The sequence below is a fragment of the Pleurodeles waltl genome, chromosome 11, assembly GCF_031143425.1.
Source record: "Pleurodeles waltl isolate 20211129_DDA chromosome 11, aPleWal1.hap1.20221129, whole genome shotgun sequence".
Lineage (NCBI taxonomy): Eukaryota > Metazoa > Chordata > Amphibia > Caudata > Salamandridae > Pleurodeles > Pleurodeles waltl.
The window spans coordinates 996,481,208-996,625,386 of record NC_090450.1 but is presented as its reverse complement, the minus strand read 5'-3'; positions in this window follow the sequence as shown (position 1 = coordinate 996,625,386).

Sequence of the window (144,179 nt, the reverse complement as noted above, 5' to 3'; positions counted from 1 at the left end):
TAGGGTGCATGCAACAAATCTGGGTTAGATTTGTTTTTTCTAAAGCCCATGCAGACCAGCATCGAGAACAGTTTTTTCATGAAAGTATCGCCTCTAGCCGCTCTGATGCCTCTGGCCCTGATAAAGTTTTTTGTGTAGGGGTCCACGGATATGTATTTGGATCTTAACAACACTCTGCTACACCTTGTCTGCAAAATAACAAAAGTGAACGGCACCAACATCGAGGCCGATGCTAAAGCGGCACCAATCACCTACCCCATCACAACCATCTTTAATCAAGTGGACATTAATCTGGGCGATCAACTTGTCACACAAAGTGACACGTACGCCTACAGGGCCTACATAGAGAGTAGTCTAAATTACATTTGCGAAGCACTAACTCTATGCATGAAATTATTAAAACGCTGACTACATATTACAGGTACAGGCTATAGACCTAAGGCTTAAATAAGGGTGTCCAACCCAGGCACTAATGAGAACTCACAACAAGAGATGTGCTGAGTGTGGCATGTTTTGCCTATTAGAATATAGCTACCACCTTGACCTTGCTATAGTAAGTACAAAAGTTTACCTCAGTTTTAAATGACCCTCTGCTGGAGTGGCAAGGGCTGGAGACCTTGTGATACAGAGGATTTCCTTAGAGATGTTGGATTGTAGTTTATGAGGTTTTCTGTGGGTCCCTGTGCTACCTTTTCAGTAGCATTGCTGTGATCTTGTTGACTGGCAGGATCATTGCCAAATTATGTAATAAAGTGCTCCACCCAGGATTCAGGATAAATAGTTTTTTCAGCAGAAGCTACATAAAGTGTAGTCCCACTACCAGCCAATGGCTAGCTAGCAGGATTTTGCCGTGGCTGCTCCTTGTAATGGGCTCAGGGGCTACACTGCCTCCCCTTGTTTCCTGGCCTGTTTGTTTTAATTATACAAAGAGTGAATGTTAGAAATGGGGTCTCTAGTTGGCAGTCTGTCCAAGTAGGTACCCTCACTCTAGTCAGGGTAATGGAGATACATAACTCAGACAACCCCCACTCTCCCCCTTGGTAGCTTGGCACCAGCAGTCAGGCTTATCTTAGAGTAAATGTGTGAAGTATTTGTACCAAAACACAGTAACACATTGTAAACACCAAAAAAGGACTACACATCAGTTTAGAAAAATATCCAATATTTTTAATGAAAAAAGAGTCAATCCATAAAAATCAATAGATGTGTTGTTTTAGCACAAAGTACCTGGTATTCACCAAAAATAAAGCCCCACGGGCGAGCGCGTGTCTGTAAAACAAGTGATGCATCAATTCCTTACTTGTAAGTGATGCCGTCCATTGTTTCTTTCTCCGCCGGGCAAGCATTGTGTCAATTCTTTCCTCGCAGACAAGCAGCCTCAGGTCCGTGCAGTGATGTTGAAGATTTTGACACCCAGGGTCGGTGCGTGGAAAATTCCGATGCGCTGTGTGAAGTGTCCGCATTGAGAACAGGTACTGCATTGATTCCCCAGCCTCAAGGCAGGTGCTGCGTTGAATTTTCCAGCAACGGGTCAGGCGCTGCGTCAATTGTTCTGACACCCACACAATGGTGCATTGATTTTCCCTTGGAGGTTACTAGCTTCCACTTCTAATGGCCCAGGGTATGGATTTGGCACCACTTAGCAAGTCAGGACTCAGTACAAGAGCCCAGGCACTGGCAGATGAAGTATTTGACATCCCTGAAACTTCAGAACAGGGGGCAAGCTCAGTCCAAGCCGTCTGAGAATCGTCACAGGCAGGATACACAGCTTAAGATAGACGTGCACTGAAGCCATAAGCCGTGTAGTACCCGTGGCTACATGCCAATCATCCTGTCACCCTATCCTTTTGCCACAGAGTTGGGAAAGGGTGGAGTGATTGAGCAGAGACCAAAACAGCAAATCTATATCTGTGCAGATATGAGGTTTCTTTTTCATGCCCCAGCAGTGGAAGCAGAAAGGAGCAACAGTCTAAACGGGTCAAGCAAGTAAGGCAAGCGAGGTAAGTAAAAAGAAACAGCTTTAAAGCTTTTAAATGTTGTGTGCTGTGCATTTGTGTAAGTGTGTGTTTGTATGAGTGTGTCTGCGGGAGACATCACATGCTTGTTGTGTGTGTGTGTGTGTGTGTGTGTGTGTAAAAGTGACTGAATCAGTGGAGAGAGTCAGTGAGTGACAGTGAGTGATAAGAGTGAGTATGAGTCTGAATGAATGATAGTGAGTAAAGGAGAGAGTGACAGTAAGCCTTACTTGAGGTAGAATGACAGTGAGTTTAACTGTGAAGGAAAATAACAGTGAGAGTTATTGTGAGGGTGACTTACAGTTAGTGTGATTGTGAGGGAAAATGACAGTGAGTTTACTAAGAGAGAGAATGACAGTGAGTGTTACGGTGAGGGAGAATAATAGTGAGTGTTACTGTGCTGGAGAATGACAGTGAGTGTTAATGTGTATAATACTGAGTGAGTCACAGAGTGGGACCAAATGGATGAAACACAGTGAGAATCAATGAAAATGATTTGTCAGAGTGAGTGTGAGTGAATGTAACTGAGTAGGAATGGGTGAGAATGAGTGAGACTAGGTGAGTCAGTGAGAATGAATGAATCAAAGTAAGATTGAATGACTTATAATGAGGGAACACGAGGGTGACTAAGTGAGACTGACTGAGAATGAGTGAGAATGAGTGAGTCAGAGATTAAATGAGACTGAGCGAGTCAGAGAACGAGTGAGACAGAGTGAGGCAGATTGATGGAACTCGAGCCAGGAGAGATTGAGTGAGGCTAGGGAAGTTAGAGTGAGACTGAGTGATAGATGAGTCTGAGTGAGATTGATTGAATGAGAATGGGTTAGGCTGAGTGAGAATGAATGAATGAGAATGAGTCAGACTAACGAGAATGAGTGTGACTAATGACTGAGTCAGAGTGAGAATGAGACCAAGGGAGATTGAGTGACAGTGAGTGAGTCAGAATGGTGCTGAGTGAGCCCTCCTCAAAACCCCCTGGGAAGTCAGGCGCACTCGCTGAAATTTGAGCCAAAGATTATGCACCACCACTTTTGAAGGTTACCAACCACCACTAGGATTTTGTTCAGAGCAATGCAAACCTCTGCCTCACAGATGAGCTACAATGAAAGGGCCAATTCCATTTAAAAAACTAGGGAATCGCTCCTTCTCTGGATGCTTTTACCTCCAGGAAGGACAACTTGGTTTAAGAAGGTGGAGGTTGGACTCCTGTCATGGTAATCTACCCAGATGCCAATTAGTATAATCTAAATGGAGTAGCCAATTCAAGTTGATTGGAAGTGAGCCGAACAAATTTGCTGAAAAAAGAGGTTGATTCATGGATCAGAATAGTGATTATTCAAGTTATTACTCCTGTTGGTTGTTTCACAATCAAAAAAGATGAAAGAGGTACACAAAGTGTGGGTTAGCTCATGTGAGTTGTGAAAAGCAGCTGTGCACCTGGAATCTGACATATGGGCAGATGTGAAAGTCTGCATTTCCTGAAAGGTGCAAAATAGTGAAATAAAGGGTTTGATTTATGATTTGGCGGACGGTACTCCATCCATCAGGGTCTCAGAGGACATTATCTTGGCGATTAATGTCCTCTCAATTTAGAGATGCTTGCCAGCCCAGGGATTATCTCTGTATCTTGAAAGGAGCCTCTGTCATGGCAGTTCCCTTCAAGGTAGAAAAAGTTTGATGGATTACTACCATCAGTTTTGACATCTATTCATCAAACTTTTAAACTGTTTTCCTCTAACGTCCCCTAGTCTGTCAGGCTGTCAGAGGAAGTCTTGTATTGACAAATCCAAAGGATTCTCTAAATGAGGTATGCAGAGTGACAGTTTGGAATAAAGGGCCCTCCATCAAATTTGCGACGGATGATCTTGTCTGCCACACTCTAAATCAGTTCCTACGATTTGAAAAGCACAATCTCTATCATAACCTGAAGTAACATTATATCTGGTAGGGAGGGAGAAACGGAAAAGATAATAATTAGGTAATCTAAAGCTAGAGGCACTAAATAACTAAATAAATATCTAAAAAATGGCAAAGCACATAAAACTATTTCAGAGGTCTTTGCAGGAGGTGGCATAAAGACTGTAGGAAGGCAACTTTATAGGGCACAGACTGTCAGGGAATGATAAAGTACTGGATGGAACCTTTGGGAGGCATTGCGAAGTTGTGGACATCAAGTGGAGGGATTTAAATCTAGCTTTACCAGATTTTCTAGAATGATGAGTGCATGTCCTCCCAGCTCCAGCAATGTATGTTTTCTGGCCCCCCTAGAGTGACAAACTGATTTGGAGAACAAGTGATAGCTAGTGATTTTAGAGGGTTACACACCTCCCTTTTTAGAGAAGAGGGTAAGGGGGAGGCTCTGGGATAGATCCAACCAGACGTTTTCTGTTTAGAAATTAGTTTGGCAGCCCTGTAAATGAGGCACAACTCACTCAACTATCTGATTTTCTTGAACCTGGATGAGAAAGTGAATCCCGCTGGAAGGATTCACCTAGTGATCATCTTCCAACAGATAGGTCTGTATGTCCCACCATCACTTAACCATTAACTTATTTTAGGGTCTCCTGCAGCAGGAAGCATTTCAAGCTCAAAGGTGAATGATTTTTGGCATCTGCCTGGATGTATCATTTTAATGTTTGCCTATTTTGCACAAACACGGGATAAGTTTTAATTCATTAATTCGCTCTAAGAGGTATGTTAGCAGGAAGCTAGCTGAATGACCTGTAGAAATTCCCTTCTCTGATACACTTTTGTGATGTTTTTTAATTGAAATGATCTATAGTTTCAATCTGTGAAATTGTTATGGTCTTAATTAACGGAAACAGCAAATTTTTGAACTCATAAAATTTGAACTCACTTCCAACATCGTTAACAGAAAACAGCAATTTCAAAAAGGATTGAACATTATGACCCCCACAAAACCCACCTTCCACTTCCCATTAAGCCCCTGAGTTAAATGGAGCACCTTGTTCCCCCGGAACTTGTTTTCAACCAGAAGGGTGGCACAATGACTGTAGATTTTGGATAGTGTACTTTTAATAAAGCTTTTAACTTTAGGGAACCATACTTGCTGAAAAATGTAATTTGTTTTTTTTGTTGCAAATGTTTGAATGAATACCAACCTTGTCTTGGATGGAAGGATCTTGAACAGCATCTAATTGGTGCAGCTCTGTTTGGGGGGCTTCAGTCTTAGAACAAGACAAAGGCCAGTTATTTGATGCTGGATCCACCCGGTTGAGGGGCAGATTTATTTTTACAATGTGTCAAGACTACTGCCATGAAAGTAGTGATTAAGTTGATGTTGCAGTTGGTGGGAACAGGCACTCTTTTTTGTGGACTGTGACTTATCTTTCATCAGCAGAACAGACAAGGAATAAAGTACCTGAGCTACACTCAAGGTAAATATAAACATAAAAACCCTCCAACACTAGATTGCATTGACTGGTCACACCTGAAAAGAATTCCCCCTGTGTTCTATCTATTTACAAGCCATAGCCTTGAGTAAGTGTTGCATTCTGGGCACTGGAGTTAAAAATTTGGAAGTTTGATAGATTTGAATCTTTCTCCTTAACAGCAGATTTTAACAGCATAGAAAGTCTGCTCACATCATTTGAGAATACTGTGTTCTGTGTTTGCTTGTGTCTCTTTCTTACAAAAAGTATACACAAAATATAATGTGAGATACAATACACTTTCTTACTCTGTGGTTTTAAAAATGTTTAATGCCAAGATTGCCCATTGCAGGATTTAGAGTAAATGTCAGGTCCATGAGGGAGGGAGGAACACAAGAATGGGTCAGTGGAACCTGCGATGGACTGGAACACTAGACTGCTAACCGCATTTGTCTACCTGCATCTACACACTTCATTGGTTATAGTTACTTCCGGGTGTAGAGTAGCAGTACACCACTTAAACCACATTATGAGTTATAGCCTTGTAATGTGTCATGTAGTTGTCTTGGCTTCCAACTCTCAACCCAGTTTGCACCTGTTATTGCGTTCCAAGCGTTTGTTGTTTTTCTTCTCACTTCAGTTGCCTTGGTTCTCTAGTTTAGTTCTGTGTTTCATTTGCCTTTGTTATGCTGTCTCTGGTCTAATTCAGTTGTACAGTCTTTTCAGTGTTTGCAGCAAGTTCCTGGGCCTCTGGCATTGCTCCTGCTCACCTTCTGGACATACCAGCTGCAGTTAGCTAGCTTAAATCTGTTCTGTGTTGTTTGGGCCCTGCTTTGATTCACACTTATCATATGCTCTCTGTCCTTCAGCTGGTTCAGACTGTCTTATCCAGGTGATTGACACCTGATCTGATCGATATAAGTCAATAAGGACGCTCAATAAAGGACCAATAATGCAAACAGATTGGCTTTAATAGAATGATCAGTGATATATATATATATATGTTTGGCACACCAACAGAGTAGAACGAAAATAGCAACAAAAATATCCATTTATATGTATACAAAGAGTTTACCAAAATAGCAATCTAAATATAGCTTTACTATGCAAGACTACATTAATTGACTGCCTATGAAATGCATATGCAGCTACTGCATCACATTCGCATTCAGACATTCAAGGAAATCAGATTTAAATGAGTAGAATACATTAGATTACAGACATAGCGCTAGTATGTCTCATCAGAATAAAGCAGAGAAACAAAGGCCTTTCATCCCTGGGTGGAACTTTATCCACAATGCTGGGAAGCCCTCTCCGCTCCCTCGAACCTCTCTACCCCTCGAGCATCGCAGTCTAAGAACAGCACTGCCAGGGAGGCAGCGATGTGGGCGATGGCAGCTTGCACAACTCCATCTGCAAGCTTTAATTCCCTCACCCGTGCTTCGGTGCTTAAATAACCTGAAGCTTGGACTCTATTCTTTTTGTCGCATTTTCTAGCTATGATATCTGTACACGTCCCTTGGCTGCCCTGTTGTTTACTAGTCATTATTTTCTGGCCTTTTCTTTAATTCTCTTTCTCAGGGTTAGAGTAACCTTCGCTTGCCTCTCTCCCACACTTCCTGCTTCTTGCACATGCAGACTCCAGATAATTTTATCTATGGAATGTTGGAAAACAAGCTTGAAAGCGACATTGTGAACTTTTGAACTTTTCCACATAAGGTTCAGGTTTCTGCAGGCATCACGCTCATCTACACTGCTCAGATTAATTAACCCTTCGCGTCACAGTGTCTTCCGCACCTTTCCCTACACTGATCACTCCACCCCTTAGATGAGCGTGATGCATGCGAAACAGAAAACATTTACTTTCGCATTTCTCCAGCTATGTTGCTACGAATAGCAGTCAGCATTATTCTAAGCGCTTGCATTTTAGTATGAAGCTGTTTAGTGCATGCATATAGTCTGCATAATATAGCCATCAGTATGACACAAACAATCAGTGACCAAATTAAAAGATGCAATATCACATTAAGCGTTTTTGTAGCTCCTGGTGCCCAGCCCAAGAAAATATCATTCCAGTGGTGCTTAGTTGTCTTTTGGATGCATGAAGCAGTGTGCATAAGCTGTTTAGCATCTATGGTCATCTGTATGGCTGTATTCTTGGTGTATTTGCTGCCATATCAAACTCAGCAAATGTAACTTGTGCGTATTGCCTGATTGCCTCTAGACTGGGTAGCTTAACAACAAGCGACATTTTCCATTCTAACTGTTCTTGCATTTACGTTTGTAATGTGGTTGCGGTGAACTTAGTCGGCCGGTATAATATATGAGTACTTATGTCAATAATGCTGGTAATATTACACATGCACATTACTTGCTCCCCTGTGGTCTGTACAAATCTGTTAATAAGTAAGGAATGATTAGTAACATAGCATACACTTTCTGTCCCTACCTGATATAAGTCTGTGCCATTAATAGGATAAGGTAACCATTCACATTATCCTGGTATTGGGTGAAGGCATGGATCTAGCACCCTTCCTGTTTGGGTACATACCCACCCTTTAGACCGATCTGCGCATCTTGTGGGATCTACAGCATGGTTTGTCTGATCAATCCACTTTTTGTCAGTATGAGGTATCCACCATTATTTACCTATTACTATGGGGAGCAAACTAAAGGGGCAACATATTTCAGGAGGGAAGTCACTTCTTGCTGTATCAAAATGAGCATCACACATTTCTTCTTCACAGTGAAACTGTATGGGCTTTACCCATATCTCCTTGGGCAAATGCAGTTGTTGTCTCCAATACTCGCCTTGGAGCTGTCCCCATTCTGCTTTAAACTCTACATACTGTTGATTAACAATACTTTGCCATAATATACATTGAATTCCTGTGGATACTGCTTGTGTGTTTTGAAAGCTTTTTCCAAATTGCTCATAGGTGAAATTATGCCATTGCCAATCACAGTACAACCCCGTAGGACTTTCCATATTTCCTGTGAGTGCGTGGGCCCCATTGAGAAATGACTTTAATGGCCTCTCCTGTACTATATCCTGTAGATGATAACTTATTCCTAATAGCTTCAATATCAAAAGAATTTAAGGCCCCTAGCCCTATTCCAGTGGCTCCGGCTATCAAGGATCCTAAATCTCTTCTAATACGTAGCTTTGGTAATGGCCATATCTGCAATGTTCATGGGGCACACGGTGGGTCATAACTTGAGATGTTCCTTTAGTAATATTTCTGTGTAATACAATATGGTTAACTATGCTTGCATGCAGAGCTTGCTTACATCCTATCCTATATCGAACTATGGAAATGTTGCCTAGGTTGCTAATCATGCGTCTTTCAGCTACATAAAACATGAATGCTGGCGGTTTGGAATATCGGTCTCCTTAGGTTCCATTGATCATTGTAGCAACCACCATATGCCCTGGTAAAATACTTTGTTTGTCAGAACAATCATACGGTTTACATGGATATGTCGGTGCTGGCGTAAACAGCACAATTGTATCACAATATTTGCATATCATATTCAAGGTATAATTTAAAGCTTGCACTATTGCTGGTGTTCCTTGCAATTTGTTTAGTCCATTAGCATGTCGAATTTGCTGTCCCATTACCTTCCAGGTCACAGCTTTGGCAGCCATCCACTTGCCTACAGGTACCTCTACGTTGCAGAGTGAAATCTTCCCCGTGTCATCGGTAACGTTAACTGCTTGTGGTACACAAATGACATGGAGGTTCGTAACGACATTCTCTGCTATATTCGGTCAAACCCAAACGGCTCTTCCAGTTGCAATTATGACCGCAAACAGGAACCACATAGGGGGCGTGGCCAAGATGGCGACCGGAGCGGCAGCATAAACTGCAGCTCCGATCCCTGGCCCGGTAAATTATCCTGTTGGAGGCGCCCGGGCCCCCCCGAGAGCGGGTCCGACTGCCGCTAAGAGGGCTGCCCGGGGGCGGCATCGTTAATCGCGGCCGGAGACGCGCTACTCGCATGGCTGGCGATCGGCTGGATTGAGGCCGTGATCGCGCTGCAGACAACGCGCTCGCGGCGAGCGCTACATGGAACCACCCGCGACCCGGTCCCAGAACACGGGTTCGCGTTATGCTGAGGCGACATAGCACCTTCGTTTTTACCCGGTGGGGAGAGGCGCCGGGGTGCGCGCTCTGGAGGGGCGGTGCCGCCCAGGCCACCTACGGTACAGCGCCATCTTAGCGAGATAAGCCCTGCCGGAGCAGGCTTACCTGTTTTACACCCGGTGAATGGGGCTTCCCGTACTGTGACTCTCCTGCTGTCCTGCGGTAACACACCGTTCCGCGGCCGTCCTGGAGGTCGTACTGCACGGAACACGCCTCCTGTTGGTGTGGCCTGGGGATTGCGCCGCATGCACGGAAGGCGCCATTGGGAACTCTACGCAGAACTGTGCTGGCTGGAATTTATTTTATTCACTGCGGCGAAGCCCCTCAGGGGTCGAATCCTGTCAAGGTAGGCCCTCCCCCGCACCATAATCATCGAGATGAGAAGCCGGTGTGGATGTTCTGGTTTCCTCTGCCCACCCATAGCTGCATAGCGCCCCGCGCTCTGGCTACTGATTAATCCATCGTATCAACAGGCCCAACAGGCGGCGGCCAATACGTAACACCTCTGCATCTTTTGCAAACAATAGTGCCTAACTCTGCCATAAAAGGCCCGCTGGCGCGTGGGTGGCGCTGTGCAATGGCGCGTCGCATTGGGGCGCGCACCCTGTAAACTCACTCTGTGTTATCGCTGTGGGGCAGCATCGACCTGTGGCATCCCTGCTCCCTGCACAGAGCAGTCCGGGAAAACAGACTCACTAAATAACTGGCTCCAGTGTCGCAGGCCACGTTGGATGATAAATTGTGGCCAATTAAACGCACTGAATCAATGCGGATTGCTACACCAGCACAGGGGACCACAGCCGCAGCCCCTACTGTACGTATCCTTGTCCTGCATTGGCCCGTGCTTCACTTCTGGGAGACTGAGGCATTAGGAAGTCAGCTATCTGGGAGAGGGGTAAACACATAATGGACCTGGCTGTTTATAAGGGAAGTGCCTATCGATGACAGTTACCGTGTGGTAGTGCGCACGCGCATGAATCATCCCTCTTGGGACACTAGTTCCCATGTGTTGCTGTAACTTCTGTCACAATGCACAGCGTATTGCTCCCTATTCCACCAGTCTTATAAATTCATACCAGCCCTGTCATTATTAAGTGACACAAGTGATAGCAAAAATACCATCCAAAGCCTTGCTTGTTCCTGGCCTTGCTCCTTTTCAACGTCTAGGCTCGAACTGGTGTGACACTTGACTAGATCGTGCATACTGCTTCGCGTTTTCTCAGCACGCTAACGTCTAAGAGCTCCTGTACTTGCCAAATGGTCAAACCAAAAACCCCACGTGCACCTCTGGGCAAGATGGAACACGCCACCTCATCCTCCTCAGAGCCCTACGCCAACACACAAGTGGCACTTCAGAAACTAGAATTGACCCTACAATCACACACATCACAATTCGAAAAGATACTACAAGCCATTCTAGACACTAAAATTACTCTGGAAGCTAAAATAGGTTCGGTAACAGAAGATCTTAACATACTTCGCACTGACCAACACGCACTAGCTGATAGGGTATCGGAACTTGAAAGAGATACTGTGGCTATCCCCCGCTCGGTGAAAGATCTCCAATCGCAACTAGTTCACTTATCGACAGAGGTGGACTCTTTAAAACGCAGAGCTGAGGATGCAGAAGGTAGATCTCGCCGCAACAATATCCGTATGGTGGGATTCCCCGAGCGTGCCGAGGGCCTCAGTGCTGAACTATTTATAGAGAAATGGCTTACTGATACTATTCTGAAGGATAATATCCCGAAGTTCTTTTCTGTCGAAAGAGCACACAGGATCCCTGCCAGGCCTCCCCCTCCTGGCTCCCAACCACGTCCGCTTATAGTAAGACTCCTTAATTACCGTGACAGAGATCTTATCCTACAGTTATTTCGCAAATCTGGCCCGGTAAGCTTCGAAGATGGTGTGATTACAGCCTACCCAGATTTTACAGCAGAAGTACAGAAGAAACGCAACTCTTTCTACCATGTTAAGGCGTGTCTCCGAAAACACAACATCAAGTATGCGCTGTTGTTCCCTGCCAGACTCCGGATACAAGATGACACTCGCACACTCTTTTTTACCTCTCCAGAGGACGCCTGGACCTGGCTACATGCCAAGGGGCTAGCCGATCCATTAGACACAATTGCTCTGGGAGCCGATAGACCCTCCTCCACGTCAGGTCGCAGACAGCGCAAGAAACAAGGCGCGAAGCCCTCGCCTGAACAAGCGCAAACTGAACGCTCCCGACTTTTGCGAGCCACATCCAGATTTGTTAACGCGTCACCTACTGCCTCCTCTACACAAGCGGACGTTGAGCAGGAACAGGATGCAAACTCTGACTCAGCTGAATCCACACGTGGCCCTACCCTCACACCACGCACAGCAGATGATATCTGCTAAACAGCTGGGCCCTACTGGTTCTTACAGATCGTGGACAGTATCACAATACTATTACACCTCCTTCTGAGCGCCATCGGCATCCACCTGCTACGCCGCGTGATTCGATTGTGCCCCTGGGCGGCACACTCTTCACCACAAGTGAACAGGGCAAGGTAAACCCTAGACTCTGTATCAATGCTGCCCGACACCCCCCTGCTCCATATGGACCATTCTCTCATGCCAGCAAATGCTGGAATAGATTTCTATTTTTCAATTCAGTTGTTATTGTGTGTTGTTTTAGTGTGCTCCCTTTTATTTAATCGTTGGTTTTATCACATGTTAGTTAATTGCAAATGCAGCAGCAAATGTACATGTCATGATTATCATAGCAATAGGACTGCAGCTCACAATGTCGCTGGTGTGGGTCGCCCAACCTTAGTATGCGCATGTCACAATGTTTTTGTGTCATGGTCAGCAGGCAATCATTCCCTTGGGCATACGAAAACCACAACAATATCATGGCCACTCAAACTCATCAGAGTATAGCAAAATACAAAGTGCTCACATGGAATATTAGAGGCATGGCAACCTCACGGAAGCGTCAGAGAGTTTACGCCTTTCTTAAGAGACATCAGATACATATAGCACTATTGCAAGAAACACATCTCTCTAAAGCTACGCTAGAAAACACACGCTCAAAATGGAAGGGGCAATTGCATGGCACAACTTCTTCATCATTTGCCCGCGGGGTAGCGATTTGGATCGCCCCCGGGGTTCCATTCACCGTGTCTCGCACACAATGTGACTCAAATGGTCGCCACGTGATAGTTGAGGGCATACTAGATGGATCCCCTTTAGCCCTAGTTGCACTGTACTCCCCAAATGTAGACCAGCGAGATTTCCTATCTACACTTTCAACCGGCAACCTTAATGACCCTACGTTGGAATGCGTTTGGGGAGGAGACTTTAACAGTGTCTTAGACACTCAAAAGGACCGCTCGTTCCCCCCGCTTACCTCAGCTCCTTCCAATCGTGCCTCTCAAGCACTAGCAAGCTGGGCTTTAAACAATGGCCTGAGCGAAGTATGGAGGACGGCCCATCCTGCCCAACGGGAATACTCTTATTATTCCACTGTACATAAGCTGTATACCAGAATAGATATGGTTTTTGTATCTGCAACAGTGATTCAGAAGGTGTGCGGATCTGAATACTTAGCGCGCACTATATCAGATCATAATCCTTTATGTGTAACAATAGCTTGGGGTCACATGCACACCCGCATACCGACGTGGCGTTTACAACCGGAAGCCCTTTTAGATCCCCCCTTTCAAACAGAGATAGCTAAAATATTAGCTGATTATTTCCTGCTAAATAAAAACTCGTCATCATCCCGCTCTATAGAGTGGGATGCCCACAAAGTGGTGATAAGGGGACACTGCCTTGCAGCCACGGTAGGGGTGAGAAAAGTACTCACTAAAGAGCTACAAACATTAGAGGTAAAAATCCGTAATGCGGAGGCTGCGGTTGTTGGGGACGAGTCCATACTAACAACACTGAATTCGCTCAGGGCCGCTCATAGCGAAGCAGATACTAGGCTAGGCAAACATGACTACAGACATTATATAACAAGACAGCACGCTGAAGGAGACAGGTCCGGTAGATTGTTGGCTTGGCTGACTCGACAGCCCTCACAGCCAACACCTATCGGCGCGATACGTTTAAACCCCAACGTTATCGTTAACACTCAGTCTGGCATTAATGAAGCCTTTTTCACATATTATCGTACACTTTATACGTCTCCTCCCCCTCCGCCGGAATCACACCTAACTGATACACTACAACTTGTCTCTCAAAACCAACTTATCCTCGATAACACCCATATTCTAGATGGCCCCATTACCATTGAAGAACTGCGCTCAGCTTTGGCACAAATGGCGCGCAGTAAAACCCCCGGATCGGATGGACTCCCGGTGGAATATTTTAACTCTCATGCGAGTCATCTCCTGCCCCCGCTCGTTGAAGTGTTCAATGAGGCGTACCATAATTTGCAAATGCCAGACTCTTTGCGCGAAGCTTTAATAGTGGTCCTTCCAAAAGCTGGTCGAGACCCACTTGATGTTAAATCATACAGACCGCTCTCCCTCCTAAACACAGACTGCAAATTACTAGGGAAAATATTAGCGAATAGGCTCCTCCCCTACCTACCGAGTCTGATACATCAAGACCAGTCCGGCTTTATCCCCGGCAGGAGCACCTTCCTAAATATTAGGAGACTGCTTCATATAATGCATAACAACACGAACACCGAAGCGGTCGCCCTCTCCCTAGATATTGAAAAAGCGTTTGATACACTAAGCTGGAATTATCTTATTTGCACACTCAGGGCGTTCGGCTTCGGACCTGGCTTCATAAACTGGATCAGGACGCTGTACTCTAAGCCCACAGCACGTGTAAAAAATGGTCGCATTATCTCCGAAGCATTTGCCATAAGTAGAGGCACCAGACAGGGTTGCCCATTATCCCCCTTGCTGTTTGCCATTGCCATGGAGCCACTGGCAATCAAACTGCGTCGCTTCGCGCATATGTGGGGTATCCCGGAATTTAACACCTATCATATCATATCTCTATATGCAGATGATGCCCTGATTTATCTGCGTAATCATTCTACCTCCATGTCAGAGGTGCTGAAATTGCTGGACTCCTTCGCCCTAGCCTCTGGACTTCACGTCAACTGGTCCAAATCCAGTATTTTCCCTCTTATCTCCATTCCGACTGATGCGCATATAACACTTCCGCAATATAAACTACCGTGGTCATATACAACCATTAAGTACCTCGGGGTGCAGATTTACCACTCTGTTACAGATTTAAAAGAGGGCAATATTGACAGAGTGGTGAGATCCACTCGCGGCTCGATACCATTCTGGAGCTCACTCCCTTTATCCCCGTTGGGCCGGGTAGCAATAACCAAGATGATTATCCTCCCGAGGTTCCTATATTATTTTACTGCCCTGCCAGTGTGCCTGCCACGCTCCTTCTTTAATAAATTACATTCAATATTAACCGACCTACTCTGGGGCAAAGATAGACGTAGAGTAGCGTTGACCATAACACAACATCCGCAGGAAATGGGCGGGTTGGGCATGCCTAACCTCGAAAGATACTACGCGGCCGCTCAACTGTCGTGGCTGGCTGGATGGCTGCATGATGCCCCTTCCGCTGAGGGCGCACTGCTGCAGTCCTGTATGGCCCCCAAGGGGCTGCTGCTCACATTGTTGTCTACCCCTCACTCCTTACCCTCGAAACACATACTGATGGAAGCAGCTCGCTTTTGCTGGTACAGATATGTCCATGGCAAGTCCCCCTCCCCCCCTTACTCACCCTTGATACCGTTGTTTCAATTGCCGGGCACCCAAATTATTTCAATACATCATAACACACGGGATATAAATACACTGAAGGTGGGCGATCTATACTCCCATTCCGCGCTGTACTCCTTTACGGAACTGGTGTCTGCCGGGGTGATGCACAATGGGGCCTTTTTGACATACAGCGCCATTAAACGACTGCTAAACAAGACCTGGGGCCTCGGCAATAATGCACCCCCTGAGTCCCCATTATTCACTACTATCCTTACAATAGGTAGCGCAAAAGGTACCATAACTAAAATATACAAAATATTATTAGCAGCAGTTTGCACTACCCTGCTGCACGCTAAAGCACGCTGGGACATGGTCCTTCCTACGCCATTACCACTAAAAACCTGGACCGCAGCTCTTGCAACAATCAAATCAATATCCCGTAATCCTCGCTTACGCTATACCCAATTTAATTATATTCACCATGCTTATTTATCCCCAGCCCGCATTCTAAGAATATACCCGAACACAACTCCGTCGTGCCCAAGATGTGCTACCCCGGCAGCTGACTTTTACCACATGGTTTGGAGTTGTCACTCAATAAACTCAGCCTGGCACCGAGTTACAAACGTTACAGCAGACATTTCATCCCTCGCATTATCCCCCATACCAGAGTCCTGCTTACTGGGCATACGTCACCGCACTAAGGGAGATAAACAGACACACAGATTCATAGACTTAGCGTTTGTTGTTTTCAAACGTCTGATTGCAACACATTGGAAGGCTCCACATGTTCCGTCCCATTCGGTTTGGCTGCGCGACTTACATAGTCGCTCGCAGGCCGAGGCGCAGACACTTAATCTATTGCAACGTAAAGGTCTCATCGAAGTGGGCCCTGAAGTCTGGAATACCTTTGTGGTGGCAATAGAAGCGCGTGACGACCTGCACCCCCCGTGAATAGTGCAACATACACAAATCTTACAGCAAGGTGGATACGCTCAGCAGGATACTTGAACTGCCTCAATCTTAATTATAGACATTGCTGACACTCTCATTCTAATCCTCAAAGTATTAACCTAACAAACCAGGCTGTTTCCACTGCGTACAAGACTCTACGCAGGTCAAACCCAGTCCGATCAATGCCAAGTAGGCTCAGCATCCAGCTGAACCCCACAAAACACAATCCTTGCCCCACCTCTGTCCTTCGATCTAAACACACTTACATATATTAGCTGCATTCCTTCCTCTAGCCTCTCCCTACCTCGGCTTGAGGTTGCAAATATTATCAATGACATTGGTCGTGCTTAGCTGCATTGATATTCGGCAAGTAGTTGCCGCACAGTATTTAAGCTGTATGTTTCCTTTTTTCTTGCTCTGTTGGCATTATCTTATGTTTGTTTATAATTTGATTTTTCTCTTTCTCTTTCATACCAGTTAATATGCAAAGAGGCTGTGCAAGATTATTTATGCGAGCAAATAATTCGATAAATTGTAAACAGCCAATGTACTGGTATGTGAATGTTATGTTTAATAAACAGATTTAAAAAAAAAAAAAAAAAAAAAAAAAAAAACAGGAACCACATCACTGATTCTGATGTCATCATTTATGACCGCGGTGTGAGTCTCATTGCAGGTACAAACACAGGTACATTAGAGTTCTTTAAAAGTACAACATACGTGCTCCCCACCTCTTGACTTAATATCTCTCCTGCTTCTGGCTTTTTCCCCGAATGATGTACCCACACCTTCTTTCCTGTGCTTCCAAATTCTCCATCACCTCTCTGGGCACTATCAGGGGAGCCAGACCTCTCTTCTATATGTGGAGTGTGCACTTTTTCACAAATCAACTGTGCAAGTCTGTCATGTGCTTGATATGATACAGCAAATACAACAAGTGATGGGCGGAATGCTGAACATTGTCAAACATTCACCCCCAGTACAGTGATCTGGGCCTAAATCCATCGTTTTTTTGCTGCCCATGCCATTCCAGTTTGGACCCAGCCATATGCAAATCAGTCTTGACCCTGTTCCCCATGGGAACAGTCCAGCCCGAACTGCTAGGCCAGGTCTTCCCTGGACTGGAAACAAGCATCCTGGGACCGGTTTCAGGGTTTCACCCCTCATCAGCCAGGCTAGCTTGAATCCAGTGGCATGGGAAGCACGGGACCCACGACTGGGGGTGAGTGTTTGACAATGTTCAGCATTCCGCCCATCACTTGTTGTTTTTGCTTTGTCGCCCTAAGTGGGAAGGGTATGCCCAGACGTGGGTCCCGTGCTTCCCATGCCACTGGATTCAAGCTAGTCTGGCTGATGAGGTATGAAACCCCGAAACCGGTCCCAGGATGCTTGTTTCCGGTCCAGTGAGGACCTGGCTTGGCAGTTCGGTCTGGACTGTTCCCATGAGGAACAGGGTCAAGACTGATTTGCATATGGCTGGGTCCAAACTGGGGTGGCATGGTGAGCAAAAAAACGATGGATTAAACCCAGATCTATGACTGGGGGTGAGTGTTTGACAATGTTCAGCATTCCGTCCATCACTTGTTGTTTTTGCTTTGTCGCCCTAAGTGGGAAGGGTATGCCCAGACGTGGGTCCCGTGCTTCCCATGCCACTGGATTCAAGCTAGCCTGGCTGATGAGGGGTGAAACCCCGAAACCTGTCCCAGGATGTTTGTTTCCGGTCCAGTGAGGACCTGGCTTGGCAGTTCGATCTGGACTGTTCCCATGAGGAACAGGGTCAAGACTGATTTGCATATGGCTGGGTCCAAACTGGGGTGGCATGGTGAGCAAAAGAACAATGGATTAAACCCAGATCTATGACTGGGGGTGAGTGTTTGACAATGTTCAGCATTCCGTCCATCACTTGTTGTTTTTGCTTTGTCGCCCTAAGTGGGAAGGGTATGCCCAGACGTGGGTCCCGTGCTTCCCATGTCACTGGATTCAAGCTAGCCTGGCTGATGAGAGGTGAAACCCCGAAACCGGTCCCAGGATGCTTGTTTCCGGTCCAGTGAGGACCTGGCTTGGCAGTTCGGTCTGGACTGTTCCCATGAGGAACAGGGTCAAGACTGATTTGCATATGGCTGGGTCCAAACTGGGGTGGCATGGTGAGCAAAAGAACGATGGATTAAACCCAGATCTATGACTGGGGGTGAGTGTTTGACAATGTTCAGCATTCCGTCCATCACTTGTTGTTTTTGATATGATACAGCAGCACTTCCTTGGTTCAACAATACTATTTTGAATTCTCCTCTATAATCTGGGTCAATGACTCCCCCAAGTACTGACACTCCCTAGATGGCTAAGCTAGATCGGGGGGCAATTCTACCATAGGTTCCTGGTGGTACTCTTACTCCTATTCCTATGGGTATGGTTTTTATCTGTCCTACAGGCACTTCTCCGCCTTCTGGAGTAAACAGATCTAGTCCTATACTCCCAGGAGTAGCTTGCAAAGGTAGTCAGGCTTGAGGGTCTGTTTTCCAGACAATCATGGTATGTGTAGGTTCTTTGTCATGCCCTGTCATTCGAATGAAAGGAGTCTGCTGCCCAACTGGTCTGCTGTTCAGTTCAAATAAAGCTTTGTCTAAATTACTACTCCACCCTTTTAGAGTCTGATGTGTTGATAACTTTTTTAGCTGTTCTTTCAACAACCCATTATATCTCTCAATCATGCCTGCAGCTTGTGGATAATAGCTAAGGTGTAATATCCACAGAATCCCCTGCTCTTGGGCCCAATCCTGCACCGCTTTCCCTGAAAAGTGTGTGCCTCTGTCTGTTTGGATTTCATCAGGCACCCCATAATGTTTTATCAGGTAGTTTAGCCCTCGCAAAGTGGACTTCTGGTCTGCAGACTTACAAGGCATACCTAACATAAGGCCAGAGTAGGTGTCCACCATGGTCAATATGTAGCTTTTTCCTCCTTCTTTTGGTAGTGGCCCGATATAGTCCAATTGCCACACCGTGGCAGCTGCAGTTCCTCTTTTGATATGTCCACTAGGCTTCTTTTGCAAAGGCATTTGTCTAATTTGGTTACATGTAGGGCACTCCTTTACTGCTTGTTGCACTTGTTCTTTAGTAACTGGAATTTGTCGTTGCTGTGCACATGCATAAGTGCCATTTTCTCCTAGATGTCCTGAAGTTGCATGAGCCCAGTTTGCTAAAGCAGCCTCTGCTTCTTCATTGATGATCACTGTCCGTGTTTTGGCCATGCAAGGGAGGTGTCTGATGGACAATGGGCATCCACATGTCCCACATAGATTTGACACCTTTGCCCTTTCTTCCACATCTCTTCCCATAGTTGCTCGCCCCCCCAGACGGGAGTGCCTTTAATTTTCCATCCATCATTGTGCCAAGTTGGGGCCCTGCATACTAGTCCTTGGTTAGTGGTCCAACTGTCAGTGTACACAAATGTTTTCTCTCCAATGGGGACCTGCTCAATTACTGCTGCTATCCCCTGCAGCTCTGCAAGCTGGCTTGATCCATTATCTCCTCCTCTCAACAACAGTGTTTCTGTAGCAAGCTTGAATGCAATTGTTTGCCATTGTCTTTTTCCTTGATGGTACCGGGCTGTACCATCTGTGAACCATGCATTGTGTTGTTCTTCTTCGGTAAGTTGCTCAAAAGGTGGGGCTGTTTTGAATGGTGAATGTTCCATTTCAGTAAGTTCTGGCGAGGGGGTCATTGCCTGCAAGTCCACTGCCCCTAGCATATCTTCTTGTAACTTCGACACTCCTGCTGGCCCTGGCTTTGCTCTCTGCTGCAGGTACCATTTCCACTTTACAATGGTAGAATCCTGTGCTCTGCCTACTTTAGCACCAACCCCAACTTCTCTTATCCAGCCTAGTAAAGGGACCAGTGTTCTTAAGGTAACCAGCCCGTCACCAGCTATGCGTTCCGTTTCCACTAATGCCCAGTATGCTCCTGCTAGTTCTTTCTCTAACGGGGTGTAATTGCTCATGGATGAGTTAATTTCTTTGACCAGAATCCTTGTGGCACCCTCTTTTTCTCTTGCCTTTGCCATAGACTCCACACCACTACATCATCCTGTACTATCATTTCCAGATCAAACGGGTCTCCTTCTGTGAGAGGACCTAACGTAAAATAATTCTGAAATGCATCTTTTGTTCCCTTAAAGGCCTCTTGCTGTTCAGGTCCCCATTGAAAAGTGTGCTTTTTTCGTGTGACTTGATATAATGGTCTCAGTATTAATCCTAAGAGAGGGATATGTTGTCTCCAAAGTCCCATCAAACCAATGAATCGTTGTGATTCTGCTTTTGTTGTAGGAACCTTTAGCTGCTGTACCGTATCAATCACTTTCTGTGGTATTCTTTTTACTGGCCCTGACCAAATAGCACCCAGGAATTTGACCTCTTGTGCAGGGCCTTGGACTTTTTTAGGGTTGATAGCCCATCCCCTCTGCTGTAAGTACTCAATTAACCTCTCCAGTGTGTCTGAGACGTGTTCTTTGGTTCCCCAGTAATCATGATATCATCAATGTAGTGTGCAAGGCGGGTGTCCCCTGCTGAGAAGTTGGCTAAATCTCTGGCTATTAGTCCTCAGCACAAGGTGGGGCTATGTACATACCCCTGGGGCAGCTTTCTGAACGTGAACTGTCTGTTTTGCCAGCTTATTGCAAATTGGTCTTGACTTTCCTCATCAATGTCAATTGAGAAAAAGGCATTTGCTAAATCAATAACAGCATGCCATTCTCCCACAACTTTGCTCAACTGTTCAACTAGCGTGATGATGTCTGGGACTGTGGCTGCCAAGGACGGGGCCACTTTGTTCAGCTGTCGATAGTCAACAGTCATTCTATATGTATCATCCGGTTTCTTTACAGGCCATATAGGGGAATTAAATGGGCTGGCCTAACCACACCTGCATCTAGTAGCCCTTGAATAGTTTGTGAAATCTCCTTGTGTCCTCCAGGCATTCAGTACTGTTTGATACACACTGGCTTCTTTGGAGCAGGCACATGTAATGGACTCCACTTTGCATGCCCAATAAGGATTGTCATAGATTTCTTTATATGTACGCACCTCACACCAAAAGTGAATATTCCCCATTGCGTCTCTATAGTTTTTCCTAGTAACAGATCCATGCCAATAATGTATTCTGGTACTTCTGCCATTAACACTTCTGCTGTGAACGGGAGTCCTTTACCAATTGACAATTTAAGTCTAACAGGTTTAGCCTCTGTCTCAGCACCCCCATAGCCATTAATGATCACGCTTTTTCCTGGCAGCTTCCTAGGGTTCCCATTTATCAGAATTACTTCTGCACCTGTATCAAGCAGTGCCATAACATGTTGCGTTTCTTTTTGTCAATAAATAATAGGAGGTACATATGGCCGCCTGTCCCCGGGGCTTACCTCTTGCACTGCTCTGATTCCCGGGATTTGGCCTGACCTTCATAAGGGTTCTGGGACTTCCCAGCCATTGCTGGACAAGTCGGGATATAAAGTCGAGACAGGTACCTTCCTATGTTTTTTTGACTCCGCTTTTTCCTTCTCAGCCTCTTCCATTGGTTGCGCTGAAGTCTGCTTTAAATCAAATGCCCCCTTTTCTTTCTGTCAACGCTGCACTGCTTTCCATTTGTTAAGCAGATAAGGGGTGGGCTTCCTGTCAAGTTCCTCTTTCTTCACTCCAGCATTTAATAAATCTATCCACATTTGTTGTCTGGTCACCTTTATTGTAGACTCTCCTCCCTTATATTTATTGTCTTGCCCCACAGCTCTTGCTGATTTCTGTCTGTCAAGCCCTTCTAATTGTGCCATTAATAACACTACTCCCCCCACTGGTCTTCCCTGGGCAGGTCCTAGAAGGACTAACAAGGCACCTTTCATATGTGGAGGGGCATTCCTAATCAGTCGTGCCCTGATCCCTGCTGTCACAGGTTCAACATCGGGTCCTGCAAAGTGTTGGGAATACACTGCATTCTGCATTCCCATTTCTCAGAATTGCTCATTTGCCTCTGAAATTGTGTGCCAAAGTCCCCAATTCTCTTCCACATCCATAGCAGTTGGATACAATTGCTTCACTCCTTCTATCAACCAGACCATCAGAGAAAAAGCTTGTTGCCCCTGTGCACCTCACAACCGTTGTCCTAGCATGGCATGAGTGGTTACAGACCCCATTTTCAAGAGTTCAGTTGATGATAGAAATGTACCATCTGCTCCAGTGTCCCACAATCTCACTAACCATTAGAACAAAGGCTCCACAAGCACTTGTCTAAACATGTGGGTTATTTCCAACAACTCACTTTATGTGTAGTCTCTTACTAAGCGAGAATTCTGTACTTGCCCACCATTTACTCCCTTTGATTTGTTTTGCACAAGGAGACAAGCTTCCAATACATTTTCCTTCTCACTTTCAACTTCACCTAGTTCTGCTACTTTCATCCTCCCAGTCCCAATCATCATTATCAGAGACTGTCCCATCCCAGGTATGTGGATCCCAGTTTTCTTTATGTACCAATGCCCTCACTTGCACAGCCGAGGGTACTTTAGGCTTCTGCCTACTCTTCTGCTTTGCTACTCGTACTGCTAATGTGGTGCACCTTGCCTCCATTTGATCACCACGAGTCACTGCACTTTCTATAGTCTCTTTCATGAGTAATTTCTTCTCCTGCAAGGCTGCAACCTCATCCCGCAGTTTTCATATTTCTGCATCTTGAGTTAATGTTTTCTTATACACAGTAGGGAGTGCAGACAGGAAAAGCCATCCCACTTACCCTGATGCTTTCAGCTCCAGCTTCGCCCCTCTTAGTTTCACACTCTCAACTGCATCTTCCACTAAAAATGGAGTCACTTTCTCATCTAGCGCTTCCCATAAAACAGGTGCTGCCCACCGGTTCAGGAGTCCTGCTATGCCAGAAAACGGGCCAGTTGCTAACCACCCGGGGATGGACTTGGCTTCTGCCCTGTGCTGCCGTTCACTCTCTTCCCCATTCTTTTTACGTCCCCAAAGAGGCATTATTGACTTAAATCCCTGCGCTGCCACCAAAATGTCTTATCCACCTGATCTGATTGATATAAGTCAATAAGGACGCTCAATGAAGGACCACACACCAATAATTATCTACAGATTAGCTTTAATAGAATGATCAGTGAACTATATCTATATATCTATATATATATATATATATATATATATTTATATGTATATATATACATATGTTTGGCACACCAACAGAGTAGAATGAAAATAGCAATAAAAATATCTATTTATATATTTATATGTATGCAAAGAGTTTACCAATATAGCAATCTAAATATAGCTTTACTATACGAGACTACATTAATTGCCTGCCTATGAAAAGCATATTCAGCTACTGCATCACATTGGCATTGAGACATTCAAGGAAATCAGATATAAATGAGCAGCATACATTAGATTACAGACATAGCACTAGTATGTTTATCAATCAGAATAAATCAGAGAAACAAAGGCCTTTCATCCCTGGTGGAACTTAACTTTATCCACAATGCTCGGAAGCCCTCTCCCGCTCGCACCTCTCTCCCCATCGAGCGTCGCAGTCTAAGAACAGCAATGCCAGGGAGGCAGCGATGTGGGTGATGGCAGCTTGCACATCTCCATCTGCAAGCTTTAATTCCCTCACCCGTGCTTCGGTGCTTAAATAACCTGAAGCTAGGACTCTATTCTTTTCTCGCATTTTCTAGCTATGTTATCAGTACACGCCCCTTGGCTGCCCTGTTGTTCACTAGTCATTATTTTCTGGCCTTTTCTTGAACTCTCTTTCTCAGGGTAACCTTCGCTTGCCTCTCTCCCACACTTCCTGCTTCTTGCACATGCAGACTACAGATAATTTTACCTATGAAATTTCGGAAAACAAGCTTGAAAGCGACATCATGACCTTTTCCATGTACAGTTCAGGTTTCTGCATGTAGCACGCTCATCTACACTGCTCAGACTAATTAACCCTTTGCGTCACAATGTCTTCCGCACCTTTCCCTACACTGATCACAGACCTATCAAATCCTGTTGCATCTAAACAGAGCGGTTCCATCTCATGAAAGAGAAGCGCCTCCAATGAGAATGGACACAAGCCGAGGATTCCTATTTCACTCCCTGTCCCTACTTCTGGTGGCATGTTCCATTCCTGCTCACTAATGTAGGTATTCAGGTACATCAAGAGTGTAGATTCAACGTGTCTACAACCCCGGATCCTGGCACCTGTGAACTCCGGTATTGTTCTCAGTGCCTAATTCATAAACAAATAAGTGCCAGGGCTCAAACAACTTCATAGGAGTCCAATCCAGCTGGCATCAGTAACTGCTCTACCACTGCTGCCAAATGCCAGTGCCAGTATTGTCTGTGAACTAGATGTATCCATTTCAAACAAACACTGTGGGCCAGATTCACAAAGGTTAACTTACACCAAAAGTCTAAGTTTAGACCAAAAGTCTAAGTTTAGACCTAAATTCTAACTTTACTCAGTGGAAAGTTAGACTTTTGGTCTAAGTTTAGACTTTCGGTAACTTCACTCATTGTAAAGTTAGATTTTTGGTCTAAGTTTAGACTTTCGGTCTAAACTTAGACCAAAACTCTAACTTTACTACAAGTAAAGTTAGACTTTAGGACTAAACTTAGGGGGTCATTTTGAGTTTGGTGGATGGAAAAGGCCGTCCGCCAAACTCCAGCGGCTAGGTTGTCTTCAGTGCGGCTGCCTTCCCACAGGCCCCAATAGGAGTTCCCCACTGGATCAGAGGGCAGAAATGGTGTTTCCACCCGCTGGCCCAATGGGAAACATCCCACAACATTGATGCTGGCTCATAATTGAGCCGGCTGCATTGCTGCGGTGCGTAGGGTGCACCAGCACCCGTCGCACTGTTCACTGTCTGCAAAAGCAGACAGTGAACTGCTCGATGGAGCTGGCCATGGGGGCCCCTGCACTGCCCATGCAGAATGCAGGGTACTCCCTGGGGCCCCATGCACCACGTCTCCACCAGCCTTTACATGGTGGTGCTACTGCCATGTAAAATCTGGTGGAGAGGGGGGTCATAATCCCCAGGGCGCCGCCGCTTGCAGCACTGCCCTTGCAGATTAGGACCACTAGCACAGCCAGTCCCTCCCATGGAGTGAAACTGGCAGTGCTGCCAGTCCAACCGTGGCGCAACCGCCACGGTCGTAATGTGGCAGTCAGACCGCATCCAAAGCAGTAGGACCACCACTTTGGTGACAGTCTGACCACCACCACGACCCTGGTGACCTAAAGACCGCCAAAGTCGTAATGAGGGCCTTAAACGTTTGGCCTAAATTTTGACTTTTGATGTAAATTTACCTTTGTGAATCTGGTCCCATGTTGATAAATTCAGGAGAAGATTAAACACACAGCTCTCCCATGTGGTGTCATCTCATGATAGGTGCCAGTGTTTAGAAATAAGTGTCGGTGCTGAGCACTGGAAAACACAGGCTCAAATTAAGCGCTGATTGTTCTATTATCTGTCATCCATAATGAAAAAATGAAAAATGATGGGGAACAACTTAAGCAGTGTAACTGAAGAGCATTGATGTGATGAGTCTCCTCTTCTTCATTTCTTCAGTTTACACAATTTTATTTTATTTTTTAATGGAGCTTCTCTAAAACTACTTGTTGTACCAGACATGGTAATGCCAGAACATTTAATTGAAGAAGTTCACGTTTGCAATAAAAACAACCCAATTAAGGGTCATAGTTTTAAACAAAACATATCTTCTTCTTTAGAACAAAGTTGAAACTAGGTCCAACTTACTCTTCTCTGACCCCACAAAGATATTTAACAGTATCTACATCCCAGCAAATTCACCATCAGTACCTATGATGCAGTTTTCAAAATTGTGGAAACACTTTGGAGGGAGATTGCAGCAGAGCAGGTCTAAAAATCACGCATCACATTAGTATGGTTGACTTTGCGTCTTCTTTATTCCATTTGGTATGTGTTGGTGCTGTGTTGATTGATTCTAGGGAACAATATTTTAAATGAATTTTTAGCTGCTATTTTTGCTTATCTATTATCTATTCAAGGCCACACTAACCTGTATTGCACTTGTGTTGTTGTGTTTGTCGTTGGTTTATGTTTATGCAAATATGCAATATAATTAACTTGGCTTGAAATGGCCAGAAATGCTTTTGTGCAGGCAAGGCTGGGATTTGGAAATTCAACAAATCTGGTTTTGCACAATTAAAAGCTGGAAATGCTCCAGAACACTCAGATCTTGTTACAGAGCACTATCTCTGATTTGAAAGAATTCAACCATATTTCCCAAACTCTACTCTTACATCAGCTACCAATTATCAATATTAAATATATAAATTGAAATCTTTGGACATTGTGCACCACATCTTATGTACCTGAAATCTTCTTTTTTTAGCATGAATGTAATTATATACTATTGAAAAGGCACTCTTTAGACATGATAGCTGTTAGACCTGACAGCCTTAGGGTAGTCACCCCTAACTTTTTGCCTGCCTCCCTCCACTTTTTGGACACTGTTTTTGCTGGTTTATAGACTCTGCGCACTTTACCACTGCTAACCAGTGCTAAAGTGCATATGCTCTCTCCCTTAAAACATGGTAACCTTGAATCATACCTGATTGGACTATTAATTTACTTATAAGTCCCTAGTAAGGTGCACTTTATGTGCATAGGGCTGGTAAATTAAATGCTACTAGTGGGCCTGCAGCACTGGTTGTGCCACCCACTTAAGTAGCCCCTTTCCCTTGTCTCAGGCCTGCCATTGCAAGGCCTGTGTGTGCAGTTTCACTGCCACCTCGACTTGGCATTTAAAAGTACTTGCCAAGCCTAGAACTCCCCTTTTTCTACATATAAGTCACCCTTAATGTGTGCCCTAGGTAACCCCTAGAGCAGGGTGCTGTGTAGGTAAAAGGCAGGACATGTACCTGTCTAGTTATATGTCCTGGTAGTGTAAAACTCCTAAATTCGTTTTCACACTACTGTGAGGCCTGCTCCCTTCATAGGCTAACATTGGGGCTGCCATCATACACTGTTGAAGTGGCAGCTGCTGATCTGAAAGGAGCAGGAAGGTCATATTTAGTATGGCCAGAATGGTAATACAAAGTCGTACTGACTGGTGAAGTCGGATTTAATATTACTATTCTAGAAATGCCACTTTTAGAAAGTGAGCATTTCTTTGCACTTAAATCCTTCTGTGCCTTACAATCCACGTCTGGCTGGGCTTGGTTGACAGCTCCTTGTGCATTCACTCAGACACACCCCAAACACAGGGTACTCAGCCTCACTTGCATACATCTGCATTTTGAATGGGTCTTCCTGGGCTGGGAGGGTGGAGGGCCTGCTCTCACACAAAGGACTGCCACACCCCCTACTGGGACCCTGGCAGACAGGATTGAACTGAGGAGATTTTTCCACTCCCAACCAGGTACTTGTGCTTGAAAGAGACTTTGTTTATATTCTAAAGACTTAAGACACTTTATATCACTTTCCTGTGATATTTCTACAATTTTCCATTGCAACTTTATTCTTTTTGACCTACAATTATCCTTATAAATATTCTATATTTTTCTAAACACTGTGTGGTGTATTTTTGTGGTGCTATATGGTGGTATTGTATGATTTATTGCACAAATACTTTACACATTGCCTTCTAAGTTAAGCCTGACTGCTCGTGCCAAGCTACCAGAGGGTGGGCACAGGATAATCTTGGATTGTGTGTGACTTACCCTGACTAGAGTGAGGGCTTTTGCTTGGACAGGGGGTAACCTGACTGCCAACCAAAAACCCCATTTCTAACAATAGCCATTCCCAAATTTAAATCTCTGAGAATGGTGAGTGTTTTTAGAGTTGAAAACCAGCATCCTATGGAACAGATTAACAGTTGATTTTAGACTGCACTCTAAACATTGTCATCTCTGTAAAAAAGCTTTAAGATCTGGCTTTTTCAATCGAAGTAAGGTTCCCCAGTCACACAGAGCTGCTTCTATCTAGCGTAGTCCTCCTTGAGCGCCATTTTGGAGTGTTGCATTTTGCGAATGGAGATACATTTCAAAAGTAGAACATGTACAGCACATGGCTCACATGCCTACATACTGGACCACACTCATGATACCTCAATGACTATTAAGCAGTGGCATTTCTAATTAAACACAGAAAAATTAGGCACACACATACTCACCTTGAGGCCAAGGAATACATGTACTATTGCTAAATTTTGTGAGTTGCTAATTGCGACTTTTTGTGACTAGCGTAGAGGAAGCCGCAAAATGTATGTACAACAGCTTCTCAGACACTGTTTGCGATTCCTAAATTGGTCACAAATGACCTATCTCATCAACATTCATGAGGCAGGTTGCATTTTTCAACTGATTGAGAATTGCCTGCACTCACAGGGATGGTGGCCTGCTGGGGTCAACAGACCACCATTTCTGTGATTGCTTTTTTAAGCCAAGCATTTTTTTTTAAATGTAACCCGTTTTCCTTAACGGAAAACTGGATACATTTAAAATGAAAACTGAAAAGTGTTCTTTCCATTTTTAAGAGTAGGCAGTGGTTTGTAGGGCAACGGCCTGCTCTTGTAAAAGGGGAGTGGGTCCCATGAGGATCCCTTCTCATTTACGAATGGGTTACCACCTCCTTCAAGGAGTCTGTAAAAGATTAATGCTTTGCGATCTCATTCAGGTTGCAAAATATTGATACATGCCCCTGTGACTCACTATTAGGAAGGGATGCCCTTAACAAACCCCTTCCTATTTCCAACTTGCAAACCTTATTTTGCTATTTGGTAATTGGTTACCGAATCGTAAACTATGGTTTGTACATGTCAAAAGGTTATTTAGCATCTGCAAACAACCCAATGTGCTGTTCGCGACCACTAAAAATGTTGTACATGTGGCCCATAATTGTTAGCTAAAGTCAAGAAAGAAGGTGGGAAGATGAACTAATACTCTGAGGTATGCAAAGGCAGATGGCAGTTCTACGGAGAATGTTACACACGTTTGGTGCCACACTGATGGAATATGTCGAGATTCACCTTTAAAGTATAATACTCGGATCCAACAGTATAATGGGTATGGGGTGTAATTTATTTCTACTAAATGGCCTGCTTTGGCTCCAACAGCCTTGGGTTCCATTCCTGGCTTCCCTAGTTGAACACTTTGTGTGACTTTGGGCAGGGTACTCCATCTACGTGTACCCATTCCCTCTATCTGGTGGTGCTGGGCACACTTACATAGAGATTAAATGATGGCATGAGTCACCACTATATAATCAACGGTGCATTAACATTTTGGATTTGCATCAGGGAGGGAGGGTGCCTGCTGAGATTTTCCACCTAAGCAGAACACTCATGAATAGTTCCTGACCAATGTTTGTGACCCATAGGATTTGTCATCTTGACACCATAAAGATGACAAGTGCATGGCAAATTGCATCCAAATACAGATTTGCCCGCACAGCAAAAAGCAACTGTTTGTGACTTTGTTACAAATAGCTCTTTGGCTTGGTCCTGGGTAGAGAAAATAACAGTTTCAATAAAATTACATCTTATTTAAATTCCTGCTGCTTCTTCTTTCTGAAAAGCCAGACAGCTGTGCCTCCCCGTTCCACATCTGTGCTGAAATGGTCTCCAACTGTTGCACGCTTACACAAGGTCAGCCATTTCTTCAATTATCATAAGTCTTAGGTAGAAATCTTTTTTCATAACTCGATTCTACCTCCCTGTTCCTTTCATGTTTGACAAACTGTCCTCTCAACTAAATGAAATTCTAACAGCTGGCACAAGTCTCTGATGCCAGGTGGGGCACTGTGAATCTCTCCTTACATTATGTTTTCTTCAATGCCACTTATGAAGTTGTGGGGAGGTGCTCTGACTTGCTCAAGGCATTAGGTGGGATAGTGATATCTAAACAGGGGTTACACTATTTATGAGTATATGGGGTAGGGTACCAGTTCATCATCCAATACCCACTACTTTACACTCAGTATCCTTTTCTAAAGACACCAAGTGAATTCTGTTCTGAGCTTCTGGCACAGGCACTGCGCTATGAGTACAGTTCTTCTGCAGGTGTCACTGGGCTTGTTGAAACCTATATGTTCACAGCTCAATTGTATCATTGAGTCACTTTTTATCCTGTATTCACCAAGGAAGCCCCCATTGTACTGCTACTAATAGGGTTCTGTATTTGTGATTTTGTAACTGTAGAAATTCTTCTTTCTGGGTGATATTTTACATTTCAAATCATGTTACAAGAATTTGTTTACACAATGAAGTCCCCTCAGAGATGTGTTAGGAGTTCCTTTGTTTTAAATAGCATGCTTTACCCAGTAGTGTGTTGAAAGTTCCCTCCAATTAAGTGTAGAAATGGATACAAAATTAAATTTCTCTGAAAATATACAGCATGTCCTAGGGAAGGCCATTAATCTTTCTCTCACTGCCGAAACGCAGCATCCAGATTCATGAACTATTGCAGTTTCGGTTCTTGCTCATTCTTAAATATTTTCATAATGTATAATAAATCGTTTATAAAACAACAAGTTAGATTTTGATGCTGATTATGTACTTTAGAAGTTTGCAGTGTGATTTTGTCACTCTTCCATAAATAATCAAGTGTCTGAATGTCTGGGTAACACATTGTCCACTGTTGTGCCCAATTCCAATCTCAGGGCCTTATCTATAAGCCCTTTGCGCCACCAGGACATCATTTTTGGGTGGCACAAAGGCGTAGCTAGCAGTGCACTGCACTTCTCCCGATTTACAAATTAACTCATTGGGCCCTATGCGTCAGTTTGTAAAGCCCTGCGTCAGATTATACCTGCGCCAGGTAAAAAAAAATACTCAAATTTGACGCAAATGGAGTGTAAATATGCACCTAAGTGTTTGCTTCATTGGATAAGACATGAAAGAGAAACCAAAAGAACAAATTAGCTTAGCGAGTAGAGAGGCGTATTAATTGAAGAGGATAGGACTGACGGATGAGCCCTAAGGAAAGAGCAGAAGGGTGGAAGATGTATAGTTGGAAGCAATCATTAAGATCCAACCTAAGCCAAGTCCTTATCCGAACTCTGGCATAGTGCAGAAACAATAGCAGGATGTTGTGCGCTACTGTATCAAAGGAAGGAATGGGCGGAATGTTTCGTTAAGCCCATGTAATTGGCAGAATTGTGGTCACTCTGCATTACTCTTTAACATGGAGTTGTGGCCAAATTACACCAGTCACCGAATGGTGGAAATTTTCTCTTGTAAGGCTCCAGAAAATGTGAGCTGGCAAGTGCGAACGTGATTTGGCGTGCCTTAGGGAAATTTCTTAATGCGGGTGGTCGTGAGCGGTCGTGGTCGGAGTGTTGCATGAAAAAAGAATGAATGCAATTACCACAATTGCCTTTATAACATAGGGGGTCATTCTAACCCTGGCGGTCGTCGACCGCCAGGGCTAAAATTACGGGGGCACCGCCAACAGGCTGGCGGTGCCCCGCAGGGCATTCTGACCGCGGCGGTTCGGCCGCGGTCAGAAGTGGAAAACCAGCGGTCTCCCGCCGGTTTTCCGCTGCCCTTCTGAATCCTCCATGGCGGCGCAGCTCGCTGTGCCGCCATGGGGATTCAGACACCCCATACCGCCATCCTGTTCCTGGCGGTTCGCCCGCCAGGAACAGGATGGCGGTATGGGGTGTCGTGGGGCCCCTGGGGGCCCCTGCAGTGCCCATGCCAATGGCATGGGCACTGCAGGGGCCCCCGTAAGAGGGCCCCACAATGAATTTCACTGTCTGCATTGCAGACAGTGAAATTCGCGACGGGTGCCACTGCACCCGTCGCACCTTCCCACTCCGCCGCCTCCATTCGGAGCCGGCGTCCTCGTGGGAAGGTTGTTTTACACTGGGCTGGCGGCCGGCCTTTTGGCGGTCGCCCGCCAGCCCAGTGTAAAACCCAGAATACCCGCAGCGGTCTAATGATCGCGGTGCGGTATTCTGGAGGGGGGAACTCTGGCGGGCGGCCGCCCGCCAGGGTGAGAATCATCCCCTTAGTGTTTACAACGCATCTGTCATTACAATTAACGCACTTACAACTAACATTTCTTTTTACCAAAAAATGCCTTTACCGCTCAAGCCTTTACCACAAACATTTTGTTGAAGATATATATATGTGTGTGTGTATATATATATACATATATATATACACACACATATATATTTATAATGTTGGTTATTTGTGGATATGTTTAAATATATATATATATATATATTATGTACACATACCTACACGCACATTGCCACCCACAAACCACACTCACCCTAAACCAAAATAATTCCCTTACCACCCCAAAACCCATAAACACCCTAAAACCTAAAACTGCCTTTACCACCCCAAAACCCATACCGAACCTAAAACCTAAAAATGACCTTTCCTCCCCAAAACCCATAACCACCCTAAAACCTAAAAATACCCTTACCACCCCAAAACCCATACCAAACCTAAAAGCTAAAACTCTTACCACCCTAAATCCCATACTCACCATAAAACCTAAAAATACCCTTACTACCCAAAACCTATACCCCCCCAAACCAAAAATGCCCTAACCGCCCCAAAAGCCATACCCAACCTAAACCCTAAAAATACTCTAATCACGCTAAATCACATACCCACTATAAAACCTAAAAATGTACTTACCACTTCAAAACCATTACCTATCAGAAACCCTAAAAATACCCTTACCACCCTAAAACCCATACTCACCCTAAAAACTAAAAATGCCCTCGCCAACCAAAAACCCTAAAACTTAAAAACCCTTCATATATAAATATATATATTTATATATATATTTATATATATATATATATATATATATATATAAGCACTTAAAGCACTTGGGGTCATATTTATACTTTTTGACGCAAAACTCCGCTAACGCAGTTTTGCGTCAAAAAATTTAGGCAGGCGCCGTATTTATTCAATGACGTTAGCCGCCGTTAGCCGCCGGCGCTGCCTGGTGTGCGTGGAAAAAAACGACGTACACCAGGCAGCGCCGGCGTAGGGGAAAATGGAGCTTGGGCGCCAAAAAATGGGGCAAGTCAGGCTGAGGCAAATTTTTCGCCTCAACCCGATTTGCGCCATTTTTTTCAACTCCCAACCCCCATAGAAATTACTCCTGTCTTAGCAAAGACAGGAGTCATGCCCCCTTGCCCAATGGCCATGCCCAGGGGACTTCTGTCCCCTGGGCATGGTCATTGGGCATAGTGGCATGTAGGGGGGCACAAATCAGGCCCCCATATGCCACAAAAAAAAAAAAAAAAACTTACCTGAACTTACCTTAATGTCCCTGGGATGGGTCCCTCCAGCCTTGGGTGTCCTCCTGGGGTGGGCAAGGGTGGCAGGGGGTGTCCCTGGGGGCTTGGGAGGGCACCTCTGGGCTCCTTCCGAGCCCACAGGTCCCTTAACGCCTGCCCTGACCAGGCGCTAAAAAACGGCGCAAAAGCGGCCGTACGTCATTTTTTTTGACCCGCCCACTCCCGGGCGTGAATTTTGCCCGGGAGTGTAAATACAGCGCACATGCCTCAGAGTAAATTTTTTAGACGGGAACGCCTACCTTGCATCTCATTAACGCAAAGTAGGTGTCCACGCTAAAAAATTACGCAAACTCCATGGACTTTGGCGCTAGACGCGTCTAACGCCAAAGTATAAATATGGAGTTAGTTTTGCGTCGGAATTGCGTAAAAAAAAACAACGCAATTCCGGCGCAAACAGAGTATAAATATGCCCCTTGATACTTACCTGTACTTACCTGCAAAACGTTTAACACACATCCACCTTTACCATTCATGCCTTTAAAAAATAAAAAAAATAATACCTTTAAAATATTTACCACGCATATATCCTTACCATTCATGCTTTTAGAACAAAAAAAATTGTTATGTAGGCGTGCATGATAAAGGTATATTCGTAGTAAAGGCATGTGTGGTAAAGGTATGCGTGGTAAAGGCATATTCGTAGTAATGGCATCATTGTAAATGCATTTCTTAGTAAATACATCGTTGTAAATTATGTTTCCCGGTCAGAGGGCTGCCATTTGAGTACATTTCCTGCTGCTCAAGTAGATGTTCTACTCAAGCAGCAGCAAAATCAACTCTCATGGTTGTGCACTCTGTGTAACGCAAGGTACTGTTTGTGCTGATTTTCAGCGCTGCTCGTGCTACTGCTGCTAAATTGCAGTGTGAGCAGCACGAGCTGCATATTTTCTGCCTGTTGGCAGAACTCCATGGAATCTCACAGTTTTTATGTAACTCAGCGGAATCCTGTGGATCGAGTTCCGCCCACCCCTAAGTCGAAGACTGTAGACAAGCCTAGTAAAATTGAATCTGATAAGCATTCTTAATCTAAGAAAGGTTGGATGTGGTCATGCATTAGCAGAAGTGTGGGTTCTGTACCACGCAGTGGAATTGGATTCCAGAAAGAAACTAATGTCATCAGGTTTTTCTTATTTTTACTGTGATTACTAGCAAATTCCTTGTAAATCACAAAATGGGATTTTATTTTACAGTAATGATTTTGATTTGCATTCCTGGTAACTCAACTACATTATGATTTTTCCAAACGTGTTTGCACAGTGCTTCATAAGCCATCACTGACAATGTTTGCAACGAATCAATGAAAATGTGTTAAACAAACACAGACAATGGGGTAAGTAACTAATTTGAGAGAAGGAATGCCATTGATTTAAATTGTGAGGTGTTGTGCCCTAGTGTCTGAGTATTTCTCTTCTGCTGCCAATCACTAAAGGACTCCAATGGAGTAGAGCCATCCCAAAACACAACTCAGACCTAGAACCTGAACTAGAGGTGTTGATGGTCCAAGCCTGAAGGCTCCAGGAGGCCCGGTAATCCAGGCCGGGCCAAAGGCTTGCCCATAGGATAATACTATGTCAAAGCAGTAAATAAAATAACAATATCAAGGCTTCGATCAATTAAAAAAGATTGAATATGTACTCATGAAAAACCAAAGTGAGATAAAAAGGCACCTAAGGGTACAACTATAAATTCATCATTAAATTAACATACTACTTCTTAAATGAAAATACATTGTATTCCCCACCGGTGAAATTGAACCATTTCTAAAAACATTCAAATGGTAAGAAGATAACTTTCTAGAACAAATCTCTAGTGTGTGTCAGCACGAGACAGAATCTGGGGCAGCAGTTGTTTATGGTGTCTTAGTTACAGAAGGTACCACAGTGCTGAACTAATTCCATCATAAGAAGCTGTCTTAAGGTACTACCACAAGAGTCCACAAGATGGCGCTGGATTGCACCAAATGGCCTTAAAATTGGCCCTGTATCTACAGAGAGATGCAGCCATATGGAAAACTGCCAGCTTGCGAGGGGATTCAGCAATCTTTGCCTCTGACGGGGAACAGGTTGAGGACTTGAAGTCCAACAACCATCAATGGTGGCCAGCTCTCAGCGTGATCTGCTTCGCCATGTGTTTGTTACTCTAGTGTTGAACATGCACCAGAGATGTGATGTGCTTCATTCCCAAAGAAGACTTAGGGCCAAATCTAGGAAAAGTGGTGCTGCACACAGTACAGCATCAATATTCTTGCACCAGTTAGCACCCCCCCAACGCCCCCATGTGTGCGCAGTATTTAAAATACAGCGCACCATGGTGGTAGTAGGAGGACTAGCATCAGAACCTTTGACGATAGTCCGGAGCTGTGCAGGATTAGCATAAAAAATATCGACGCTAATCCTGCAAATCTCATTGAGGCCCATTGTAATCAATGGGAGCCTCCTTTTAACGTCTGCTCTGAGCAGGCGTTAACAGAGCTGAAAAAAATTAGGCAAAGAAATCTCTTTCATTTCTTTGTGCCATTTTTTCAGCCCCCCTAACGGGGGAATGCCCCTTTACATACATTATGCCTGGTGCATGCAGTGCGCCACTTTGTAAATATGGCGCTGGGATTTTGGCATCGTTGTGCCACATCAGCATAAAAACAAATGATGCTAATGTAGCGCCAGGAGGCGCTAGGGGCTCTTAAATATACCCCTTAATTGGAGCCAGATACACCAGACACCAGTTCATGCACATGACACTGTGCACAATGCGCATCATTAATATTTATTCTTTAATCTGCAAAGTAAACACACGGTGAAATGCACGGAAGCTCATTATATGTATATCTCGTAGTTTTGACACATGCCGGCTATAGTTTCTGAGTATGGTACTCCCACGCGCAGCAGTTTTGTGTGAGCTCATCTGACACATAATGACATTGTTTAATTTGTGACCGTGTTATCAGGGACATGCTGGTGAGAGATGGAAGGAATGATGTTGGTAAGTTTAAACATGTAATTAAAATCAACAATGGCTTAATTCATATCATTTATTAACATTAACTTCCACAGCTGTATTTATTTTAATGACTGTTGCTGTTTATTGCTTTTGTGTTTGATTGATGGATTGTTAAGATCACAACTGGGAAAGGAATTGTACTGAGTCATTTATTATAGAACTGCCCTGGAACAGAGAAAAAGCTCACTCCCTTTTTATGTTCTTATCCCTCTCTTCATTGAAATATCCCTCTCTTTCTCTCTACTCACTCTCTCTCTCTCTCTCTCTCCCTCTCTATCTCTCTCTGTCTCTCTCTCTCTCTCCCTAATTTAGAGTTTGGAGGCTGCGCCAAAATCCGCCAAGAGGAGGCCAATGTCCTGTATCCCATATTTAGTGTGTATAGGATTCTGCACACTTTAGAGAGTGGATGTCCTGAATCCGACAACTTCTTTCTCTCTCTCTCACTCTCTCTCTCTCTCTCTCCCTCTCTATCTCTCTCTGTCTCTCTCTCTCTCTCCCTAATTTAGAGTTTGGAGGCTGCGCCAAAATCCGCCAAGAGGAGGCCAATGTCCTGTATCCCATATTTAGTGTGTATAGGATTCTGCACACTTTAGAGAGTGGATGTCCTGAATCCGACAAATTCTTTCTCTCTCTCTCACTCTCTCTCTCTCTCTCTCCCTCTCTATCTCTCTCTGTCTCTCTCTCTCTCTCCCTAATTTAGAGTTTGGAGGCTGCGCCAAAATCCGCCAAGAGGAGGCCAATGTCCTGTATCCCATATTTAGTGTGTATAGGATTCTGCACACTTTAGAGAGTGGATGTCCTGAATCCGACAAATTCTTTCTCTCTCTCTCTCACTCTCTTTCTCTCTGGGTCTCTCTGTCGCCATCTCCCTTGGAAAACTGTGCAAACCTAGCAGAAACATTGACATCATTTAGGTGTCGCCAGGGGTCACAGCTGCGACCTATGACTTGCTCCTTGAGACCCCTGGCCTCAGAGATCACAAAGGCAGTGCGGCTTACTCTATGTTGCTCGACCAGATCAGAGTTTGTATCCCACTTCAGAGTAATCTTATTTTTCAAATAGATTACTTTTTGAAGAGCCAATGTACACTTCAGTGATTTAAATGGTTGCTTTCTGTACTGGTGCTGCAACAGTTTTCAGAGTTGCAGTTCTGGCCATGAGCATCACCTCATTAAAGAACCTTGATTATGCTTGAAGTGCTGGTGGTTTATATTTTGAGATATTTCAACATTGCTTTGGAAATCAAGCACAACTTTTGTTAGAAATGCGCTAAAAAAAATACTGCGGCCTTCTCCCTTCACTTGTACCCCAGCAAAACTGTCACTAGTTACGAAGTCTAGGGGCCAGATGTACAAAGCATTTTTCCAGTCGCAAACGGTCCTAGGTAACTTTTTACTGAATCACATGTTGCTTGTGCGATTCGTTATTAGGAAGGGGGTGTTTAGGACAACCCTTCCTAATACGAATAGCACTGGTATGTATGAATGTTTTGTGCCTGGAATGTGATTGCAAAACATTCATATTTTACCAATTCCGTAGAGGAGGTAGTAACCCATTCACAAACGGGAAGAGGTCCCCAAGAGACCCCTTCCCCTTTGTGAATGTGGGTGAAAACATTTTTAAGAGCAACTCTTAAAAAATTAAAAGAAAACTGTTTATTTTTGTTTAGGAAAACGGGCTGCATCACAAAAAAAAAATGCTTTATTTAAAAAGCAATCACAGACATGGGCCCCAGAAGGCCTCCATCCCTGTGATTGTGCCCATTCCCAATGGGTCGCAAATTGTGACGTGCCGCTGTGACACTGTGGTACATCACAGTTTGTGATTTCCCTACAGCAAATCACAAAAATTCACTATTAGGAAATCGCTAACCCTTTTTACATGCATCTGGCTCAAAATACCTAAAATGTACAATCAAAGCAAGACACAGTATGCAAAGCTCTCCGTTTTAAAATAAGTGGTAGAACTTTGGTACCAGAACTTGCCTGCCATGAAACAGTTTGAACCAAAACCCACAGTAAATGCTTTAAGACTAATAAAGGTCTTGTATCGGTTACTCCACCCACACCCTTCACTATCTTTTCTGGTGCTGAACTATGTATATGCAGAGAAGAGAAGAAAACCACATCCTTGGGATGACATGGCATGGTAGATGTGCAATACATAGACTTATGGTCCAGGCCACTGGAATTATGTGATGCCGTGGCTGCAGATTTTTTTTAGCATAATTAAGGATTTGCTGCATTTGCCACGTAGTCCATCATCTGCTGCATTATCAGCAGATTTTAGCAAAAAAATGTTTCTAGCTCAAATGGATCAAAAGTTACCAAAAGCATGGTGACGTGGGTTTTCATGCAGAGAGAGGTCCTTTGCGAAGGTTATCCGGTGATCTTTCAATTGCTTTTCTTTGTATAATGTTGTCAAACTGGTACTGATGGGTTGAAATCTTTGCCCAGACAGTATTACCATGCTTACAAAATGGTAAAATAATGTCACAATAGTATCAAAATTATCACAAAATGTGCCACATTATGCTACATATTTTGCCTTTTCTTGTCGCATATCTTAGCCAACCCTACCACATAATTTGATGCTCCCCTGTTCTATAATTCCAGTGCTTATGGTCAATCAATTGATGGCCTCCCTCTCTTCCGCTACTGCCCATGCGATTAGCTGTGCGATGAGAACTTGAAATAATGGCTGTGACTTTCATTTGAGGCTGGGTGGAAGAACTGAAGGCTTTGTCTGGGCACTGGGGGATGATTGGACCTAGACTGGGGATTTTGTGCAGCATCTGTGCATAGGCATGTTGGGAGATGACCCAAGCAAACCGGGCATATCAAGGCAGCACTCCTGGCAGAGAATGGCTGCACTCATAGCATATCATCACACTACCTCCATTAATGCATATGTGCGATACAAAAATAGATTTATATATATTTTAGAAGCCGTTTGTGTTATTTAATTAATCTTACATGTATTGTTTACTCTGTCATTTATTGCTGATGTTTTGAGTTCATCGGTGTCACTAACCTAATGCAATCATGTAAAAAGACATGTGATTACACGTTCTCTAACATTATGGGGGGTCAAAATGACACCTGATGTCACTTCCTGTGATGTCATCAGCGGCTGAACATTTGGATGATGCGACTTCTGCTACCCTAGGCATTCTGTTGAATTGACATCAATGAACAGATCTGGAGCATGGGGGAGCCCAAGCAGCCCTATCTTGAAAGTGACTCTCTAAGATTACCACTTCCGCCTATGATGGGTGATGTGCGTGGGCAGGTGTAAAATAGGGGAAGGGTAGATAGGGGAACACCTTCCTATTTCACTTTCTCAACTCATCTAGGTGTTGCTTATTTGTGCAGTATTGGCATTTGGGGGTGGGGGGGCCTTATGAATGAAGCTGGTTACTGGGCTCGATTTTTTGGTCAGACACACAGACACTCAGATCTACAGAACTAATCTTATAAAGAAAACTTATACATGTGGACGGGCTTTGGGTCAGTCAGTTTCAGCAACTTCTTTCTGCAATCATCACGTACATATATGTTCCATCCACAAGACAGCACACAGAGTAAGGGGCAAAAAATCATGCATGGTCACCCATTGTATTGCTGGTGCTATCATTCATGCTTTTGATCAGTGCAGACGACAGACAATCGATTAATTGAAGCATCAGTTATTTTGAGCAATGGGATTTTGCTGCATCACAGCTGAATCTGCAGAAACTGTCTCCGCCCCCCTCATAAGTGCTTTCTTTGGCAATCAACCTACAGGACAGCTAATTGTGACACCAGTAATTGTGGTGTCAGCCATTATGAGTAATACCATTTTGCGCCTATGAAGCTGAATTTAAATTTTGGAAGAGGCAATTACCTAAAGCCAAAGTAGCCCTTATCGAGCCGGCTTCTCCCCCGGCCTTCTAGGAAGTTGTTGGTTCAAGGCCAGTGAAGGTGAAGAGATGCTAGCGTGGACCTCATGCACACAACTTGGCTGCTATGCATCAGTGGTGATGGAGTAGTGCTTGTGGAGATGTCCTGTGTGGAGAGCCACTTGCACTTTATTCTCATCACACAGCATGGCAGCCTTCTTGAGAACTAGCAGCAGCAATGCCAGAAATCAGGACGTGGAGACCCCAGGAGGATGCACAGCAGTCCTGACAGAGGAAAGAATGAGTCCACAGATGTGAAAACTAGAAACCGTCTGCAGTGACATGAGGTTGGTGCTGCTGGCTCAGCTTCATTAATACCAGAAGCTTGAAAGTCCCAATGGTTAAACCTACCTATCATAGCTCTGTTCCTCCCAGGATAGCCTATCACACCTCATTAAAGGAAATACCAACGAATTAAGGAATACAGGAAACAAAGGTAGCATCCAGTAAAATCCTTGAGTTTCACGCATGATGTTCTGACTCTTCCAAGGTGCTTTATTCTTGCAGCAACAGTCCCCCTGAATACTTAAAACCACAGGAACTTATACTTACATCTCTACTACTCCAACAATCTCCATGTCCAAGTTCCTACTGATGGAAGGTGTATCAACCACATACATCAATCATTACGATACAATCAGAAATAGGATTATCCAGCTGGTTCCTGGTAATCTTTATTCCACCTTCACCCTCAAATTTGGTCATATGTCAACACTGCACACAGGACGATCCTGAGTTACCAAACTATGAGGAGTTATTTCATTCCTTTGACAGCCGTCCTAGATTAGGAAAGGTCTTTGGACACATGTCTCAGCTTCTGAATTTTCATACATTTTTTCACCATTAACCCCCTCATTAGGAATGGCCTGATGATACAGAATGGGCCGATAATAAGACTTGGAATTATAGGTTTTGGCCGAGCACTACAGCTCCTTGGCGTTTTACCCCGATATTTCACCTGACGATGACCTCCATGGTGTTTTGCATCGATATTTTGTGACCTGGCTGATGCTAGTCAAATGTTATTCTGGACTTTGGCAACACACTTCACCCTTTAAGGTCAATGACAAGAAGGAATGAAATATGAATGGACCAACAAGTGCAGAGATGCTTTTGAGATCAGGAAGAGCGAAATGGGGACGCTACCCATATTATGCTATTTTGATTTTTACAAGAGAACTATTCTGTCAAGAGATGCCAGTGTCCAGGAATTAGGAGCTGTGCTGACTCATCTGGGTAATGGTGATGAAGTTGTGTTGGCCTTGGCACTCTGTTCCCTTACTTGAGCAGTGATAGAAAAAGGAACACTAGCTTGTGCTTGAGCCATCCAATGTTTTGAATTTGATTTATGGGCATTTCTAATACAGGATGGCCAAGTCATTGGCCCTTGATGGAGTTGTTTTGGTTTATGAGAGCAGAAAAACATGCCTAGAGGATTAGCAGATAGGTGAACGATTTTGGAGAATCTAACTTTATGGTTTCGCACTAATCAGAAATGAAAAAGGAGCCAGCTGATTAACTCTTGTGATGCCTTTTGATGATCAGGAAAGTGGAGAGGATCACTTATATGTAACGTGGGAGTGAAAGAGCCATTACAGGACATCAGTGGTGAAAAGCTAAAACTCAGGATAAGGTATTGAGCATAATAAAGGAGGATGGCCACGGTATGATGAGTTGTCTGCACAAGAGAAAATGGATTGAAACATCAAGGACTAGATATGTATGCTTTAAGGAGAATTTAGGACAGAATGTAGATAGTCTTAGAAAGAAGACTGACAATCTACCACACAAGGAGCTTGCAGAGAGAAACCTTGCTAAGCCTAGGGTGGAAGAACATTATTGGTGGCTAACAGTGTATATATTGTTGGAGGACATTGTACAATTGTGTGAAATGTCTCTGATAGAAGTTCTAGAAGGTCCATGGACTAAATGAGTATTTGAAATTGTGGGTTCTGCAAACTTGTGGCTGCCTAGGGGGTTGGTGTGTTAGTGATGTGTGGTCCATCTCTTTAAAGCAGTAGTTCCTTCTTTTACAGTGCAGGCCTCAATATGGTCTATTTTACAAGAGATACAGCAATGCACCTCCAGGTGGGTGCAGTGAATGACTGTACCTGCCTGCAGAGTAATGTCCCGTGGATCCAGGGTTCCTCTTTCCCCACTTTCATGGGGTGAGAGCCCTCAGGAGCCGCACTATGTGCCACCTTTCTGTGGTACCCAGTTAATACATCACAAGATGGCTTCTTTGTCTATGCGCCCACATCCATATGAAGGTGCAGAGACAAAGCTTGTCCCTCTTTAACATTGGGCTATGGCCTCATTCAAATGAAGGATCAGTCCTTTAATGACCATACCAGCACATTCTGCATTACAGAAGGGGCCCCTAAAGCATTTGCATCCCTTTTTGTAATACCAACTGAACCAGGGGCAGAGAAAGTGAAAACAGTTCATAAGAAATCAACATGTCTCGTCATCAGGGACAGTTGAATATTACGAAGTGAAGAAGAACCCATCCAGTCATTGGGGCAAATAATAGAAATGGTGTCCAGTTGTATAATCCTCCACGCTGCTCTAGTTAGTAGGCATCAGTGTGAAGTGTAGGAGGCGCACTCCATAAAACGAGAGAAGTCCTCATGGAAGCACCAGAAAGAAGACATACATTGATTGACAGTCTCCTGGTTTCTCATCATCCCTCAAGGAATAAAACAAGGGAAGGGAAACCTGCTAGTGTATTGTGCTTGTGCCACGGTAGTGAACACTGGTGTTGATGCCTTATACGGTTACTCCTCACTACAGTGTTCTTACAGTAGATGAGGTGTAACTAGGAGTCCTAATCAAATAAGTGCTACTTAATTATACTAAAACCGCGTCTGGCCATCACTGATGTTACTTGCTACAAATGGGCTGGCACACAAATAAAACCACAGAACACATTGGTACCTTTGCCAATTCTATCAATATGTTTCACTGACTAAGGGATTTCTGCTGATTCATCTGGAGTAATATAATTGCTGATTCATCTTTGTCACAACTCTCTGAATGTAAATCATGAGGCCCACCGGCAGTAGAAATACAATCATAAAACAGCCTATCACTGCATACGAACTCCAGAGGGTAGAACAAGTCATTTAGGGGCATATTTACTAGCCCCTTGCACTGGTGTTACGCCACATTCTCTGATGCAACAGTGGCACAATCCTTGAAATAATTACTTATGAGGCCACGCAAAGCCACTTTGCGTAGCTTTGGATGACCTCACAGATATGGGGCAGCTCAAATCCCTGTGTGGCTTTCCTCTACATTGGGTGGGGACATTGTGGGCGCTGTAGTGGGTTTTCCGGTGCAATACCCATGAATTTTCACACATCTCCAGATTTACAAGACCTTGTAAACCTGTTGATGTGTCAAAGCGTTACCCATCCCCAGGGCAGGCGTAACGAGGAGAAATATTTTTATTTCTCCTCATTTTTTCCTTGTTCTATGTCTTCTAAATTCTGCAGCATAAATGAAAAGAGGAAAATGCCTTCCAGGATTGTTTTTGTGCAGGAAGGTGCCCCCGCCTGCACAAAAACAATCCTTCATGCAACTCATACACCCTTGCACCATGGTGTAAGAGTGTCTGCTAGGCGGACCACTGTGCACTAGCGCTGGAAGAAAGGACAGGAATGCCCATATGCTACAGATAGGGTGCATTCCTTTGCTTTCATTTTGATGCAGGACACCACAGCAAGGTGACGTGCTTCTCTGCCCTGTGCCAAAACCCCATAAATATGAGCCTTATACTGTCCAAGGTGTGCAGGTGACACGCATGCAAGGGATGTAAGAAGTGGACACGCTCACTGCTTCAGCACATGTGTGCACACAGGTTCTCCACCTAGGAGTTTTCCTAACCTACCAGAATAAAGTCTGGAATTAGCTTCCATTGCATGAGATTGCTTATCTCAGGGAGTCTTCCATTTTATGTCTGGTGAGCTCAAGGAGATAGAGAGTGTGTAAATCTTTGCCGAGGGTCATCAGGCAGTCTTCCATTGTATGTCTAGTGAGCTCTAGGAGATAGAGAGTGTGTAAATCTTTGCTGAGGTTCATGAGGAGAATGCATGGGGATCCCAGGTGCACAGGAAACAGTGTTGCAAACAGCATCTCCTCCTCAGTCACAGCAGCACTTAACTGTGTCCTTGAACCTGCAGTGCAAGTGGTAGTAATGTTTTGATCTGTTTTCTTCACCATTGGAGATCACGCCTGCCACCCCTTCCCACGAGTCTTTACGCCAACGGCCACGTGTAAGCGCATTCAGTGCAGAGCTTTGCAATTGTGAGGCATGCATTAAAACACATTTATATACATATATTCGAAAAATTGAATCACATTTATATACATATATTCAAAAAGCGGAAACAAATAATCCTTCATTTAAATTATGTATTTATATGGTGGGCCAATTTCACAGTAAATTCATTGGTTACATGCTTTTAATCAAAGCACCATGAAGCGCTATATTTCACCAACTTCATGCTTCCCCCGGGCACTCTAAACAAATACAGGACTCAGAACCCTATAAATATGCAGATAAGTTGCAATGCTATGATACACATTCTATATGTCCTGCAGCTTCGGAGCAGCAGTAATTTGTCAGCCAGGAAATGCAACTTAATGCATCTCATTCCATACTAAAATGCAAGTATTGACAGTATGACAGCACACTAGGGGGCATATCTACAAGAAAGTGGCGCATCAGTCCTGACGCACCACTTTTGTTGCGCAACCCTTAGTCCCCTTAACATCACCATGGTAGCGCTGTATTTACAGCACACCATGGCACATGTTAGCACAATAGAGTCAAAATTTATGACGCTATTGTAGTGCTTTGCAGGATTAGAGCAATTAATTATGGCGCTAGTGCATTAACGGGTGCAATGTGCAGGCTTTAAAAATGACGGAAAAAAATGACACCCTGAATACTTGCAAATTTCACTGTGCCATTTTCTGCGGCGTCCCTGCAGGGGATCGCCCCTCCCATTGCATACATTATGCCTGGAGCAGGCATAATGTGGAGCAAAGGGTTACAAAGTGGCGTAACTTCGTAAATAGTAAATATGGCGAGTTTGAAATACCTACCTAACACCATAATAGCGTAAAGAAATGAGGCTAACGTGGCGCAAGTACCTTGTAAATCTGACCATAGATGTCTTATTTATGGGTAAATACAGTAATGGCTCTTATAAGACAACATTTGATACACCAAGTACTGCAATCGCTGATGCTGTACCGAAATGTTAATACCAGGAATACAGATTGGGACATTCTGGAATAAAGGTCAAGAGGAAGGCCAGAAGAAGGCCTCTAATACTAACGTAAAAACTTTTCATGTATTCCAGACCGCTACAGGGCTCCCAATCTTTCTACAGATGTCTGTTGAGAACTCATTGTGGCTACTTCCAGGTGCTCGTCTGCTCCATCAATGTCCCTTTGCAATAGGTGCCGAACACACCATTGTCCATCCCACCTGACACAGTCGGAGATGTTTTAAGGCATGGGCAAAGTGGGCTTTGGACCAGGGCCCCAGCCCTATAGGGGGCACGATAGAGCCAACTCTGTTCTGAGGAGTCTTGCCCTGATGACCTTGAATGATTCTTAAAAGTATTGTTTTAATTACCGTCATTCTTTGATTTATTTTTGAGGTGGGTAATGTGTGAGAGTTTATTTCAAACATTTTGCAGAGAAATGTGTTTCGTTTTGATGCAACATCCACACAAAGTTTCTTTTAGATCAAAACAGGACCTCTCATACGAGACATGGAATGGTGTCACAGAGATCATTTGCAGTAATATTACTGAGCTGCTGCTGTCTTACAACATTGAAAGCACACATCAGTATCCCTGAATATTAGATTTCAACACATCTAGAATTTGGCCCAGTGTGTCTGCACTGTCAGTGACCTGGCCACAGAGGGCTGGAAAGAGCTGAAATTAAGTGAATCATTCAATGCTCTTCCGAACAGGGGTCCCCAAAATATATTTGATCCAGGGCCCCAGAAAGCCTTAAGATGTCCCTGGACACAGTACTAACTTCCCTCCCAGCGGCCCTTTTCCTCCCCCCACACCATAACCCAGTATCCTTAGGCAACTACCTTTTCTAGGACAGGTGTTATAACTTGTGAGGATGTGTCCGTTAGGAAATCTTTTCGAGTTTTTCTACCACCCACATTACCAAATGCAGGGCATTAGTTCACAACAAAGACAATACTGTCTTCTAAACTATGCCTTCAGAAAGGGAGTTCAGCACAGTGAGTTGTACAAAGTGTTTAATGGAAGAAGTGGATTCAAACAACGGGAGGTCCCACAGTGCACAGCCTTCAGCGCCCCTAACACTTCCAAACTACCCCACTCCCAAAACATAACATCCCACCCAACTCCACATGATGCAATCACATTCCGCAATCATTCTCCCACTCATGTTCCACCTTCCTCCCTAACAACAGAAAGAACGTGTCACCAAGAAGCTCAACCAGACTATCACTCAGTACATCACTATAACCCAACAACACAAACAACCACTGTATAATACTGTATGTGAGGCCTGGTTGTTCATTCAGTTGGAAGTGCAATGATCCTCAGTAGCAGGTAGACACCCCTTCAGTGCCACTCCCAAAAAGGCGCTCTGACCTTCATTCTCTGGGCAATCCCTCACTGCTGAAACACTGATGTATCTTTTCTGACATCCATTTGCACCTCTCCCTCCTCCCATCTATATCACTTTTTATCTTCTGCTTATCATTGAAACATGAAGATTAGATACTGCTCCAAAAAATCTTTTCAACTACCACACAACCAACTTGGATCCTGGCTTGTGTCCTACAAACACCTCCATAGGGGACACACCACACATTTTATTTGCCATAAAACTGTAAATGAGCAACTTTGTTTGCTTTTGACAGCTAAGGGGACAGATTCCTTTAAGAACTTTATTGAACCTTTCCACTTGTCCACCGGATTCAGGATAAATGTGTGCTATTCTGTTTTTCTGCTCTGTCTTTGGTAAGGTAATCCTGTACTTTCATAAATGCAAAAACTGATGCAATTTCTTCAGAATCCTTTCTCGACAAAACACAACATCATTAAACTTGAGGGTCACCTTAGGTATAACTCTGCCCCTCATCTGAACCTCGACCATTTGACAAACCACTGGGACAATGCCAGAAGCCTCTTGCATTGGAACTATTGAAAAAGAACCAATTAAATCAGTTCTAAACTTCTGTCATGGCCGTTCCATCAACCGCACAGGCCAGGTCTTCACAACACAGGCATTTCTGAATTTGCCAATTTACATGCTCAGGCTACACTTGTCAATCTATTAATCCAGAACTGTATCAATTGCTCAAAGTATGCTTCAGCATGCCTTTTGGTCCCCAACATAGCAAGACGTCTCTCATGTCAATCAGGGGAGGACAATAAAGAGAGGTGCAATTTTGTCACCTTTAACTAACACACCATTCTCAAGACCAGGTTGCTCTTGTACCTTCAAAAAAGCCTATAGTTCATACTGCAATTTATGTTCTTTTAAGCTCCTTCAATTAACTGCTCATGATACACATCAACACCGCCTTCGTGGAGGCAACCCTTTCCCCCAATTAACCCTTTCCCCCTTTGTGACAGCAGCGCCATTTTTCTTGCGCCACTTTGCACCCACTAACACAACCATGTGTGCACCGTATCTATGATAAGGCGCACCACGGTGGTAGTTAGGTAACTAGTGTCAGAATCTTTTAAGCTAGTTCGGAGCTTTGCAGGATTAGTGTCAAAAAGTTTTATGCTAATCCTGAAAAGCCCATTGAGGCCCCTTGTAAACAATGGTGTTCCTCCTATTACGCCTGCTCCAAGCAGCCATTAAAAGTGCTTAAAAAAATGATGCAAAGAAATCTCTTAGAATTATTTGTGCCTTTTCTTTGGTCCCCCTAACAGAGGAACGCCCCCTTTGTATTCGTTATGCCTGGCGCAGGCATAATGTAGAGCAAAAGTTAAAAAGTGGCGCAATGAATGCATTGCGTCACTTTGTAAATTTGGCGCTGCAATTTTGGCCTCGGGCCACAATAGTGTAAATAGAAATGCCGCTAATATGGCACAAGGAGGCACTGGGGGCTTTTAAATCTGCCCCTAAATGTTTCTATTCCGTGTGCAGATCCAATATCATCCAGGTGAATGATTCTTCACATTGAAGCTCTTGTCTCTTCCATTAAGCACAACCTTGACATTCAGAAAGCGTTATGTTTTTCTTTCCAGGAATGCACTCAGTCCTGTGTTGATAAGCCTTTAATTCTGTATCTAGCCTAGCGTACTTTGTTGCTAACACACATGTATCCCAGCCCTCTCCTTGAAAACAACCTGTGCAACAAAGGCTTGTGAGGTTTCCTCACAATTAATCATGACCCCCAGAGAAACATTCTGAAATGGTCACATACACACACACACACTATAACAAAATAGCTCAATTTAGCTGAATTAAGGGTTTCTCGATCCATATGATACCACCCTCTCTTTATCTCAAGCCCACTGACTGGGTACGGCACCAATCCTGCAATTGCTCACATCCTCTCCTATAAAGCACTGGCTTGGAGGCACAAGTTCCCCAGACATGGTTCACCTTCAGCTTGGTTCCCTCACTGATGTTGCAATGTCTAAAATACAACACTTCCTTCCTGCTGAATTTACCTTTTGATAATTTAAGTCTCAACCCCTTCTTCACAAGCAGAGCCAACATCCTATTGAGTTTAGAATCATGACTTACTTCACCCTCATTGGTCACCAGTATGTCTTCCAGGCAAGCCAATGCACTGGGTACTCCTTCCAGAGGTTCCAGCATGAGACATTAAAACACAGAGATAACACTAATCATATTAAAGGAAACCCTGCAGTGCGGATACACTCTTTCAACAGTAACAAAACCCATAAAATATTTACATTATCAGCCAAAACCACCCAGTGGTAGGTGGTAATAGGTACTTTGATTTGCAGTTTTATATATCGTGAACTCATCCCATGAGCACTGAAGCGGTTTAAATGAGCATCTGGTACATCACACGGGGTCCACTTTATTTTGTGTGTGCCCCTGAATGTCAAAACCATAATATTGATGTGACAGAATCATGAGGGCACAATATCAAAAATAAAATATCAACAGGTAATTCTAGATTTCTATTTTTCTATATGTAACTTCACACACACACACACACACACACATACACACACACACACACACACACATATATATATATATATATATATATATATATATATATATATATATATATATACATATATATATATATATACCTAAACAGTACATACAACCTCAAGGTTCGTAGATGTGGAGTAATGTAAACCTGTACTTCCATGTATGCACTTATCTTTTGAAATGTTATCCCTTGATATTCTTTCCTTGATGTTTTTGTACCACACTATTGGTGGTATCAATATTCAGTAGTACAATCATTTTTAGGCACAGAGGTATAAAACAATTTGACAAGAATCACAGAATATTGAAATGATGCAGACACTCAACCTGGATCCCCCGTTCCAAAGTTGGCAGCTATGACTGTACCACCACGTCCTCTCCCAACACAGAGTGGAAACGATCTTTACACCAGCTAAAATTTCCACCATCTCATGTAAATTGGACAAAGGGTGTCGGTCCATACACATGAACAGATTTAAACTCTGCAGGTGTATGCATAGTCTTAATTCTGGAGTCTTTTTAAAGATATAACTACTAGATAACCCCATTGTGAAAATGTCCTTCAGTTTCCCACTTTAAGTAAAAAGAACATTCCTCACTCTATGGCTGATGGGTACCACTTTCACCTTCAAGTTAATATAATGTTTAAAAACGTTGTGCTTGCATATCTTCCAGCTAAACACATCTTGAAATTTATGCCTGGGATCCCTGAGATAGTCCATTGACAAGTGCCTGTTGAACCTGTTTCTTTCTATTACATCTTCAGGATCATTATTTTCCCTGACAACAGAAACATGGGTCAGACTTGGGATCTGATTTCTGTTCTCACATGTTCTTGATAGATCAATCAATCAATCAATCAATCACAATATTTATAGAGCGCACTACGTACCCGTTAGGGTTTCAAGGCGCTGAGGGAGGGGGGGGGTTGCTGCTACTGGTCGAAGAGCCAGGTCTTGAGGAGTCTCCTGAAGGTGAGAAGGTCCTGGGTCTGCCGCAGGGGGGTCGGGAGGGTGTTCCAGGTCTTGGTGGCAAGGTAGGAGAAGGATCTGCCGCCGGAGGTCTTGCGTTGGAAGCGGGGAACGATGGCGAGGGCGAGGTTGGCGGAGCGGAGTTGGCGGGAGGGGACGTAGAAGTTGAGTCTGTTGTTCAGGTACGCTGGTCCGGCGTTGTGGAGTGCCTTATGAGCGTGGGTGAGGAGCTTGAAGGTGATCCTCTTGTCCACGGGGAGCCAGTGGAGGTCTTTCAGGTGGTGGGAGATGTGGCATCGGCGGTGTACGTCGATGACCAGTCGGGCGAAGGCGTTTTGGATGCGTTGGAGGCGTCGGATGTCTTTTGCTGGGATGCCTGTGTAGAGAGCTTTGCCGTAGTCTAGTCTACTGCTGATGAGGGCCTGGGTCACCGTTCTTCTGGTTTCCGTCGGGATCCATTTGTAGATTCTACGGAGCATGCAGATGGTGTTGTAGCATGAGGAGGAAACTGTGTTGACCTGCTTGGACATGGTGAGGGCGGAGTCGAGGACGAAACCCAGATTGCATGCGTGGTTGGCTGGCGTTGGAGGGGGTCCCAGCGCGGTGGGCCACCAGGAGTCATCCCAGGCCGAGGGGGTGCGTCCGAGGATGAGAACCTCCGTCTTGTCGGAGTTCAACTTCAGACGGCTATTTCTCATCCACTCGGCGATGGACTTCATTCCCTTGTGGAGGTTGGCTTTGGCAGTGTGTGGGTCTTTGGTGAGAGAGAGGATGATCTGAGTGTCGTCGGCGTAGGAGAGAATGTTGAGGTTGTGCTGACGGGCCAGTTGTGCGAGGGGGGTCATGTAGACGTTGAACAGCATCAGGCTTAGAGAGGAGCCTTGGGGTACGCCGCAGATTATGTTGGTGGCTTCGGAGCGGAAGGGTGGGAGTCGGACTCTCTGGGTTCTGCTGGAGAGAAAGGAGGAGATCCAGTTGAGGGCCTTTTCTTGTATTCCGGCTTTGTGGAGGCGTGTTAATAGGGTGCGGTGGCAAACCGCGTCGAAGGCTGCGGAGAGGTCCAGAAGGATGAGGGCTGATGTTTCGCCGTTGTCCATTTGCTGTCTGATGTCATCTGTGGCGGCAAGGAGAGCAGTCTCGGTGCTGTGGTTACGTCTGAAACCGGACTGGGAGGGGTCCAGGATGGAGTTGTCCTCGAGGTGGTGGGTAAGCTGAGTGTTGACGATCTTCTCGGTGACCTTCGCCGGGAAGGGGAGGAGGGAGATCGGCCGGACGTTTTTGAGGTCGTTGGGGTCTGCCTTGGGTTTCTTGAGGAGGGCGTGGATTTCGGCGTGTTTCCAGCTTTCCGAGAAAGTCGCGGTTTCGAAGGATAAGTTGATGACCTTTCGAAGTTGGGGGGCGATGGTAGAGTCGGCTTTGTTGTTGACGTGGTGGGGGCATGGGTCTGAAGGGGATCCTGAGTGGATGGAGTTCATGATGTTGCAAGTTTCAGCGTCGTCTACGTGGGTCCAAGCGGTTAGGCGGTTGGTCCAGGTGGAGTTGTCAGGGATGGTTTTGAGGCTGTCGTGGATGTCGGCGATCTTCTGATAGAAGAAGGTGGACAGGGCGTTGCAGAGTTCTTGGGATGGTGGGATGTTGTTGACGTTGGCACTGGGGTTGGAGAGCTCTTTCACGATGCAGAAGAGTTCTTTGCTGTCGTGTGCATTGTTGTTCAGGCGTTCTGTGAAGTGAGCGTTTGGCGAGTCTGATTAGCTGGTGGTGCTTGTGGGTGGCCTCCTTGTGGGCTGCAAGGCTGTCGGGTGTGTGTTCGAGGAGCCATTTCTTCTTTAGTTTCTGGCAAGTGCGTTTGGAGGTAAGGAGTTTGTCAGTGAACCAGGCGGCTTTTTTCTTTCCTTGGTTGTCGGTGGCCCTCTTGAGTGGAGCGAGGGTGTAGGCGCAGTCGTAGATCCACTGTCGTAGGTTGATTGCGGCGGTGTCTGGGTCGGTGGAGTCGGTGGGCGAGTTCTGGGCGAGGGTGCTGGTCAGCTGGTCTTCGGTGACTTTGCTCCAGCGGCGGTGAGGTGGTAGTTGGGTGCGGTGGTGTTCGATGTGCTTCTTGAATGTGTTGTGGATGCAGTGGTGGTCGGTCCAGTGGAGTTCGGTGGTGTGGTTAAAGGTGACGTGGTTGCTTGCGGAGAAGATCAGATCAAGTGTGTGGCTGGCGATGTGGGTGGGTGTGTTAATCAGTTGTCTGAGGCCGAGGTTGGAGAGGTTGTCGATCAGAGAAGTGGTGTTGGCGTCGTTGTTGTTCTCCAGGTGGAAATTGAGGTCTCCAAGGAGGATGTAGTACGTGGAGGTGAGTGCGTGGGTGCTCGTGAGGTCGGCGATGGAGTCGCAGAAGGGTGCTCGTGGTCCTGGGGGTCGGTAGATGAGCGTTCCTCTGAGAGTGGTGTTGGGGTCAGTGTGGATCCGGAAGGGTAGGTGTTCGGCGGTCTTGAGGGTGTCGTCCGTGTGGGTGAGGATTTTGAGGGTGGATTTGTGGGCGATGGCTATTCCTCCACCGATTCCGTTGGGGCGGTCCCTCCTGGTGATCTTGTAGCCGTCCGGGATGGCTATGGCGATGTCCGGTGCTGAGGAGTCGTTCCACCAGGTTTCGGTCAGGAAGGCTACGTCTGGGGCGGTGGTGTCGAGCAGGTCCCAGAGCTCGATGGCGTGCTTGCGTGCGAGCGTGTGTTGAGGAGTATGCAGTGGAGGTGGTTTGGTGTGGTTGTTGCAGGTTTCCTTGTTCTGTTGCAGGTGAAGTTGCAGGCGTGGCAGGAGAATGGTCCCTTGGTGTTCTTTGGGGATGACTGGAAACATGTTGTGGAGCGGCTGGGGTTGAGGGCGATGAGCTGGTTGGCCGAGTAGCGGCATCTGGTGATGCAAGGGTTGTGCGGACCAGGGGGGGTGGCGCTGGGCGCGGACCAGGCGCGGACGGACTTGCCTCTGGCGCACCTCCGGCACGCCAGCGGCGTGCCCGCTGCGCAGATGCGCAGCGCCAGCCATTAAGAAGGGAGGGGGGAGGAGGGAAGGGGAGGAGGGAGGGAGGTGCAGCTGGGAGGCAGGAAGGAGCGGCGAATGGGGGCGCGAGGGGGGCAGGGCCACAGGGAGGCAGCGGCAGGGGAAAGCGGCAAGGGGGAGCGCACAAGGGGCAAAAAAACAGTCTAAAACGGCACAAATGGAAGCAAAATGGAGCAAAAGGCAGAATAAAGCAAGGCACAGAATACAGTCACAAATACAGTGAAAACGGCACAATGCACACGAGTCTAGCGACGCAAATGGGGCAAAAAAGCAGAATAAAGCAAGGCACAGAATACAGTCACAAATACAGTAAAAGCAGCACAATGCACACGAGATCAACAGCGCTTACCAGAAGCCCACTAGACGGGCCTCGAACACGCTAGCAGCAGTGTGGGCGGGGGTCAGGGACACGGACACAGCAAGGTGGTGCTGCGGATGTGGAGGAGCGTGCTCTTGACCGAAATCAGGTCAGAGGTCGCTCACCCTCGACGCCCAGCACCAGCCATTAAGAAGGGAGGGGGGAGGGAGGAGCAGCTGGGAGGCGGGAGGGAGCGGCGAATGGGGGCGTGAGGGGGCGGGCCGCAGGGAGGCAGCGGCAGGGGAAAGCGGCAAGGGGGAGTGCACAAGGGGCGAAAAAACAGTCTAAAAAGGCACAAATGGAAGCAAAATGGAGCAAAAGGCAGAATAAAGCAAGGCACAGTCACAAATACAGTGAAAACGGCACAATGCACATGAGTTCAGTGACGCCTACCAGAAGCCCACTAGACGGGCCTCGAACATGCTAGCAGCAGGGTGGGCGGGGGTCAGGGACACGGACACAGCAAGGTGGTGCTGCGGACGTGGAGGAGCGAGCTCTTGACCGAAATCAGGTCAGAGGTCACTCACCCTCGACGCGCAGCGCCAGCCATTAAGAAGGGAGGGAGGAGCAGCTGGGATGGCGGGAGGTAGCAGCGAATGGGGGCACGAGGGGGGCGGGCCGCAGGGAGGCAGTGGCAGGGGAAAGCGGCAAGGGGGAGCGCACAAGGGGCAAAAAAACTGTGTAAAAAGGCACAAATGGAAGCAAAATGGAGCAAAAGGCAGAATAAAGCAAGGCACAGAATACAGTCACAAATACAGTGAAAGCGGCACAATGCACACAAGTCTAGCGACGCAAATGGGGCAAAAAGGCAGAATAAAGCAAGGCACAGAATACAGTCACAAATACAGTAAAAGCGGCACAATGCACACGAGATCAGCGACGCTTACCAGAAGCCCACTAGACGGGCCTCGAACACGCTAGCAGCAGCGTGGGCGGGGGTCAGGGACACGGACACAGCAAGGTGGTGCTGCGGACGTGGAGAAGCGAGCTCTTGACCGAAATCAGGTCAGAGGTCGCTCACCCTCGACGCGCAGCGCCAGCCATTAAGAAGGGAGGGGGGAGGGAGGAGCAGCTGGGAGGCGGGAGGGAGCGGCGAATGGGGGCGTGAGGGGGTGGGCCGCAGGGAGGCAGCGGCAGGGGAAAGCGGCAAGGGGGAGCGCACAAGGGGCGAAAAAACAGTCTAAAAAGGCACATATGGAAGCAAAATGGAGCAAAAGGCAGAATAAAGCAAGGCACAGAATACAGTCACAAATACAGTGAAAGCGGCACAATGCACACGAGATCAGCGACGCTTACCAGAAGCCCACTAGACGGGCCTTGAACACGCTAGCAGCAGCGTGGGCGAGGGTCAGGGACACGGACACAGCAAGGTGGTGCTGCGGACGTAGAGGAGCGAGCTCTTGACCGAAATCAGGTCAGAGGTCGCTCACCCTCAACGCGCAGCGCCAGCCATTAAGAAGGGAGGGGGGAGGGAGGAGCTGCTGGGAGGCGAGAGGGAGCGCCGAATGGGGGCATGAGGGGTGTGGGGACGCAGGGAGGCAGGGGCAGGGGAAAGCGGCAAGGGGGAGCGCACAAGGGGCGAAAAAACAGTCTAAAAAGGCACAAATGGAAGCAAAATGGAGCAAAAGGCAGAATAAAGCAAGGCACAGAATACAGTCACAAATACAGTGAAAGCGGCACAATGCACACGAGTCTAGCGACGCAAATGGGGCAAAAAGGCAGAATAAAGCAAGGCACAGAATACAGTCACAAATACAGTAAAAGCGGCACAATGCACACGAGATCAGCGACGCTTACCAGAAGCCCACTAGACGGGCCTCGAACACGCTAGTAGCAGCGTGGGCGGGGGTCAGGGACACGGACACAGCAAGGTGGTGCTGCGGACGTGGAGGAGCGAGCTCTTGACCGAAATCAGGTCAGAGGTCGCTCACCCTCGACGCGCCAGCCATTAAGAAGGGAGGGGGGAGGGAGGAGCAGCTGGGAGGCGGGAGGGAGCGGCGAATGGGGGCGTGAGGGGGTGGGCCGCAGGGAGGCAGCGGCAGGGGAAAGCGGCAAGGGGGAGCACACAAGGGGCGAAAAAACAGTCTAAAAAGGCACAAATGGAAGCAAAATGGAGCAAAAGGCAGAATAAAGCAAGGCACAGAATACAGTCACAAATACAGTAAAAGCGGCACAATGCACACGAGATCAGTGACGCTTACCAGAAGCCCACTAGACGGGCCTCGAACATGCTAGCAGCAGCGTGGGCGGGGGTCAGGGACACGGACACAGCAAGGTGGTGCTGCGGACGTGGAGGAGCGAGCTCTTGACCGAAATCAGGTCAGAGGTCGCTCACCCTCGACGCGCAGCGCCAGCCATTAACCCCTTCGCTGCCAGGCCTTTTCCCCCTCCTGTGCCAGGCCTTTTTTTGCCTATTTGGGGCAGTTCGCGCTTAGGCCCTCATAACTTTTTGTCCACATAAGCTAACCAAGCCAAATTTGCGTCCTTTTTTTCCAACATCCTAGGGATTCTAGAGGTACCCAGACTTTGTGGGTTCCCCTGAAGGAGGCCAAGAAATTGGCCAAAATACAGTGAATATTTCGTTTTTTTAAAAAAAATTGGAAAAAGTGGCTGCAGAAGAAGGCTTGTGGTTTTTCCCCTGAAAATGGCATCAACAAAGGGTTTGCGGTGCTAAACTCAGCAGCTTCCCAGATTTCAGGAACAGGCAGACTTGAATCAGAAAACCCAATTTTTCAACACAATTTTGGCATTTTACTGGGGCATACCCCATTTGTGCAATTTTTTGTGCTTTCAGCCTCCTTCCAGTCAGTGACAGGAATGGTCATGAAATCAATGCTGGATCCCAGAAACCTAAACATTTCGGAAAAGTAGACAAAATTCTGAATTCAGCAAGGGGTCATTTGTGTAGATCCTACAAGGGTTTCCTACAGAAAATAACAGCTGAAAAAGAAAAATATTGAAATTGAAGTGAAAAAACCATCAATTTTTCTCTACGTTTTACTCTGTAACTTTTCCCTGCAATGTCAGATTATCGAAAGCAATATACTGTTACGTCTGCTGGACTCCTCTGGTTGCGGGGATTTATAGGGTTTGTAGGTTCATCAAGAACCCGAGGAACCCAGAGCCAATAAATGAGCTGCACCCTGCAGTGCGTTTTCATTCTATACCGGGTATACAGCAATTCATTTGCTGAAATATAAGGAGTAAAAAATTGCTATCAAGAAAACCTTTGCATTTCCAAAAAGGGCACAAGATAAGGTGTTGAGGAGCAGTGGTTATTTGCACATCTCTGAATTCCGGGGTGACCATAGTAGCACGTGAATTACAGGGAATTTCTCAAATAGATGTCTTTTTTACACACACTCCTATATTTGGAAGGAAAAAATGTAGAGAAAGACAAGGGGCAATAGTACTTGTTTTGCTAATCTATGTTCCCCCAAGTCTCCCGATAAAAATGGTACCTCACTTGTGTGGGTAGGCCTAGCACCCGCGACAGGATATGCCCCAAAACACAACGTGGACACATCACAGAAAACAGAGCTGTTTTTAGCAAAGTGACTACCTGTAGATTTTGGCCTCTAGCTCAGCCGCCACCTAGGGAAACCTACCAAACCTGTACATTTCTGAAAACTAGAGACCTAGGGGAATCCAAGGAGGGGTGACTTGTGTGGCTCGGACCAGCTTCTGTTACCCAGAATCCTTTGCAAACCTCAAAATTTGGCTAAAAAAACACATGTTCCTCACATTTCTGTGGCAGAAAGTTCTGGAATCTGAGAGGAGCCACAAATTTCCTTCCACCCAGCGTTCCCCCACGTCTCCCGATAAAAATGATACCTCACTTGTGTGGGTAGGCCTAGCACCCGCGACAGGATATGCCCCAAAACACAACGTGGACACATCACAGAAAACAGAGCTGTTTTTAGCAAAGTGACTACCTGTAGATTTTGGCCTCTAGCTCAGCCGCCACCTAGGGAAACCTACCAAACCTGTACATTTCTGAAAACTAGAGACCTAGGGGAATCCAAGGAGGGGTGACTTGTGTGGCTCGGACCAGGTTCTGTTACCCAGAATCCTTTGCAAACCTCAAAATTTGGCTAAAAAAACACATGTTCCTCACATTTCTGTGGCAGAAAGTTCTGGAATCTGAGAGGAGCCACAAATTTCCTTCCACCCAGCGTTCCCCCACGTCTCCCGATAAAAATGATACCTCACTTGTGTGGGTAGGCCTAGCACCCGCGACAGGATATGCCCCAAAACACAACGTGGACACATCACAGAAAACAGAGCTGTTTTTAGCAAAGTGACTACCTGTAGATTTTGGCCTCTAGCTCAGCCGCCACCTAGGGAAACCTACCAAACCTGTGCATTTCTGAAAACTAGAGACCTAGGGGAATCCAAGGAGGGGTGACTTGTGTGGCTCGGACCAGGTTCTGTTACCCAGAATCCTTTGCAAACCTCAAAATTTGGCTAAAAAAACACATGTTCCTCACATTTCTGTGGCAGAAAGTTCTGGAATCTGAGAGGAGCCACAAATTTCCTTCCACCCAGCGTTCCCCCACGTCTCCCGATAAAAATGATACCTCACTTGTGTGGGTAGGCCTAGCGCCCGCGACAGGATATGCCCCAAAACACAACGTGGACATATCACAGAAAACAGAGCTGTTTTTAGCAAAGTGACTACCTGTAGATTTTGGCCTCTAGCTCAGCCGCCACCTAGGGAAACCTACCAAACCTGTGCATTTCTGAAAACTAGAGACCTAGGGGAATCCAAGGAGGGGTGACTTGCGGGGCTCGGACCAGGTTGTGTTACCCAGAATCCTTTGCAAACCTCAAAATTTGGCTAAAAAAACACATGTTCCTCACATTTCTGTGGCAGAAAGTTCTGGAATCTGAGAGGAGCCACAAATTTCCTTCCACCCAGCGTTCCCCCACGTCTCCCGATAAAAATGATACCTCACTTGTGTGGGTAGGCCTAGCGCCCGCGACAGGATATGCCCCAAAACACAACGTGGACATATCACAGAAAACAGAGCTGTTTTTAGCAAAGTGACTACCTGTAGATTTTGGCCTCTAGCTCAGCCGCCACCTAGGGAAACCTACCAAACCTGTGCATTTCTGAAAACTAGAGACCTAGGGGAATCCAAGGAGGGGTGACTTGCGGGGCTCGGACCAGGTTCTGTTACCCAGAATCCTTTGCAAACCTCAAAATTTGGCTAAAAAAACACATGTTCCTCACATTTCTGTGGCAGAAAGTTCTGGAATCTGAGAGGAGCCACAAATTTCCTTCCACCCAGCGTTCCCCCACGTCTCCCGATAAAAATGATACCTCACTTGTGTGGGTAGGCCTAGCGCCCGCGACAGGATATGCCCCAAAACTCAACGTGGACATATCACAGAAAACAGAGCTGTTTTTAGCAAAGTGACTACCTGTAGATTTTGGCCTCTAGCTCAGCAGCCACCTAGGGAAACCTACCAAACCTGTGCATTTCTGAAAACTAGAGACCTAGGGGAATCCAAGGAGGGGTGACTTGCGGGGCTCGGACCAGGTTCTGTTACCCAGAATCCTTTGCAAATCTCAAAATTTGGCTAAAAAAACACATGTTCCTCACATTTCTGTGGCAGAAAGTTCTGGAATCTGAGAGGAGCCACAAATTTCCTTCCACCCAGCGTTCCCCCACGTCTCCCGATAAAAATGATACCTCACTTGTGTGGGTAGGCCTAGCGCCCGCGACAGGATATGCCCCAAAACACAACGTGGACACATCACAGAAAACAGAGCTGTTTTTAGCAAAGTGACTACCTGGAGATTTTGGCCTCTAGCTCAGCCGCCACCTAGGGAAACCTACCAAACCTTTACATTTCTGAAAACTAGAGACCTAGGGGAATCCAAGGAGGGGTGACTTGTGCGGCTCGGACCAGGTTCTGTTACCCAGAATCCTTTGCAAACCTCAAAATTTGGCTAAAAAAACACATGTCCCTCACATTTCTGTGGCAGAAAGTTCTGGAATCTGAGAGGAGCTACAAATTTCCTTCCACACAGCGTTCCCCCAAGTCTCCCGATAAAAATGATACCTCACTTGCGTGGGTAGGCCTAACGCCGGCGACAGGAAACACCCCAAAGTGCAACGTGGACACATCCTAAATTTTGGAAAAAAACAGAGATGTTTTTTGCGATGTGCCTACCTGTAGATTTTGGCCTCTAGCTCAGCCGGCACCTAGGGAAACCTACCAAACCTGTGCATTTCTGAAAACTAGAGACCTAGGGGAATCCAAGGAGGGGTGACTTGCGGGGCTCGGACCAGGTTCTGTTACCCAGAATCCTTTGCAAACCTCAAAATTTGGCTAAAAATACACATGTTACTCACATTTCTGTGGCAGAAAGTTCTGGAATCTGAGAGGAGCCACAAATTTCCTTCTACCCAGCGTTCCCCCAAGTCTCCCGATAAAAATGATACCTCACTTGCGTGGGTAGGCCTAGCGCCGGCGACAGGAAACACCCCAAAGCGCAATGTGGACACATCCTAAATTTCGGAAAAAAACAGAGGTGTTTTTTGCGAAGTGCCTACCAGTAGATTTTGGCCTCTAGCTCAGCCGGCACCTAGGGAAACCTACCAAACCTGTGCATTTCTGAAAACTAGAGACCCAGGGGAATCCAAGGAGGGGTGACTTGCGGGGCTCGGACCAGGTTCTGTTACCCAGAATCCTTTGCAAACATCAAAATTTGGCCCAAAAAACACTTTTTCCTCTCATTTCGGTGACAGAAAGTTCTGGAATCTGAGAGGAGCCACAAATTTCCTTCCACCCAGCGTTCCCCTAAGTCTCTCGATAAAAATGGTACATCACTTCTGTGGGTAGGCCTAGCGCCCACAAAAGGAAATGGCCCAAAACACAACGTGGACACAACATATTTTTTCACAGAAAACAGAGGTGTTTTTTGCAAGGTGCCTACCTGTGGTGTTTGGCCTGTAGCTCAGCCGGCCCCGGGGGGGGGGGCAGAAATGCCCTAAAATAAATTTGCCCCCCCAACCCCCACCCTCCCACGCCGGGAGCGACCCTTGCCTACGGGGTCGCTCCCCCTGCGTGACATTGGCACCAAAAAACAAATCCCCGGTGCCTAGTGGTTTCTGCCCCCTTGGGGGCAGGTTGACCTAACCTCAGCCAATCTGCCCCCAAGGGGGGCAGAAATGGCCTAAATACAATTTGTCCCCCAGGGGAGCGACTTTTGCCTGATGGGTCGCTCCCCATCTTTAAAAAAAAAAAAAAAAAAAAAAAAGAAAAATTCCCCTGGCGCCTAGAGGTTTCTGCCCCCCCCCCCCCCCGGGGCAGATCGGCCTAATAATAGGCCGATCTGCCCCCCGGGGGGGCAGAAATGGCCTAAAATAAATTTGCCCCCCCAACACCCACCCCCCCCGGGAGCGATCCTTGCCTACGGGGTCGCTCCCCCTGCGTGACATTGGCGCCAAAAAACAAATCCCCGGTGCCTAGTGGTTTCTGCCCCCTTGGGGGCAGGTTGACCTAAACTCAGCCAATCTGCCCCCAAGGGGGGCAGAAATGGCCTAAATACAATTTGTCCCCCAGGGGAGCGACTTTTGCCTGATGGGTCGCTCCCCATCTCTAAAAAAAAAAAAAAAGAAAAAAAAAAAGAAAAAAAAAAAAAATTCCCCTGGCGCCTAGAGGTTTCTGCCCCCCCCCCCGCTGGGGGCAGATCGGCCTAATAATAGGCCGATCTGCCCCCCGGGGGGGCAGAAATGGCCTAAAATAAATTTGCCCCCCCAACACCCACCCCCCCCCCGGGAGCGACCCTTGCCTACGGGGTCGCTCCCCCTGCGTGACATTGGCGCCAAAAAACAAATCCCCGGTGCCTAGTGGTTTCTGCCCCCTTGGGGGCAGATTGACCTAAAATTGGCCAATCTGCCCCCAGGGGGGCAGAAATGGTCTAAATACAATTTGCCCCCCCAGGGAAGCGACCCTTGCCTGATGGGTCGCTCCCCATCTCTAAAAAAAGAAACAACAAAAAAAAAAAAAACACAAAAAAAAAATTGCCCTGGTGCCTAGAGTGTTCTGCCCCCCCCCCCGGGAGCAGTTCGGCCTAATAATAGGCCGATCTGTCCCCCGGGGGGGCAGAAATGGCCTAAAATAAATTTGTCCCCCCAACCCCCACCCCCCCCCCGGGAGCGACCCTTGCCTACGGGGTCGCTCCCCCTGCGTGACATTGGCGCCAAAAAACAAATCCCCGGTGCCTAGTGGTTTCTGCCCCCTTGGGGGCAGATTGACCTAAAATTGGCCAATCTGCCCCCAGGGGGGCAGAAATGGTCTAAATACAATTTGCCCCCCCAGGGGAGCGAACCTTGCCTGATGGGTCGCTCCCCATCTCTAAAAAAAGAAACAACAAAAAAAAAAAAAACACAAAAAAAAATTTGCCCTGGTGCCTAGAGTGTTCTGCCCCCCCCCCCGGGGGCAGTTCGGCCTAATAATAGGCCGATCTGTCCCCCGGGGGGGCAGAAATGGCCTAAAATAAATTTGCCCCCCCAACCCCCATCACCCCCCCCGGGAGCGACCCTTGCCTACGGGGTCGCTCCCCCTGCGTGACATTGGCGCCAAAAAACAAATCCCCGGTGCCTAGTGGTTTCTGCCCCCTTGGGGGCAGATTGACCTAAAATTGGCCAATCTGCCCCCAGGGGGGCAGAAATGGTCTAAATACAATTTGCCCCGCCAGGGGAGCGACCCTTGCCTGATGGGTCGCTCCCCATCTCTAAAAAAAGAAACAACAAAAAAAAAAAACACAAAAAAAAAATTGCCCTGGCGCCTAGAGTGTTCTGCCCCCCCCCCCCCCGGGGGCAGTTCGGCCTAATAATAGGCCGATCTGTCCCCCGGGGGGGCAGAAATGGCCTAAAATAAATTTGCCCCCCCAACCCCCCCCCCGGGAGCGACCCTTGCCTACGGGGTCGCTCCCCCTGCGTGACATTGGCACCAAAAAACAAATCCCCGGTGCCTAGTGGTTTCTGCCCCCTTGGGGGCAGATTGACCTAAAATTGGCCAATCTGCCCCCAGGGGGGCAGAAATGGTCTAAATACAATTTGCCCCCCCAGGGGAGCGACCCTTGCCTGATGGGTCGCTCCCCATCTCTAAAAAAAGAAAAAAAAAAAAAAAAAAACACAAAAAAAAAATTGCCCTGGCGCCTAGAGTGTTCTGCCCCCCCCCCCCCGGGGGCAGTTCGGCCTAATAATAGGCCGATCTGTCCCCCGGGGGGGCAGAAATGGCCTAAAATAAATTTGCCCCCCCAACCCCCACCCCCCCCGGGAGCGACCCTTGCCTACGGGGTCGCTCCCCCTGCGTGACATTGGCGCCAAAAAACAAATCCCCGGTGCCTAGTGATTTCTGCCCCCTTGGGGGCAGATTGACCTAAAATTGGCCAATCTGCCCCCAGGGGGGCAGAAATGGTCTAAATACAATTTGCCCCCCCAGGGGAGCGACCCTTGCCTGATGGGTCGCTCCCCATCTCTAAAAAAAGAAACAACAAAAAAAAAAAACACAAAAAAAAAATTGCCCTGGCGCCTAGAGTGTTCTGCCCCCCCCCCCGGGGGCAGTTCGGCCTAATAATAGGCCGATCTGTCCCCCGGGGGGGCAGAAATGGCCTAAAATAAATTTGCCCCCCCAACCCCCACCCCCCCCCCGGGAGCGACCCTTGCCTACGGGGTCGCTCCCCCTGCGTGACATTGGCGCCAAAAAACAAATCCCCGGTGCCTAGTGGTTTCTGCCCCCTTGGGGGCAGATTGACCTAAAATTGGCCAATCTGCCCCCAGGGGGGCAGAAATGGTCTAAATACAATTTGCCCCCCCAGGGGAGCGACCCTTGCCTGATGGGTCGCTCCCCATCTCTAAAAAAAGAAACAACAAAAAAAAAAAAAAATTGCCCTGGCGCCTAGAGTGTTCTGCCCCCCCCCGGGGGCAGTTCGGCCTAATAATAGGCCGATCTGTCCCCCGGGGGGGCAGAAATGGCCTAAAATAAATTTGCCCCCCCAACCCCCACCCCCCCCCGGGAGCGACCCTTGCCTACGGGGTCGCTCCCCCTGCGTGACATTGGCGCCAAAAAACAAATCCACGGTGCCTAGTGGTTTCTGCCCCCTTGGGGGCAGATTGACCTAAAATCGGCCAATCTACCCCCAGGGGGGCAGAAATGGTCTAAATACAATTTGCCCCCCAGGGGAGCGACCCTTGCCTGATGGGTCGCTCCCCATCTCTACAAAAAAAAAAAGAACAAAAAAAAAAAACACACAAAAAAAATTTGCCCTGGCGCCTAGAGGTTTCTTCCCCCCCTGGGGGCAGATCGGCCTAATAATAGGCCGATCTGCCCCCAGGGGGGGCAGAAAAGGCCTTCCCAAAAAATTGCCCCCCCTGGGAGCGACCCTTGCCAAAGGGGTCGCTTTGTTGCGTGACATTCGCGCGCAAAAACAAACTCCCTGGTGTCTAATGGTTTCTGCCCCCCTTGGGGGCAGATTGGCCTTATCAAAATAGGCCAATCTGCCCCTAAGGGGGGCAGAAATGGCCTAAATATATATTGCCCCGTAGGGGAGCGACCCTTGCCTAAGGGATCGCTCCCCACCTTAAAAAAAAGAATTCATCACAAAAAAAAAAAAAAAAAAAAAAAAGGTCCCTCGTGCCTAGAGGTTTCTGCTTCCCCTGGGGGCAGATCGGCCTAATAATAGGCCAATCTGCCCCCAGGGGGGGCAGAAAAGGCCTTCCTAAAAAAATGCCCCCCTGGGAGCGACCCTTGCCCAAGGGGTCGCTCCCTTTTGCCAATTTCAAGAAAAAATAAAAAATCCCTGGTGTCTAGTGGGGTTTCAAAAGCCGGATTGCAAGGAATCCGGCTTTTGAAACCTGTGAGAGACTTCAAAGGGAAGGAAATACATTTCCTTCCCTTTGAAGCCTCTCGGGGCCTCCCCCATGGGATTGAAAAAGAAATGCAAAAGCATTTCTTTTTCAATCGCGCTGGACCCTGTGACTAATCAGCGTGCGCTCGCGCGCTGACGTCACAGGGGGGGTTGGGGGGGTCGGGGGTGGGAGGGGAAGGGCTTCCCCTTCCATCCCTGATTTGGGGGGGTGGGGTGGAACCCCACAGAGGGAGCGAGAGCGCTCCCTCTGGGCTCTGTGCACAGGACGTAATGGTTACGTCCTGGGCACAGCAGCACTGTGCCTCAGGACGTAACCATTACGTCCTGGGCACAGAAGGGGTTAAGAAGGGAGGGAGGAGCAGCTGGGATGGCGGGAGGTAGCGGCGAATGGGGGCACGAGGGGGGCGGGCCGCAGGGAGGCAGGGGAAAGCGGCAAGGGGGAGCGCACAAGGGGCGAAAAACTGTGTAAAAAGGCACAAATGGAAGCAAAATGGAGCAAAAGGCAGAATAAAGCAAGGCACAGAATACAGTGAAAGCAGCACAATGCACACGAGATCAGCGACGCTTACCAGAAGCCCACTAGACGGGCCTCGAACACGCTAGCAGCAGCGTGGGCGAGGGTCAGGGACACGGACACAGCAAGGTGGTGCTGCGGATGTGGAGGAGCGAGCTCTTGACCGAAATCAGATCAGAGGTCGCTCACCCTCAACGCGCAGCGCCAGCCATTAAGAAGGGAGGGGGGAGGGAGGAGCTGCTGGGAGGCGAGAGGGAGCGCCGAATGGGGGCATGAGGGGTGTGGGGACGTAGGGAGGCAGCGGCAGGGGAAAGCGACAAGGGGGAGCGCACAAGGGGCGAAAAAACAGTCTAAAAAGGCACAAATGGAAGCAAAATGGAGCAAAAGGCAGAATAAAGCAAGGCACAGAATACAGTCACAAATACAGTGAAAGCGGCACAATGCACACGAGTCTAGCGACGCAAATGGGGCAAAAAGGCAGAATAAAGCAAGGCACAGAATACAGTCACAAATACAGTAAAAGCGGCACAATGCACCCGAGATCAGCGACATTTACCAGAAGCCCACTAGACGGGCTTCGAACATGCTAGCAGCAGCGTGGGCGGGGGTCAGGGACACGGACACAGCAAGGTGGTGTTGCGGACGTGGAGGAGCGAGCTCTTGACCGAAATCAGGTCAGAGGTCGCTCATCCTCGACGCGCAGCGCCAGCCATTAAGAAGGGAGGGGGGAGGGAGGAGCAGCTGGGAGGCAACAAAGATTAGCTTCCCTCTTTCCATTACATTCACTTTGGCCCAAAAATCTCCTAAGAGGTCAATGTCACACATCAGTATTATGCAATCTTTACCACAATTCATCAATTAGTGAGTTACACTGGATACTGTATCATGAACGACTTAACGAAGAGCAAATAATCTTTCCCATCAATGTTCACTGTGCCAGTGGGCAAACCTATCCTTTTATGACTGACTTCTGTCACACTTTACACTGCATTTGGATTCACAGAAGGTGAATCATCATCAAAACTCCTCATTTAAGGAAATGCCTTGTTTTGCATGATCACTCCCAAAGGTTTGGACTGATACTGTTGGTTTTTTAACTCTGAGAGTGTGAGAGTGCACCGATGTCTGCTAAGCAGACTTTAGTACCCATGTTCTAGCCTTTTACAAAATGTATGTTGAATTGGCTACCCGCAGTTGACAAAAGTTATAGTGGCAGTTCCTCCATTAGGGCAGAGGAGTGTCACCCACGCTGCTGCCAGTCGAGCAAACATGAAAAATAAAATTGTAATAAAATTGTTTTATTACCATTTTATTTTTCAGTGCAGCCAGCCCGGGCCAAATGTTGGGGTGGGGCCATTATTGCTGACTGGCATCTGGGGGGAAGAGTGGTGCTCTTCTCACTCCAGCCTAAAGTAAGCAAGTCAGTTTGGCCAGCTGTCTTGCGATGGCCAGCCTGACATGCTTATTATAAACATCTCCAGCTCGAGCTGTCTTAGACAGCTGGGTGGAGAGCAGGCACAGGCCTCCGGTGCCTGCAGGAGTGCTGAGCCAGAACGCTGCAACCAATCTTGCCACTTCTCTCATTGTACTTAACAGCATGAGAGCAGCATCTGGATTGTTTAGGGTACTTGACTCAGAGACCTCTTTTTGCCACGGACTGAAGGACCAGAGAGGAGAAGGTCAGTAAGTTTTTCTTTTAATTTAAGTGTTTTATTTATTTTTAGACACTCTCATGCAGTGTAAAAAACTCACACCACCTTGAGCCTCAAATCCAGAGCTTTAATCATGGCACATTATAAACACTGTTTATAACGGACCGTGATTGAGAGCTTTGGAGTGCCTAGAAGTTGGTTGATATATTTGCCTGGTCACCCCACCACTTTAAAAAGAAGTAGCCACCACTGATCCGTTACCTTACTTATAAGTCCTCAATATATGGCACCAATGGCACCCAGGGCATGTTATTAAATGTGTCCCTCCAAGGGCTGTAGCACTGATTGTGCCTCCCTGAGTGTGACAAAGCACAACATGGCTCCTAGCCTGCCACTGCAAACTAGGAGAGCAGTTGTAAGACAGCTAGTTCGACTTTATTAAACCTAAGGCAAAGCGCATAACTTTCTTAATGATATAGGTACGTCGCCCCTAAGGAAGGTCTATTGAGTCCTATGCCAGGGTGCTGTATATTTTTAAGTGTGGCACGCACTTTCAATTGTCCTAACAGTAAAAATCCCAAATTGTTGTTTCTACTGTGGAAGGGATAGTATGCCCCCGTTAGGGAGTAAAGAGTTGCAGACTGACATCTCAACATCTCAGTCTTGCTAACCTCTGAATAGGACTACTAAAGTTGGTACTTCAAGGTATCAAATTAATCATAACATTAAACTCGGCTTGATGCCCACGTCAAATTTAATGCCATTTTTAAGGAAAAGCAGCTTTTAGAAAGTTACCACTCCCTTACTCAGTTAAACTGGTGGCCATTTGCAGATGCTGGCCACCAGATAGTCTTCTTTTCTCCTGGAGAGTAGTGTGAATTACTCCCAAAATGAGGAATACCAGAGGCCTACAGCAGAGGGTGATGTTACCCCCCCTCACAGGATTCCACACATTGTGTTGGCACACAAGGCAAGTTTCTAAGGAAAAGACGCCTTTGGAGGGCAAATGGCAAACTTTACTTAAGAGGATCTGCCCATTTTTTCAGGTAGACAGGCTGGAGGCGGGAAAAGAAACGGGAAACATGTTGCCAAACCGTTTTATCAGTGGGCGTGTAGCCCACAGGTAGCCACACTCCTAGGGTGGGCTACCAAGCTCCCCACAAGAGAAGGGTTCATACCTCCCCGGTGGGAGTGGACAGAATGATGCACTAGATGACGAACATAGCCAGCAATCCCTATAACATAGGAGGGAACCTGTCATCACATTGGCGAGTGACTGCTTCAGTATCCCAGGGCACTCTTTTTGTATACATATGGGACCCCTAGCACCCAGAACCACAGATCACACCTGGACTGGATAGCTGACCAAAGAACAGCAGGCCTGCAGGCCCCTGGACCTAGAGAGAGAGGCTGCACCATCCACTGGACTGCACATGTTGCTTCTTGGGCTAGCAAAGAGATGACTGTGCCCGTGGTGTGTGGCTCCTGGAGATGTTGCTCCAGAATTCCACACAGAAAAGGTGAACTCCAAGACTCAGAGAGTTGATTCCCTGTTCAGGCAGGAGGGCCATAAAAGCTGAAGTAATCTGTTCTGGCCAGTAAGTATCCACTTTCAAAGAACCATTGCTGAACGCTGACATGCAGCCAAGAAGAGCACACCTCAGTACTCAAAAGTTGAACCCTTTCCTGCTGAACCCGAGAGAGTCATGAGAGGGCAGATTGGTCACCAAACACAGACACTAGCCCTCACCAAAGAAAACCACTGGATCGGTAGCACAGCCAAAACTGGACTTCTGCTGGCTCAAATAGAACTTTGAGGGACACCAGCTCCTGAGCCAACATCACCCCATGTCTTCCGTGGACTGAGAAATAACTCAAGGAAGCCCTTGGTCACCAGCACAGCACCATGAGCAGCTTTCAGCATCCTCAACATTCTGCATCCTCAGCATCAGGATCACTCCTTGAAGTCTTTAACAGTACTTGCATAAAGTTTGAAACTAGAAGTGAGACTGCTTTGGTGACCAGAATACTGTCCAGATTCTCCATATTGGCCCCCCTATGCTTCTCCCTGTTGGAATTGGTCACCATGTCTGGGCTGGAGAAGTCAAACTAAACTTCAATCTTTTCTAAAGTATCCAGACTTTTCAGTTGTCATTGCTTGTTTGTGCTTTGGACTAAAAAGCTAATATTTACATTTTATTAAAAAATCTATATCTCTGGACCCCTCCAATGGATTTTTCTAATGCTGGTGTATAAAAATTCAGAACAATATAATCTATTTTAAGAAATTTGTGTTGCATTTCTTTCACGCTGTGTGACTCTCTTACTTTCTTGTTTGGTGTGTTTAAATGCTTTGCACTAGTTCCTTTGTTTAAGCCTTGATGGTCGAAGCCACAGCTGCCGGGATTAGCTAGAGGTTTTACAAATGAGCTTGACTGGACCCAAGATGGTTATGTGAGTGTAATATACGATGACGTCGCACAACCACACCATATATTACACCACAATCTTGACACCAAGTTACTATGCCAACCTTCTTTAAAAAAAAAAAAAACTTTTCCAAAATGGCCCTTCCTCTTACATTTCACACACGACCTATCAATATTTGGACCCAGCATAGGTTAGCCTCCTGCACCTGTAACACATGAAAGTGGTAGATTGAATTTTGCAAGAACCACTTACTTGTTTGTACTTTGAATCTCTCATTCACCACATTCACTTCTGGACAATTGTGACCCATTATTTCTTAGACAAAACGCTCAGAGTGCTTCACCTTGTTAGCTTTTTTAACTGCAGCATTTAAAACCACGTTAGTTTCAACACATAGATGCTATTGACTTTTTTCTGTTTGTCTTCATGAGGGTCTGATCTCACAAACCCCACCAGTAATTTATGCTACAAGTGGTTACTAGGGACAATTGTTTCTCCTCCCCTTTTCTTCCTCAAGTAATATGTATACTTGTGTATAACAGTATTTACTCTCTCCTCATAGCAGAATTCCATTTGTCTGACAGTATAAGTCAACACATCAGTCTTACCAGAGTTCTCTAGAGCGGGTACTTTAGTAAAATCCTTCAAATCAAAACACACCACACTCTTTAAGAAGGGAAACTGCCTTATTGGGAATACCATCATTACAGTCCATGACCTCCACATAAGCTAGAAAAAAGATTATACCAAATACCCCATTACCTGGAGGTTCGCCTAGATTCTGCATGGCAAGACCCAGGAGTAAGCTTGGCTTCTTGATTAAAAAACAACACATCAATGTTTTGGAAGTAGTCATCACTGTCACACAACTTCAGCCTTTAGAAGATTACCAAGACAACTTCCACCTAGAGCTTCACGTGAATATGTTCATTGCAAGATGAATTGAGTTAAAACTTCAAAACAACTTTGGCTAGATAAGGTATTATAGCATATTGCTGCAAAAGAAGTGTTAGAGCAATAGTTGGAAATGGAGCACTTGCAAGAATTATCATACAAGAGTGTGCAATTGAACTCTGTTGATCTGAACTCCTCACCAGTACCAATGTCTCACCAACATACAGTGAGAGATGCATGTTTCACGGTCACTTACCACGATACATTAACATGAGGAATTAAGAGCACATAGGTGCGGAAGCACATTACAGCTAATAGATGGTTCTTCATCAAGTACAACCATCATGAGATTGCACCCCCATTCAACATGGCCGCCAGTTTTGGGCCCAGTAGTCATTACATCAGGTAAGTTACAGAATAGCAAAGTTGAAGATGACCACCTGCTTAATATATAATCCTAGTTTTCAAAGTGCTGTGTGAAGTTGTGCCAATGTGGCCGTTCCAAGTGATGCTGTGAAGTTGTGCCAATGTGGCTGTTCCAAGTGATGCACCACCCTGATGAAAGTACAATTTGGCTGATTTTGCAAGTGGTAGAGAAGTCTTGCCACCAACACCCAAATCTCAGGTCGCCAGGTTTAGCCGAAGCCAGTGTACCTCGCTTGCCAATCCTACAGTCACAGTCAGATGTCCCTTCTTCTGCTTGCCAATGAAAATATGTGTGCAACCCTCCTCACTGCAAACAGTTCTTGCAGCACCTGCAGTTTTGTCTACTCAAGTTGGTGACAATCGCTGAAAGCACTTTCTGCCACACTCCTCACACAGCCTATCAGTCATGCACCAGCTTGAACTCGCTGCACACATTCCCCTTTCACTCTGCCTCAGCCTCCTATGTGGTGCTTCTCTGTGCCAGATCAGGACCCTATCCAGCCCCTCGTCCCTCTCCTCATGCTTCCCTGTTCTTCCTGTGTCCCTTTCCTCCTCTCTCCTTTCCATGCATTGTACTCAGCTACTCACCACCTCCAGGTGTCTCATTTGGCATCCTGATAGCCTTGAGCTCATCCCAGGACTCCTACCCAACATCATTGCTGCCATGAAGGGCAGAGGTGGGCAACAGACACAGACGTGCCAGGTATGAGCTGCACAGCATTGAGATCTGTGGGTGCAATTTAGGAACACCAAGAGTGAGGGACTGAGATCAGAGCCGAGCAAGAGGACATAAATGGGGTACTCAACTGAGACAACTTTTGCCCATACTACACTGTTGACAAGCCATCACATGTGCACACCCTACACACGCTGCACAGATACACAACACAGTCATCATCACACACCCAACTACTATTACAGCCTCAACTACATCATGCACTGCTAAATAAACACGCACCACACTGCACCAGCACACACACCAGCTATCACAAAGCACACTCCAGCACACAACCGTACACCATTACAGCATCACAGGCACACCATTACGGCTATACATACAGAGACACACAGACCATATAATTAGACATAGATGAACACACAACACACAACAGGGCCATCATCACACACCTACTGAGCATCACACATATCACATCCTGCACACATGCAACTGCACCAATACCTGCTACCACACAGCACGCACCACCATACACCACTACAGCACTACAGACACACTATCCAGCTCACACACACACCACATAATGAGATACACACCCTCGCACATTGCCCATCACACACCTACTGAAACCATCACACACATCACACACTGCACACATGCCACTGCACCAACACCTGTTACCACACAGCATGCATCATCATACACCACCACAGCATTACAGGCACACTGTTCAGCCACCCCACACACTCAAACACACACATACACACACACCACATAATGAGACACACACCCTCACAAATTGCCCCACCACACACCTACTGACCACACGTATCTCACACTACACACACACCACTGCACCAACACCTGTTACCACACAGCACACACCACCATACATCATTACAGCACTACAGGTACACTATCCAGCCCACACACACACACACACACAGCGTAATGAGACACACATGCTCACACAACAGTGCCCCACATCAGACCCGGCGATCATCAAAGTATCACATACATCAAGAACTATTAACACACAATTGTACCATACATGCCCACTATCACACAGAGCACACTATCACACACCATACACGGTTACAGCGTGGCAGGAAGGGACGGCAAGAAGCGTGCAGGCTTGGGTGCCCCGGTGGCACCTGCTCTATGAGGGAGGGAAGGTTGCACCGCTGATGCCCATGGAGTACCCGTCCTTTGTGTGTTGCTGAAGCTGGAGAAAACATTATCCCGGTGCAGGAACCAGAACGTTTGCCGTTGCCAATGCTTGTTCTGTCTCGTATCCTGTTATCTCAGCTGAAGTTGAGTGCACACAACACTAGAGAGAGGGCAGGAGGTGGGCATTTGGTAATCCAGTGGAGGCCTGGCACGAACATCCACACTTTAACTATCAATTTAGTTTCCTTTTGAAGACGTGTTTATTAAAAAAAACATACCCATGCTTCGACTTCGCCCACAAATACCTCGAGCCAAATTAAAAAGTTCTAAAATCATTTCCCAAACTCATCCAGCTGAAGGCCTTGTTATTGCATCAGCTTGTGTGCGAGAGGAAACCTCCTGCTGTGATCGTTCAGGGCCCAACCTTGCCAGACTTCTCTTTGCAAATCATTATTCAGTCCCTTCCCCGACAGACACGCCTCTTGCACGCAGGCTTCTGCTGACAGTGGGTCAGGGGCTGGCTGCTCGGCAGACAGGTTTTTAATTATTAACACATTTTTATCAGACGCCACATCAAACAGCCTAATGGATTTTCAAGCCATGCCCCTGCCTTGCTTTGAGCAGCGAATTAATTAGGATAACCCTGGAACCCAATAAAACAGTTTGAATGAGCACCTCTTCTGCACATACATTTAGTTTTTTATTGTTTTGAAGATTGCAGAGAGCTTTGGTAGGAATCTGACTCTTGATAGATTGGAGATGAAACGCTGTCTGGGGGTGAGACCATATTTGAAGAGAACAGCTCATCCCTGCTGGGATTAACTCATGCCATCCTTAATTCGCTAAGAAAAGAAATATATGAAACATGGAATACAATTATAAGACATAAAAGCCACCCACAAAAGCATGAGAGGTTTGTTCAATCAAAGAAAAACCACTTGCCAGTTGGGGAACACTTTAACATGACAAATGTTATGTATGTATGGACGATATTTTGGGCAAAACTTGCATCTCTGGGCGAGGTCAGAGAAGTATCTGGTTGTGTGTGAGGTTGCAAAGTCCTTTGACTTAAAAAGGGGTGCGTTTCTTTTTACTTTCAGTAGCTTTGTGAAGTGCACATTTCAAGAAGTAAAAAAAAAATAGGTGCGCAGCACTAGTGACCAATGTGACATCAGTTGGAATCAGTCAAAGACCTAAGTTCCCCAGGAGAACTCATGCATCTTGTAAATATCTGAAAATGATTAAGCACCAAAGATAAGATTTAAAGAAGAGAGGCAGGAGCGTGTCTACAGTGTTGAAAGGATGGACATTTCACTAAAGATTGTCACTCATTGGCAGGAAACTCCTGGACATGTCTGTTATTGGTGAAGCTCGTTCAAGTTTCCCTCTGTTTTTCTTAATAGGTCAAAACTATGGAAAGGAGCATTTTCAATTCTCTATAAGATGTCTTATGGTCCAAGGGCCCTAAAGCATCCTGACTTTAATCGACTGTGGATGCTTGTGGATGTATAATGGACCCTTGATTTCATACTCACTATCTTCTTCCAAAGCAACCAAAGAACATTCCTGAAGCTAATGTGTTATCCATGGAAGAGCCCTGATATTGGGGAAGTGTTCCGGGAACTCGCTTGCATTGGACCAGCATAAGATAATGGGCCCATGGATACCTATCAGATTTGACTACATTGAGGCCCCTGTATTTGTAATATCTCCGAGAACTATGTGATTTTGCAATCAGAGGTCCAGGTTTACTAGATTCTCACGCATTGCCGCAGCCAAAAACATTGTGCTCTGTGGCATGACACGGAGGGAGCAGGAGAGTGCCATATCTTAGAGATATGGCTTTCTCCTCCCTCTCCCTAGAGCTGGCACTGATTTTAGCTGCTGTGTGCCACACACACACCTTTGTGCCATAGTGCACAGGTCTGAGCATGAGCCTAGCATAGGTTTTGTATCAAAAGGGTACCCTTACTGCACAACATACTATGCATAGACACACTTTAAAACTTTTCCTACTTTGTATGTGTGCTGCACAGTGAAGCATGCATGCAAAGTCAGAAAATAAAGGATAAAACATTTCTCCTTTTAACACCTGCTTTCACGTGGTATTAAAAGCTAGTGCAAAACACTCTCTCCTATTGTTGATAGATAGGGTTTTGTGTAAAAAGCCAGGGGTGGTTCCATGGGAACGCCCACGTACCACCCATATAATGTCCCCTCGGCGCTAAGTAAGGCAAAGCAGCCTTCACGCAGCTTGGGGTTACTTTAGGGTACTTTCCAGCGCAAAATGGAAAGCAATTTAAAAAAAAAGATTTTGAGTAGATTTGAGTCACTTATGTGACACAGACATGGCATAAAATCTTATTAAATATACCCCAGAGTCCTCTGATTGACTGGAGAAAGCAGATCAGCATTTTTTCGCCCAATATTTGTGCTCAAAGTTGCTTTTTCAGGGAGGATTTGAACTGGGGTCTTCCTTACACCTACTGTGCGATGAAACAGAATGCAGATCAGCTAATTAACACTAGAAGCCTCTTAAGAGTTTCAAGATGTATTCAATAAGAAAGAAGATACATGAGTCCTCTCAGCTATTAGCACCAGCGTCAATAGAAGAGATGGTTTAGCAGAAGGTCCACAACTACAAAGAGACAACAAAGATCTCTTACAACAGGACCAAGAATAGTTCATTCCAGAGAAAAGATTACAACAGCAAATTCTGAAGTGGGGCAACTGTTTCAGAATAATGAATGGGTTTCTGACCTGCCAGAGGCTGAGTGGGGAGGAGAGGAGTCTTTATGGACTGTTAGCCCTGTGGTTGGAAAGCTAAAGAGAAGAAAACACAAGGAAGTTCACACATCTCATGCACCACTATCTCTCCCCGACTTGTGAATGTGTTATTTAGGGTGATTGCACATGGCAGTTGAAACCATCTATCACTCTTTTTAGTGTGTGTTCTGACCTTAAGATATACTTAAGCCCAGATTTAAGAAAAGTGGCTCTTAATTACGTGAAGTGCCACTTTTCTTGCGCTCCATTGCACCCCCCACCAATGCCACGATGTGTGCACAGTATTAATGATACGGTGCACCATGACACACATTACGATCAATAGTGCCATAATTTCTGAAGCTATTGTAGTACTTTGCAGGATAAGCACCCAAAATGTCACTGTCCATTAGGTGTGTTTTACAGCATGATGGTGTCACATAGTTCACACATGCAAAACGTTATTACACAAAACTGTAAGAGATTCAACTACGCCAATTTTAGCAGCTATTTTTAACGCCTGCAAATAGCAGGTGTTAAAAGGGGCCACACCATTGTTTTCAATCGGCACCTACGTACAAAAATGTTGGCAGTAATCCTGCACAGTACATCAAGAGCATCAAAACTTTTGACACCATTGCCCCCTACTGTGTGCCATGGTGTGCCATATATTAAATATGGTGCAAACATGATGGCGTTAGGGGACGCTAAGGAACACAACAAAAGTGACGCTGAATTAGATGCAGTGTCACTCTTCTTCAATTCGGGCCTCAGTTTACAGTTAGTTTCATGGCCTGAGCCTTTAAACATACACATATATTTTATTCATTGTTATTTATTTAATACAGCCTGTTTTTTAGTGTGCTGCTTGTATTTCTAATCAGCTGGCTTCTTCTAGGAAGACAGAGTAGGTACTGCACATTTTTATCACCCATAAACACAACACATTCTGTGCCTCTTCCAAGGTTGTTATGTTTGGCACATGATATGTCAGCTTAGATTGTCCTCTCAGGAGACAGTTCCTATCCTCTACATTCATCATGACACCAGACCAACTCTGATGAACTGTGTAGGGTTTAAGATATAAATAACACATAGGCCTAAGGAGGTCAGAGGGCATTCCAGTCATGACCGTCGTGGAATGTGCATCATACCGCAGCCAGCTTTAATGATCCTGACTCCTCAGCTTCCCGAGAGGTTTGCTATCCAGACCACAGGCAGACCCTTGTTATCTAACTCAGGTATGCGGTTGGGGTTCCTCCCTTTGATTGGAACCACAGATGGGTTACCACCACTATGCTCTCATACATAGAGGTTAGGCAGGAATCACGAGGCTTTCTAAATACATACAAAATGGTGGGTTGTTTATCTCTTTCCCTCTCATTGTAATGAGGATCATTGTATTATGTTTTATCTGCCTTCTTATCGCAGCTCATACTTTTTATACCAGGATGCAATTGCTTCAATAAATATTTTGAAATCCAGTTTGCATCTCTCATCTTGCTTTGGCATGTGTGAGTCACTGAGTAAATGAGTGAAAGGGGTATGATCTGTTTCCACAACTTCCTTGAGGAGCCAGAGTGTCAGGTTTAGGTTTCCACAAATCATTATTGCCGTAATCGGGTGGGTGAGGTATTGTGGGCTAGCCAAGAGTTAGGTCGACAGCTTTCGGACAGTGTTAGGTTGACTTAGTCTCTCACACTCGGTGGTGCTGCTGACCTAAACATGCAGGCCAATTACCATATTGAGAACCATAAGACATGCTCTCTTATGTGTGCCAAAGGTACCCTTAGCACCTTTCATACAGAGACGTGCTTGGATTTGAGAAAAGATCCCCCTCAGCTGTAAAGGTATGCCCTATATTAGTCTGAAGGTCGTTCAAGGTTCAACCTTAAAAGGATTCCCCATTTGGTGTTTCTATCTCTGAACACTGTCTTATTGAGGTGGCACAACCAGTAGCAATTCTAGTAAACTATAGACAAGCAGTCACAAAGTTTCTACTTGCTAATGGGCTTCCCAATGAGGGTGGAGATGAGTACAGAACAGAAGCTTTCTCTTTCTGGGTCACTGTTCCTGCAGCTGATGCAAACACAAATACCTTTCACACATAGCAAATCTACATGCACAATGCATAACTTATACATATTTATAAATACCATTAACATATTAAGGACACCAAGATTGGTTTCAAGGTTCCCTTCCACACATTATTGAACATGTTAGATAAGCACCCCTCAGCAATAAAAGGGCTTCATGGCTAGTTCTAGCTGCTTACATACCCTTTCCAAATATACAAAATTTAAAGGCAGAGGATCTGTGCCCACTATATACAAACTTAGTTAGAATTTATAGACGCTTAATACAATTAACAATGTGAACTCTGAATACTGCCCTAGCGAGGGCTGCTCCAGCTAACCAGCAATTGGCAACTCCTGGTATAAACCCAGCAACTATTAATGCAATGATAGGTAAGTTTCTCACCAAAAGTGAAAAACATCAATTTTGGATTGCACTTAAAACAAATCAGCTGCAAGCAGTGTTTCCCCATACAGGACCCCACGATAAACACCAAATTCTCACAATATTTTTGCATTAGGATTGAACCCCTCTATATACAACTGTGCCACAAAGGACACAGTATTTGCTGCAATATATGCTACTTTGCGTGGTACATCAACACTTGTGAACCTTCCTGAAGTGCTAAAACAAATACAAAATGAACATGTCGAGTAGGCTCTCATTATTCTAATGAGACTACTGGATTTTGGGCAGCAAGATCGTCCACGGTGTGGGAGACTGAGTCTGAGCCACTGTGGGTGACACCTGTGCCCTAAATCCGGGTTTTGCTCCAGCTAACTAGCAGTGCATCATCTCTACTAGAAGATAGGGGTGATTGGGCAGCCAAGCGCATGACATATTAGGCTTCTCAGGGAAGTCATGGTCACTCGGGTCGCATCCGGTTCTCTCATTCACACTTCAGTCTCATATATAAATGACAATAAGAAGCAGTATAAGTTTAAATGACTGGTTTAATAAAACGACTGCATTTAAGATAGCAAAGCGTGAGCTGCAATAACCAGCACAACACAACATGACAATATTAAAATGGTGACGAGTAGAGTGCTCTAATTGTGCCTTTCAGGTTCCCCTGTGAGGACATCAACCCTCATAACTGAGCAAAGGCCTGTAGTCTGCATTAGCATCTGCAGCAAAGCATTCAGCAATCAGCATACAGTCGTGGTTCCCTGGCTGGAATCTCCCTCTTAACGTGTAATGGGACTAGGAAGTGTTTTTATAATAACACAGCTGATGTTCTAAGAAAATGTCCCTACGCAAGGCTGTGTATTTTCTACGAATGTTGGAGACTAAACTTCTACCACATTCACCGGCAATGTACCAAACTGTAGCCTTGACTGAAGCACAAAGTGATCAAGAATGTCTTGTTTGAGAACACAGTGCTGGGCTAAGCAAAAACAGTTAGATAGATGAAAATAAAACAAGACCTAAAACTGGTTATTGTAAAAATGACAATGCGAAGCTTAATAAAATATATCTAGGTCAAAGTGCACAGCAGCCTAGTGTGTTAAACCAACGTGCATGGAGCTATAGCTAAAATGGCTACACAACAAACACAGGACTGCCCCTGCCCTGGAATTGAGCATGAAATTAATGGGCAATTTTGCCATGGTCTCAGCAATATTATTTGCAAATATAAAAAGGGAAGCAGCAGCACTAGCAGTACCCCAGTGGCCCAGGAACATTCCTGTAGCAGACAAGGAGAGTGAGCTGCCAAACATTATTGCCGAAACTTATGATGGTATCCGTCAGGATAGTCTGGGAGGCAGACCTAACTGACCACAGATTAAAGGTAATTCTGAAAAGGATGATACCAAGCAAGTGCAAGAGGGTTCTATAAAGTGCTAGGCCAAACACAAACCTAATGAAAACCGAATTAAACAAAGAGGGGAATCTCAACAGTCAGAGACCTCAGAGAGACATTAAAATTTAAGAAATTGTGATAATTTGAAACCACCTGACAGGTATCAGTATACTAATGCATACCGTTCTCTGTCCTTTCAGGACTCATTCGATAAGAGGACAGAGAGGTGGGTGGTTAGAATGCAGAAAAGAGTATGTGAATCCGAAAAAGGATTCACAACACTCATCTGACCTCATGATAAAAAAGGAAGAGAAACTTCCACAAAAAAGACCCCAACTCAAAAAGAAGGTTGGCTGCATTTTGGCTAAATATGCCACACATATTGAAAACGTTACTAAAAACTTCTGGATGTGACAGCAACTAATGAATACCTTGAATTTGAAACACCCGACAGGCGCTTCACCCCACACAACAGGATTTATAAATTGAAACTTAAAATTAAGGGTACATTAAGAGCACAATAACATTATTTTCTGGGAAGAATTGACGCTAAACGATGACATCCTTCTGGCAGAACGAGATTGACCACCAGAGTTTGTCTGAGTGCTCACACAAGAGGAAGATGTCATTTTGCCTTCTTTCTCAGTCCTTGTTCCAGATCCAGTAAAAGAAGCCTATGCTGCAGATTGGGCTCTAACACAGGCACCCACACTATACTGCAATCATGTGGGCTGTGATAGAGATTCTCCTTATCATGTTAGAGCAATAGGTCCAACCCAGAAATACAATCGCAATATCCTATGAAACATGAAGCATAAGCCCCAGGGAGGGAGATACTCTCATGACTTGAGTACCAGGGAGTAATTGAACCCTGTGTGTCGTCTATGAATAACCCTTTGTTTCCCATAGCTTGGCCGGACATTTCTTACAGAATAGTTTTAGACTACAGCCATGTAAATAGTCACCCACTCATTTGCCAGTCAAAATTCACGTATGCACAGCCCTAATGAACAACATTGTGTACAAAAAATACAAAACAACCTTGAATATTTCTGTCGTTTTTTTTTCTGCCAAAATCTAGCTTCTGAGAATAGAGATCTAAGTGCATTTCCAAGTTAGACTCTTAGAGTAGTTTTTCCCTCTTTTCACAGGGGTTAAAAACAGTCCAGGATTGTTCTCTGCCTGTGTGACATCAATATTCTATCATATTGATTCCCAGACATTGTCCTATGTAGATGATATCTATCTGATGGATGACAACCCCAACACATATTTGGCCAGGGTAGATCGCATTGTATTGTGATTTGGCAAACGTGGCTCCAAATTAAATTTTAAGAATATTAAAATTGCCTTTCTTAGTGTCTTCTTTTTGGGATACAAGTTGTCAGTTGATGGGAGGAGTCTGGCACCACATTTCCTAGAAAAGTGTGCACAACTACCACCAACAAATACAATCAAACAGTTACAATCCTTGTTAGGATTCTTTAATTTTGATAGAACATACATTCCAAACTACACACAGGGCATAAAGCCACTATATGACCCAATACATCCAGATCTCTCAAGCAAATATTGGACACCACAACACAAGCAAATTCTCAGATTGTTACAGACTGACATACCTGTACAAAACATTTACACACACGTGTAAACAAAACTAACTTGGTGACCTGGGTAATCCCGGATGCCATCGGTTTCACATATGTTACATTCATGAAGGTAACCCAGTTCCAATTGCATATATAAATCACATTTATACTCAAATGCAGAAATGCATTTTGCACCCACTGAAAAAATACTTACTGCAATTCAGATGTGGTTGTCAAGCAGAGACCGCTAGCCCAGGGAAAATGCATTATTGTAGTTATCCCAGGACCAGCCCTTGACGCAGTTACCAAAGCTAGTGTGCTATACACTAAGACTTTACAAATGAGATTGATACAGGGCTACCTCCTTGAGTGCCACCGATGTTGACTAAGTTTGTGGCCCAAAACTATACAACCAAGAATATTTCCAATATGAGCTTGAATACCTCAAGCCCACTTATGTTATGCCTCCTCAGGGAATTAATGGAAACAGATCATACCACTGTCACTCGTTTACTCAGTGACTCACACAGGCAAAGTCAAGACAAGAGAAGCAAACAGAATTTCAATATATTTATTGAAGAATCTGCATCCCAGAATAAAAAGCATGAACTGTGATAATAAGGCAGATGAAACATAATGCAGTGATCATCATTACAATGAGTGTGAAAAAGATAAACAACACCACCATTTTGTATGGTTCTTGAAGCCTGGAGCATCAGTGTGTGCCTGCCTCACAATACTAGTTTGTCCTGTAAGGAAGAAGAAAGTGCTTGGCGGGAGTGAGGTCCAGTGTTGTGATCCTGGTGAGTGGATCCATCTAGCAAGGTATCAGGAGATGGCTGCTTCACTGATTGGACCATTGCCGATGTGCAGGTTTAAGTCGGTGACCCAGTTGCCATCGTTGCACCGATTGGGCTATAGCCCAAGTGCATGTGTGTAGAGTGAAGTCTAAGCCCTTGTATGCCAAAGGGGGCCACCTTCAAGATTACTGCTGTGCCAACCAGATTGTCGCCAGTGTGCTGAGTGAAGTTGACAGCCCTGTATTCCACTGGGGCCTGCTGTACAGAGGAAACTACTGATGTGCCAATCAGACTATTGCCCATGTGCAGAGCGAAGTCAGTGATCCTATATGCCAGAGGGGGTCACCAGAAAGAACAAGCATTGTTGTTTGGTTTATGTCATCATCAAGAGTAGAAGTCACCCTATTGACCCATGTGGGCCCTAGCCCCTGACTGAGGACCATAATCTGAGCAGACAAACGGCTTGCACCTGTGCGAGGCGTCAGCTGTACTTAATGTTAGACTTGACATCTTTGGTGTGGTCTCCCCTGTCTTTTTTGCTTCTGCTTCCCACGGTTTGACTGTGTGCTGGACTCTGTATTTGTTGTTTTTGGTACTCTAGGCACTTTACCACTGCTGTCCAGTGTTAAAGTGCAAGTGCTTCCTGTGTAAAATGTATATTTAATTGGCTTTTCCATAATTGGCACATTTGATTTGCTAGCAAGTCCCTAGTAAAGCACACTAGCGGTGCACAGTGCCCGTAAATCAAATGCTAGTAGTGGGCATGCTGCACTGATTGTGCCACCCACAAGTAGCCCTGTAGACATGTTTCAGACCTGCCAGTGCAGTGTTTGTGTGTGCAGTTTTAAACTGCCAATTTGACCTGACAAATGTACCTACTTGCTAGGCCCAAACCTTCCCTTTCGATAAATGTAAGGCCCCCCTAAGTTAGGTGTTAGGTAGCCCCATGGGCAGGGTGCAGTGTATGTTAAAAGTGGGACATGTACTGATGTGTTTTACGTGCCTAAACAGTGAAATACTGCCAAATTCAGTTCTCACTGTTGCAAGGCCTATCCCTCTCATAGGTTACCATGGGAGTTGCCATTATATTTCTTTTAAGTGAAGTTTCCCTTTGGGAGCAGATAGAGATGTGGAGTTTGGGGTCTCTGAACTCACAATTTAAAAATACATATATTATGGTAAAGTTGTTTTTTAGAATGTCAGTTTGAAAATGCCACTTTTAGAAAGTGGGCAGTTTCTTGCTTAAACCTGTGCCTGCTTGTGTTTTCCCTGTCTAGGTGAGATTGACAGTTGGGCTGCTTGTGCATCTCCACTAGACAGTGACACAAAGGGAGCTGGGGTGTAGCCTGCATATCCTGATGAGCCATCTGGGCAAGAGTGGAGGGAGGAGTGGTCACTTACATCTTAATGGGCTGTGCTTGCCCTCACACAATGCAGGGATGAAGACTAGACTTTGTGGTATATTCCTACTTGTGAAGAATCTCCAAAGCTTGGACTGAGCTTGCGTCCTGTTTTGAAGTCTCAGGGACATCAAAGACTTCCTCTGCCAGCACCTGGACTCTTTGCTGACTCCTGCCCTGCCAAGTGGTGCCCTATCCAGTCCCTGGGCCCTTGAAAGGTGAAGTTGGTAGAATAAGGACTGCAATCTATGCACAGTGAGCCGTGTGGGGAAAATATCAGCACACCACCTGCAACACTGCTTAAAAACAATGCGTCATCCACCTCACGGCTGATTTCAACACATCACCTGCATCGTGGCTGGAGAAACAATGCAATACCCACTTGTGGCTGCTGAAAATGGCACAAACCCCACGCAGCACAGTTTTCCATCACAGTGCGACCAGGATTTCTCACGCATCATCGCTGGGCATCAAAGTCATTGTGAATCTGCACGGATCCGAGGTGCTCCATTCGGAAATCGACACATCGCTCTCTTGTGGGAGAGAAAAGTGATGCATCACTGTCCCAACAAGAGAAGAAACGAGGCACGGCTTCACTTGCGAGTAAGGAATCAACACATTGCATTCTTTTACGATGCACGCTCACCTGTGTGGCTTTATTTTTGATGCAAACTAGGTACTTTGTGTAAAAACACTGTTTCCATTGTTTTCTATGGAGTAAGAATCTATTCTTTTGAATCTATTCATTATGATAGATCATTATAAAATCTATTCTTTTCATATCTTGACTTGTGTATGTTGGATTTTTGTCATTTTAGTCTTGTTTGATTTAGATAAATATTGCCTATTTTTCTAAACTAAACATTTTGCAGTGTTTTCACTGTATTACTGTGTGTATAGGTACAAATACTTTACACATTGCCTTTGTGATAAGCCTAACTGCTTGTGCCAAGCTATCAAGGGGGATGAGCAGGGGTTGTCTTAGGAGTGTAACTCCCTTACCCTGACAAGAGATAGGGTCCCTGCTTGAAAGGAGTGCAAATTGACTGCAAACCAGAGATCTAATTTCTAACACCTACCCTCTCACCAGTGGAAGCAGCGTGGACGCTCAGACGCTTCCCCTTCAGAGTCACAAGTTCTACTCATTGACAGCAGCTGCTTCAGCTTCCTGTGAAACCATCCCAGATACTCTACAGGGGAGGGTAAGATTGATCACTGGGCCATAAGGCCCTAGGGTAACTTGTTTGCTACATAGTATTTTGGGCACTGTAACACTTTAGGCTTTTACAAGAGCCGAAGAGGGACTTCCGAGACTCGGACCACTATTGGGCATAAGCTGAATGCCCTCTATAGTGAACGGGGAATAACAACTTCTGTGAGGGAGAGGGAAGTGGGTCTCAAGGACCTACTTATACAACACAAGAGCCCCAACCTCAGGGGACTCTGTGTATGCCATATCTTACTCTGTGTTCTTATATGAATAGTTATTTTTTCATAAAAGCAAGCATTTGACTGGATAATCATTTATTGCTGCTATTGAACGATTTTTGAATTGTGAGCCTGTGTTCAACCCCTGTGTCTACCTCCCACCCTGGCAAGCCTTGGGCGACTCAACTCATACTACTTCTGAGAGTCCAGTGCCAATGGGGTATTTGGCAAAGTTGCTCAGGACACACTGTAAGTCAGGCCAGGAGTGATCAGGAGTAAAAGGTCTCAACCCCCTTGGTTGGGTCCAATAGTTGCAGCCAACCCCATTGTCTTCAGAAAGGGGTTCTGACACCTATGTCCCTGTAATTTCCAAAGTAAGAATGTCAGTGAAAACAGATTTTACCATTATAACACCCCCCACATCCGCCGCAGCAACAGTGGAGGCCGTTCCTTCTTCTACCTCACCGCAAAATTTCAGAGCAGCCTCCCCTTCCACCTCAGGACTTACTTCTCCCTCCACAAGTTCAGAAGAGGACTTAAGACATGGCTCTTCGACTGAAACCCCTTTCATCAGATCCCAGTGGCTGGCGACCCTCACAGGTGATAAGTGTGCTCTACAATTCCTGATTGCTTGATTGATTTTTTTAATGTAATGTAAGGTGGGGTTTCCACCTGTAAGGGTGCCCAGGGGCTGAATCTGACTGCAAATGACTGTGTGTAGCCTGCAGAATAGAGATTACCATCACAGATGGTAAATTCATTTACTGCATAGATCTGTGTTTATCTAGATGTCTACTTATTCTGATGGAGCATGAAAGCTTAGCGGGTTAGTGCAATGACTCCATATACATGTGTGTTACATATTGGTCACAGGCTCCAGTAATAGTGAGACAGGACAGTGGGTTTATGCAGTAACTGCAAATTATCATTGTGTGGCCTGCATGGCACAGGCCCTGGTCCTTCTAGGATATCAACCTTACAGCAATACAGCAACTCAAGAACATTTTATGATTGGTGAGTAAAATTAGTTCTTATATTTTGTGGTTGGGTTTGAAAATTAGCAATGTATGCATTAGAAATAAAATACAACTATCAGCTAAGTGTGTAGTTGGACCAAAACATGTACCTGTGGGTGAGTGACCTAGAATAACAGGACATTTTGCTACAGTCTTGACCCAGTCCCAGGGATCCCCAACCCCAGTTCCCTAATTACAACCAAGATCACAGTTTCTACACTAATTTTTTTAAACTTCGTTCACTGACTCTATAAGGTGGAGTTCATCACGAAGGTCAGCACAAGTCCATTTTCACCCAAATACAAAGAATTTTACGAGTTCATTCTTTAAGTATTAATGTGGGTGACTGGAGTGTCAACCTATAGGAACTGAAAACTGCAGGAGGGGTTCGGTATGCGGCAGCCCTTGCCCTCCTCTGTCCACCTGAATGGGCATGTCATAGTACAATACCAAAGAGAAGGAGGCCATGCATGTTTCAATGTTTCCTGTGCTCCACCAGTCTCTCAGCCTCCGGATCCTGTCCTGAGATTGAGATAAGTTGTTTTGTTTTGCACAGGTCTCACCGAGTTTACGATTAGCAAAGGCATGCCCATGCAAGTGGCACATGTGCACATATAATGATTGTCTCAAACCAGCCATTGAATTTGTTGTGGCAACTTTTAGTTTTCATTTTTAAGTGATGAGCACAGTTTTGAACCCTTAAGTCGGACATAGAATCAACTACATTCAAATTTCATTAAGTTGCATTGGATTTACATTAAGTCATCTTGAGGGCAAATCAAAAATTCTACCAAGAATCATGTGGGCTCTCCTGTGTGCATGTCACCTCCAGTCACTGATTCCGCAAAAGCCACTTTGCACTGGGACACTTGAAGTTTCACCTTTTCCTATGAAATGTATCTTGGACGTCAGTACCAGCACATTGAGTGCTGGTGGCTAACTGGTTCTCAGGGTCAGAGTTCACATGGAGACATTTGGCAGCTGTGCAGATAGTCCAAATTAGTGTTGTTTTACAGCTAGTGTGCATATGGTGTTCTTGTAGGACAAACAGCTTTGTGAGTGATTGGTGGCAGCTATGGGAGTGATAAATTGTCTAGGTTAATATTCTAGAACACAGCCTGGTATAGACTTTGTAGACTCCCAGGCACTAAGGACTTTCTTAATGTGCCATCTAGGGGTGCACCAAATGTGTGCAATTTTCTTTTATGTAATTACATTAAATTGTGGAACATTTTTGTAATTCTGTGTAATTATGTGAAACACAAAACTGCCATTTTTTGCTAATTTTAGTGCAAAATGCATCCTTATGTCTAGTTTTGGCACATAGACATATTTAAACAAAGGTACAGTGAATAAAAGTCTCTCACGTTCTGTTTTTTTCTGTGTGTTGGTTGTAAATTTTTATTGCAAATTGCATGTTTACGGTACATTTTTACCATGAATGGTGCACAATTATGCAAAGTGGTATAAGTTTAGGAATATTGCTTAATACATATTACACCGCAACTCACTGATCAATACATGAGCAGATAATAATCAATAATGTTAGACATCATGTAGGAAGTTGGCTTTGTATATACTATCTCAAAGTGAGAGATAGCATGTGCAGCGTACAATGGTTCCCATTAGAGGGTATTAGTGGCAAAATTAGATAATACTAATGCTCTATTTTGAGGTAGTGTGGTCGAGCAGTAGGCTTATCGGAGGGTAGTGTTAAGCATCTGTTGTACACACACAGGCAATAAATAAGGAACACACACTCAAAGACTCAACTCTAGGCCAATATGTTTTTATATATAAATATATATTATCTTGATTTATTTTTAGAACCACAAGATTCAAATATTAGGTAAGTTCATAAATTGCACGGTACTTCACACAGGTAAGTTTAGAACTTTGATTTAAAACAGTAGCACACACAGTTTTGGTTAAAATGTCAAATAGCTATTTTAAAAGTGGACACTGCAAAAATCAACAGTTCCTGGGGAGGTAAGTAATAGTTAGTTTTTCAGGTAAGTAAAGCACTTACACTGTCAGTCTCCTGGGCACAGGCAGCCCACCGTTGTGGGTTCAAGGCAACCCCAAAGCCACAGCACCAGCAACACAGGGCCGGTCAGGTGCAGAGGTCAAAGGAGGGCCCAAAACACATAGGCGCCTAAGGAGAACAGGGGTGCTCGGGTTCCAGTCTGCTAGCAGATAAGTATCTGCGTCCTCGGGGAGCAGACAAGGGGGGGTTTGTAGAGCACTGAGGGACACACACACAAGCACACAAAACACACCCTCAGCGGCACAGGGGCGGCCGGGTGCAGTGTGCAAAGTAGGCATCGGGTTTTGTATTGAAAACAATGGAGGGACCCAGGGGTCACTCTGGCGATACAGGCAGGGCACAGAGGGGCTTCTCGGGCCAGCCACCAACTGGGCTAGGATGAGGGCCACCTGCTGGTCACTCCTGCACTGGTAGGTGGTTCCTCTTGGTCCTGGGGGCTGCGGGTGCAGTGCTTGGTCCAGGCGTCGGGTTCCTTTGTTACCAGGTAGTCGTGGTCAGGGGGAGCCTCTGGATCCTCTCTGCAGGCGTCACTGTGTGGGTACAGGGAGGTCGACACAGGGTGTCCATTTCGTTTGAGTCACCTGGGGGTCCTCTCTGTGGTGTTGGTTCTCCTGAACTCGATCCGGGGGCGTTGGGTGCAGAGGGTGAAAACTCACGCTTCTGGCGGGAAGTTGGAGTCCCTTTAAAGTTGGTTTCTTGTTGCTGTTTTGTAGTTGTTTCTGGACAGAGCTGCTGTCCTCAGGAGGTTCTTGGTCCTTTAGGTGCAGGTCAGTCCTCTGAGTCCTCAGAGGTCGCTGATCCAGCTGGATGCGTCGCTGTGCAGGTTATTTGAGTCTGGAGACGGTCCGGTAGGGCTGGGGTCAAGTCAGTTGTTGTCTTCATCATCTCTGTGGAGCTTTCAGGTCAACAGTCCTTCTTCTTTCTTCAGGTTGGAGGAATCTGATTTCCTGGGTTCCGGGTTGCCCCTAAATACTGAATTTAGGGGTGTGTTTAGGTCTGGGGGTCAGTAGCCAATGGTTACTGCCCTGGAGGGTGGCTACACCCTCTTTGTGCCTCCTCCCTGAGAGGAGGGGGGCACATACCTATTCCTATTGTGGGAATCCTCCAAAACCAAGATGGAGGATTTCTTAAGGCAGGGGTTACCTGAGCTCAGGACACCTTAGGGGCTCTCCTGACTGGTGGGTGACTCCTCCTTGTTTTTCTCATTATCTCTTCCGGACTTGCCGCCAAAAGTGGGGGCTGTGTCCGGAGGGGCGGGCATCTCCACTATCTGGGATGCCCTGGGGTGCTGAGACAACAGGCATGAGCCTTTGAGGCTCACCGCCAGGTGTTACAGTTCCTGCAGGGGGAGGTGAGAAGCATCTTCACCCAGTGCAGGCTTTTGTTCCTGACCACAGAGTGGCAAAGGCACTCACCCCATGTGCCCATAAACCCGTCTGGTTGTGGCAGGCTGGCAGGAACTGGTCAGCCTAACACTTGGAATTGGACTCGTATACAGGGGGCATCTCTAAGATGCCCTCTGTGTGCATTTTTTTTATTAATCACACACTGGCATCAGTATGGATTTATTGTGCTGAGAAGTTTGATACCAAACTTCCCAGATTTCAGTGTAGCTATTATGGAACTGTGGAGTTCATAATTGACAGACTCCCAGACCATATACTCTTTATGGCTACCCTGCACTTACAATGCCAAAGGTTTAGCTTAGACACTGTAGGGGCATAGTGCTCATGCAACTATGCCCTCTCCTGTGGTATAGTGCACCCTGCCTTAGGGCTGTAAGGCCTGCTAGAGGGGTGACTTACCTATGCCACAGGCAGTGGGTTGAGGGCATGGCACTCTGAGGGGAGTGCCATGTTGACTTAGTCATTTTCTCCCCACCAGCGCACACAAGCTGTGAGGCAGTGTGCATGTGCTGAGTGAGGGGTCCCCGGGGTGGCATAAAACATGCTGCAGCCCTTAGAGACCTTTCCTGGCCACACAGCCCTTGGTACCAGGGGTACCAGTTACAAGGGACTTATCTGTGTGCCAGGGCTGTGCCAATTGTGGAAACAAAGATACAGTTTAGGGAAAGAACACTGGTTCTGGGGCCTGGTTAGCAGGATCCCAGCACACTTTCAATCATAACTAGCATCACAAAAGGCAAAAGGTTAGGGGGTAACCATGCCAAGGGAGGCATTTCCCTACACATCACAAGGATGATTTGTGAAATCTAAACCCTCTTTCATCATGGAAAGGCACACTCAAGAATTCTAGGGAAGACCATTGTATTTAGGGATTTATTTTTAAAGTCAAAATCCTATCCTAATGCATTCAACACAAATAGTAACTATTAGGAATCCTTCAAAATATTGACCCCACAGCTTTTACCAGGAGTGTGAACAGTAAAAGAATATTGTAACATATTCGTAGAATCATAAAGATTTTTTAAAATAAATATTTACAATCACACCCTTACCTCTTTGGCTAACTGAACTAATCTTATCACCGTAGAATAAGTCTATTTTAAGTTTCAAAGATAATTCACACCTACATACCTCTCCGGAAGAATTAAGTCAATGTTCAGTGAAATAGCAGTGTCTACTATTCTCATCTGCATTGCAAGGAAGGTGGATAAACCTGCAGGAATTAAGCTGAGTTCTCCTCCTGCAGCCTTCAGCAAAGATACGATTCTGCATGGGCTCTGTTCCCAGGCACTTACACAAAGTGCCCTTTATCTTTTCACACTCTGTTTTTGGTTTCTATAACATATCAATAATTACCAGCAGGAAGAATAAACATGCATTTTATATTTCATTACCTATATCCAAAAACAAACACATCTAATTCAAAAAGTGGAATACTTCAAAGGAAAAAACATTGTAATCATAACATCCCTGGAATGATAAGAAAATATATGTGATTTATATATTTATATATGAATATGCTTAAAGGTAAATGAAAAAAGTAAGGTGATTGCATTGCATTCTATTGTCTATTGCAGCTAGGTGCATAAATTGTTTTAAAATTAGAAGGTACACATAGTCCAGTTTTAAAACCTCGTCATTTATGGGTGTGGTGATTTCTGTATCATGGAACAGGGAAAAGCCAAAGATAGCCTCACATTTAGATTCAATTCCATCAGTTTTCTTCATATGTTGTCAATGACGAGCTCGCCATAAGTCTTTCAAAAAATCAGAAAGTCGTACTCAGAAGTGAAAACAGTGCCTTTGGAGAAGACAAAGAAGGCTCAGCTTTTATGACTTGCTGAATGGATCCTATTGGCTCTAGCATTATAGATCATTATGGATCACAATAGATCATGCCAGTGTTGAAGAGGAAGCTTGTGCACTTGCAGAGCAATACCAATCGCATCAGCAAATACAGACATGGACGATTGCCCGGCTCCCACCAGAGATGGCATTATTGGTGATGGTGTAGGTTCTCTTGACACTGGCTGATCATCACTGGCTTGTCCAATGGTTGCTGGCTGCAGTGCAGTAGAATATACTTGATGCATTTCCATTTGTCTGAATACTTCTCTCATGTTAAACGTCGTTATGGGGCGTTGCTCCAGTGGCACATCTAAGTAAATTGTTTCCAAACTGTTCACGCGCCAAAATGCAAGCCTCACTTGAGGAGCTTTGAATATTTTAAAAAAAGCAAGTGTAATCCTCAATTACATTGTTCAACAATTCTTCTCCTAAGTAAAGTGTCATTGTTTCAAGACATTGCTGTTCAGTTGGTTAAACTTCATATCCATTCACTTTACTATTCATGCTGATGTTACTTCTTTACAAGGAAGAACTTGAGAATTGCACAGCCAAATATCAGCAAACTAAATGAAACTCCACCAAACAAATTTAAAAACTGATTTGAAAACACTGAATAGGAATAATTCCCAAATAGCCCTAACGCCTGGCAATTTGAAAACATGAACTACGTCAGTTTTTTTTGATGCATGGAACATGGTGTGCAACAAGTCAGCAAAGTTTGCCCAAAAATGTGTCTGCAGAAACTGCCTAATTTCAGAAGCAAATAGTACTGCTTGCCGGGAAGAAGTCTCTGCTGCGAAGGTTAAAGATACACCTTTCTGTGTTTAAATGGTAAACTTTTATTTAATTTATCAAAGCACAAATCATTCATATCTATTTTCGACCAAGGAACACTTTCAAACAACACTTTTTTACTGTTTTGTCTTAGAACGTTAGTGTGAAACTATAACCAAGAGTCAACCAACACCAATTGTCATGTGTTCTAATTGGTTAAGAACCCTGTCCAAGAAGTGTATAATAGGAAGAACTGACTGGGGCGGGTGCTGCAAGAAGTTTACAAGCAAGGCTGGTCTACAATATGTTACAAGACTTGTATAGATTTACAGAATCAAGGCAGGTCTTCATAAGTTACAAGACTTGTATAGATTTACAGAATCAAGGCTGGTCTTCATAAGTTACAAGACTTGTATAGATTTACAGAATCAAGGCAGGTCTTCATAAGTTGCAAGACTTGTATAGATTTACAGAATAGAGGCTGGTCTTCATAAGTTACAAGATTTGTATAAATTTACAGACTCAAGGCTGGTCTTCAATAAGTTACAAGACTTGTATAGATTTACAGAATCAAGGCTGGTCTTCAATACTTTACAAGACTTGTATAGATTTACAGAATCAAGGCAGGTCTTCATAAGTTACAAGACTAGTATAGATTTACAGAATCAAGGCAGGTCTTCATAAGTTACAAGACTTGTATAGATTTACAGAATAGAGGCTGGTCTTCATAAGTTACAAGATTTGTATAAATTTACAGAATCAAGGCTAGTCTTCAATAAGTTACAAGACTTGTATAGATTTACAGAATCAAGGCTGGTCTTCAATAAGTTACAAGAATTGTATAGATTTACAGAATAAAGGCTGGTCTTCATAAGTTACAAGACTTGTATAGATTTACAGAATCAAGGCTGGTCTTCATAAGTTACAAGACTTGTATAGATTTACATAATCAAAGCTGGTCTTCAATAAGTTACAAAACTTGTATAGATTTACAGAATCAAGGCTGGTCTTCATAAGTTACAAGACTTGTATAGATTTACAGAATCAAGGCTGGTCTTCATAAATTACAAGACTTGTATAGATTTACAGAATCAAGGCAGGTCTTCATAAGGTACAAGACTTGTATAGATTTACAGAATAGAGGCTGGTCTTCATAAGTTACAAGATTTGTATAAATTTACAGAATCAAGGCTGGTCTTCAATAAGTTACAAGACTTGTATAGATTTATAGAATCAAGGCTGGTCTTCAATAAGTTACAAGACATGTATAGATTTACGGAATCAAGGCAGGTCTTCATAAGTTACAAGACTTGTATAGATTAACAGAATCAAGGCTGGTCTTCATAAGTTACAAGACTTGTATAGATTTACATAATCAAAGCTGGTCTTCAATAAGTTACAAAACTTGTATAGATTTACAGAATCAAGGCTGGTCTTCATAAGTTACAAGACTTGTATAGATTTACAGAATCAAGGCTGGTCTTCATAAGTTACAAGACTTGTATAGATTTACATAATCAAAGCTGGTCTTCAATAAGTTACAAAACTTGTATAGATTTACAGAATCAAGGCTGGTCTTCATAAGTTACAAGACTTGTATAGATTTACAGAATCAAGGCTGGTCTTCATAAATTACAAGACTTGTATAGATTTACAGAATCAAGGCAGGTCTTCATAAGGTACAAGACTTGTATAGATTTACAGAATAGAGGCTGGTCTTCATAAGTTACAAGATTTGTATAAATTTACAGAATCAAGGCTGGTCTTCAATAAGTTACAAGACTTGTATAGATTTATAGAATCAAGGCTGGTCTTCAATAAGTTACAAGACATGTATAGATTTACGGAATCAAGGCAGGTCTTCATAAGTTACAAGACTTGTATAGATTAACAGAATCAAGGCTGGTCTTCATAAGTTACAAGACTTGTATAGATTTACAGAATCAAGGCTGGTCTTCAATAAGTTACAAAACTTGTATAGATTTACAGAATAGAGGCTGGTCTTCATAAGTTACAAGATTTGTATAAATTTACAGACTCAAGGCTGGTCTTCAATAAGTTACAAGATTTGTATAAATTTACAGACTCAAGGCTGGTCTTCAATAAGTTACAAGACTTGTATAGATTTACAGAATCAAGGCTGGTCTTCAATACATTACAAGACTTGTATAGATTTACAGAATCAAGGCAGGTCTTCATAAGTTACAAGACTTGTATAGATTTACAGAATCAAGGCAGGTCTTCATAAGTTACAAGACTTGTATAGATTTACAGAATAGAGGATGATCTTCATAAGTTACAAGATTTGTATAAATTTACAGAATCAAGGCTAGTCTTCAATAAGTTACAAGACTTGTATAGATTTACAGAATCAAGGCCGGTCTTCAATAAGTTACAAGACTTGTATAGATTTACAGAATAAAGGCTGGACTTCATAAGTTAAAAGACTTGTATAGATTTACAGAATCAAGGCAGGTCTTCAATAAGTTACAAAACTTGTATAGATTTACAGAATCAAGGCTGGTCTTCATAAGTTACAAGACTTGTATAGATTTACAGAATCAAGGCTGGTCTTCATAAATTACAAGACTTGTATAGATTTACAGAATAAAGGCAGGTCTTCATAAGGTACAAGACTTGTATAGATTTACAGAATAGAGGCTGGTCTTCATAAGTTACAAGATTTGTATAAATTTACAGAATCAAGGCTGGTCTTCAATAAGTTACAAGACTTGTATAGATTTACAGAATCAAGGCTGGTCTTCATAAGTTACAAGACTTATATAGATTTACAGAATCAAGGCAGGTCTTCATAAGTTGCAAGACTTGTATAGATTTACAGAATAGAGGCTGGTCTTCATAAGTTACAAGATTTGTATAAATTTACAGACTCAAGGCTGGTCTTCAATAAGTTACAAGACTTGTATAGATTTACAGAATCAAGGCTGGTCTTCAATACTTTACAAGACTTGTATAGATTTACAGAATCAAGGCAGGTCTTCATAAGTTACAAGACTTGTATAGATTTACAGAATCAAGGCAGGTCTTCATAAGTTGCAAGACTTGTATAGATTTACAGAATAGAGGCTGGTCTTCATAAGTTACAAGATTTGTATAAATTTACAGAATCAAGGCTAGTCTTCAATAAGTTACAAGACTTGTATAGATTTACAGAATCAAGGCTGGTCTTCAATAAGTTACAAGACTTGTATAGATTTACAGAATAAAGGCTGGTCTTCATAAGTTACAAGACTTGTATAGATTTACAGAATCAAGGCTGGTCTTCAATAAGTTACAAGACTTGTATAGATTTACAGAATCAAGGCTGGTCTTCAATAAGTTACAAGACTTGTATAGATTTACAGAATCAAGGCTGGTCTTCAATAAGTTACAAAACTTGTATAGATTTACAGAATCAAGGCTGGTCTTCATAAGTTACAAGACTTGTATAGATTTACAGAATCAAGGCTGGTCTTCATAAATTACAAGACTTGTATAGATTTACAGAATCAAGGCAGGTCTTCATAAGGTACAAGACTTGTATAGATTTACAGAATAGAGGCAGGTCTTCATAAGTTACAAGATTTGTATAAATTTAAAGAATCAAGGCTGGTCTTCAATAAGTTACAAGACTTGTATAGATTTATTGAATCAAGGCTGGTCTTCAATAAGTTACAAGACTTGTATAGATTTACCGAATCAAGGCAGGTCTTCATAAGTTACAAGACTTGTATAGATTTACCGAATCAAGGCTGGTCTTCATAAGTTACAAGACTTGTATAGATTTACAGAATCAAGGCTGGTCTTCAATAAGTTACAAAACTTGTATAGATTTACAGAATAGAGGCTGGTCTTCATAAGTTACAAGATTTGTATAAATTTACAGACTCAAGGCTGGTCTTCAATAAGTTACAAGACTTGTATAGATTTACAGAATCAAGGCTGGTCTTCAATACGTTACAAGACTTGTATAGATTTACAGAATCAAGGCTGGCCTTCAATAAGTTACAAGACTTGTATAGATTTACAGAATCAAGGCTGGCCTTCAATAAGTTACAAGACTTGTATAGATTTACAGAATCAAGGCTGGTCTTCATAAGTTACAAGACTTGTATAGATTTACAGAATCAAGGCTGGTCTTCATAACTTACAAGACTTGTATAGATTTACAGAATCAAGGCTGGTCTTCATAAGTTACAAGACTTGTATAGATTTACAGAATCAAGGCAGGTCTTCATAAGTTGCAAGACTTGTATAGATTTACAGAATAGAGGCTGGTCTTCATAAGTTACAAGATTTGTATAAATTTACAGACTCAAGGCTGGTCTTCAATAAGTTACAAGACTTGTATAGATTTACAGAATCAAGGCTGGTCTTCAATACTTTACAAGACTTGTATAGATTTACAGAATCAAGGCAGGTCTTCATAAGTTACAAGACTTGTATAGATTTACAGAATCAAGGCTGGTCTTCATAAGTTACAAGACTTGTATAGATTTACAGAATCAAGGCTGGTCTTCATAACTTACAAGACTTGTATAGATTTACAGAATCAAGGCTGGTCTTCATAAGTTACAAGACTTGTATAGATTTACAGAATCAAGGCAGGTCTTCATAAGTTGCAAGACTTGTATAGATTTACAGAATAGAGGCTGGTCTTCATAAGTTACAAGATTTGTATAAATTTACAGACTCAAGACTGGTCTTCAATAAGTTACAAGACTTGTATAGATTTACAGAATCAAGGCTGGTCTTCAATACTTTACAAGACTTGTATAGATTTACAGAATCAAGGCAGGTCTTCATAAGTTACAAGACTTGTATAGATTTACAGAATCAAGGCAGGTCTTCATAAGTTACAAGACTTGTATAGATGTACAGAATAGAGTCTGGTCTTCATAAGTTACAAGATTTGTATAAATTTACAGAATCAAGGCTAGTCTTCAATAAGTTACAAGACTTGTATAGATTTACAGAATCAAGGCTGGTCTTCAATACGTTACAAGACTTGTATAGATTTACAGAATCAAGGCTGGTCTTCATAAGTTACAAGACTTGTATAGATTTACAGAATCAAGGCTGGCCTTCAATAAGTTACAAGACTTGTATAGATTTACAGAATCAAGGCTGGCCTTCAATAAGTTACAAGACTTGTATAGATTTACAGAATCAAGGCTGGTCTTCATAAGTTACAAGACTTGTATAGATTTACAGAATCAAGGCTGGTCTTCATAACTTACAAGACTTGTATAGATTTACAGAATCAAGGCTGGTCTTCATAAGTTACAAGACTTGTATAGATTTACAGAATCAAGGCAGGTCTTCATAAGTTGCAAGACTTGTATAGATTTACAGAATAGAGGCTGGTCTTCATAAGTTACAAGATTTGTATAAATTTACAGACTCAAGGCTGGTCTTCAATAAGTTACAAGACTTGTATAGATTTACAGAATCAAGGCTGGTCTTCAATACTTTACAAGACTTGTATAGATTTACAGAATCAAGGCAGGTCTTCATAAGTTACAAGACTTGAATAGATTTACAGAATCAAGGCAGGTCTTCATAAGTTACAAGACTTGTATAGATGTACAGAATAGAGTCTGGTCTTCATAAGTTACAAGACTTGTATAGATTTACAGAATCAAGGCTGGTCTTCAATAAGTTACAAGACTTGTATAGATTTACAGAATAAAGGCTGGTCTTCATAAGTTACAAGACTTGTATAGATTTACAGAATCAAGGCTGGTCTTCAATAAGTTACAAGAGTTGTATAGATTTACAGAATCAAGGCTGGTCTTCAATAAGTTACAAGACTTGTATAGATTTACAGAATCAAGGCTGGTCTTCAATAAGTTACAAAACTTGTATAGATTTACAGAATCAAGGCTGGTCTTCATAATTTACAAGACTTGTATAGATTTACAGAATCAAGGCTGGTCTTCATAAATTACAAGACTTGTATAGATTTACAGAATCAAGGCAGGTCTTCATAAGGTACAAGACTTGTATAGATTTACAGAATAGAGGCAGGTCTTCATAAGTTACAAGATTTGTATAAATTTACAGAATCAAGGCTGGTCTTCAATAAGTTACAAGACTTGTATAGATTTATAGAATCAAGGCTGGTCTTCAATAAGTTACAAGACTTGTATAGATTTACGGAATCAAGGCAGGTCTTCATAAGTTACAAGACTTGTATAGATTTACCGAATCAAGGCTGGTCTTCATAAGTTACAAGACTTGTATAGATTTACAGAATAGAGGCTGGTCTTCATAAGTTACAAGATTTGTATACATTTACAGACTCAAGGCTGGTCTTCAATAAGTTACAAGACTTGTATAGATTTACAGAATCAAGGATGGTCTTCAATAAGTTACAAAACTTGTATAGATTTACAGAATCAAGGCTGGTCTTCATAAGTTACAAGACTTGTATAGATTTACAGAATCAAGGCTGGTCTTCATAAGTTACAAGACTTGTATAGATTTACAGAATCAAGGCAGGTCTTCATAAGTTGCAAGACTTGTATAGATTTACAGAATAGAGGCTGGTCTTCATAAGTTACAAGATTTGTATAAATTTACAGAATCAAGGCTAGTCTTCAATAAGTTACAAGACTTGTATAGATTTACAGAATCAAGGCTGGTCTTCAATAAGTTACAAGACTTGTATAGATTTACAGAATAAAGGCTGGTCTTCATAAGTTACAAGACTTGTATAGATTTACAGAATCAAGGCTGGTCTTCAATAAGTTACAAGACTTGTATAGATTTACAGAATCAAGGCTGGTCTTCAATAAGTTACAAGACTTGTATAGATTTACAGAATCAAGGATGGTCTTCAATAAGTTACAAAACTTGTATAGATTTACAGAATCAAGGCTGGTCTTCATAAGTTACAAGACTTGTATAGATTTACAGAATCAAGGCTGGTCTTCATAAATTACAAGACTTGTATAGATTTACAGAATCAAGGCAGGTCTTCATAAGGTACAAGACTTGTATAGATTTAAAGAATAGAGGCAGGTCTTCATAAGTTACAAGATTTGTATAAATTTACAGAATCAAGGCTGGTCTTCAATAAGTTACAAGACTTGTATAGATTTATAGAATCAAGGCTGGTCTTCAATAAGTTACAAGACTTGTATAGATTTACGGAATCAAGGCAGGTCTTCATAAGTTACAAGACTTGTATAGATTTACCGAATCAAGGCTGGTCTTCATAAGTTACAAGACTTGTATAGATTTACAGAATCAAGGCTGGTCTTCAATAAGTTACAAAACTTGTATAGATTTACAGAATAGAGGCTGGTCTTCATAAGTTACAAGATTTGTATAAATTTGCAGACTCAAGGCTGGTCTTCAATAAGTTACAAGACTTGTATAGATTTACAGAATCAAGGCTGGTCTTCAATACGTTACAAGACTTGTATAGATTTACAGAATCAAGGCTGGTCTTTATAAGTTACAAGACTTGTATAGATTTACAGAATCAAGGCTGGTCTTCAATAAGTTACAAGACTTGTATAGATTTACAGAATCAAGGCTGGCCTTCAATAAGTTACAAGACTTGAATAGATTTACAGAATCAAGGCTGGTCTTCATAAGTTACAAGACTTGTATAGATTTACAGAATCAAGGCTGGTCTTCATAACTTACAAGACTTGTATAGATTTACAGAATCAAGGCTGGTCTTCATAAGTTACAAGACTTGTATAGATTTACAGAATCAAGGCAGGTCTTCATAAGTTGCAAGACTTGTATAGATTTACAGAATAGAGGCTGGTCTTCATAAGTTACAAGATTTGTATAAATTTACAGACTCAAGGCTGGTCTTCAATAAGTTACAAGACTTGTATAGATTTACAGAATCAAGGCTGGTCTTCAATACTTTACAAGACTTGTATAGATTTACAGAATCAAGGCAGGTCTTCATAAGTTACAAGACTTGTATAGATTTACAGAATCAAGGCAGGTCTTCATAAGTTACAAGACTTGTATAGATGTACAGAATAGAGGCTGGTCTTCATAAGTTACAAGATTTGAATAAATTTACAGAATCAAGGCTAGTCTTCAATAAGTTACAAGACTTGTATAGATTTACAGAATCAAGGCTGGTCTTCAATAAGTTACAAGACTTGTATAGATTTACAGAATAAAGGCTGGTCTTCATAAGTTACAAGACTTGTATAGATTTACAGAATCAAGGCTGGTTTTCAATAAGTTACAAGACTTGTATAGATTTACAGAATCAAGGCTGGTCTTCAATAAGTTACAAGACTTGTATAGATTTACAGAATCAAGGCTGGTCTTCAATAAGTTACAAAACTTGTATAGATTTACAGAATCAAGGCTGGTCTTCATAAGTTACAAGACTTGAATAGATTTACAGAATCAAGGCTGGTCTTCATAAATTACAAGACTTGTATAGATTTACAGAATCAAGGCAGGTCTTCATAAGGTACAAGACTTGTATAGATTTACAGAATAGAGGCAGGTCTTCATAAGTTACAAGATTTGTATAAATTTACAGAATCAAGGCTGGTCTTCAATAAGTTACAAGACTTGTATAGATTTATAGAATCAAGGCTGGTCTTCAATAAGTTACAAGACTTGTATAGATTTACGGAATCAAGGCAGGTCTTCATAAGTTACAAGACTTGTATAGATTTACCGAATCAAGGCTGGTCTTCATAAGTTACAAGACTTGTATAGATTTACAGAATCAAGGCTGGTCTTCCATAAGTTACAAAACTTGTATAGATTTACAGAATAGAGGCTGGTCTTCATAAGTTACAAGATTTGTATAAATTTACAGACTCAAGGCTGGTCTTCAATAAGTTACAAGACTTGTATAGATTTACAGAATCAAGGCTGGTCTTCAATACGTTACAAGACTTGTATAGATTTACAAAATCAAGGCTGGTCTTCATAAGTTACAAGACTTGTATAGATTTACAGAATCAAGGCTGGCCTTCAATAAGTTACAAGACTTGTATAGATTTACAGAATCAAGGCTGGCCTTCAATAAGTTACAAGACTTGTATAGATTTACAGAATCAAGGCTGGTCTTCATAAGTTACAAGACTTGTATAAATTTACAGACTCAAGGCTGGTCTTCAATAAGTTACAAGACTTGTATAGATTTACAGAATCAAGGCTGGTCTTCAATACATTACAAGACTTGTATAGATTTACAGAATCAAGGCAGGTCTTCATAAGTTACAAGACTTGTATAGATTTACAGAATCAAGGCAGGTCTTCATAAGTTACAAGACTTGTATAGATTTACAGAATAGAGGCTGATCTTCATAAGTTACAAGATTTGTATAAATTTACAGAATCAAGGCTAGTCTTCAATAAGTTACAAGACTTGTATAGATTTACAGAATCAAGGCCGGTCTTCAATAAGTTACAAGACTTGTATAGATTTACAGAATAAAGGCTGGACTTCATAAGTTAAAAGACTTGTATAGATTTACAGAATCAAGGCAGGTCTTCAATAAGTTACAAAACTTGTATAGATTTACAGAATCAAGGCTGGTCTTCATAAGTTACAAGACTTGTATAGATTTACAGAATCAAGGCTGGTCTTCATAAATTACAAGACTTGTATAGATTTACAGAATCAAGGCAGGTCTTCATAAGGTACAAGACTTGTATAGATTTACAGAATAGAGGCTGGTCTTCATAAGTTACAAGATTTGTATAAATTTACAGAATCAAGGCTGGTCTTCAATAAGTTACAAGACTTGTATAGATTTACAGAATCAAGGCTGGTCTTCATAAGTTACAAGACTTGTATAGATTTACAGAATCAAGGCAGGTCTTCATAAGTTGCAAGACTTGTATAGATTTACAGAATAGAGGCTGGTCTTCATAAGTTACAAGATTTGTATAAATTTACAGACTCAAGGCTGGTCTTCAATAAGTTACAAGACTTGTATAGATTTACAGAATCAAGGCTGGTCTTCAATACTTTACAAGACTTGTATAGATTTACAGAATCAAGGCAGGTCTTCATAAGTTACAAGACTTGTATAGATTTACAGAATCAAGGCAGGTCTTCATAAGTTGCAAGACTTGTATAGATTTACAGAATAGAGGCTGGTCTTCATAAGTTACAAGATTTGTATAAATTTACAGAATCAAGGCTAGTCTTCAATAAGTTACAAGACTTGTATAGATTTACAGAATCAAGGCTGGTCTTCAATAAGTTACTAGACTTGTATAGATTTACAGAATAAAGGCTGGTCTTCATAAGTTACAAGACTTGTATAGATTTACAGAATCAAGGCTGGTCTTCAATAAGTTACAAGACTTGTATAGATTTACAGAATCAAGGCTGGTCTTCAATAAGTTACAAGACTTGTATAGATTTACAGAATCAAGGCTGGTCTTCAATAAGTTACAAAACTTGTATAGATTTACAGAATCAAGGCTGGTCTTCATAAGTTACAAGACTTGTATAGATTTACAGAATCAAGGCTGGTCTTCATAAATTACAAGACTTGTATAGATTTACAGAATCAAGGCAGGTCTTCATAAGGTACAAGACTTGTATAGATTTACAGAATAGAGGCAGGTCTTCATTAGTTACAAGATTTGTATAAATTTAAAGAATCAAGGCTGGTCTTCAATAAGTTACAAGACTTGTATAGATTTATTGAATCAAGGCTGGTCTTCAATAAGTTACAAGACTTGTATAGATTTACCGAATCAAGGCAGGTCTTCATAAGTTACAAGACTTGTATAGATTTACCGAATCAAGGCTGGTCTTCATAAGTTACAAGACTTGTATAGATTTACAGAATCAAGGCTGGTCTTCAATAAGTTACAAAACTTGTATAGATTTACAGAATAGAGGCTGGTCTTCATAAGTTACAAGATTTGTATAAATTTACAGACTCAAGGCTGGTCTTCAATAAGTTACAAGACTTGTATAGATTTACAGAATCAAGGCTGGTCTTCAATACGTTACAAGACTTGTATAGATTTACAGAATCAAGGCTGGTCTTCATAAGTTACAAGACTTGTACAGATTTACAGAATCAAGGCTGGCCTTCAATAAGTTACAAGACTTGTATAGATTTACAGAATCAAGGCTGGCCTTCAATAAGTTATAAGACTTGTATAGATTTACAGAATCAAGGCTGGTCTTCATAAGTTACAAGACTTGTATAGATTTACAGAATCAAGGCTGGTCTTCATAACTTACAAGACTTGTATAGATTTACAGAATCAAGGCTGGTCTTCATAAGTTACAAGACTTGTATAGATTTACAGAATCAAGGCAGGTCTTCATAAGTTGCAAGACTTGTATAGATTTATAGAATAGAGGCTGGTCTTCATAAGTTACAAGATTTGTATAAATTTACAGACTCAAGGCTGGTCTTCAATAAGTTACAAGACTTGTATAGATTTACAGAATCAAGGCTGGTCTTCAATACTTTACAAGACTTGTATAGATTTACAGAATCAAGGCAGGTCTTCATAAGTTACAAGACTTGTATAGATTTACAGAATCAAGGCAGGTCTTCATAAGTTACAAGACTTGTATAGATGTACAGAATAGAGTCTGGTCTTCATAAGTTACAAGATTTGTATAAATTTACAGAATCAAGGCTAGTCTTCAATAAGTTACAAGACTTGTATAGATTTACAGAATCAAGGCTGGTCTTCAATAAGTTACAAGACTTGTATAGATTTACAGAATAAAGGCTGGTCTTCATAAGTTACAAGACTTGTATAGATTTACAGAATCAAGGCTGGTCTTCAATAAGTTACAAGAGTTGTATAGATTTACAGAATCAAGGCTGGTCTTCAATAAGTTACAAGACTTGTATAGATTTACAGAATCAAGGCTGGTCTTCAATAAGTTACAAAACTTGTATAGATTTACAGAATCAAGGCTGGTCTTCATAATTTACAAGACTTGTATAGATTTACAGAATCAAGGCTGGTCTTCATAAATTACAAGACTTGTATAGATTTACAGAATCAAGGCAGGTCTTCATAAGGTACAAGACTTGTATAGATTTACAGAATAGAGGCAGGTCTTCATAAGTTACAAGATTTGTATAAATTTACAGAATCAAGGCTGGTCTTCAATAAGTTACAAGACTTGTATAGATTTATAGAATCAAGGCTGGTCTTCAATAAGTTACAAGACTTGTATAGATTTACGGAATCAAGGCAGGTCTTCATAAGTTACAAGACTTGTATAGATTTACCGAATCAAGGCTGGTCTTCATAAGTTACAAGACTTGTATAGATTTACAGAATAGAGGCTGGTCTTCATAAGTTACAAGATTTGTATACATTTACAGACTCAAGGCTGGTCTTCAATAAGTTACAAGACTTGTATAGATTTACAGAATCAAGGATGGTCTTCAATAAGTTACAAAACTTGTATAGATTTACAGAATCAAGGCTGGTCTTCATAAGTTACAAGACTTGTATAGATTTACAGAATCAAGGCTGGTCTTCATAAGTTACAAGACTTGTATAGATTTACAGAATCAAGGCACGTCTTCATAAGTTGCAAGACTTGTATAGATTTACAGAATAGAGGCTGGTCTTCATAAGTTACAAGATTTGTATAAATTTACAGAATCAAGGCTAGTCTTCAATAAGTTACAAGACTTGTATAGATTTACAGAATCAAGGCTGGTCTTCAATAAGTTACAAGACTTGTATAGATTTACAGAATAAAGGCTGGTCTTCATAAGTTACAAGACTTGTATAGATTTACAGAATCAAGGCTGGTCTTCAATAAGTTACAAGACTTGTATAGATTTACAGAATCAAGGCTGGTCTTCAATAAGTTACAAGACTTGTATAGATTTACAGAATCAAGGATGGTCTTCAATAAGTTACAAAACTTGTATAGATTTACAGAATCAAGGCTGGTCTTCATAAGTTACAAGACTTGTATAGATTTACAGAATCAAGGCTGGTCTTCATAAATTACAAGACTTGTATAGATTTACAGAATCAAGGCAGGTCTTCATAAGGTACAAGACTTGTATAGATTTACAGAATAGAGGCAGGTCTTCATAAGTTACAAGATTTGTATAAATTTACAGAATCAAGGCTGGTCTTCAATAAGTTACAAGACTTGTATAGATTTACAGAATCAAGGCTGGTCTTCAATACGTTACAAGACTTGTATAGATTTACAGAATCAAGGCTGGTCTTCATAAGTTACAAGACTTGTACAGATTTACAGAATCAAGGCTGGCCTTCAATAAGTTACAAGACTTGTATAGATTTACAGAATCAAGGCTGGCCTTCAATAAGTTATAAGACTTGTATAGATTTACAGAATCAAGGCTGGTCTTCATAAGTTACAAGACTTGTATAGATTTACAGAATCAAGGCTGGTCTTCATAACTTACAAGACTTGTATAGATTTACAGAATCAAGGCTGGTCTTCATAAGTTACAAGACTTGTATAGATTTACAGAATCAAGGCAGGTCTTCATAAGTTGCAAGACTTGTATAGATTTATAGAATAGAGGCTGGTCTTCATAAGTTACAAGATTTGTATAAATTTACAGACTCAAGGCTGGTCTTCAATAAGTTACAAGACTTGTATAGATTTACAGAATCAAGGCTGGTCTTCAATACTTTACAAGACTTGTATAGATTTACAGAATCAAGGCAGGTCTTCATAAGTTACAAGACTTGTATAGATTTACAGAATCAAGGCAGGTCTTCATAAGTTACAAGACTTGTATAGATGTACAGAATAGAGTCTGGTCTTCATAAGTTACAAGATTTGTATAAATTTACAGAATCAAGGCTAGTCTTCAATAAGTTACAAGACTTGTATAGATTTACAGAATCAAGGCTGGTCTTCAATAAGTTACAAGACTTGTATAGATTTACAGAATAAAGGCTGGTCTTCATAAGTTACAAGACTTGTATAGATTTACAGAATCAAGGCTGGTCTTCAATAAGTTACAAGAGTTGTATAGATTTACAGAATCAAGGCTGGTCTTCAATAAGTTACAAGACTTGTATAGATTTACAGAATCAAGGCTGGTCTTCAATAAGTTACAAAACTTGTATAGATTTACAGAATCAAGGCTGGTCTTCATAATTTACAAGACTTGTATAGATTTACAGAATCAAGGCTGGTCTTCATAAATTACAAGACTTGTATAGATTTACAGAATCAAGGCAGGTCTTCATAAGGTACAAGACTTGTATAGATTTACAGAATAGAGGCAGGTCTTCATAAGTTACAAGATTTGTATAAATTTACAGAATCAAGGCTGGTCTTCAATAAGTTACAAGACTTGTATAGATTTATAGAATCAAGGCTGGTCTTCAATAAGTTACAAGACTTGTATAGATTTACGGAATCAAGGCAGGTCTTCATAAGTTACAAGACTTGTATAGATTTACCGAATCAAGGCTGGTCTTCATAAGTTACAAGACTTGTATAGATTTACAGAATAGAGGCTGGTCTTCATAAGTTACAAGATTTGTATACATTTACAGACTCAAGGCTGGTCTTCAATAAGTTACAAGACTTGTATAGATTTACAGAATCAAGGATGGTCTTCAATAAGTTACAAAACTTGTATAGATTTACAGAATCAAGGCTGGTCTTCATAAGTTACAAGACTTGTATAGATTTACAGAATCAAGGCTGGTCTTCATAAGTTACAAGACTTGTATAGATTTACAGAATCAAGGCACGTCTTCATAAGTTGCAAGACTTGTATAGATTTACAGAATAGAGGCTGGTCTTCATAAGTTACAAGATTTGTATAAATTTACAGAATCAAGGCTAGTCTTCAATAAGTTACAAGACTTGTATAGATTTACAGAATCAAGGCTGGTCTTCAATAAGTTACAAGACTTGTATAGATTTACAGAATAAAGGCTGGTCTTCATAAGTTACAAGACTTGTATAGATTTACAGAATCAAGGCTGGTCTTCAAAAAGTTACAAGACTTGTATAGATTTACAGAATCAAGGCTGGTCTTCAATAAGTTACAAGACTTGTATAGATTTACAGAATCAAGGATGGTCTTCAATAAGTTACAAAACTTGTATAGATTTACAGAATCAAGGCTGGTCTTCATAAGTTACAAGACTTGTATAGATTTACAGAATCAAGGCTGGTCTTCATAAATTACAAGACTTGTATAGATTTACAGAATCAAGGCAGGTCTTCATAAGGTACAAGACTTGTATAGATTTACAGAATAGAGGCAGGTCTTCATAAGTTACAAGATTTGTATAAATTTACAGAATCAAGGCTGGTCTTCAATAAGTTACAAGACTTGTATAGATTTATAGAATCAAGGCTGGTCTTCAATAAGTTACAAGACTTGTATAGATTTACGGAATCAAGGCAGGTCTTCATAAGTTACAAGACTTGTATAGATTTACCGAATCAAGGCTGGTCTTCATAAGTTACAAGACTTGTATAGATTTACAGAATCAAGGCTGGTCTTCAATAAGTTACAAAACTTGTATAGATTTACAGAATAGAGGCTGGTCTTCATAAGTTACAAGATTTGTATAAATTTGCAGACTCAAGGCTGGTCTTCAATAAGTTACAAGACTTGTATAGATTTACAGAATCAAGGCTGGTCTTCAATACGTTACAAGACTTGTATAGATTTACAGAATCAAGGCTGGTCTTTATAAGTTACAAGACTTGTATAGATTTACAGAATCAAGGCTGGTCTTCAATAAGTTACAAGACTTGTATAGATTTACAGAATCAAGGCTGGCCTTCAATAAGTTACAAGACTTGTATAGATTTACAGAATCAAGGCTGGTCTTCATAAGTTACAAGACTTGTATAGATTTACAGAATCAAGGCTGGTCTTCATAACTTACAAGACTTGTATAGATGTACAGAATCAAGGCTGGTCTTCATAAGTTACAAGACTTGTATAGATTTACAGAATCAAGGCAGGTCTTCATAAGTTGCAAGACTTGTATAGATTTACAGAATAGAGGCTGGTCTTCATAAGTTACAAGATTTGTATAAATTTACAGACTCAAGGCTGGTCTTCAATAAGTTACAAGACTTGTATAGATTTACAGAATCAAGGCTGGTCTTCAATACTTTACAAGACTTGTATAGATTTACAGAATCAAGGCAGGTCTTCATAAGTTACAAGACTTGTATAGATTTACAGAATCAAGGCAGGTCTTCATAAGTTACAAGACTTGTATAGATGTACAGAATAGAGGCTGGTCTTCATAAGTTACAAGATTTGTATAAATTTACAGAATCAAGGCTAGTCTTCAATAAGTTACAAGACTTGTATAGATTTACAGAATCAAGGCTGGTCTTCAATAAGTTACAAGACTTGTATAGATTTACAGAATAAAGGCTGGTCTTCATAAGTTACAAGACTTGTATAGATTTACAGAATCAAGGCTGGTCTTCAATAAGTTACAAGACTTGTATAGATTTACAGAATCAAGGCTGGTCTTCAATAAGTTACAAGACTTGTATAGATTTACAGAATCAAGGCTGGTCTTCAATAAGTTACAAAACTTGTATAGATTTACAGAATCAAGGCTGGTCTTCATAAGTTACAAGACTTGTATAGATTTACAGAATCAAGGCTGGTCTTCATAAATTACAAGACTTGTATAGATTTACAGAATCAAGGCAGGTCTTCATAAGGTACAAGACTTGTATAGATTTACAGAATAGAGGCAGGTCTTCATAAGTTACAAGATTTGTATAAATTTACAGAATCAAGACTGGTCTTCAATAAGTTACAAGACTTGTATAGATTTATAGAATCAAGGCTGGTCTTCAATAAGTTACAAGACTTGTATAGATTTACGGAATCAAGGCAGGTCTTCATAAGTTACAAGACTTGTATAGATTTACCGAATCAAGGCTGGTCTTCATAAGTTACAAGACTTGTATAGATTTACAGAATCAAGGCTGGTCTTCCATAAGTTACAAAACTTGTATAGATTTACAGAATAGAGGCTGGTCTTCATAAGTTACAAGATTTGTATAAATTTACAGACTCAAGGCTGGTCTTCAATAAGTTACAAGACTTGTATAGATTTACAGAATCAAGGCTGGTCTTCAATACGTTACAAGACTTGTATAGATTTACAAAATCAAGGCTGGTCTTCATAAGTTACAAGACTTGTATAGATTTACAGAATCAAGGCTGGCCTTCAATAAGTTACAATACTTGTATAGATTTACAGAATCAAGGCTGGCCTTCAATAAGTTACAAGACTTGTATAGATTTACAGAATCAAGGCTGGTCTTCATAAGTTACAAGACTTGTATAGATTTACAGAATCAAGGCTGGTCTTCATAACTTACAAGACTTGTATATATTTACAGAATCAAGGCTGGTCTTCATGAGTTACAAGACTTGTATAGATTTACAGAATCAAGGCTGGTCTTCATAAGTTACAAGACTTGTATAGATTTACAGAATCAAGGCTGGTCTTCAATAAGTTACAAGACTTGTATAGATTTACAGAGTCAAGGCTGGTCTTCAATAAGTTAGAAGACTTGTATAAATTTACAGAATCAAGGCTGGTCTTCATAAGTTACAAGACTTGTATAGATTTACAGAATCAAGGCTGGTCTTCATAAGTTACAATACTTGTATAGATTTACAGAATCAAGGCTGGTCTTCATAAGTTACAAGACTTGTATAGATTTACAGAATCAAGGCTGGTCTTCAATAAGTTACAAGACTTGTATAGATTTACAGAATCAAGGCTGGTCTTCATAAGTTACAAGACTTGTATAGATTTACAGAATCAAGGCTGGTCTTCATAAGTTACAACACTTGTATAGATTTACAGAATCAAGGCTGGTCTTCAATAAGTTACAAGACTTGTATAGATTTACAGAATAGAGGCAGGTCTTCAATAAGTTACAAGACTTGTATAGATTTACAGAATCAAGACTGGTCTTCATAATTTACAAGACTTGTTTAGATTTACAGAATCAAGGCTGGTCTTCATAACTTACAAGACTTGTATAGATTTACAGAATCAAGGCTGGTCTTCAATGGGTTAAAAGACTTTTGTAGAGTGATGTTATCACAGAAGAGGGACTGTCATATCTGGTTGGTGTATGCAGATTTCTATATGAATGCATGATTCGTCCAAAAATGGAAATTAAGGGAATTTACAAGCATGTTAAAGAAACTATATTCTAGCCTAAAGAAGTATTTTCTGGTAATCATAGAACTCAGATGCAGTGATTGGCAGGGAAATGACTCCATGAAGAAGTCATATAAGCTGTGGTTCTTCTGCTACAAAAATAAAAAAATACTCACAATGCTTTCTATGGACAAGAGATTGTATGATTCTGCATTTTTGCAATCATTGTCTGCTTGAATGAAAGACTAAAAATGTCAGATGTGTTAAAAGAGCTTTCAGGGCACTTTAGTGGTCTTCAAAGACCGTAATACTCAATTTAATTGTGTTATTGCTCCGGTCTGACCCTGCACTTGTTATAAAACATTCCCTTAAAGACTGAGGGAAGAAGGGGTAATAATTGACAATGAGTATACCTGTTTTGAGAGTGTTTGGAAACCACTGTCATTCACTTCAAATATAGTTGTAGTACACATTATTACACAACAATTGTTTCTGAATGTGTTTGCTCTTCTTTAATAAGAGTGTATATTAAGGTGGATAAAGCCTATTTATTGTTCGCTGATTTTTTAGAAGAAGACTTTCACATCACTCAGACCTAAATGTACGAACCATCATTGGCACTGTTTGTCAATAGTATATGTGGTTACTTTCATGGCGGGATAAGTGTTATATTGAGGATCAGTCTGGAAATGACAAGAAATTCTTTCCCAAACATTGCTCTTCTGCATAGGAAATTCTGTTATGTTCACAGTATAGTAATTCCATAATGTTCTGTAAGAAGAAGAATGTGGCTGCAATTCCTGAACCACAGGAAATGGCATTGTGTAATCAGAAATATAGGTCATCATTATGACCTAGGCGGTAAATCCCGCCTACCGCCAAGGTGATAGCCTCCAAAAGACCGTCGCCGTGGCTACATACCGTCCGCCATATTATGACTGTAGCCGGAATTCCACCAGCCTTCTGGCAGAATTCCGGCTATGGTTATAATATGGCCGGAAGACCCCCTACAAGCAGGTAAGTCGGGTTCTCCAACAGGGGAGGGGGGGTGTTGTGTGTGTGTGTGGGGGTGTGTGTGACTGTTTTTGTTTGTGTGCATGCGGGTGTGAGGCGTGTGGAATGCACGTGTGCAGGAATGGGTGTGAGTGTACGTATATGTTGTGTTGTGTGAATGTGTGTGTGCTTTTATGTATGTTAGTGCGTGTTGCTGTGTGTGTATGAATGTATGCATGCGTGGCTGAATGTGGGTATGCGTGTGTGTATGAGTGTATATGTCTGTGCATGTAGGTTTGTGTCTGGAGGGGGAGGGGGGTATTCTGGGGAGGGGGGCGGCCACCATGGTTTTTGTTGCGGTAAGATTGCCACAAAAACCATGATGGTAGGCGGGGTCATAATCCCAAGGGTGGGATTGAGATGGCGGCCTGGCTGGAGACTGAAGTCTCCAGCCCGGCGGCTGTTACCGCCGTGGCTGATGGAGTGGTACATTGGCTAGAGCCACACTGCCAATGTTATATTATGTGGAGAAGTACTGCCAGCCTGTTGGCAGTACATTTCTCCATAATACCGCCGTCTGCCCGGATCATAATGAGGCCCATCGTTTCTAATTACTGAAAGCAAAGGTATGCTTGATTTTTTAATCTACAGTAAAATGGAGAAGACTTGACTAGCAATCCATCTGTACGACCATGCTGGAAAAAGGTATTTATCAAAGAAATAACTGCAAACAAAAAAGTCATCTGAGGCATTGATTAAATGGAGGGAGGATGATTATTTTTCTTCTTTACAAAATTAAATTTTTTAAATCAGCGTAATTTTCATACACCACAGTTTCTTGTAGCAGTCTGAATTCAATGGTGTGTGTTTTGTCAGTGGTTCATATTAAAACATTGTTGCAGAAATTTCAGTTTTCAATATTGCACAATCAGGTCAGGCTGTTGAATTTGGCATTTATAAAGCTGGAGTCATAGCTGATTCATATATTCCTGGAATAGGGTTGATGATTTCAAAGTAACTGTCCTCTTCTTGGCTAGTTCCTCCAGAGTAGGAAGAAGATGTGTTGATCTACTCTGGGTGTCAGTGGGGGTCTGCTGAATGGGATCGTCAACATAGGGCCTCATTAGGAGTTTGTTGGATGGGAAGACCTGTCTGCCAAACTTCTGATGGAGAGGTTGCTGCCACACTGGCTACCTCCCTGCCTGACCCATTAAAACTCTTCTGCTAGGCTGACGGGCAGAAACCAAGGTTTCCACCACTAAGCCTGGCAGGACAAAGGCAGCAGCATTGTCTCCGGCTTGTAACAGTAAACACTGCAACGGTGCTGGGCAGGGGGATCCTGCACTGCCCATCCAAGTGCATGGGCAGTGCATGGGCCTCCCTATGGCCCCCTGCACCTGTTCTCTGCCAGCCTTTTCATGTCAGTGATACTGGTATGAAAAAGCTGGCGGAGAACCAGGTTGTAATCAGCAGCATCAGTGCATGCAGCACCACCCTGGCTGATCCCGGCCTGCATCCACTGTCAACCTGTTGGGTTCACTGATCCTGGCAAAGACAGCAGAACCTCTGTGGTCTGACCATCAGGGTCTTAATGTGGCAGTCAGACTGCCACTGCAGCAGCAGTCCTGATCACCACAGCGAGGTTGGCGGTCTCAAGACCGACAGTCTCGTAATGAAGGCCATAGTGTTTTTGATCAATTGACACTTTCCTGTTTTTCTTTGTAAAAGAAAGCAGCAGCAATTACTGTCTGAGTGCCTTCTACCTCCAGAACCGGACAGGCAATCAGTCTAATGGTCTGAAGTCTTGCTTTTCAGGACTTCTTTCCTGAACTAGATCTCTCATCTGAGAGAGACACCGTTCAGAAGCTTTAATAATCTTGTTGTCACCTGTGACAGAGTCGAGGTCGTCATGCTAGACAATTTAGTTCTAGTTTCTTGAACACTCTAGAATGAATGCAGGTGAAAAAGTGCATCAAGTGTTTTCACCTCTGCCACCTTTTAATGGACATCAAGATCTGGCGCATGCATGGCACTCCAAAGAGAATTTCTATGGGGTATGACCTCCTAAGCCTCCTCTATGCAAATTATTGTCTGCTCTCTGAAACCCAGAAAGGTATGTGTACATGCCTGTGCATTTAAATTTCCATAACAGGCTTGCATGATTACCTCCTCAGCTCGAGGTCCATCCCTTACAAACCCAAGATCCTAGTCATCCTCCGTGAGAGTGATATCATAGGCACATGATAAATGAGGTGAGGCTATACCTTTAGTTATGACCAATAGATCCCTGTCTGGAGTATTTATATTTCCATTTGGTGTCTCAGCTTATGTACAGTCTTTAGTTGGAATCACCACCAGATGCTCCTTGAGATTCTGTTGAACTAACATCACTTCTCCTGTGCTGTTTAGAAGTCTCACCACCCTACTCATGTTCTTCAGACGTGTTTAGGGCAATCCGTTCCATTCAAATAACTACTTTTTTCTTCTTAAATGAGTTTTTGAGTCACAACCTATCTCTTCCTTCTTTATACTCACTTCTCATTCACACGCCTGTTCACTCTTCTGCTTGACACAATCACCCTTCCTGTGATACACAGTCTTCCCTTTCAGGAAAAACAGATATCAGAGCCAGATACCAATCCAGCTTTTTACATTTATCGTGGTCACTCAAATTATATCCACTCTTGCTGAACTCCTGCTATGGATAGCATCCAGTCCTTGTTTTCTATTTTGCATTTTGCTCTTTTTTAGTCACTGGTGTGATTTTCTCTGAAACTGTCAGCTTATTCTCATTTTTGGGTCTGAGTTGCCATTTTATGGCTCGCGAACTGAAGGTATTACAGCCCACAGAGATGTAAACTTCTGATATCATTTTTAGAAGCTCCTGTTCACCGTCTAGAGAAGGGACCACTGCCTGCCTCTGGCACACTGCCAGAGCTGTGCCTTCTCCTAGAATGTTACACAGAACTATGTAGGAAACTGTCCTAAAATGGCCTACAAATTCCATCCCCATATCAATGGCACAGGCAGCTCCATACTCATTTGTTTTTACTCCCCCCATAACACCATCATTGAGGGTGTGCCATGAGTAGTTATGCAGGTATTCGCAAATATTGTTCTTAAAAGTACTACACTCTTCCACAAGTAGTATCACGTCAGATCAAACACATACACAACATCCTATGTCTATCCTGGGGTGTAGTCTGATGATAAACTGCTTCTAACTGGTTAGTTTTGCGAACAAACTAAAATGGAAACTCATCTTATTTTATTGGAGCTTTGCTTATGATTGCACTAAATATTTGTGAACAAATGGTCTGCAGCAGTGCTTGTTTGCTTGACTGGGAACAAATATATTAATAGAAGTTGACTGTAGAGTATATTGTCAAAGTTTCCTGTACATAGCGACTCTGAAAATTAGTACGTGTCTTACTTCTGCAACTGTCAGATTTTCTATGTCATGATATGGTGTATAAAGTTCAGGACGCCCCTTCATTACTCAAGGGACCCATTCTAATATTTTGAACCACATTAAGTACTTGGCCACCAAACCCCGCTTTGTGTTCCTGCTAACATTACATGACCTCTAAGTAGGGTTTGTAATTTGCTGGGATTGCAGCAAATCTGTATCTATGAGAATATCCTGTATTGTGATCTACAGCAACACACTCCACTTACGAGTAAAATCCTTCTAAAGGGTATGCAGCATGTTCATTTACACAAAACGTGCGCCCCTCCAAGGGATAGAACACCCTAGCAAGGAGATGTTGTGCAATTTATGCCTGCAATGTACTTCTATTGAAATAAACTGTGCCATTATAAAACAGATTCAAAATATGAGGCTCAAAACAAGAATTATAACTTGTAATAAGTTTTGTAAGTCAAGATCCTGACAAAACCACACCAGAGAAGAAGCACCTATCTTGGCGGAAGGAGGTACCTAATATTACAACAGATGTCTCAACTGATTGTAATAATTGACTTCCTGATTGTGCATCCAGAATTACCCAAAGGTCTAAAAGAAAGTCTCATTTTGGGCACCAAATGATACATCTTATGGGGAAAACAAAGGGACTAATTTGAATGACAAAGATGGGTCATACCTGCGTATCTCCTCTGAATAATTGGGCCAGTGTTCGGTGAAAGAGCAATGCCAACTATTCACGTCTGTGTTGAATGGAGGGCCAATAAGCCCACAGAATGAAGGGTAAGTACACCTCCTAGCATCCTTCTTCAAAGGCAGATGATACAATTCTGCACAGGCTTTGTCACAAGTCTCTTACATGAAGGACCCTCTTTTTATTCAGTCTGTTTTGTTTTTTTATCACATGTCTATTGTTGAATTCTTAGGAATAAACAATTAGCAGAAAAAGCCTTGACACCCATTTCACTTACTTACATTCTGTGAAGCTGTCATTTTTGTTTAGAAAACAATTAACAAGAACTGAACAGTTTCCATGAAACCTTGTCTATCATTCAAAACAATCACAAGAATAAGAGATGCAATCCATACAAAATAATATGAATGTATTCAAGCAAACTTGAACATCATGTAACAAAATCTAATAGCATAAATAATTCTACATTTTTGTTCCAGTACCTTTATCTATTAAGAAACATGCACAATTCAAAAAGGGGAGTGCCTAAATTGAAAAACATGATAATCATTACAGGAGGTGAGCTGAACTCTAGTATTAAAGTTTCTACCTGGGTGTGTAAGAGATGTCTTCCCTCCTGCACCGCCAATTTGCAGAACAAGGGGACATCCAGTGTAAAGAAAAAAACAGTTCGCTTTACCAGGTCCTGCATCATCATATAAGTATTTTACAATGTTAATTTGTTAGATGAGGCCAGCTTGGGTTTTGTTATCCATTGTGACATCATTCCACTGATGGACCCTTTATTGTTTGCAACTTGGTTACCATCAGCACACATGTAAAGATTATTTTTGTTGTTTTTCTTTTTTAACCCATAGTTTGTGGTTTTTAAACCTGTTTACAGCATCTGAAAAGCCAATACAGGTTCAGTATAAATCACTAGATTGTTAAATTGGGTAGGCTTTCTCAGAACTGTCAAGTTTTCCAAGTCTGTGCTTAAGTAGGTGATCTAGTCCAGGTTCTTTTTTTGCATTCTGGAACTGCAGTTGTGATCTTATAAAGGGGTCATATGGACTACAAATCCCAGAATGCAAATAAAAATAAACTGTCGCCTGGGTTCGAAACAAGGCAGACACAGGGCCTGATTTAGATCTTGGCGGAGGGGAATACTCTGTCACAATTCTGACGGATAGTCCGTCCAGTGTATTTTGATCCTATTTTATCTTGGAGATCGTAATTCGGCAGATACAATATCTGTTGCGTTTGTGACTGAGTATTCCCTCGTCCAAGATCTAAATCAGGACCATTGATTTTAAACTGCTTTCGAGCGTAGCTTTACTACTTTGTGTTATGTCAACCTCTAACTAGGATCCGCACATGCACAGCTTTCTGTGTGGATAATCCATGGAAAATCATGTGATTTTCCAGTTGGGATCCCTCTGAACAGACGTCTCCATGGTGGAGCACTGCACACAGAGGGAATGGAATTCCCGTTCCAAGTGCACATTTTTTAAGTTCTCAGTTTCCCCTCATCCCCACAAAATGCAAAAGAGACCCATTTCCCTTCACACTCTGGGTGGAGGAATAATGCCAGTCAAGGCTGGCTGCAGTTAAAATACAACCCTTTCCACAAAAGGGAAATATGGGATGGTGAATTCCCGCAAACCTACTTGTTTGTGGGAATTCACAGATGTCCAAGGCAAGCCATGCATTGTAATGCCCAATAATGCACAGAATACAACCCCTTTCATGGGATTTAAAGGTGCAGAGATATTCACACTCCTTACTGAGCTTGCCTCACCCATAAAAGTGCTTACCTCTGCATAAGTGACTTAAATTCAGTCATAAAGTTACGCTTACAAATAAATTTACCTTTGTGAATAGGCCCACTCGTGATTGCTGATATATTGACACATGGAACTAAAAAACCTATGCACTATGAACTGCTTAGTATCCCCAAGTAGCATGCAAAGTGTGCCCACTCTACAAAGGGTTTAACAAACATGAGGTTTTGCATTACCACTGAATCTACGTCAAACCAGCCATGAACTGTCGTTCCGGCGGCTATTCAAAACTTGGTTATTTTAGTTTGTGTCCCAAAGCCGTATATTCAATGTTTTTTCTGTGTAGCGCTGGTAGGCCTTCGAGTAGCTATGTGCTCTATAAATTTTCATAACATAACATAACATGCTTGTGATAACGGTTCTTCCCAACTATGCTCCCTTGATGCAGCGAACTCAAATCTTCAAGGTCCTGCACGAGTAGCAACGATCTACAAAATATATCCATTTTGTGCTATAATGTTATTAATGCTTTTATTTGATATTTACATTAAGGGGGTCATTCTGACCCCGGCGGTCTCGGACCGCCGGGGCCAGGGTCGGCGGGAGCACCGCCGACAGACCGGCGGTGCCCCGCAGGGCATTCTGACCGCGGCGGTTCGGCCGCGGTCAGACAAGGAAAACCGGCGGTCTCCCGCCGGTTTTCCGCTGCCCTACAGAATCCTCCATGGCTGCTCCATGGGGATTCTGACACCCCCTACCGCCATCCTGTTCCTGGCGGGTCTCCCGCCAGGAACAGGATGGCGGTAGGGGGTGCCGCGGGGCTATGCAGACACTGAAATACGCGACGGGTGCCACTGCACCCGTCGCACCTTCCCACTACGCCGGCTCAATTCTGAGCCGGCGTCCTCGTGGGAAGGTTGATTTGCCCTGGGCTGGCGGGCGGCCTTTTGGCGGCCGCCCGCCAGCCCAGGGCAAATCCCAAAATACCCTCAGCGGTCTTTAGACTGCGGAGCGGTATTTTGGTGGGGGAACTTCGGCGGGCGGCCTCCGCCGCCCGCCGAAGTTAGAATCAGGCCCTAAGTTTCCTTTGAGCTTCTGAATATGATGCCCAAATATGGCTATAAAATATCAACCGAAGAAAGCCACATTATCACGGTGTGCAAGAAGGCAAAAAAATCCTACTTGTTTGTCCATTGAAGGAAATGACTTTCATTTGCTTTCTAAAGATATCATTTAAAGAATGCAAGGCTTTCGGCTGTGCCCTTACCAAAATTATGTTCACTAAAGCAATAGTTCTTAAAAATGTGATTACTATCTTCTCTATGACTTTCGCATGAGCTTCGTATCCAAACCTTCACTTATCATTTGGAAATATGACAGTCAATTTCCTTCAGACAACATATCAGTCATGCATAACATGGAAGATGCAGAATAAAACCCGCAGCAGAGCTCTCTGGGGACAAGGGTCACACCATATGTGCCCTCTTTTTTGTTCTGACTGCCATCAGCTAAATAGGCTGCAAAGGACTGACACTGCTTGAAGTAATACCATTTCTCCTGGCAAGTTGGGCCTTTTTAATTGTTCTTGACAGGGAGAGATGTCAACTGACATCACCTTCTTTCTCAGTGGGTTAACCAGTTCCCTCTAAACGGGTCATTCTCTCATCCCTGTGGGGCATGGATTTTGCATAAGGTGTGCCATTGCATGGAGCACATGTGATACATGTGGCTGTAGCCACACTGGGCTCCCATTTGCTACATTTGAGAGGTGCCAACAAAGGTGGGTTGGAAGGCGAGCACACACAGCAGATGTGGGTCGCAAGGCTGCCCTCAGAACATTCAAGGCATCTTCTATACTAGGCCAGGCTGAAGAATTGTAAAGAAATGAGAAAAAGGGTCACTTCGAAGCCTGGGAGTGTAGTGGATCCTATTTTGATCTAATGGGAATCAGGAGTAAGCTTAGCCTTCTGGCTTGCAGGCCTGTGCTCCCATCACCTAGTGACTTTTAACCTACTTAGCTTGCTGTGTTTTAGAACATTTATTTAATTATTTCTGCCAAAATTGCTGCTATGTTTATAGTTTATAGGAAGATGTTTTAGTTTCAAGTTATCAGTGCCACTCTGTAAAGGCGTCACTATCCGCGTCAAAGAGAAATGAGATACGTAAGTATTCACATCATGTACTTTCCCACTTTCGTGTGACGGTAACATAATGTACCTTTTCAGGGAATTGTTTATATAATTGCCATCCCAAGCATGCATCTTATCTATTGTTTGGGAACATACCTGCATCAAGGGTCCTACAAGATATGGATAAATACATCTCACGCAGACAGGGTTATCAGAGGGATTCCTACCAAATACTATACACACTATCTACGCTACATGTCGCTTTGATGCTGACCCAGACTTCGTGTCCCCACAGAGTGTGATCTGTAGGCCTCATTCCAAGGTAACACGGGTTGGAGGGCTCTTCTCATGGACCTGGTACTGGCAGATTAGGTTTAACACCTAGCTCTCTAGGTTAGAGACTAGGTTCATCATGCTAGGGTATTAGGGCCTATTGCACATCTATTTCACATCTATTTCACATCTTATGTTACTGCAAGATGGTGGAGGTCTTTCTATTCATGACTCTCATTTTCACAATTCTGTTCTTTGCATTGTTCATTATCCTTATCATTGCAGCCCATGCATTTTATAGTAGATTGCAGTCTTGTTAATAAAACCTATTGAAAACTTTACTGCATCTCCTTTATTGCATGTGCATGACTGGGACATTTTCCTCATGTGAGAAAAGGGTGATCTCCATTTAATCAGACTTCCCTGAGATGTTGCACTCTTGAGTCCATGAGTAAAGGCTGCCACAAATCACCTCTTACTGTTTGGGTTTCTGGTGAGGTACTGCTTGTGAGCCAGGAGGGTTGGGCTGACAGTTGTGACTTGTTGTAGGATTGGCCAGTCACCTACAAACAAAAGTGCTGTCATCCTTAGACCAGCAGTCTTGCCTAGAGCAAGCACCCAACTACGACAAGAGGTTCCCCTTCCTTTTTCCTGACCCATTGTTCTTCAAAGAGGCTATGCCCTCACTAGTTAACAAGTAGATTAGTGGGACAGCCTAACCTTCTTTTTTGCTCTTGTTGTAGGTCCTTCAGAGAAGACTCTTAAATATACTCCACCATCCTTTCCACACCCAACAACATAAGGTTTGGCTGGGCCAGACTGAGTGGAACTAACAAAGAAACAGAGACACAAGGAACAGGATTCAAAATTGGTAGCTGGATTGTACAACTGCTAACTGCAACTTTGATATAAAGATGGGACAGAGAATTCCAACCACTGTGCTATGATTTCCATATCAGATTAAATGGTCTCTACAACAGTTGTGGCCAGAAACTGTGCTATACGGTTGAGGTATCATGCAACTCCCCTTGCCAGGTTAGTGACCAAAAACCTGGAGTCTTCAAATTGACCTGCCAGGGAAGTATGCCTGGACTTTTCCTTGAAGGAGAGAGTTAATCAACTATTTAGGGAGTAGAGTCGAGGTGTCCTGACATGAGGAAAATGCTGTTCGGGAGAATCACAAGCCATGGGACCAAGGTTAGATAAACTGAAGACAGCCACTGCAGTACCAAGGAGGAACCTGCCTGATTCAGTGAAGGTGCATCCCAGGAGTACTCTAGGTGTGCTTGGAGTGTGTCCACATGATGTACACTTGTGGGTGAGGATATTGTGGAACTCAAGTTTGTCTATGTTTTAATGCTATTAACAATCAGTAAGAAGCCCCAAGGTGCTCCAATCAGGCTGACCACACTCCGCAGTCCCCATAAGAGAAGCAAGAATGCCAAAATTAAATCATATCAATAGGAGAACCAACAAAAATGGCCAAGTACTCACTATGACAACAACGGTGGGTATCTGACTTATTTGGATTGAGATTTTGAGTCTGGGCCACAGGAATATTTTAAACTGCAAGAAGAACAAAGCCATGAGCACTGTGACTAAACTACTACCTCCCTGACTGGTGCTAGCACTTTCTATACTCACTTGTGACTTTGTGCCAGCACTTCAAATGTTATATGTTCACCCATTGGTTGGGCCAGGGCAAGATGCCTGTCTCCAGCAATCCATGGAATATGCTCCACACATCACATCAAGCTATGAAAACGCAGGTACCACCAATTAACGACAATATAAAGATACTGTGAAACCTGGGAAGAACCCAGAAGGGAGAACCAAGCCCCTATTATTGGGGAGGTGATAACTGTCTACACAGACCCTCGACTAGGCAAGTAGCCTTCCCTAGACTTTCTGCATTCCATAGCCACGAAGGGGAGAAATCAGCTTTTGCTGGAACTTGGTTTATTGGTCAGTACTGGCTGTCTTGTTGAATTTTAAGTAGAGCTAGTGGAATTGGTAGAATTTTGGTCATTATGTGTCACTGTTTAATGCGGACCAGTACTCTCCAGCCATCTCCGTCCTGCGCTTTTCTTTCAGTCTGACTCCAGGTGTAATCCACCTCCTTGCAGTCAGCCTTGTGGCCTTCGATACCTGACGTTTCCTGGCCTTCCTCCTTTCCTTTTCCCTTGAGAGTTCCAGGTGAGGGCTTGCATGATAGTGTTTGATGCAGATTGAGACCCAGAGCACAGTTCTGTGGTGCTGAGGGCCACACCATGTGCACCCTGTTTTTGTCCTGTGAGACTGCCAGCGGATAACTAGGCTGTGAAGGAATTACACTGGTTGCAGAAATAGAATTTCTTCTGGAAAGTTGGGCCTTTTTAATTGTTCATGACATGGAGAAAGGTCTACTGACCTCACCTACTTTCTCAGTGGGTGAACCAGTTCCTTCTAACCGGGTCCTTCTTTCATCCCTCTGGGTCATGGATTGTGTGTAAGGTGTACCATTTTATGTGTGTAGAAGATGCATGTATGGAGCACCTATGACCCACATGGTTGTAATCACACTGCATTCCAGTTTGCTACATTACCAACAATGTAGGGATAAAGGGAGAGCCCACACAATAGATGTGGGTTGCAATACTGCCCTCAGAACATTCCAGGCATCTTCTATAGTTGGTCAGACAGTGCTCCTGTGGAATACCAACCTTTATTATACCATATGCAATCCATCTTGTTTTGATCAGTCCTGTGATACTCAATGATAACACTGCCTGTTTTTGAAGCATGTGATGAATTATTGTTTTCCAAATTTTCTATGTAAAAGCTTGAAATGCAGCATGATGCAAGGCTAGCTCAAGAGACAGCACTCATGATGTACCATAGCATGCTTTCTCAGTATTAATGTTCTATTATTGAATCAAGACACCTGCTACTGGCTAACATATTTCTCAGTCTCGAAAAGTCCCCAGCTGATATCATGAGGAACACATGATTATTGCTGTGTATTTGCTAATAATGCAGTATTACTCTGTAATTTGATTGGATAGTATATATAAATGTAAGGAAATCTGGCCTGGAGATTGCTGAACACATGCTGTGTCAGTTTGTGATTTCTGAGAAATAACCATGTACTCAATTCTTATTAGACAATTAGTGGGACCACCCTTTGTGGGTTTTAGGAAAAAATCATGTTTTAGTTCTGCAATTTGGACATTTGACCTTGGAGTCAGCTGTCCTCATGTCACATTAAATAAATCTTTCTTGATTTATTATAGTTGGTTGGCTTCTGTTTTTGGCTGATTGTGATTTCAGAAGGACACTTATAATACAGGTGGTGAAGAATGCTGCTCGAGTGATGATGTCTGCTGGCTGCTGTTGCCCTGATCCCCTGCCATGGGGGACCTGCCAGCCCACTGGATCAGGTATTGCCTTGTGCTGCCTTCCCTCAGGGTGGAGGAGTTCGGGGGTTGATGCTGCCGTGAGTACACATCACCTCCTTGTTGGCTTCTTTTCTTTCCTTCTTTTCCCATGGATCCAGTTGTTGGTATTATTGTCTGCATTTCTCTCTCGCTGGGGTGTTTGGCCTCTCATGGTTTTCTCAGCTGGTCGGGCTGTGGATGCAGGTTGTGCACTTGGTTGGCTGTTTCTGGCCAGTTTTGGGGCAGTAGGGGTCTGCCCGGTCCGGCAGGTGGGGAGGATCTGTTAGTTCATCTGTCTCTACCTCCACTGAATGCTTCAGTGCCCAGGGACTAGGAGGACCTCCAGTTGCACCCAGGAGCAGTGGGCCTTGGGTACCCTATTTTCAGTCTGTTATGTATATGCACACTCTGTATTACATTTTGTAATGCCATGTTGTTATCAATGTTAAATCATTTGGGTGGTCATTACAACCCTGGCGGACGGTGTTAAAGCGGCGGTAAGACCGCAAACAGGCCGGCGGGAAAAAAAGGGAATCATGACCGTGGCGGAAACCGCCAACAAAGACAGCCACTTTAACACTCCGACCGCCACGGCGGTACAAACAAACAGCGCGGCGGTCACCGCCAACAGACAGGAGGGAGACAAAGTACCGCCCACAGTACCACAACCTACCAATCCGCCACCTTTTCCTGGGCGGATTCACCGTGGATAAAAACACGGCGGAAACAGCCATTTCAATGGGAAAACGCTCACCTCTACACACTCCACGAGGAAGGAGGACACCATGGAACCGGAACTCCAAATACTCCCTGCGATAGTCTTCCTGTTCCTGTACGATCATCAGCAACGCCGGCACCGAAGACAACGGTGAGTACTGCACCTACGACATAGGGGCGGGGGGAGGCAAAAGTTTGACACACACACACGCAACACCCCCACCCCGACCCTCACCCACTACAACACACACACCAATGCATATTCAAACATTACAGTAACAACCCCCAACCCCCCGGAAGAATACAAAGACAAAAGGAAATGAGTGGAACCATTGTAATATAGCAAAATTCGGTTAGCAAATATATACATATATACACTATTAACAAAATATACATCACTAATAGTAGTCCAGGTAATGCACCATTCAATGTCCGTGGACCACTGGGCCCAAAATGCATGGGCGAGGCCCACACACGATACCTGAGCAAAACAGAGAGAACACTGCAGGGGCATCAGATAGAAATACAACAGGCACTCCAGGGGGAAGGGAAGGGAGGGCACCTCAGCCGATGACAGCACCACACCAGATCCACGAGGGGGCTCCATGCCCATTGATGTATCCTGGGGAGTGCAAAGCCACAGTCTCTCAAGTCTCTACAGTGGGTGGGTTGCCCACTGCCATATCCTGGGGAGTGCAAAGCCACAGTCTCTCAAGTCTCTACAGTGGGTGGGTTGCCCACTGCCATATCCTGGGGAGTGCAAAGCCACAGTCTCTCAAGTCTCTACAGTGGGTGGCTAGCCCACTGTTCAATTCTGGGGAGTGCAAAGCCACAGTCTCTCAAGTCGATAACAGTCTCCACTGGTTCTGGAGGGGGACTGGTGCCCAGAGTGCTTCATCCTGTTAAGGACCGACGGAGTGGATGCTGTTCTCCACTGGTTCTGGAGGGGGACTGGTGCCCAGAGTGCTTCATCCTGTTAAGGACAGACGGAGTGGATGCTGTTCTCCACTGGTTCTGGAGGGGGACTGGTGCCCAGAGTGCATCACACTCCCCGTGACGGTCCCAGTTCCGTCACTGCCCCTGCCGCACATGGGCTAGCTGTGCTTGCGTTGGCGGTGCTTGCCCTGTTCAGCGGTGCTTGCCCTGGCGGTCTTTGCCCTGATCGGCGGTGCTTGCCCTGTTCAGCGGTGCTTGACTTTGCTGTCTCTGACCTGTTCAGCGGTGCATGCCATGGCGGTCTTTGCCCTGTTCAGCGGTGCTTGCCCTGTTCAGCTGTGCTTTTTTAGCTGTCTCTGACCTGTGCAGCGGTGTTTGCCATGGCGGTCCCTCATTGCCCAGCGGGGCTGTGGCTGCCGGGGCCCTCCTGGGCACTGACTCTGGCGGTGGCCTCCTGGCCAGTGACGATGGGACTGCCCTCCTGGGCACTGACTCTGGCGGTGGCCTCCTGGCCAGTGACGATGGGACTGCCCACCTGGGCACTGACTCTGGCGGTGGCCTCCTGGCCAGTGACGATGGGACTGCCCTCCTGGGCACTGACTCTGGCAGTGGCCTCCTGACCAGTGACGATGGGACTGCCCTCCTGGGCACTGACTCTGGTGGTGGCCTCCTGGCCAGTGAGGATGGGGCTGGCAGTGGCCTCCTGGGCAGCGGGGATGATGGCGGGCTTCTCCACCGTGCTGCTCTTCCCAGACTTTGGCGCTTTCTTCTGCCCCTTCCCCACCTTGGGAGGAGTCACGGCTGAGTGGACAGTCCCCCCAGGACCCTTGTGAGTGGCTTTGCCGGCTGGAGTCTTCCCACTATCCCGTCGGGCACTGTCCAACTTCTGGTGCTTCACAGGGGGGGGACTGGCTGTGCTGTGGCTCCGTGTCACACTGGCTGCCCTGGTGCCCGGTGCACTCCCCATATCTCTAACAGGCACCACTGGTCCCAGAGATTTTTGGGCTGAGGTGCTAGTACGGGACCTATGAATTGGAGGGGGGGGTGGTGTGAAAGAGGTTAAGGTTGCTCAGGAAAAGTTTCTGATGAACACTGGGACAGGTAGCTGGAGGGGGTCTGGGAGTGGAGGAAGAGGAGGTGGTTGTGGGAGGTAACTTTTGTTGATTTGGGTGCAGGTGCATGCGCTGGAGGCTGTCGTGAGGTGGATGGATGTTGGGTGTGTGTGTGCCCGCGTTTGTGTACTTTGGGAGGGGGCGTCACAGACACACTGGGAGAGGACACAGGGGACGTGTAAATGGTAGTGGGGGTGGTGAGTGCAGGTGAGCGGGGTGTGCTGGTGGGTTTGCTGGTGCGGGACATAGTGGCTGTAGTGGTAGTGCATGCAGGTGAGAGTGTAGACGACACTGGGAGGGAGGAGGGAGACGGGGAGGAGGGGGATACAGTGGAGGCAGTGGATGTTGGTGTGTCTGTATGTGTGTGATGCTTGCTTGAGTGCCTGTGGGATGTGTGGTGCTTATGTTTGCCTGAGCTTCCCTTGTGTGTTGACGTGTGTGCAGGCTGGTCTGATGGCGTACTTGGGATAGGCTGGGTTACAGGGGATTGGGTCTGGGTGGAGGAAGTTGGAGGGGGGAGGCTAGAGACAGGGACAATGGCTGCCATCAGTGCTGAGGCCAGAGATTGCAGGGTTCGATGAAGGGCAGCCTGACTAGAATGAATGCCCTCCAGGAATGCATTACTGTGTTGCAACTCCCTTTCTACACCCTGGATGGCATTCACAATGGTAGACTGCCCAACAGTGAGTGACCTGAGGAGGTCAATGGCCTCCTCACTGAGGGCAGCAGAGGTGACAGGGGCAGGGGCTGAGGTGCCTGGGGCGAAGGTGATGCCCACCCTCCTGGGTGAGCGGGCACGGGGCGAAGGCTGAGGGGCTGCTGGGAGGGCAGTGATGGTAGGGGGGGGTGGCGGCTGTACCTGGAGAAGTGGGGGGCACACATTTTGCCACCACCACAAGGGAGCTCCCATCGGAGGACGAGTCCGTGTCGCTGGTTGCTGATCCTGTCCCCGTCGTGAAGCTCCCCTCACCCTCCGTCCCTCTGGTGTATTCTGAGTCCGTGTTGTGGCCCTCCATGGCCATGTGGGATGCAGCTCCCTCGTGTGGGGGTCCGCCGCCAGTCCGCTGTACCGCGATGTTGTGCCTGGAGACCACCGAACGCACCTTCCCCCGTAGGTCGTTCCACCTCTTCCTGATGTCGTCCCGATTTCTTGGGTGCTGTCCCACTGCGTTCACCCTGTCGACTATTCTTCACCATAGCTCCATCTTCCTAGCTATGGATGTGTGCTGCACCTGTGATCCAAACAGCTGTGGCTCTTCCCGTACGATTTCCTCCACCATGACCCTGAGCTCCTCCTCGGAGAACCTGGGGTGTCTTTGCCGTGCCATGGGGTGGTGTAGGTGATGTGTGGGGTGGTGTATGTGGTGATGAGTGTGGTGATGTGTAGTGGTGTGTGGTGTTTTGTGCGTGGATGTTGTGTGGGTGATGGTGTTGTGTGCCTCTGTGTGGTGGGGTTGTCTATGCTGTGCAGTCTCTCAGGCCTTCGTCAATAATTTTGGTCGTAGGGGTTTGTGGGTGATGTGGGTGTGTGCTTTATATTGTGTTGGGTGCGTGGGAGTGGTGTTTGTATGTGTATCAGGTGTGATTATTTCGAATTGTCCAATGTGGCGGTGTTTTGGAGATGTGTGTGTATTGTGAGCGCAGCGGTGTGTACCGCCAATGGAATACCGCAGTTGAAAGACCGCTGCGTGGATTCGTGGGTCGTGATAGCATGGGCGTGTTTCTGTTGGCGTAACGGTGGAGGTTTTTTTTTCGCCAGTTTATCACTGACCTTTGGTGTGGCGGACTTGTGTGGGTGTCTGAATTTCTGTGGATTCCGAGATGTGGGTCATAATAGCTGTGGCGGATTTCCGCGGCCGCGGCGGTGTATTGGCAGTCTTCTGCACGGCGGTAAGCGGCTTTTACCGGCAATGTTGTAATGACCCCCTTGATGTCTTGCATGCTCTGGTAAGGGCCTCTCATGTTGGAGTATTCTGACACAGTGAGAAACTCAGTGTTATGCTGCTACCCTTACCATCACATTGTGTGTATTACTGTACTATGAATTTTATGGGAAGTATAAGGACTGTAGGATGTTTCCTGACTTCTTAGTCATTTTCCTAAGCAGTGCATTACAACTGGGATACATTACGCTCCTCATCTGGGTTGAATCCGTTCCCACATTGCTCATATCTCAAATTCCCATCTTTTGGAAATACGCCTCCGGGATACTGGTGCATGGGTAGGGCGCACAAGCACAGAGTAGAGTTTGCCAAAACCTGCCTAATCTGTGTGCCACTGGCTGTGGATTCAGTCAGTTTCATTTGCATACAGCTGCAAACTCCCTAGAGGTAAGGATCTCAGGGGGTGTTAATACTGAACTTATTCATGCTTTTCTGTCATTTCTACGAGATTTCATTGCAACATTTGTTCTGTCATTTTTAACGCCTGTTCAGGGTAGGTGCTACAATGATGATCCCATAGTAACCTATTGCCTCCCTAGTGCTTCGCTGCACTAGCGCTAATATTTATGGCACTGATCCAGCAAATCAACACAATAGCAAAATGAATTATGATGCTATTGTGGAAATAACCACCATGGTGCATCGTACTGTAAATACGGTGCAGCCATGGTGTTGTTAGGTGGGGCAGGGGCAACGCAAGAAAAATGGCACATTGGGACTGATGCAGAGCTTTCTTGTAAATCTGGTCAGAAATGTCTTTTGAATGAGGTGCTGACTTCTCCACCTAAACTAACAGGACAGACTGCTGGCTGACTGAACGATTGAGGCACCCTTAAATGTGACGTTCCCCCACCTAATGTGACATAGGTATGAGCGGTAAACAAATTACTGACCCCTGTTGTGCTAAGTAAATTGTATGCATGTGCAATACGGCAAGTCAGTTTCACACCATGGTTAACCCACTGAGCAAAAGAGATCTTTACACCAGCCAACCAGCCCCACCCAAACACTCTCGCCGCATATTAGGTGGCTGTGCGCCAAGGCCTCAGTGCAATTCTTTATCTTGAAAGTGGCATGCACTGACTGCCAAGAGACCAGACTTAGAGTTCCTACTGGATGACACCTGTGACATGGCTAAATTGTCTGATTTGTGGAATATACTGGTCCTGAAGGCAAGGTAAAATATTACACCGCTTGGGTGGGAAGCATTTTGGATGTGGGATGCAACCTTGTGGGATTTGAGAGTAACTACTGATGTAAAGGACAAGGTACATAAAGAACTTCTTGAATTACAAATATTTTCCTTAAGAGTGTGGAAGAACAAAAAGTCATAAAAAAGTGGAGGAAAACTGAGTTGGAGGTAGTTTGGACTATCCCATCTCCTCCTATGGCAAGTGCAGCACCACAGGAGAAATCTTAGGGTGAAGACCCTTTGCTTCAGGACATCTTGAGGGGTAGGAGGAGAAATACACCACAAACTACTAGTCCCACCAACAATAGATCATCTGAGGTCACCACTCCAGGGGCTGAACTCACTAAGCTAACTACATTGCTGCAGGCAGAGAGAAAAAGAGAAAGCCGCACCCTAGTGCAGTGCCTGGTGAATGAGGAAGTTACAAAAAAAGAGCTTGACAAAGTATTAGACCTGCATTCCTTCGCAGAGAAAAAAGAGGAAGTGGCCCATGCTGTTAGACAATATGACAAGGAATACAATAAAATATCTAAAGAATGCAAAGACAAGGGTGCCAGGCAGCCAATGTTGATCAACACAATGTGGCAATTGAGGTTTAGCCATAACTCTAAGGACAATGTTGGGGTGTATGAAGGGATTCACAACCTGATATGGGATATGTGCCATATGCGTACCACACAGCAGACAACATTAAAATGTGGCAGGGGGCACATAGTAACATGAACACCCTTCCAGAGGGTAATAGAAGGCACAGTCTCTCTACACCTGGCTCTCAGACAACTACACCATGCAGTTCCCCTATGTTATCAAAGAAAATGTTTACCAAAGGTGACACTTCCAAACTCCACACCATACTACACAAACTAGTGTTTGAGGGCAAATAGCAGGTGGACAGTTTCATCTGAACACAGAATAGGCAACACGAGGAAAAGGTACTGTCCTTGGCACATGCTAGGTTAATGTAAGAAGGTCCTGACATAAATGTGGCCTATGGGCAGCAGGTTACGGCACTGGCCACTGCAACAGCATCAGATCCCCAGCCCGTGCTGCAGGAATGTGAATGGGACATACAAAGGTTTTCTTTCACGGATGTAGACTTACAATTTTGGAAAGACACCAAAATAGCTGCCATGTTGCAATATGCTATAGATAAGCTCTGGCACCGGAAGCAACTGCAAAACACCCTGAAGACAACAGAGCATGTAAACATGATAGGTGCCCATGCAGACCCAGCACACACAATGACAGTGCTTACCATACCATTATGGGAGGTGCTAACAACATCAGAAGTGGACCCAAACATTCCCACATATATACATGTCCCATGGACAACAGCAGACCTTATTTCGAAAGATGATTAACTATGAAGGAGGAGCCCTGGAGTCTAAGGAAAAACGAATAGGAGAGAAACCTAGTATATACGTAGGCACCAGTAAGTGCACTAGGTAAGCAAACTTAGACAGATTAAAGGATAGTCTGATGCAATTATCACTGCAGTTCAACGGACCTGAGGGATTTTTCCTCGTATGTGGGAGTTCACCATACTTCTGGCTGCCGGCTGGATGGTACGGTAGATATTAACCATCACTATTACTTCTACGAATGATCCATATTGCCAAAATGTCTCTAGTAGGTCACCTGGCCAGCCCAAATGTCCGCAACAAAAGAACGGCCACCTGGATAGACAATACCTTCATGGTTATGAGTGTGAATTTCCCCCCTACAGGGATAGTATACCCAAAGTTCAGATTATACAAATGGGCATGGTTAATTGAAAAATCTGCAGATTCCACAGCAGTGTATCTATGGAACATAACAGAGGAAATGACTGCCATGAGGGCTGTGGCAATTCAAAACCATATTGCACTAGACATTCTCCTAGCCAAGGAAGGTGAGATATGTCTGGTGATACACCAAACCTGTTGTGCCTACATACCTGATAACAGTAATAATATCAATAAAGCCATAGGGAAGATAAAGAAGGTTCAACATGAGGCAGAGGAAATACATACAGGTGGCATTTGGAAAGCACTGGTGGGTGGCTCAGTAGTTGGGGATTATGGCTGCTGGAAGCGATAATAATGCCGATTGTAGCTTTGATAACACTGTGTGCTTATACAGGTATGCCCCACATGCATTAACATACCCCTCATCAATTGCTACAGTAGAACAGGGCCTCCCATGGGTTATGACTCAAAGGGACAAAGGACCACAACACAAGGGATGATAACCACAAGTTTGAGAGCAAGGATGAGGCATTCCCATTAAAGGAATTAGTGTAACGTGCTATTGAGTATCAGAGGGTGAACTGAGCACAAACTTCACCTTTTCCCTCTTCGCTTTTTCTGCCTCTATCACTTGCAGATGTGTCTGATAGGCAGCACAATACCTGTCAGCTGCTAGCACCTTCTCTATAGGCTCTTTTTGCCAGCAGACAAAGGATGTTTTTTGTGTGTTTTTTTTACATTGTTATGGTTTTAAGTGACTAAACAATAAATCTTTACTACTACTGCTACTACTGCTTGCAATGTTTGTAGATGTGTCTGAATTGGTTGCTGTAGCCCATAGACAAAGGTAGTAACAAAAGCTGCCATGGCCTTACTCACAAGATTTTCCATACCACTGCTCTGTATTATCTTTGACCAATCTACCTTCTCTTCCGTCAATTTCTTTTTTATGTATTTCACTGCCTCCTTTCTCGTTGCCTCCACCTTCTTTCCTGGTACTCCTCCTTGTCCCCTTGGTGGTTCCTTTGTAGGCCACTTTATCACTTTCTTACAGTCCTCCCACAAATCCTTTGGTATGGTAATGCTAAACAATGCATCCAGGTCCTTCCAAAGCAGCCCTCCCACCGCTATAATCTTGTTTATCTCTACATACCATTTGTGTGGCTCTTTTCACAATTTGGGAAAGTCTTTAGTGAATGACATGAGGTCTGCTCTGGTCCATGGGAAGTGTATATTGTGGGATTGTTTGGGTCCTCTCCTGATGAGGATGTTGTTGGCACCTCCCATAAGGGCATGGTAAGCACTGGCATTGTCTGTGCTGGGTCTGTGTGGGCACTTATCTTATTTACCAGCTCTATCGTCTTCAGGGTATTTCACAGTTGGTTCCAGTGCCAGAGGTTATATATAGCATACTGCAATGTGGGAGCTATTTGGGTGTTTTCCCAAGATTGTAAGCCTACATTCGTGAAAGAAACCCTTTGTATGTCCCATTCATATTCCTGTGGTATGGGCCAGGGATCTGATGTTGTTGCAGTGGCAATGAATCGGGCACAACTGATCAAACCTTGTATCATGTTGCCTTCTAATCTTATACATATAAAATGTGGAAAAACAATAATTCATCACGTGCTTCAACAACAGGCAGTGTTATCATTGAGTATCACAGGACTGAACAAAACAAGAAGGATTCCATATCATATAAGAAAGGTTGGGATTCCACATTTTATATGTGTAAGCTTGGAACGCAACATGATGCAAGGCTTGCTCCAGAGACAGCACTTGTGATGTACCACTGCATGCTAGTTCAGCATTAATGTTCTATTACTGAATCAAGACATCTGCTATTGGCTAACATATTTCTCATTCTCGAAAAGTCCCCAAATGATGTCAGGGGGAACACATGATTATTGCTGTGTATTTGATGGTAATGCAATATTACTCTGTAATTTGAATTGATATTATATTTAAATGTTATGAAATCTTGCCTGGAGATTGCTGAACACGTGATGTGTAAATTTGTGATTTCCGAGAAATAACCATGTACTCATTTCGTATTGGACAATTAATGAGGCCACCCTTTGTGGTTTATAGGAATAAAAGATCATGTTTTAGTTATGCAATTTGGACATTTGGACATTTGGCCTTGGATTCAGCTGTCCCTGCCTCAGGTTAAATACTATAGTTGAATGGCTCCTGTTTTTGTCTGAATGTGATTTCAGAAGGACACTTCTACACTCCTAACTTCTTGGCCAAGATTCTGCATAAGCAGTTTCTTTCGATTTAGCGGTAAATACATCCCTATCAAGGGCATTAACATATGCCTCAAACCCTTCCTTCCATTGACGTCAATTCAAAGGAGGTGCTTCTGGGACTGCCAAAACAGGAAACACCAGAGATACCCCTTTCATGTTTTGAAATTGAGACTAGTTCCAGTGAAATATAAAGTATACCTTGCTCCAGGAACTGCATTTTACAGTTTGCCTTTCGATTTGTGCAGTGCATGCAATGGTTGTGGGCTGCTGTTGCTTTGAACTGCTCCCTCCCAGAATATCCTGGCCTTACACCATTTACCAGTGTGAATTATTTTCATTAAAGAAGGGTCAGAAGTTCTAGGTTAACTCTATTCAGCACTAATTTTCCATGTGTTTGAATTCAGGAACCTGTAATGAATGTCCAAGATGGCTCCCACGTTCAACGTGGCATCATGTGACGTGAGGTGCATCCTGCCATCTGTGCATAAGAAGTGTCTCTCTAGAGTTGCCTGGCCCCAGCAGGGCCTTTGATACTGAAACATTACTTGGTGTTTCTCCCAGGACCCCTTAGCGTTATCACACAAATCGCTGCATCAGGAACAGTTTTTTCTTTCGATGGGGATTTCGGCTCCCGCTTGATCAATGGGGTTGACTCTGTGCTACCATAACAAAAATACAAGTAGTGTACTGTGCTGGTAGTAACCAACAGGCAGAGAGCAGACACACTGGTGGTAAGTAGCTCATCACCACTGCAAAAACACAACCTAGGTGCCAACCACCATTATCGTAAGATAAGCCCAGCTATCCTTAGTGACCAGCACTAATGAAGATCATGGTGTTGAATACTGTTGGAAAATGGGTTATTGGTAGGGCAGGTAGGTACCTACACCTAGCAACAAGCCACTAACCTCCACATAGGTACAGTTAGGTCTCAGTAAATTAATCCCAGCTCAACCCTTGGTAGCTTGGCAACGAGCGTCAAGGCTTAACTTAGGAGACAAAGTGTAAAGCATTCAAATATCACAAAACAGTAATTAAATAAAACACAGGAAACAGTTTAAAAATCCCAAACCAATTTATAAAAATAGTTTATATTTTTATCTTTAAAATGACACAAAAACGATTAAAATCGGTTCAGGGGAACCGGAGATATGAATTTTTCAAGAATTATTACTTTTCAAGCGCTTAGAAACAAAAAGCGCCAATCGGGTCATCTGGTTGCACCTCGACCGGGGCAAAGTCAAACTTTCAGGCCGACCGCGATGGAGCCCTGCTCGGCTACAGGTCGCGGGAGGCCTCGGTTAAAAAGTTACCTTCTGACTTAGTCTTTATTTTGAAGTTTTTCTTCACCGGGACGAACCTGCCAGTTGAATCCGACCTCCTGGAGCCCTTGTCCGGATACGCGATGTGGGTTTCCTCGGTGGAGACTTTTACCTTCGGACTTAGTCATTTTTTCGAGATGAAAATCCTTCGACCGGGGTAAACCTGGATCTTGATCCGACGTCCATGGAGCCCTTCTCGGATACGATGGCTGGGAGGTCCCGGTCAACTTTTTACGTTCGGACTTAGTCTCTTTTTTGGATGTTTTTCTTTACCGGGATGAACCACGAAGTCAGGCCGGGTCGCGGTTGAGGCAAGCTGGCTAGAATTTCCGCGGTGGGTCGGTCCCTCTCTGGAGCTTTTTTCCAAACATTCTCAAATCTTTTCCAAACTTCTGGGGCTTCACCCAGATGTTCTTTTAAGGTTCTTTTGGGGTCCACAGCTCACCCCAAGGGTCCAGAAGTTCTGTGATGGTCCTTGGGGGTGCGGACTTCAACTCCCAGAATGCACCTGGCGCAAACTCCTTTTTGGCCACTGGGCAGTGGTCAGCTGGTCGCTTCTTTCAGGAGTTGGTGCAGGGGACTCTGGTTAGCAATTTTTCACCTGTAGCAAACAGGGAGTCCCTCTGAACCAGTTGAAGCCAGGCAAAGTCCTTCTTGTGGTGAAGCCCAAGTGTGCAGCTGGTGCAGTCCTTCTGAGTGCAGGGTCCAGGTGCAGGCCAGGGGTCCAGCAGGGCAGTCCTTCTTCTTCCTTAGTTCCTTTCTTGTTGAATTCTGGAGGGGATCTGAGGCGTGGGTGCAGGTCTGCCAGTTTTATCCTTGCTCCTGGGTGAAAAGCAGGGGGGTCCTGGTCCTCCAATCAGGTACAGGGTCGTCCCCCTGTGATGACCACTTCCTGGGAAGTGTGGCAAAAATCCATCCCAAAAGGCAACAGTCTCCAAAAATCCAACATGGCTGAATCTGATTTTTGGAGGTTACATCTGGCTGAGCCCACCCACTGGTGTGGCTAAAAATCCTAAACACACCCCTCTCCTGCCCTCTCCTAATCTAATCAAGGGGGTACCTAGTTGTCTGGGGTTGCAGGATGTGGGGGTGTTGCTGGGTGCTGCAAATGTCATTCTCTGCCTTTGAAGACCAGTTTGGCAGCCCTCCCCCTTCCTGCCTCACCATCTGCTGAGGGGAGATTCTCTCCCCCAAGCACATTCCTTTGTGTGAAGTCAGGCCACTTCACACCTAATCAAGGCAGCCTGGCAGAAGCTGCTGCAGGCTGGCCAATCAGAGCACAGCAGCAAAAACAATGCAGAGCTGAAATTGGCAACTTTTTAGGTAAAGTCTAAACTTTTTACCTGGACAAGTTATATTAAATCCAACAACTGGAAGTTGTGGGATTTATTACAACAATCAATTTGATACCAAATTCTTGGTATGTAACATTTAAGGAGACTTTAAAATTTAAAATAAAGTCTGCCCATTCTAGCCTATGAAGGCCATTTACTTCAATGAGGGAAAAACGAATTTGGCTGTTTTTACCTCACCAGGGCTTATAAATCTATTTTTATAAAGTCCCTGCTTATAGTTACATGGCACCCAGCCCTAGGGGCACATAGGGCACACCTTAGGGGTGACTTATATGTAAAAATAAGGTAGTTTAAGACTTTGGAAGTACCTTTAATTCCAAAGTCGAATTTGCATATAACTTTAATTTAAAAGCAGCCAGCAAGGCAGGCTTGCTTTTAAAATGACACTGGGCACCTCAGCAATGCACCTAGGTGTGCACCACCTATGCTGTGGTCCCTAAACCTACATGCCCTACCATATACTAGGGACTTATAGGTAGGTTAACTTAGCCAATTATAATTAGCCTAATTTGCATATCCATTTTACACAGAGCACAGGCCCTGGGACTGGTTAGCAGTACCCAGGGCACCATCAGAGTCAGGAAAACACCAGCATAAAGTGGAAAATGGGGGCAAAAAGTTATGGGGCCTCTGCAATCAGCCCTAGTTTCTCACACAACCCCCCCCCAGCCCACACGCCCAGGAGACTCAGCCCAACCCTGGGAGAGTCTTCCTGGCTTGTTAGGCGAGGAAGACAGTGAAGAAAACTGGCTGTCCCTTTGCAGGGCCTACTCTGCCTTATATCCTCCTGTCAGGGTCACTCCCTCTGGGTAGTGAAGCCATCCCAACAGTAAAAGGACCCAACTCAAACTGAAACTTCCCTCTAGGGGGGTCTTCCTCCTCTCTCTCTGCCAACTTGGGTAGTGAGGTGCCCACCTCCCCTACTCCTAACTTTGCTAGGGCAACACCTAGCTTACCCAAAGAGGTCACCCAACACTTGAGCAACCCCACCATGACCAACAGGGTCAGGGGGCCTACTTTGCTATTGGCCTTGGGGTCTGCCTCCCAGGCCAAGTACAGTGCTGCCAGGAAGGCTAGCACCCAGCAGATGCTACTGACAGCTGTCAGTACCCAGAACCACACCCTAAGCTCTCCACTGACAGGTGGCTGAGCTGCTTTAGGGGCATCTTTGGGGTCCTGGCACCCCTCTTGCTGTCTAGAGTGGGGGGCTACCACCTCCTGTGGCAGACACCCTCTTTCCACTCTCCCTTCTGTCAGTGCAGGGGCAACACCCTGCATCTGGACAGCTGCCTGACTACTCAGGACTTTCTTGGGGTCAGGTGAGGCCTCACCAGTGCCAACTCTGGGCTCCCCCCCTACTGGGACAGAAGGCCCTTGGCTCCCTGGAACTCTCTTTAAGAGTGGCCTACCCTTCCTTTTCATCTTTCCTTTTCTTGGGGACCCCTGTCTCCTAACTGTAGGGACTGACTCCCCAGGACTTTGGGTTGGGGGGGCGCCCTGGGCGACCACCCCATCTGTGACCAGACTCACCTCTGGGAGGTCATTGCCCAGGATACAATCTAGGGGAAGGTCAGCACTGACTACCACCCTAATCCAGTCAAGGATACCCTCCCTCTCTAGGGTCACTATGGCTACAGGTTTGGAGGTGACCTCCCCTGTGGCTATCCTGACTTTCTTTGTCTTTCCTGGGACATACATGTCTGGGGTCACTAACCGGTCACTCACTATAGTGTGACTGGCACAGGTGTCTCTCAGGCCAGTGGTAGGGATCCCATTCACTTGAATGTGGTGGAAGTGCCTACTCCCACCCTCAGGGATCACCAGCTTACCATCTGGTCCTGTCTCCCAGCACAATGCTAGGAGGACTTCATCATCTGAGGAATCCTCTTCTATGGCTACACTGGACAGCCCAGTGCTAACCACCTTCCTTGGACAGGCTGCATCTCCTCTGAAGTGACCTGTCTGCTGACAGTCAAAGCAAGCCCTACTGTCCAAGAGTTTTTTTAACCCTGGGTCTCCCTGTCTCTGCTTGTCAGAGTGGGAGTGGGATTTACTCTCCTCCTTCTTAGGGTTCTGGGGTACAGAGGGAGTCTCTGTGGTGGGCTTACCACCTCCCTCCTTAGGTTTTTGGGGACCTGTCCCCCCCTTCTTGGAGTCTCCCCCCTGGGACTTGACAACCACCCTGGTTCTCAACCACTCATCAGCTGCCTCCCCTAGCTCTCTAGGGTTGGTCTGCTTAGAGTCCACTAGATGCTGGCGTAACCTTTCTTGGGTACAATTGGTCAAGATGTGCTCTCTCATGATCAGATTGTATAACCCCTCATAAGTATCTACTTTGTTACCAATAATCCAGCCCTCTAGTGCCTTTAGTGAAATGTCCACAAAGTCAACCCAAGACTGGGTACTGACCTTCTGGGTGTCCCTGAACTTCATTCTATATTGCTCTGGGGTCAGACCAAACTTCTTGGCTAAGCACCTCTTCATACTAGGGTATGAATCTGCCTCCTCCCCCCTTAAGGTCAGAAGCCTATCCCTCCCTGAGTTGGGGGCCAACTCCCACAAAAGGGAACCCCAGTATTGAGGCCTAACCCTTCTCATTTGGAGTGCCCTCTCAAAGGCCCCCAGCCACTTATCTATGTCATCCCCCTCTACATAAGCAGGAACACCCCCTTGGGTAATCTGGGGCAAACTCCCCCACCCATGGACACCTCAGCTTCTTTATTGCTGCTTCCATCTCTTTTCTCTTTGTATGCCCACTTTTTCTTTTCTAGGGCCAGCTTCTCTGCTTCCAAAGCTATGTATGCTAGCTGGGCCTCCAGCTCTCTTTCTCTGATGGATGGGTTCTCTCCTCCTGAAAGGACCCCCTTCCCACCACTAGCTTTGGATCTGCCCCTAGTGACTGTGTTTACTGAGGACCGTTCTTCCTCATCCTCACTTAGGCTCAGATGCCTTCCCTCCCCTGAGTGGTTAGAGCTTGCATCCTCCCTTCTTTCTCCCTCCTCTGGAGCTTCTTCTGACTCTACCTCTTGGGCCTCAGCCCATGCTGTCAGGGATGTGATCAGGATTTGCTTCCTGAGATCAGTGGTTGCAGGCAACCCTCTTTCAATACACAACCCCCTAAGCTGGACTACTGTCAGTGTGGGTAGGCTAGCCAGATCAAGCTCCATGGTTCCCTAGTTTTGTGTCAACAAAAACTTTTTGCAAAAATTGGAAACAAGAATTTAGAAAAATTACAAAAATTCAATAATTGAAATTAATCCAAATTAAAAATTAAAAACAATTTTTGCACTAGGACAATTTAAAGGATTTTTTATTTGTTTTACCTAAAACTGTAACGTGATATTGAACACAAGTACAGGATCCCGTCGCTGCTTCCAATTATGTTGGAAAATGGGTTATTGGTAGGGCAGGTAGGTACCTACACCTAGCAACAAGCCACTAACCTCCATATAGGTACAGTTAGGTCTCAGTAAATTAATCCCAGCTCAACCCTTGGTAGCTTGGCAACGAGCGTCAAGGCTTAACTTAGGAGACAAAGTGTAAAGCATTCAAATATCACAAAACAGTAATTAAATAAAACACAGGAAACAGTTTAAAAATCCCAAACCAATTTATAAAAATAGTTTATATTTTTATCTTTAAAATGACACAAAGACGATTAAAATCGGTTCAGGGGAACCGGAGCTATGAATTTTTCAAGAATTATTACTTTTCTAGCGCTTAGAAACAAAAAGCGCCAATCGGGTCATCTGGTTGCACCTCGACCGGGGCAAAGTCAAACTTTCAGGCCGACCGCGATGGAAACCTGCTCGGCTACAGGTCGCGGGAGGCCTCGGTTAAAAAGTTACCTTCTGACTTAGTCTTTATTTTGAAGTTTTTCTTCACCGGGACGAACCTGCCAGTTGAATCCGACCTCCTGGAGCCCTTGTCCGGATACGCGATGTGGGTTTCCTCGGTGGAGACTTTTACCTTCGGACTTAGTCGTTTTTTCGAGATGAAAATCCTTCGACCGGGGTAAACCTGGATCTTGATCCGACGTCCATGGAGCCCTTCTCGGATACGATGGCTGGGAGGTCCCGGTCAACTTTTTACGTTCGGACTTAGTCTCTTTTTTGGATGTTTTTCTTTACCGGGACGAACCACGAAGTCAGGCCGGGTCGCGGTTGAGGCAAGCCGGCTAGAATTTCCGCGGCGGGTCGGTCCCTCTCTGGAGCTTTTTTCCAAAAATTCTCAAATCTTTTCCAAACTTCTGGGGCTTCACCCAGATGTTCTTTTAAGGTTCTTTTGGGGTCCACAGCTCACCCCAAGGGTCCAGAAGTTCTGTGATGGTCCTTGGGGGTGCAGACTTCAACTCCCAGAATGTACCTGGCGCAAACTCCTTTTTGGCCACTGGGCAGTGGTCAGCTGGTCGCTTCTTTCAGGAGTTGGTGCAGGGGACTCTGGTTAGCAATTTTTCACCTGTAGCAAACAGGGAGTCCCTCCTTGAACCAGTTGAAGCCAGGCAAAGTCCTTCTTGTGGTGAAGCCCAAGTGTGCAGCTGGTGCAGTCCTTCTGAGTGCAGGGTCCAGGTGCAGGCCAGGGGTCCAGCAGGGCAGTCCTTCTTCTTCCTTAGTTCCTTTCTTGTTGAATTCTGGAGGGGATCTGAGGCGTGGGTGCAGGTCTGCCAGTTTTATCCTTGCTCCTGGGTGAAAAGCAGGGGGGTTCTGGTCCTCCAATCAGGTACAGGGTCGTCCCCCTGTGATGACCACTTCCTGGGAAGTGTGGCAAAAATCCATCCCAAAAGGCAACAGTCTCCAAAAATCCAACATGGCTGAATCTGATTTTTGGAGGTTACATCTGGCTGAGCCCACCCACTGGTGTGGCTAAAAATCATAAACACACCCCTCTCCTGCCCTCTCCTAATCTAATCAAGGGGGTACCTAGTTGTCTGGGGTTGCAGGATGTGGGGGTGTTGCTGGGTGCTGCAAATGTCCTTCTCTGCCTTTGAAGACCAGTTTGGCAGCCCTCCCCCTTCCTGCCTCACCATCTGCTGAGGGGAGATTCTCTCCCCCAAGCACATTCCTTTGTGTGAAGTCAGGCCACTTCACACCTAATCAAGGCAGCCTGGCAGAAGCTGCTGCAGGCTGGCCAATCAGAGCACAGCAGCAAAAACAATGCAGAGCTGAAATTGGCAACTTTTTAGGTAAAGTCTAAACTTTTTACCTGGACAAGTTATATTAAATCCAACAACTGGAAGTTGTGGGATTTATTACAACAATCAATTTGATACCAAATTCTTGGTATGTAACATTTAAGGAGACTTTAAAATTTAAAATAAAGTCTGCCCATTCTAGCCTATGAAGGCCATTTACTTCAATGAGGGAAAAACGAATTTGGCTGTTTTTACCTCACCAGGGCTTATAAATCTATTTTTATAAAGTCCCTGCTTATAGTTACATGGCACCCAGCCCTAGGGGCACATAGGGCACACCTTAGGGGTGACTTATATGTAAAAATAAGGTAGTTTAAGACTTTGGAAGTACCTTTAATTCCAAAGTCGAATTTGCATATAACTTTAATTTAAAAGCAGCCAGCAAGGCAGGCTTGCTTTTAAAATGACACTGGGCACCTCAGAAATGCACCTAGGTGTGCACCACCTATGCTGTGGTCCCTAAACCTACATGCCCTACCATATACTAGGGACTTATAGGTAGGTTAACTTAGCCAATTATAATTAGCCTAATTTGCTTATCCATTTTACACATAGCACAGGCCCTGGGACTGGTTAGAAGTACCCAGGGCACCATCAGAGTCAGGAAAACACCAGCATAAAGTGGAAAATGGGGGCAAAAAGTTATGGGGCCTCTGCAATCAGCCCTAGTTTCTCACAAATACCAAACATGGATAGCTGCAATTCCACCTCATACCTCTTTCATTTACCACCAAGCACTGACTGCCTCTTTAACTCTCTCATACAGGTTGTATTTCAGCTCTGCTTTCCCCCTTTGTCATTATTTTTTCACCTTTGTGTTTCTCTTTCTTTCCCCTTTTTTGCTTTTCACTCTCTTGCTCTAGATTAAAGGCTGTTAAGGTCAAATAAATGTAGGTCCCAACACATGAGTGCTGGTGGGTCCCACTTGCCACCACTGGCTACTATTAAGAATTGGCTCTTCACCCGCAGCAGCAACTGTTCTCATATAGAACATTCCTTCTAACATATCTCAAGTTGTCTTAGAACATAGAACCCTTGCATAAAGAAATCTAATACATCACTAAACCCCACACTGTGCTATATGTTTGTGACATGAGAAATAAAGTTTTGTCTTATTGTACAGCTCTCTGATGCTAATAGGGCACAGGCCACACTTAATTAAAAATAACAAATAAATACAATCTAGTCTCACTCCTTGCTGGATGACCCCCATGGGCTATGATATGATACTGTCAAAACAGGTAGAAACAGCATGCTGCTTCTGTTGTTCAAGATGTAAGGGCTAACGGAAAGGGCTCCACACTGTGGAAATACATCACGCATCATTGTGATGACATCACAGGTTTCACTCTGTCTTACCTGTGGCTCTTCGAAGGCGCCTATTGACTGCTGAGTGGCTTGCGGACAGGCAAAGGGATCACTGTCAGAGTATCGGAAAGAAAACTTTTGTGTGGACAGAGTACTGTGTCAAAATATCTAGGACCAAGATATCGAGAACATAAGTGCAAATAGGTACGTATAGATTTATTATTCTTCCCTTCACATCTAGGTACTTTGAAGATATATATACATTGTTAAGGTACATAAATGTGGATTTATATATAGTAAATCTTTGCTAACCTCATAGAAACTTACCTTCACAAGTTTTTTTGTGCTTGGTATTCTTGACACAATATTTTTCAATATTCGATATTTGATATTCGAAATTGTGTCTAAGCACCCAGACAAGGAGTAGAAATTAGGCAAAATAAGCGAGGTTCTAACAGCCCTGTTTACTTCCTGTTTCTTCCTCTGCCTTCTTAACCCCAGAGACCATGGGCACCAAACCCAGTCCAGGGACAGCAGATGGTGCTCCTTCAGTCCTGGGCAGCAGTTTCCCTTTTGTCACCTCATTGCTTGAATAGAAGAGCAGTTAATCTGTTCCTGCTTCTTAGTGTCTTCAGCTGAAGAGACTAAGGCCCTCATTATGACCCTGGCGGTCGGTGATAAAGTGGCAGTAATGCCACCACCATAGCGACCATCACCGCCATGGTCATATTTTTGCGGTAATTACCCCAAATTTATGACCATGGCGGTGATATCTCCAATAGACAGCCAATGTACCACACCGACCGCCAGGGCGGCAACAACAGTGACCACGGCGGTAGCCACCTACAGCCAGGCGGAAGACAAAGTACTTCCCACCATATTTTGACTAACGAAACCACCACCTTCTCCAATGCCATCAAAAGCCTGGCGGAAACACATCACAGAAGAGAAAGGACTCTGAGAGTGACACACACACACACACCACACACACCCAACATACACACGCCATACACACAACCATATGCATTACAAAAACAATTTGACCACGAAAATCAGCAGAATAAAGCAAAGGCAACAGGAATTTACAAAAATGATTGTAATCAGTCCAACAATAAAATTAAAAATCTGATTTACACATTAAACAGATCTGTACATGTGTATAAAAAAGGGACACTGCCCAGTTCATAGTTCACAGGGCCCACATGGCCACAGGGAACAGTCCAAGGCCCCACCAGAATCCTGCACCAATCCGGAGAGAACACTGCAGGGGCATCATTTGGCAAATAGGCAGGCACCTCGGGGGGGCACCTCAGCCGGATGCGGGAACAAGCCCACTGGTTCTGGAGGGGGCAACATGCCCTGTGCTCTTTGTCCTGGGGAGTGCAAGGCCACAGTCTCTTGAGTGAGTGTCTTCCCCACTGGTTCTGGAGGGGACAACATGCCCTGTGCTCTTTGTCCTAGGGAGTGCAAGGCCACAGTCTCTCGAGTGGGTGTCTTCCCCACTGATTCTGGTAGGGGCAGGCCGCACAGCAGCCCTTGGAGGCTGTGCTATATTGCACCTTCCAGTAGTGACGGCTGCACTGTGGTGGTGGTTGTGGGAGGCTCTTGCTCAGCCCCTGCTCCCTCCAATGGCTGCACTGTGGTGGTGGTTGCGGGAGGCTCCTGCACAGCCTCTGCACCCTCCGATGGCTACTCTGTGGTAGTGGTTGTGGGAGGCTCCTGCTCAGCCACTGCAATTTTTGATAGCTGCAAAACGACGGCTGGTGGTTGGGGCCCTGTGACAGCTGCTGGTGGTGGCATTGTTTGGCTGCCAGCTTCCGCTGGCGTAGCTCGGCCTCCTCTCCTCCTGCTCATGTGTTGGGGACCTATTACCCTTTCTGGCACTGGTGGATGGGCTTTTCCCCCCTCTGCCTGGTGGTGCAGGCTCCTTCCCCTTCTTTGCAGATGGTGTAGGCTCCTTCCCCTTCTTAGCAGCTGGTGCAGGCTCCTTCCCCTTTTTTGCAGCTGCTGCAGGCTCCTTCCCGTTCTTAGCAGCTGCTGCAGACTCCTTCCCCTTCAGTATTGTTGGCCTGGAATCCTTTCCACTACGAGTAGGTGGTGCGACCACTGGGCCCGTGAAATGTTTGGCTGAGGTGCTTGGCTGGGTGCTTGCTACCTTGCCCATACCTGTAGAAGGGGGGGTGGAGGGGTAGAGAAGAGGTCAATCTGAGAAAGGAAAAGCTTTTTAGGGACATTGGGGCGGGAAGAGGGAGGAGTAATGGGAGTGGAGGATGAGGGAGTGGTTGTTGGAGGCGTTTGTTGGATTTGGGTGCAGGAGCATGGGCTGTATGCTGTTGTGAGGTAGATGGCTGTTGGGTGTCTGAGTGCTTGTGTTTGTGTACTTTAGGAGGAGAGAGAGACACGGTGGGAGAAGACACAGCGGATGTCTGCATGGATGTTGTGGAGGTGTCTGTCAGTGAGTTGTGTGTTCTTTTTGGAGTGGTGATGATGCTTGTGGTGGATATTGATGTAGTGCATGTAGGTGAGAGTGGGGACGTAACTGGGTGGGAGGTGAAGGAGGAGGAGGAGGGGG